The following is a 144,179-nucleotide window of genomic DNA, read 5'->3' as shown; positions in this document are numbered from 1 at the left end:
CTGGACTAATGGTTAAGGTCTTAACTCTTACTCTGGCATCACGGTTAAGGTCTTAACTCTTACTCTGGACTAATGGTTAAAGTCTTAACTCTTACTCTGGGCTAAAGGTTAAGGTCTTAACTCTTACTCTGGACTAATGGTTAAGGTCTTAACTCTTACTCTGGACTAATGGTTAAGGTCTTATCTCTTACTCTGGGCTAATGATTAAGGTCTTAACTCTTACTCTGGCATCATGGTTAAGGTCTTAACTCCTACTCTGGCATCATGGTTAAGGTCTTAACTCTTACTCTGGACTAATGGTTAAGGTCTTAACTCTTACTCTGGCATCACGGTTAAGGTCTTAACTCTTACTCTGGACTAATGGTTAATGTCTTAACTCTTACTCTGGGCTAATGATTAAGGTCTTAACTCTTACTCTGGCATCATGGTTAAGGTCTTAACTCTTACTCTGGACTAATGGTTAAGGTCTTAACTCTTACTCTGGCATCACGGTTAAGGTCTTAACTCTTACTCCGGACTAATGGTTAAGGTCTTAACTCTTACTCTGGAGTAATGGTTACGGTCTTAACTCTTACTCTAGCATCATGGTTAAGGTCTTAACTCTTACTCTGGACTAATGGTTAAGGTCTTAACTCTTACTCTGGCATCATGGTTAAGGTCTTAACTCTTACTCTGGACTAATGGTTAAGGTCTTAGACTCTTACTCTGGACTAATGGTTAAGGTCTTAACTCTTACTCTGGCATCATGGTTAAGGTCTTAGACTCTTACTCTGGACTAATGGTTAAGGTCTAAACTCTTACTCTGGACTAATGGTTAAGGTCTTATACTCTTACTCTCGACTAATGGTTAAGGTCTTACTCTTACTCTGGCATCATGGTTAAGGTCTTAGACTCTTACTCTGGACTAATGGTTAAGGTCTTAACTCATACTCTGGACTAATGGTTAAGGTCTTAACTCTTACTCTGGACTAATGGTTAAGGTATTAACTCTTACTCTGGCATCATGGTTAAGGTCTTAACTCTTACTCTGGACTAATGGTTAAGGTCTTAACTCTTACTCTGGCATCATGGTTAAGGTCTTAACTCTTACTCTGGGATCATGGTTAAGTTCGTAACTCTTACTGTGGCCTATTGGTTAAGGTCCTAACTCTTACTCTGGCATCATGGTTAATGTCTTAACTCTTACTCTGGCATCATGGTTAAGGTCTTAACTCTTACTCTGGACTAATGGTTAAGGGCTTAACTCTTACTCTGGCATCACGGTTAAGGTCTTAACTCTTACTCTGGACTAATGGTTAAAGTCTTAACTCTTACTCTGGGCTAATGGTTAAGGTCTTAACTCTTAATCTGGACTAATGGTTAAGGTCTTAACTTTTACTCTGGACTAATGGTTAAGGTCTTAACTCTTACTCTGGACTAATGGTTAAGGTCTTATCTCTTACTCTGGGCTAATGATTAAGGTCTTAACTCTTACTCTGGCATCATGGTTAAGGTCTTAACTCTTACTCTGGCATCATGGTTAAGGTCTTAACTCTTACTCTGGACTAATGGTTAAGGTCTTAACTCTTACTCTGGCATCACGGTTAAGGTCTTAACTCTTACTCTGGACTAATGGATAAGGTCTTAACTCTTACTCTGGACTAATGGTTAAGGTCTTAACTCTTACTCTGGACTAATGGTTAAGGTCTTAACTCTTACTCTGGCATCATGGTTAAGGTCTTAACTCTTACTCTGACATCATGGTTAAGGTCTTAACTCTTACTATGGACTAATGGTTAAGGTCTTAACTCTTACTCTGGACTAATGGTTAAGGTCTTAACTCTTACTCTGGCATCATGGTTAAGGTCTTAGACTCTTACTCTGGAATAATGGTTAAGGTCTTAACTCTTACTCTGGACTAATGGTTAAGGTCTTAACTCTTACTCTGGCATCACGGTTAAGGTCTTAACTCTTACTCTGGACAAATGGTTAAGGTCTTAACTCTTACTCTGGGCTAATGGTTAAGGTCTTAACTCTTACTCTGGACTAATTGTTAAGGTCTTAACTCTTACTCTGGACAAATGGTTAAGGTCTTAGACTCTTACACTGGCATCATGGTTAAGGTCTTAACTCTTACTCTGAACTAATGGTTAAGGTCTTAACTCTTACTCTGGCATCATAGTTAAGTTCGTAACTCATACTGTGGCCTATTGGTTAAGGTCCTAACTCTTACTCTGGCATCATGGTTAATATCTTAACTCTTACTCTGGGATCATGGTTAAGGTCTTAACTCTTACTCTGGACTAATGGTTAAGGTCTTAACTCTTACTCTAGCATCACGGTTAAGGTCTTAACTCTTACTCTGGGCTAATGGTTAAGGTCTTAACTCTTACTCTGGACTAATGGTTAAGGTCTTAACTCTTACTCTGGACTAATGGTTAAGGTCTTAACTCTTACTCTGGGCTAATGATTAAGGTCTTAACTCTTACTCTGGCATCATGGTTAAGGTCTTAACTCTTACTCTGGACTATTGGTTAAGGTCTTAACTCTTACTCTGGACTAATGGTTACGGTCTTAACTCTTACTCTAGCATCATGGTTAAGGTCTTAACTCTTACTCTGGACTAATGGTTAAGGTCTTAACTCTTACTCTGGCATCATGGTTAAGGTCTTAACTCTTACTCTGGCATCATGGTTAACTCTTACTCTGGACTAATGGTTAAGGCTCTTAGACTCTTACTCTGGACTAATGGTTAAGGTCTTAACTCTTACTCTGGCATCATGGTTAAGGTCTTAGACTCTTACTCTGGACTAATGGTTAAGGTCTTAACTCTTACTCTGGACTAATGGTTAAGGTCTTAACTCTTACTCTGGACTAATGGTTAAGGTCTTAGACTCTTACTCTCGACTAATGGTTAAGGTCTTACTCTTACTCTGGCATCATGGTTAAGGTCTTAGACTCTTACTCTGGACTACTGGTTAAGGTCTTAACTCTTACTCTGGACTAATGGTTAAGGTCTTAACTCTTACTCTGGACTAATGGTTAAGGTCTTAGACTCTTACTCTCGACTAATGGTTAAGGTCTTAACTCTTACTCTGGCATCATGGTTAAGGTCTTAACTCTGGCATCATGGTTAAGGTCTTAACTCTTACTCTGGACTAATGGTTAAGGTCTTAACTCTTAGTCTGGCATCATGGTTAAGGTCTTAACTCTTACTCTGGACTAATGGTTAAGGTCTTAGACTCTTACTCTGGACTAATGGTTAAGGTCTTAACTCTTTCTCTGGGCTAATGGTTAAGGTCTTAGACTCTTACTCTGGCATCAAGGTTAAGGTCTTAACTCTTACTCTGGCATCATGGTTAAGGTCTTAACTCTTACTCTGGACTAATGGTTAAGGTCTTAACTCTTACTCTGGACTAATGGTTAAGGTCCTAACTCTTACTCTGGACTAATGGTTAAGGTCTTAACTCTTACTCTTGCATCATCGTTAAGGTCTTAACTCTTACTCTGGCATCATGGTTAAGGTCTTAACTCTCACTCTGGACTAATGGTTAAGGTCTTAACTCTTACTCTGGGATCATGGTTAAGTTCGTAACTCTTACTTTGGCCTATTGGTTAAGGTCCTAACTCTTACTCTGGCATCATGGTTAAGGTCTTAGACTCATACTCTGGCATCATGGTTAAGATCTTTTCTCTTACTCTGGACTAATGGTTAAGTTCTTAACTCTTACTCTGGCATCATGGTTAAGGTCTTAGACTCTTACTCTGGACTAATGGTTAAGGTCTTAACTCTTACTCTGGGCTAATGGTTAAGGTCTTAACTCTTACTCTGGACTAATGGTTAAGGTCTTATCTCTTACTCTGGACTACTGGTTAATGTCTTAACTCTTACTCTGGCATCATGGTTAAGGTCTTAACTCTCACTCTGACATCATGGTTAAGGTCTTAACTCTTACTCTGTACTCATGGTTAAGGTCTTAACTCTTACTCTGGCATCATGGTTAAGGTCTTAACTCTTACTCTGGACTAATGGTTAACGTCTTAACTCTTACTCTGGAATCATGGTTAAGGTCTTAACTCTTACTCTGGACTAATGGTTACGGTCTTAACTCTTACTCTGGACTAATGGTTAAGGTCTTAACTCTTACACTGGCATCATGGTTAAGGGCTTAACTCTTACTCTGGACTAATGGTTAAGGTCTTAGACTCTTACTCTGGACTAATGGTTAAGGTCTTAACTCTTTCTCTGGGCTAATGGTTAAGGTCTTAGACTCTTACTCTGGAATCATGGTTAAGGTCTTAGACTCTTACTCTGGCATCAAGGTTAAGGTCTTAACTCTTACTCTGGCATCATGGTTAAGGTCTTTACTCTTACTCTGGACTAATGGTTAAGGTCTTAGACTCTTACTCTGGACTTATGGTTAAGGTCTTAACTCTTACTCTGGCATCATGGTTAAGGTCTTAGACTCTTACTCTGGACTAACGGTTAAGGTCTTAACTCTTACTCTGGACTAATGGTTAAGGTCTTAACTCTTACTCTGGACCAATGGTTAAGGTCTTAACTCTTACTCTGGACTAATGGTTAAGGTCTTAACTCTTACTCTGGACTAATGGTTAAGGTCTTAACTCTTACTCTGGACTAATGGTTAAGGTCTTATCTCTTACTCTGGGCTAATGATTAAGGTCTTAACTCTTACTCTGGCATCATGGTTAAGGTCTTAACTCTTACTCTGGCATCATGGTTAAGGTCTTAACTCTTACTCTGGACTAATGGTTAAGGTCTTAACTCTTACTCTGGCATCACGGTTAAGGTCTTAACTCTTACTCTGGACTAATGGTTAAGGTCTTAACTCTTACTCTGGGCTAATGGTTAAGGTCTTAACTCTTACTCTGGACTAATGGTTAGGGTCTTAGTCTCTTACTCTGGCATCATGGTTAAGGTCTTAACTCTTACTCTGAACTAATGGTTAAGGTCTTAACTCTTACTCTGGCATCATGGTTAAGTTCGTAACTCTTACTGTGGCCTATTGGTTAAGGTCCTAACTCTTACTCTGGCATCATGGTTAATGTCTTAACTCCTACTCTGGCATCATGGTTAAGGTCTTAACTCTTACTCTGGACTAATGGTTAAGGTCTTAACTCTTACTCTAGCATCACGGTTAAGGTCTTAACTCTTACTCTGGGCTAATGGTTAAGGTCTTAACTCTTACTCTGGACTAATGGTTAAGGTCTTAACTCTTACTCTGGACTAATGGTTAAGGTCTTAACTCTTACTCTGGGCTAATGATTAAGGTCTTAATTCTTACTCTGGCATCATGGTTAAGGTCTTAACTCTTACTCTGGACTAATGGTTAAGGTCTTAACTCTTACTCTGGCATCACGGTTAAGGTCTTAACTCTTACTCTGGACTAATGGTTAAGGTCTTAACTCTTACTCTGGACTTATGGTTAAGGTCTTAACTCTTACTCTGGCATCATGGTTAAGGTCTTAGACTCTTACTCTGGACTAATGGTTAAGGTCTTAACTCTTACTCTGGACTAATGGTTAAGGTCTTAACTCTTACTCTGGACCAATGGTTAAGGTCTTAACTCTTACTCTGGACTAATGGTTAAGGTCTTAACTCTTACTCTGGACTAATGGTTAAAGTCTTAACTCTTACTCTGGACTAATGGTTAAGGTCTTATCTCTTACTCTGGGCTAATGATTAAGGTCTTAACTCTTACTCTGGCATCATGGTTAAGGTCTTAACTCTTACTCTGGCATCATGGTTAAGGTCTTAACTCTTACTCTGGACTAATGGTTAAGGTCTTAACTCTTACCCTGGCATCACGGTTAAGGTCTTAACTCTTACTCTGGACTAATGGTTAAGGTCTTAACTCTTACTCTGGGCTAATGGTTAAGGTCTTAACTCTTACTCTGGACTAATGGTTAAGGTCTTAACTCTTACTCTGGACTAATGGTAAAGGTCTTAGTCTCTTACTCTGGCATCATGGTTAAGGTCTTAACTCTTACTCTGAACTAATGGTTAAGGTCTTAACTCTTACTCTGGCATCATGGTTAAGTTCGTAACTCTTACTGTGGCCTATTGGTTAAGGTCCTAACTCTTACTCTGGCATCATGGTTAATGTCTTAACTCCTACTCTGGCATCATGGTTAACGTCTTAACTCTTACTCTGGACTAATGGTTAAGGTCTTAACTCTTACTCTAGCATCACGGTTAAGGTCTTAACTCTTACTCTGGGCTAATGGTTAAGGTCTTAACTCTTACTCTGGACTAATGGTTAAGGTCTTAACTCTTACTCTGGACTAATGGTTAAGGTCTTAACTCTTACTCTGGGCTAATGATTAAGGTCTTAATTCTTACTCTGGCATCATGGTTAAGGTCTTAACTCTTACTCTGGACTAATGGTTAAGGTCTTAACTCTTACTCTGGCATCACGGTTAAGGTCTTAACTCTTACTCTGGACTAATGGTTAAGGTCTTAACTCTTACTCTGGACTAATGGTTACGGTCTTAACTCTTACTCTAGCATCATGGTTAAGGTCTTAACTCTTACTCTGGACTAATGGTTAAGGTCTTCACTCTTACTCTGGCATCATGGTTAAGGTCTTAACTCTTACTCTGGCATCATGGTTAAGGTCTTAACTCTTACTCTGGACTAATGGTTAAGGTCTTAGACTCTTACTCTGGACTAATGGTTAAGGTCTTAACTCTTACTCTGGCATCATGGTTAAGGTCTTAGACTCTTACTCTGGACTAATGGTTAAGGTCTTAACTCTTACTCTGGACTAATGGTTAAGGTCTTAACTCTTACTCTGGACTAATGGTTAAGGTCTTAGACTCTTACTCTCGACTAATGGTTAAGGTCTTAACTCTTACTCTGGCATCATGGTTAAGGTCTTAGACTCTTACTCTGGACTAATGGTTAAGGTCTTAACTCATACTCTGGACTAATGGTTAAGGTCTTAACTCTTACTCAGGACTAATGGTTAATGTATTAACTCTTACTCTGGCATAATGGTTAAGGTCTTAACTCTTACTCTGGACTAATGGTTAAGGTCTTAACTCTTACTCTGGCATCATTGTTAAGGTCTTAACTCTTATTCTGGACTAATGGTTAAGGTCTTAACTCTTACTCTGGGATCATGGTTAAGTTCGGAACTCTTACTGTGGCCTATTGGTTAAGGTCCTAACTCTTACTCTGGCATCATGGTTAATGTCTTAACTCTTACTCTGGCATCATGGTTAAGGTCTTAACTCTTACTCTGGACTAATGGTTAAGGTCTTAACTCTTACTCTGGCATCACGGTTAAGGTCTTAACTCTTACTCTGGACTAATGGTTAAAGTCTTAACTCTTACTCTGGGCTAATGGTTAAGGTCTTAACTCTTACTCTGGACTAATGGTTAAGGTCTTAACTCTTACTCTGGACTAATGGTTAAGGTCTTAACTCTTACTCTGGACTAATGGTTAAGGTCTTATCTCTTACTCTGGGCTAATGATTAAGGTCTTAACTCTTACTCTGGCATCATGGTTAAGGTCTTAACTCTTACTCTGACATCATGGTTAAGGTCTTAACTCTTACTCTGGACTAATGGTTAAGGTCTTAACTCTTACTCTGGCATCACGGTTAAGGTCTTAACTCTTACTCTGGACTAATGGTTAAGGTCTTAACTCTTACTCTAGCATCACGGTTAAGGTCTTAACTCTTACTATGGGCTAATGGTTAAGGTCTTAACTCTTACTCTGGACTAATGGTTAAGGTCTTAACTCTTACTCTGGACTAATGGTTAAGGTCTTAACTCTTACTCTGGGCTAATGATTAAGGTCTTAACTCTTACTCTGGCATCATGGTTAAGGTCTTAACTCTTACTCTGGACTATTGGTTAAGGTCTTAACTCTTACTCTGGACTAATGGTTACGGTCTTAACTCTTACTCTGGACTAATGGTTAAGGTCTTAACTCTTACTCTGGCATCATGGTTAAGGTCTTAACTCTTACTCTGGCATCATGGTTAAGGTCTTAACTCTTACTCTGGACTAATGGTTAAGGCTCTTAGACTCTTACTCTGGACTAATGGTTAAGGTCTTAACTCTTACTCTGGCATCATGGTTAAGGTCTTAGACTCTTACTCTGGACTAATGGTTAAGGTCTTAACTCTTACTCTGGACTAATGGTTAAGGACTTAACTCTTACTCTGGACTAATGGTTAAGGTCTTAGACTCTTACTCTCGACTAATGGTTAAGGTCTTACTCTTACTCTGGCATCATGGTTAAGGTCTTAGACTCTTACTCTGGACTAATGGTTAAGGTCTTAACTCTTACTCTGGACTAATGGTTAAGGTCTTAACTCTTACTCTGGACTAATGGTTAAGATCTTAGACTCTTACTCTCGACTAATGGTTAAGGTCTTAACTCTTACTCTGGCATCATGGTTAAGGTCTTAACTCTGGCATCATGGTTAAGGTCTTAACTCTTACTCTGGACTAATGGTTAAGGTCTTAACTCTTAGTCTGGCATCATGGTTAAGGTCTTAACTCTTACTCTGGACTAATGGTTAAGGTCTTAGACTCTTACTCTGGACTAATGGTTAAGGTCTTAAATCTTTCTCTGGGCTAATGGTTAAGGTCTTAGACTCTTACTCTGGCATCAAGGTTAAGATCTTAACTCTTACTCTGGCATCATGGTTAAGGTCTTAACTCTTACTCTGGACTAATGGTTAAGGTCTTAACTCTTACTCTGGACTAATGGTTAAGGTCCTAACTCTTACTCTGGACTAATGGTTAAGGTCTTAACTCTTACTCTTGCATCATCGTTAAGGTCTTAACTCTTACTCTGGCATCATGGTTAAGGTCTTAACTCTTACTCTGGCATCATGGTTAAGGTCTTAACTCTTACTCTGGACTAATGGTTAAGGTCTTAACTCTTACTCTGGGATCATGGTTAAGTTCGTAACTCTTACTGTGGCCTATTGGTTAAGGTCCTAACTCTTACTCTGGCATCATGGTTAAGGTCTTAGACTCATACTCTGGCATCATGGTTAAGATCTTTTCTCTTACTCTGGACTAATGGTTAAGTTCTTAACTCTTACTCTGGCATCATGGTTAAGGTCTTAGACTCTTACTCTGGACTAATGGTTAAGGTCTTAACTCTTACTCTGGGCTAATGGTTAAGGTCTTAACTCTTACTCTGGACTAATGGTTAAGGTCTTATCTCTTACTCTGGACTACTGGTTAATGTCTTAACTCTTACTCTGGCATCATGGTTAAGGTCTTAACTCTCACTCTGACATCATGGTTAAGGTCTTAACTCTTACTCTGTACTCATGGTTAAGGTCTTAACTCTTACTCTGGCATCATGGTTAAGGTCTTAACTCTTACTCTGGACTAATGGTTAAGGTCTTAACTCTTACTCTGGAATCATGGTTAAGGTCTTAACTCTTACTCTGGACTAATGGTTACGGTTTTAACTCTTACTCTGGACTAATGGTTAAGGTCTTAACTCTTACACTGGCATCATGGTTAAGGGCTTAACTCTTACTCTGGACTAATGGTTAAGGTCTTAGACTCTTACTCTGGACTAATGGTTAAGGTCTTAACTCTTTCTCTGGGCTAATGGTTAAGGTCTTAGACTCTTACTCTGGCATCATGGTTAAGGTCTTAAACTCTTACTCTGGCATCAAGGTTAAGGTCTTAACTCTTACTCTGGCATCATGGTTAAGGTCTTTACTCTTACTCTGGACTAATGGTTAAGGTCTTAGACTCTTACTCTGGACTTATGGTTAAGGTCTTAACTCTTACTCTGGCATCATGGTTAAGGTCTTAGACTCTTACTCTGGACTAATGGTTAAGGTCTTAACTCTTACTCTGGACTAATGGTTAAGGTCTTAACTCTTACTCTGGACCAATGGTTAAGGTCTTAACTCTTACTCTGGACTAATGGTTAAGGTCTTAACTCTTACTCTGGACTAATGGTTAAAGTCTTAACTCTTACTCTGGACTAATGGTTAAGGTCTTATCTCTTACTCTGGGCTAATGATTAAGGTCTTAACTCTTACTCTGGCATCATGGTTAAGGTCTTAACTCTTACTCTGGCATCATGGTTAAGGTCTTAACTCTTACTCTGGACTAATGGTTAAGGTCTTAACTCTTACCCTGGCATCACGGTTAAGGTCTTAACTCTTACTCTGGACTAATGGTTAAGGTCTTAACTCTTACTCTGGGCTAATGGTTAAGGTCTTAACTCTTACTCTGGACTAATGGTTAAGGTCTTAACTCTTACTCTGGACTAATGGTAAAGGTCTTAGTCTCTTACTCTGGCATCATGGTTAAGGTCTTAACTCTTACTCTGAACTAATGGTTAAGGTCTTAACTCTTACTCTGGCATCATGGTTAAGTTCGTAACTCTTACTGTGGCCTATTGGTTAAGGTCCTAACTCTTACTCTGGCATCATGGTTAATGTCTTAACTCCTACTCTGGCATCATGGTTAACGTCTTAACTCTTACTCTGGACTAATGGTTAAGGTCTTAACTCTTACTCTAGCATCACGGTTAAGGTCTTAACTCTTACTCTGGGCTAATGGTTAAGGTCTTAACTCTTACTCTGGACTAATGGTTAAGGTCTTAACTCTTACTCTGGACTAATGGTTAAGGTCTTAACTCTTACTCTGGGCTAATGATTAAGGTCTTAATTCTTACTCTGGCATCATGGTTAAGGTCTTAACTCTTACTCTGGACTAATGGTTAAGGTCTTAACTCTTACTCTGGCATCACGGTTAAGGTCTTAACTCTTACTCTGGACTAATGGTTAAGGTCTTAACTCTTACTCTGGACTAATGGTTACGGTCTTAACTCTTACTCTAGCATCATGGTTAAGGTCTTAACTCTTACTCTGGACTAATGGTTAAGGTCTTCACTCTTACTCTGGCATCATGGTTAAGGTCTTAACTCTTACTCTGGCATCATGGTTAAGGTCTTAACTCTTACTCTGGACTAATGGTTAAGGTCTTAGACTCTTACTCTGGACTAATGGTTAAGGTCTTAACTCTTACTCTGGCATCATGGTTAAGGTCTTAGACTCTTACTCTGGACTAATGGTTAAGGTCTTAACTCTTACTCTGGACTAATGGTTAAGGTCTTAACTCTTACTCTGGACTAATGGTTAAGGTCTTAGACTCTTACTCTCGACTAATGGTTAAGGTCTTAACTCTTACTCTGGCATCATGGTTAAGGTCTTAGACTCTTACTCTGGACTAATGGTTAAGGTCTTAACTCATACTCTGGACTAATGGTTAAGGTCTTAACTCTTACTCAGGACTAATGGTTAATGTATTAACTCTTACTCTGGCATAATGGTTAAGGTCTTAACTCTTACTCTGGACTAATGGTTAAGGTCTTAACTCTTACTCTGGCATCATGGTTAAGGTCTTAACTCTTATTCTGGACTAATGGTTAAGGTCTTAACTCTTACTCTGGGATCATGGTTAAGTTCGGAACTCTTACTGTGGCCTATTGGTTAAGGTCCTAACTCTTACTCTGGCATCATGGTTAATGTCTTAACTCTTACTCTGGCATCATGGTTAAGGTCTTAACTCTTACTCTGGACTAATGGTTAAGGTCTTAACTCTTACTCTGGCATCACGGTTAAGGTCTTAACTCTTACTCTGGACTAATGGTTAAAGTCTTAACTCTTACTCTGGGCTAATGGTTAAGGTCTTAACTCTTACTCTGGACTAATGGTTAAGGTCTTAACTCTTACTCTGGACTAATGGTTAAGGTCTTAACTCTTACTCTGGACTAATGGTTAAGGTCTTATCTCTTACTCTGGGCTAATGATTAAGGTCTTAACTCTTACTCTGGCATCATGGTTAAGGTCTTAACTCTTACTCTGGCATCATGGTTAAGGTCTTAACTCTTACTCTGGACTAATGGTTAAGGTCTTAACTCTTACTCTGGCATCACGGTTAAGGTCTTAACTCTTACTCTGGACTAATGGTTAAGGTCTTAACTCTTACTCTGGGCTAATGATTAAGGTCTTAACTCTTACTCTGGCATCATGGTTAAGGTCTTAACTCTTACTCTGGACTAATGGTTAAGGTCTTAACTCTTACTCTGGCATCACGGTTAAGGTCTTAACTCTTACTCCGGACTAATGGTTAAGGTCTTAACTCTTACTCTGGACTAATGGTTACGGTCTTAACTCTTACTCTAGCATCATGGTTAAGGTCTTAACTCTTACTCTGGACTAATGGTTAAGGTCTTAACTCTTACTCTGGCATCATGGTTAAGGTCTTAACTCTTACTCTGGACTAATGGTTAAGGTCTTAGACTCTTACTCTGGACTAATGGTTAAGGTCTTAACTCTTACTCTGGACTAATGGTTAAGGTCTTAACTCTTACTCTGGACTAATGGTTAAGGTCTTAGACTCTTACTCTCGACTAATGGTTAAGGTCTTACTCTTACTCTGGCATCATGGTTAAGGTCTTAGACTCTTACTCTGGACTAATGGTTAAGGTCTTAACTCATACTCTGGACTAATGGTTAAGGTCTTAACTCTTACTCTGGACTTATGGTTAAGGTATTAACTCTTACTCTGGCATCATGGTTAAGGTCTTAACTCTTACTCTGGACTAATGGTTAAGGTCTTAACTCTTACTCTGGCATCATGGTTAAGGTCTTAACTCTTACTCTGGACTAATGGTTAAGGTCTTAACTCTTACTCTGGGATCATGGTTAAGTTCGTAACTCTTACTGTGGCCTATTGGTTAAGGTCCTAACTCTTACTCTGGCATCATGGTTAATGTCTTAACTCTTACTCTGGCATCAAGGTTAAGGTCTTAACTCTTACTCTGGACTAATGGTTAAGGGCTTAACTCTTACTCTGGCATCACGGTTAAGGTCTTAACTCTTACTCTGGACTAATGGTTAAAGTCTTAAGTCTTACTCTGGGCTAATGGTTAAGGTCTTAACTCTTTCTCTGGACTAATGGTTAAGGTCTTAACTCTTACTCTGGACTAATGGTTAAGGTCTTAGACTCTTACTCTCGACTAATGGTTAAGGTCTTAACTCTTACTCTGGCATCATGGTTAAGGTCTTAGACTCTTACTCTCGACTAATGGTTAAGGTCTTAACTCTTACTCTGGACTAATGGTTAAGGTCTTAACTCTTACTCTGGACTAATGGTTAAGGTCTTAGACTCTTACTCTCGACTAATGGTTAAGGTCTTAACTCTTACTCTGGCATCATGATTAAGGTCTTAGACTCTTACTCTGGACTAATGGTTAAGGTCTTAACTCATACTCTGGACTAATGGTTAAGGTCTTAACTCTTACTCTGGACTAATGGTTAAGGTATTAACTCTTACTCTGGCATCATGGTTAAGGTCTTAACTCTTACTCTGGACTAATGGTTAAGGTCTTAACTCTTACTCTGGCATCATGGTTAAGGTCTTAACTCTTACTCTGGACTAATGGTTAAGGTCTTAACTCTTACTCTGGGATCATGGTTAAGTTCGTAACTCTTACTGTGGCCTATTGGTTAAGGTCCTAACTCTTACTCTGGCATCATGGTTAATGTCTTAACTCTTACTCTGGCATCATGGTTAAGGTCTTAACTCTTACTCTGGACTAATGGTTAAGGTCTTAACTCTTACTCTGGCATCACGGTTAAGGTCTTAACTCTTACTCTGGACTAATGGTTAAAGTCTTAACTCTTACTCTGGGCTAAAGGTTAAGGTCTTAACTCTTACTCTGGACTAATGGTTAAGGTCTTAACTCTTACTCTGGACTAATGGTTAAGGTCTTATCTCTTACTCTGGGCTAATGATTAAGGTCTTAACTCTTACTCTGGCATCATGGTTAAGGTCTTAACTCCTACTCTGGCATCATGGTTAAGGTCTTAACTCTTACTCTGGACTAATGGTTAAGGTCTTAACTCTTACTCTGGCATCACGGTTAAGGTCTTAACTCTTACTCTGGACTAATGGTTAATGTCTTAACTCTTACTCTGGGCTAATGATTAAGGTCTTAACTCTTACTCTGGCATCATGGTTAAGGTCTTAACTCTTACTCTGGACTAATGGTTAAGGTCTTAACTCTTACTCTGGCATCACGGTTAAGGTCTTAACTCTTAATCCGGACTAATGGTTAAGGTCTTAACTCTTACTCTGGAGTAATGGTTACGGTCTTAACTCTTACTCTAGCATCATGGTTAAGGTCTTAACTCTTACTCTGGACTAATGGTTAAGGTCTTAACTCTTACTCTGGCATCATGGTTAAGGTCTTAACTCTTACTCTGGACTAATGGTTAAGGTCTTAGACTCTTACTCTGGACTAATGGTTAAGGTCTTAACTCTTACTCTGGCATCATGGTTAAGGTCTTAGACTCTTACTCTGGACTAATGGTTAAGGTCTAAACTCTTACTCTGGACTAATGGTTAAGGTCTTATACTCTTACTCTCGACTAATGGTTAAGGTCTTACTCTTACTCTGGCATCATGGTTAAGGTCTTAGACTCTTACTCTGGACTAATGGTTAAGGTCTTAACTCATACTCTGGACTAATGGTTAAGGTCTTAACTCTTACTCTGGACTAATGGTTAAGGTATTAACTCTTACTCTGGCATCATGGTTAAGGTCTTAACTCTTACTCTGGACTAATGGTTAAGGTCTTAACTCTTACTCTGGCATCATGGTTAAGGTCTTAACTCTTACTCTGGGATCATGGTTAAGTTCGTAACTCTTACTGTGGCCTATTGGTTAAGGTCCTAACTCTTACTCTGGCATCATGGTTAATGTCTTAACTCTTACTCTGGCATCATGGTTAAGGTCTTAACTCTTACTCTGGACTAATGGTTAAGGGCTTAACTCTTACTCTGGCATCACGGTTAAGGTCTTAACTCTTACTCTGGACTAATGGTTAAAGTCTTAACTCTTACTCTGGGCTAATGGTTAAGGTCTTAACTCTTAATCTGGACTAATGGTTAAGGTCTTAACTCTTACTCTGGACTAATGGTTAAGGTCTTAACTCTTACTCTGGACTAATGGTTAAGGTCTTATCTCTTACTCTGGGCTAATGATTAAGGTCTTAACTCTTACTCTGGCATCATGGTTAAGGTCTTAACTCTTACTCTGGCATCATGGTTAAGGTCTTAACTCTTACTCTGGACTAATGGTTAAGGTCTTAACTCTTACTCTGGCATCACGGTTAAGGTCTTAACTCTTACTCTGGACTAATGGATAAGGTCTTAACTCTTACTCTGGACTAATGGTTAAGGTCTTAACTCTTACTCTGGACTAATGGTTAAGGTCTTAACTCTTACTCTGGCATCATGGTTAAGGTCTTAACTCTTACTCTGACATCATGGTTAAGGTCTTAACTCTTACTATGGACTAATGGTTAAGGTCTTAACTCTTACTCTGGACTAATGGTTAAGGTCTTAACTCTTACTCTGGCATCATGGTTAAGGTCTTAGACTCTTACTCTGGAATAATGGTTAAGGTCTTAACTCTTACTCTGGACTAATGGTTAAGGTCTTAACTCTTACTCTGGCATCACGGTTAAGGTCTTAACTCTTACTCTGGACAAATGGTTAAGGTCTTAACTCTTACTCTGGGCTAATGGTTAAGGTCTTAACTCTTACTCTGGACTAATTGTTAAGGTCTTAACTCTTACTCTGGACAAATGGTTAAGGTCTTAGACTCTTACACTGGCATCATGGTTAAGGTCTTAACTCTTACTCTGAACTAATGGTTAAGGTCTTAACTCTTACTCTGGCATCATAGTTAAGTTCGTAACTCATACTGTGGCCTATTGGTTAAGGTCCTAACTCTTACTCTGGCATCATGGTTAATATCTTAACTCTTACTCTGGGATCATGGTTAAGGTCTTAACTCTTACTCTGGACTAATGGTTAAGGTCTTAACTCTTACTCTAGCATCACGGTTAAGGTCTTAACTCTTACTCTGGGCTAATGGTTAAGGTCTTAACTCTTACTCTGGACTAATGGTTAAGGTCTTAACTCTTACTCTGGACTAATGGTTAAGGTCTTAACTCTTACTCTGGACTAATGGTTAAGGTCTTAACTCTTACTCTGGGCTAATGATTAAGGTCTTAACTCTTACTCTGGCATCATGGTTAAGGTCTTAACTCTTACTCTGGACTATTGGTTAAGGTCTTAACTCTTACTCTGGACTAATGGTTACGGTCTTAACTCTTACTCTAGCATCATGGTTAAGGTCTTAACTCTTACTCTGGACTAATGGTTAAGGTCTTAACTCTTACTCTGGCATCATGGTTAAGGTCTTAACTCTTACTCTGGCATCATGGTTAACTCTTACTCTGGACTAATGGTTAAGGCTCTTAGACTCTTACTCTGGACTAATGGTTAAGGTCTTAACTCTTACTCTGGCATCATGGTTAAGGTCTTAGACTCTTACTCTGGACTAATGGTTAAGGTCTTAACTCTTACTCTGGACTAATGGTTAAGGTCTTAACTCTTACTCTGGACTAATGGTTAAGGTCTTAGACTCTTACTCTCGACTAATGGTTAAGGTCTTACTCTTACTCTGGCATCATGGTTAAGGTCTTAGACTCTTACTCTGGACTACTGGTTAAGGTCTTAACTCTTACTCTGGACTAATGGTTAAGGTCTTAACTCTTACTCTGGACTAATGGTTAAGGTCTTAGACTCTTACTCTCGACTAATGGTTAAGGTCTTAACTCTTACTCTGGCATCATGGTTAAAGTCTTAACTCTGGCATCATGGTTAAGGTCTTAACTCTTACTCTGGACTAATGGTTAAGGTCTTAACTCTTAGTCTGGCATCATGGTTAAGGTCTTAACTCTTACTCTGGACTAATGGTTAAGGTCTTAGACTCTTACTCTGGACTAATGGTTAAGGTCTTAACTCTTTCTCTGGGCTAATGGTTAAGGTCTTAGACTCTTACTCTGGCATCAAGGTTAAGGTCTTAACTCTTACTCTGGCATCATGGTTAAGGTCTTAACTCTTACTCTGGACTAATGGTTAAGGTCTTAACTCTTACTCTGGACTAATGGTTAAGGTCCTAACTCTTACTCTGGACTAATGGTTAAGGTCTTAACTCTTACTCTTGCATCATCGTTAAGGTCTTAACTCTTACTCTGGCATCATGGTTAAGGTCTTAACTCTTACTCTGGACTAATGGTTAAGGTCTTAACTCTTACTCTGGGATCATGGTTAAGTTCGTAACTCTTACTTTGGCCTATTGGTTAAGGTCCTAACTCTTACTCTGGCATCATGGTTAAGGTCTTAGACTCATACTCTGGCATCATGGTTAAGATCTTTTCTCTTACTCTGGACTAATGGTTAAGTTCTTAACTCTTACTCTGGCATCATGGTTAAGGTCTTAGACTCTTACTCTGGACTAATGGTTAAGGTCTTAACTCTTACTCTGGGCTAATGGTTAAGGTCTTAACTCTTACTCTGGACTAATGGTTAAGGTCTTATCTCTTACTCTGGACTACTGGTTAATGTCTTAACTCTTACTCTGGCATCATGGTTAAGGTCTTAACTCTCACTCTGACATCATGGTTAAGGTCTTAACTCTTACTCTGTACTCATGGTTAAGGTCTTAACTCTTACTCTGGCATCATGGTTAAGGTCTTAACTCTTACTCTGGACTAATGGTTAACGTCTTAACTCTTACTCTGGAATCATGGTTAAGGTCTTAACTCTTACTCTGGACTAATGGTTACGGTCTTAACTCTTACTCTGGACTAATGGTTAAGGTCTTAACTCTTACACTGGCATCATGGTTAAGGGCTTAACTCTTACTCTGGACTAATGGTTAAGGTCTTAGACTCTTACTCTGGACTAATGGTTAAGGTCTTAACTCTTTCTCTGGGCTAATGGTTAAGGTCTTAGACTCTTACTCTGGAATCATGGTTAAGGTCTTAGACTCTTACTCTGGCATCAAGGTTAAGGTCTTAACTCTTACTCTGGCATCATGGTTAAGGTCTTTACTCTTACTCTGGACTAATGGTTAAGGTCTTAGACTCTTACTCTGGACTTATGGTTAAGGTCTTAACTCTTACTCTGGCATCATGGTTAAGGTCTTAGACTCTTACTCTGGACTAACGGTTAAGGTCTTAACTCTTACTCTGGACTAATGGTTAAGGTCTTAACTCTTACTCTGGACCAATGGTTAAGGTCTTAACTCTTACTCTGGACTAATGGTTAAGGTCTTAACTCTTACTCTGGACTAATGGTTAAGGTCTTAACTCTTACTCTGGACTAATGGTTAAGGTCTTATCTCTTACTCTGGGCTAATGATTAAGGTCTTAACTCTTACTCTGGCATCATGGTTAAGGTCTTAACTCTTACTCTGGCATCATGGTTAAGGTCTTAACTCTTACTCTGGACTAATGGTTAAGGTCTTAACTCTTACTCTGGCATCACGGTTAAGGTCTTAACTCTTACTCTGGACTAATGGTTAAGGTCTTAACTCTTACTCTGGGCTAATGGTTAAGGTCTTAACTCTTACTCTGGACTAATGGTTAGGGTCTTAGTCTCTTACTCTGGCATCATGGTTAAGGTCTTAACTCTTACTCTGAACTAATGGTTAAGGTCTTAACTCTTACTCTGGCATCATGGTTAAGTTCGTAACTCTTACTGTGGCCTATTGGTTAAGGTCCTAACTCTTACTCTGGCATCATGGTTAATGTCTTAACTCCTACTCTGGCATCATGGTTAAGGTCTTAACTCTTACTCTGGACTAATGGTTAAGGTCTTAACTCTTACTCTAGCATCACGGTTAAGGTCTTAACTCTTACTCTGGGCTAATGGTTAAGGTCTTAACTCTTACTCTGGACTAATGGTTAAGGTCTTAACTCTTACTCTGGACTAATGGTTAAGGTCTTAACTCTTACTCTGGGCTAATGATTAAGGTCTTAATTCTTACTCTGGCATCATGGTTAAGGTCTTAACTCTTACTCTGGACTAATGGTTAAGGTCTTAACTCTTACTCTGGCATCACGGTTAAGGTCTTAACTCTTACTCTGGACTAATGGTTAAGGTCTTAACTCTTACTCTGGACTAATGGTTACGGTCTTAACTCTTACTCTAGCATCATGGTTAAGGTCTTAACTCTTACTCTGGACTAATGGTTAAGGTCTTCACTCTTACTCTGGCATCATGGTTAAGGTCTTAACTCTTACTCTGGCATCATGGTTAAGGTCTTAACTCTTACTCTGGACTAATGGTTAAGGTCTTAGACTCTTACTCTGGACTAATGGTTAAGGTCTTAACTCTTACTCTGGCATCATGGTTAAGGTCTTAGACTCTTACTCTGGACTAATGGTTAAGGTCTTAACTCTTACTCTGGACTAATGGTTAAGGTCTTAACTCTTACTCTGGACTAATGGTTAACGTCTTAGACTCTTACTCTCGACTAATGGTTAAGGTCTTAACTCTTACTCTGGCATCATGGTTAAGGTCTTAGACTCTTACTCTGGACTAATGGTTAAGGTCTTAACTCATACTCTGGACTAATGGTTAAGGTCTTAACTCTTACTCTGGACTAATGGTTAATGTATTAACTCTTACTCTGGCATAATGGTTAAGGTCTTGACTCTTACTCTGGACTAATGGTTAAGGTCTTAACTCTTACTCTGGCATCATGGTTAAGGTCTTAACTCTTATTCTGGACTAATGGTTAAGGTCTTAACTCTTACTCTGGGATCATGGTTAAGTTCGTAACTCTTACTGTGGCCTATTGGTTAAGGTCCTAACTCTTACTCTGGCATCATGGTTAATGTCTTAACTCTTACTCTGGCATCATGGTTAAGGTCTTAACTCTTACTCTGGACTAATGGTTAAGGTCTTAACTCTTACTCTGGCATCACGGTTAAGGTCTTAACTCTTACTCTGGACTAATGGTTAAAGTCTTAACTCTTACTCTGGGCTAATGGTTAAGGTCTTAACTCTTACTCTGGACTAATGGTTAAGGTCTTAACTCTTACTCTGGACTAATGGTTAAGGTCTTAACTCTTACTCTGGACTAAAGGTTAAGGTCTTATCTCTTACTCTGGGCTAATGATTAAGGTCTTAACTCTTACTCTGGCATCATGGTTAAGGTCTTAACTCTTACTCTGGCATCATGGTTAAGGTCTTAACTCTTACTATGGACTAATGGTTAAGGTCTTAACTCTTACTCTGGCATCACGGTTAAGGTCTTAACTCTTACTCTGGACTAATGGATAAGGTCTTAACTCTTACTCTGGACTAATGGTTAAGGTCTTAACTGTTACTCTGGACTAATGGTTAAGGTCTTAACTCTTACTCTGGGCTAATGGTTAAGGTCTTAACTCTTACTCTAGACTAATGGTTAAGGTCTTAACTCTTACTCTGGACAAATGGTTAAGGTCTTAGACTCTTACTCTGGCATCATGGTTAAGGTCTTAACTCTTACTCTGAACTAATGGTTAAGGTCTTAACTCTTACTCTGGCATCATAGTTAAGTTCGTAACTCATACTGTGGCCTATTGGTTAAGGTCCTAACTCTTACTCTGGCATCATGGTTAATATCTTAACTCTTACTCTGGCATCATGGTTAAGGTCTTAACTCTTACTCTGGACTAATGGTTAAGGTCTTAACTCTTACTCTAGCATCACGGTTAAGGTCTTAACTCTTACTCTGGGCTAATGGTTAAGGTCTTAACTCTTACTCTGGACTAATGGTTAAGGTCTTAACTCTTACTCTGGACTAATGGTTAAGGTCTTAACTCTTACTCTGGACTAATGGTTAAGGTCTTAACTCTTACTCTGGGCTAATGATTAAGGTCTTAACTCTTACTCTGGCATCATGGTTAAGGTCTTAACTCTTACTCTGGACTATTGGTTAAGGTCTTAACTCTTACTCTGGACTAATGGTTACGGTCTTAAATCTTACTCTAGCATCATGGTTAAGGTCTTAACTCTTACTCTGGACTAATGGTTAAGGTCTTAACTCTTACTCTGGCATCATGGTTAAGGTCTTAACTCTTACTCTGGCATCATGGTTAAGGTCTTAACTCTTACTCTGGACTAATGGTTAAGGTCTTAGACTCTTACTCTGGACTAATGGTTAAGGTCTTAACTCTTACTCTGGCATCATGGTTAAGGTCTTAGACTCTTACTCTGGACTAATGGTTAAGGTCTTAACTCTTACTCTGGACTAATGGTTAAGGTCTTAACTCTTACTCTGGACTAATGGTTAAGGTCTTAGACTCTTACTCTCGACTAATGGTTAAGGTCTTACTCTTACTCTGGCATCATGGTTAAGGTCTTTGACTCTTACTCTGGACTAATGGTTAAGGTCTTAACTCTTACTCTGGACTAATGGTTAAGGTCTTAACTCTTACTCTGGACTAATGGTTAAGGTCTTAGACTCTTACTCTCGACTAATGGTTAAGGTCTTAACTCTTACTCTGGCATCATGGTTAAGGTCTTAACTCTGGCATCATGGTTAAGGTCTTAACTCTTACTCTGGACTAATGGTTAAGGTCTTAACTCTTAGTCTGGCATCATGGTTAAGGTCTTAACTCTTACTCTGGACTAATGGTTAAGGTCTTAGACTCTTACTCTGGACTAATGGTTAAGGTCTTAACTCTTTCTCTGGGCTAATGGTTAAGGTCTTAGACTCTTACTCTGGCATCATGGTTAAGGTCTTAGACTCTTACTCTGGCATCAAGGTTAAGGTCTTAACTCTTACTCTGGCATCATGGTTAAGGTCTTAACTCTTACTCTGGACTAATGGTTAAAGTCTTAACTCTTACTCTGGACTAATGGTTAAGGTCCTAACTCTTACTTTGGACTAATGGTTAAGGTCTTAACTCTTACTCTTGCATCATCGTTAAGGTCTTAACTCTTACTCTGGCATCACGGTTAAGGTCTTAACTCTTACTCTGGCTTCATGGTTAAGGTCTTAACTCTTACTCCGGACTAATGGTTAAGGTCTTAACTCTTACTCTGGGATCATGGTTAAGTTCGTAACTCTTACTGTGGCCTATTGGTTAAGGTCCTAACTCTTACTCTGGCATCATGGTTAAGGTCTTAGACTCATACTCTGGCATCATGGTTAAGATCTTATCTCTTACTCTGGACTAATGGTTAAGTTCTTAACTCTTACTCTGGCATCATGGTTAAGGTCTTAGACTCTTACTCTGGACTAATGGTTAAGGTCTTAACTCTTACTCTGGGCTAATGGTTAAGGTCTTAACTCTTACTCTGGACTAATGGTTAAGGTCTTATCTCTTACTCTGGACTACTGGTTAATGTCTTAACTCTTACTCTGGCATCATGGTTAAGGTCTTAACTCTCACTCTGTACTCATGGTTAAGGTCTTAAGTCTTACTCTGTACTCATGGTTAAGGTCTTAACTCTAACTCTGGCATCATGGTTAAGGTCTTAACTCTTACTCTGGACTAATGGTTAAGGTCTTAACTCTTACTCTGGAATCATGTTTAAGGTCTTAACGCTTACTCAGGACTAATGGTTAAGGTCTTAACTCTTACTCTGGACTAATGGTTAAGGTCTTAACTCTTACTCTGGCATCATGGTTAAGGTCTTAACACTTACTCTGGACTAATGGTTAAGGTCTTAGACTCTTACTCTGGACTAATGGTTAAGGTCTTAACTCTTACTCTGGACTAATGGTTAAGGTCTTAACTCTTACTCTGGCATCATGGTTAAGGTCTTAACTCTTACTCTGAACTAATGGTTAAGGTCTTAACTCTTACTCTGGCATCATGGTTAAGTTCGTAACTCTTACTGTGGCCTATTGGTTAAGGTCCTAACTCTTACTCTGGCATCATGGTTAATGTCTTAACTCCTACTCTGGCATCATGGTTAAGGTCTTAACTCTTACTCTAGCATCACGGTTAAGGTCTTAACTCTTACTCTGGGCTAATGGTTAAGGTCTTAACTCTTACTCTGGACTAATGGTTAAGGTCTTAACTCTTACTCTGGACTAATGGTTAAGGTCTTAACTCTTACTCTGGGCTAATGATTAAGGTCTTAATTCTTACTCTGGCATCATGGTTAAGGTCTTAACTCTTACTCTGGACTAATGGTTAAGGTCTTAACTCTTACTCTGGCATCACGGTTAAGGTCTTAACTCTTACTCTGGACTAATGGTTAAGGTCTTAACTCTTACTCTGGACTAATGGTTACGGTCTTAACTCTTACTCTAGCATCATGGTTAAGGTCTTAACTCTTACTCTGGACTAATGCTTAAGGTCTTCACTCTTACTCTGGCATCATGGTTAAGGTCTTAACTCTTACTCTGGCATCATGGTTAAGGTCTTAACTCTTACTCTGGACTAATGGTTAAGGTCTTAGACTCTTACTCTGGACTAATGGTTAAGGTCTTAACTCTTACTCTGGCATCATGGTTAAGGTCTTAGACTCTTACTCTGGACTAATGGTTAAGGTCTTAACTCTTACTCTGGACTAATGGTTAAGGTCTTAGACTCTTACTCTCGACTAATGGTTAAGGTCTTAACTCTTACTCTGGCATCATGGTTAAGGTCTTAGACTCTTACTCTGGACTAATGGTTAAGGTCTTAACTCATACTCTGGACTAATGGTTAAGGTCTTAACTCTTACTCTGGACTAATGGTTAATGTCTTAACTCTTACTCTGGCATCATGGTTAAGGTCTTAACTCTCACTCTGACATCATGGTTAAGGTCTTAACTCTTACTCTGTACTCATGGTTAAGGTCTTAACTCTTACTCTGGCATCATGGTTAAGGTCTTAACTCTTACTCTGGACTAATGGTTAACGTCTTAACTCTTACTCTGGAATCATGGTTAAGGTCTTAACTCTTACTCTGGACTAATGGTTACGGTCTTAACTCTTACTCTGGACTAATGGTTAAGGTCTTAACTCTTACACTGGCATCATGGTTAAGGGCTTAACTCTTACTCTGGACTAATGGTTAAGGTCTTAGACTCTTACTCTGGACTAATGGTTAAGGTCTTAACTCTTTCTCTGGGCTAATGGTTAAGGTCTTAGACTCTTACTCTGGAATCATGGTTAAGGTCTTAGACTCTTACTCTGGCATCAAGGTTAAGGTCTTAACTCTTACTCTGGCATCATGGTTAAGGTCTTTACTCTTACTCTGGACTAATGGTTAAGGTCTTAGACTCTTACTCTGGACTTATGGTTAAGGTCTTAACTCTTACTCTGGCATCATGGTTAAGGTCTTAGACTCTTACTCTGGACTAACGGTTAAGGTCTTAACTCTTACTCTGGACTAATGGTTAAGGTCTTAACTCTTACTCTGGACCAATGGTTAAGGTCTTAACTCTTACTCTGGACTAATGGTTAAGGTCTTAACTCTTACTCTGGACTAATGGTTAAGGTCTTAACTCTTACTCTGGACTAATGGTTAAGGTCTTATCTCTTACTCTGGGCTAATGATTAAGGTCTTAACTCTTACTCTGGCATCATGGTTAAGGTCTTAACTCTTACTCTGGCATCATGGTTAAGGTCTTAACTCTTACTCTGGACTAATGGTTAAGGTCTTAACTCTTACTCTGGCATCACGGTTAAGGTCTTAACTCTTACTCTGGACTAATGGTTAAGGTCTTAACTCTTACTCTGGGCTAATGGTTAAGGTCTTAACTCTTACTCTGGACTAATGGTTAGGGTCTTAGTCTCTTACTCTGGCATTATGGTTAAGGTCTTAACTCTTACTCTGAACTAATGGTTAAGGTCTTAACTCTTACTCTGGCATCATGGTTAAGTTCGTAACTCTTACTGTGGCCTATTGGTTAAGGTCCTAACTCTTACTCTGGCATCATGGTTAATGTCTTAACTCCTACTCTGGCATCATGGTTAAGGTCTTAACTCTTACTCTGGACTAATGGTTAAGGTCTTAACTCTTACTCTAGCATCACGGTTAAGGTCTTAACTCTTACTCTGGGCTAATGGTTAAGGTCTTAACTCTTACTCTGGACTAATGGTTAAGGTCTTAACTCTTACTCTGGACTAATGGTTACGGTCTTAACTCTTACTCTGGGCTAATGATTAAGGTCTTAATTCTTACTCTGGCATCATGGTTAAGGTCTTAACTCTTACTCTGGACTAATGGTTAAGGTCTTAACTCTTACTCTGGACTAATGGTTAAGGTCTTAGACTCTTACTCTCGACTAATGGTTAAGGTCTTAACTCTTACTCTGGCATCATGGTTAAGGTCTTAGACTCTTACTCTGGACTAATGGTTAAGGTCTTAACTCATACTCTGGACTAATGGTTAAGGTCTTAACTCTTACTCTGGACTAATGGTTAATGTATTAACTCTTACTCTGGCATAATGGTTAAGGTCTTGACTCTTACTCTGGACTAATGGTTAAGGTCTTAACTCTTACTCTGGCATCATGGTTAAGGTCTTAACTCTTATTCTGGACTAATGGTTAAGGTCTTAACTCTTACTCTGGGATCATGGTTAAGTTCGTAACTCTTACTGTGGCCTATTGGTTAAGGTCCTAACTCTTACTCTGGCATCATGGTTAATGTCTTAACTCTTACTCTGGCATCATGGTTAAGGTCTTAACTCTTACTCTGGACTAATGGTTAAGGTCTTAACTCTTACTCTGGCATCACGGTTAAGGTCTTAACTCTTACTCTGGACTAATGGTTAAAGTCTTAACTCTTACTCTGGGCTAATGGTTAAGGTCTTAACTCTTACTCTGGACTAATGGTTAAGGTCTTAACTCTTACTCTGGACTAATGGTTAAGGTCTTAACTCTTACTCTGGACTAAAGGTTAAGGTCTTATCTCTAACTCTGGGCTAATGATTAAGGTCTTAACTCTTACTCTGGCATCATGGTTAAGGTCTTAACTCTTACTCTGGCATCATGGTTAAGGTCTTAACTCTTACTCTGGACTAATGGTTTAGGTCTTAACTCTTACTCTGGCATCACGGTTAAGGTCTTAACTCTTACTCTGGACTAATGGTTAAGGTCTTAACTCTTACTCTGGACTAATGGTTAAGGTCTTAACTCTTACTCTGGACTAATGGTTAAGGTCTTATCTCTTACTCTGGGCTAATGATTAAGGTCTTAACTCTTACTCTGGCATCATGGTTAAGGTCTTAACTCTTACTCTGGCATCATGGTTAAGGTCTTAACTCTTACTCTGGACTAATGGTTAAGGTCTTAACTCTTACTCTGGCATCATGGTTAAGGTCTTAACTCTTACTCTGGACTAATGGTTAAGGTCTTAACTCTTACTCTGGCATCACGGTTAAGGTCTTAACTCTTACTCCGGACTAATGGTTAAGGTCTTAACTCTTACTCTGGACTAATGGTTACGGTCTTAACTCTTACTCTAGCATCATGGTTAAGGTCTTAACTCTTACTCTGGACTAATGGTTAAGGTCTTAACTCTTACTCTGGCATCATGGTTAAGGTCTTAACTCTTACTCTGGACTAATGGTTAAGGTCTTAGACTCTTACTCTGGACTAATGGTTAAGGTCTTAACTCTTACTCTGGACTAATGGTTAAGGTCTTAGACTCTTACTCTCGACTAATGGTTAAGGTCTTACTCTTACTCTGGCATCATGGTTAAGGTCTTAGACTCTTACTCTGGACTAATGGTTAAGGTCTTAACTCATACTCTGGACTAATGGTTAAGGTCTTAACTCTTACTCTGGACTTATGGTTAAGGTATTAACTCTTACTCTGGCATCATGGTTAAGGTCTTAACTCTTACTCTGGACTAATGGTTAAGGTCTTAACTCTTACTCTGGCATCATGGTTAAGGTCTTAACTCTTACTCTGGACTAATGGTTAAGGTCTTAACTCTTACTCTGGGATCATGGTTAAGTTCGTAACTCTTACTGTGGCCTATTGGTTAAGGTCCTAACTCTTACTCTGGCATCATGGTTAATGTCTTAACTCTTACTCTGGCATCATCGTTAAGGTCTTAACTCTTACTCTGGACTAATGGTTAAGGGCTTAACTCTTACTCTGGCATCACGGTTAAGGTCTTAACTCTTACTCTGGACTAATGGTTAAAGTCATAACTCTTACTCTGGGCTAATGGTTAAGGTCTTAACTCTTACTCTGGACTAATGGTTAAGGTCTTAACTCTTACTCTGGACTAATGGTTAAGGTCTTAACTCTTACTCTGGACTAATGGTTAAGGTCTTATCTCTTACTCTGGGCTAATGATTAAGGTCTTAACTATTACTCTGGCATCATGGTTAAGGTCTTAACTCTTACTCTGGCATCATGGTTAAGGTCTTAACTCTTACTATGGACTAATGGTTAAGGTCTTAACTCTTACTCTGGCATCACGGTTAAGGTCTTAACTCTTACTCTGGACTAATGGATAAGGTCTTAACTCTTACTCTGGACTAATGGTTAAGGTCTTAACTGTTACTCTGGACTAATGGTTAAGGTCTTAACTCTTACTCTGGGCTAATGGTTAAGGTCTTAACTCTTACTCTAGACTAATGGTTAAGGTATTAACTCTTACTCTGGACAAATGGTTAAGGTCTTAGACTCTTACTCTGGCATCATGGTTAAGGTCTTAACTCTTACTCTGAACTAATGGTTAAGGTCTTAACTCTTACTCTGGCATCATAGTTAAGTTCGTAACTCATACTGTGACCTATTGGTTAAGGTCCTAACTCTTACTCTGGCATCATGGTTAATGTCTTAACTCCTACTCTGGCATCATGGTTAAGGTCTTAACTCTTACTCTAGCATCACGGTTAAGGTCTTAACTCTTACTCTGGGCTAATGGTTAAGGTCTTAACTCTTACTCTGGACTAATGGTTAAGGTCTTAACTCTTACTCTGGACTAATGGTTAAGGTCTTAACTCTTACTCTGGGCTAATGATTAAGGTCTTAATTCTTACTCTGGCATCATGGTTAAGGTCTTAACTCTTACTCTGGACTAATGGTTAAGGTCTTAACTCTTACTCTGGCATCACGGTTAAGGTCTTAACTCTTACTCTGGACTAATGGTTAAGGTCTTAACTCTTACTCTGGACTAATGGTTACGGTCTTAACTCTTACTCTAGCATCATGGTTAAGGTCTTAACTCTTACTCTGGACTAATGCTTAAGGTCTTCACTCTTACTCTGGCATCATGGTTAAGGTCTTAACTCTTACTCTGGCATCATGGTTAAGGTCTTAACTCTTACTCTGGACTAATGGTTAAGGTCTTAGACTCTTACTCTGGACTAATGGTTAAGGTCTTAACTCTTACTCTGGCATCATGGTTAAGGTCTTAGACTCTTACTCTGGACTAATGGTTAAGGTCTTAACTCTTACTCTGGACTAATGGTTAAGGTCTTAGACTCTTACTCTCGACTAATGGTTAAGGTCTTAACTCTTACTCTGGCATCATGGTTAAGGTCTTAGACTCTTACTCTGGACTAATGGTTAAGGTCTTAACTCATACTCTGGACTAATGGTTAAGGTCTTAACTCTTACTCTGGACTAATGGTTAATGTCTTAACTCTTACTCTGGCATCATGGTTAAGGTCTTAACTCTCACTCTGACATCATGGTTAAGGTCTTAACTCTTACTCTGTACTCATGGTTAAGGTCTTAACTCTTACTCTGGCATCATGGTTAAGGTCTTAACTCTTACTCTGGACTAATGGTTAACGTCTTAACTCTTACTCTGGAATCATGGTTAAGGTCTTAACTCTTACTCTGGACTAATGGTTACGGTCTTAACTCTTACTCTGGACTAATGGTTAAGGTCTTAACTCTTACACTGGCATCATGGTTAAGGGCTTAACTCTTACTCTGGACTAATGGTTAAGGTCTTAGACTCTTACTCTGGACTAATGGTTAAGGTCTTAACTCTTTCTCTGGGCTAATGGTTAAGGTCTTAGACTCTTACTCTGGAATCATGGTTAAGGTCTTAGACTCTTACTCTGGCATCAAGGTTAAGGTCTTAACTCTTACTCTGGCATCATGGTTAAGGTCTTTACTCTTACTCTGGACTAATGGTTAAGGTCTTAGACTCTTACTCTGGACTTATGGTTAAGGTCTTAACTCTTACTCTGGCATCATGGTTAAGGTCTTAGACTCTTACTCTGGACTAACGGTTAAGGTCTTAACTCTTACTCTGGACTAATGGTTAAGGTCTTAACTCTTACTCTGGACCAATGGTTAAGGTCTTAACTCTTACTCTGGACTAATGGTTAAGGTCTTAACTCTTACTCTGGACTAATGGTTAAGGTCTTAACTCTTACTCTGGACTAATGGTTAAGGTCTTATCTCTTACTCTGGGCTAATGATTAAGGTCTTAACTCTTACTCTGGCATCATGGTTAAGGTCTTAACTCTTACTCTGGCATCATGGTTAAGGTCTTAACTCTTACTCTGGACTAATGGTTAAGGTCTTAACTCTTACTCTGGCATCACGGTTAAGGTCTTAACTCTTACTCTGGACTAATGGTTAAGGTCTTAACTCTTACTCTGGGCTAATGGTTAAGGTCTTAACTCTTACTCTGGACTAATGGTTAGGGTCTTAGTCTCTTACTCTGGCATTATGGTTAAGGTCTTAACTCTTACTCTGAACTAATGGTTAAGGTCTTAACTCTTACTCTGGCATCATGGTTAAGTTCGTAACTCTTACTGTGGCCTATTGGTTAAGGTCCTAACTCTTACTCTGGCATCATGGTTAATGTCTTAACTCCTACTCTGGCATCATGGTTAAGGTCTTAACTCTTACTCTGGACTAATGGTTAAGGTCTTAACTCTTACTCTAGCATCACGGTTAAGGTCTTAACTCTTACTCTGGGCTAATGGTTAAGGTCTTAACTCTTACTCTGGACTAATGGTTAAGGTCTTAACTCTTACTCTGGACTAATGGTTACGGTCTTAACTCTTACTCTGGGCTAATGATTAAGGTCTTAATTCTTACTCTGGCATCATGGTTAAGGTCTTAACTCTTACTCTGGACTAATGGTTAAGGTCTTAACTCTTACTCTGGACTAATGGTTAAGGTCTTAGACTCTTACTCTCGACTAATGGTTAAGGTCTTAACTCTTACTCTGGCATCATGGTTAAGGTCTTAGACTCTTACTCTGGACTAATGGTTAAGGTCTTAACTCATACTCTGGACTAATGGTTAAGGTCTTAACTCTTACTCTGGACTAATGGTTAATGTATTAACTCTTACTCTGGCATAATGGTTAAGGTCTTGACTCTTACTCTGGACTAATGGTTAAGGTCTTAACTCTTACTCTGGCATCATGGTTAAGGTCTTAACTCTTATTCTGGACTAATGGTTAAGGTCTTAACTCTTACTCTGGGATCATGGTTAAGTTCGTAACTCTTACTGTGGCCTATTGGTTAAGGTCCTAACTCTTACTCTGGCATCATGGTTAATGTCTTAACTCTTACTCTGGCATCATGGTTAAGGTCTTAACTCTTACTCTGGACTAATGGTTAAGGTCTTAACTCTTACTCTGGCATCACGGTTAAGGTCTTAACTCTTACTCTGGACTAATGGTTAAAGTCTTAACTCTTACTCTGGGCTAATGGTTAAGGTCTTAACTCTTACTCTGGACTAATGGTTAAGGTCTTAACTCTTACTCTGGACTAATGGTTAAGGTCTTAACTCTTACTCTGGACTAAAGGTTAAGGTCTTATCTCTTACTCTGGGCTAATGATTAAGGTCTTAACTCTTACTCTGGCATCATGGTTAAGGTCTTAACTCTTACTCTGGCATCATGGTTAAGGTCTTAACTCTTACTCTGGACTAATGGTTTAGGTCTTAACTCTTACTCTGGCATCACGGTTAAGGTCTTAACTCTTACTCTGGACTAATGGTTAAGGTCTTAACTCTTACTCTGGACTAATGGTTAAGGTCTTAACTCTTACTCTGGACTAATGGTTAAGGTCTTATCTCTTACTCTGGGCTAATGATTAAGGTCTTAACTCTTACTCTGGCATCATGGTTAAGGTCTTAACTCTTACTCTGGCATCATGGTTAAGGTCTTAACTCTTACTCTGGACTAATGGTTAAGGTCTTAACTCTTACTCTGGCATCATGGTTAAGGTCTTAACTCTTACTCTGGACTAATGGTTAAGGTCTTAACTCTTACTCTGGCATCACGGTTAAGGTCTTAACTCTTACTCCGGACTAATGGTTAAGGTCTTAACTCTTACTCTGGACTAATGGTTACGGTCTTAACTCTTACTCTAGCATCATGGTTAAGGTCTTAACTCTTACTCTGGACTAATGGTTAAGGTCTTAACTCTTACTCTGGCATCATGGTTAAGGTCTTAACTCTTACTCTGGACTAATGGTTAAGGTCTTAGACTCTTACTCTGGACTAATGGTTAAGGTCTTAACTCTTACTCTGGACTAATGGTTAAGGTCTTAGACTCTTACTCTCGACTAATGGTTAAGGTCTTACTCTTACTCTGGCATCATGGTTAAGGTCTTAGACTCTTACTCTGGACTAATGGTTAAGGTCTTAACTCATACTCTGGACTAATGGTTAAGGTCTTAACTCTTACTCTGGACTTATGGTTAAGGTATTAACTCTTACTCTGGCATCATGGTTAAGGTCTTAACTCTTACTCTGGACTAATGGTTAAGGTCTTAACTCTTACTCTGGCATCATGGTTAAGGTCTTAACTCTTACTCTGGACTAATGGTTAAGGTCTTAACTCTTACTCTGGGATCATGGTTAAGTTCGTAACTCTTACTGTGGCCTATTGGTTAAGGTCCTAACTCTTACTCTGGCATCATGGTTAATGTCTTAACTCTTACTCTGGCATCATCGTTAAGGTCTTAACTCTTACTCTGGACTAATGGTTAAGGGCTTAACTCTTACTCTGGCATCACGGTTAAGGTCTTAACTCTTACTCTGGACTAATGGTTAAAGTCATAACTCTTACTCTGGGCTAATGGTTAAGGTCTTAACTCTTACTCTGGACTAATGGTTAAGGTCTTAACTCTTACTCTGGACTAATGGTTAAGGTCTTAACTCTTACTCTGGACTAATGGTTAAGGTCTTATCTCTTACTCTGGGCTAATGATTAAGGTCTTAACTATTACTCTGGCATCATGGTTAAGGTCTTAACTCTTACTCTGGCATCATGGTTAAGGTCTTAACTCTTACTATGGACTAATGGTTAAGGTCTTAACTCTTACTCTGGCATCACGGTTAAGGTCTTAACTCTTACTCTGGACTAATGGATAAGGTCTTAACTCTTACTCTGGACTAATGGTTAAGGTCTTAACTGATACTCTGGACTAATGGTTAAGGTCTTAACTCTTACTCTGGGCTAATGGTTAAGGTCTTAACTCTTACTCTAGACTAATGGTTAAGGTCTTAACTCTTACTCTGGACAAATGGTTAAGGTCTTAGACTCTTACTCTGGCATCATGGTTAAGGTCTTAACTCTTACTCTGAACTAATGGTTAAGGTCTTAACTCTTACTCTGGCATCATAGTTAAGTTCGTAACTCATACTGTGGCCTATTGGTTAAGGTCCTAACTCTTACTCTGGCATCATGGTTAATATCTTAACTCTTACTCTGGCATCATGGTTAAGGTCTTAACTCTTACTCTGGACTAATGGTTAAGGTCTTAACTCTTACTCTAGCATCACGGTTAAGGTCTTAACTCTTACTCTGGGCTAATGGTTAAGGTCTTAACTCTTACTCTGGACTAATGGTTAAGGTCTTAACTCTTACTCTGGACTAATGGTTAAGGTCTTAACTCTTACTCTGGACTAATGGTTAAGGTCTTAACTCTTACTCTGGGCTAATGATTAAGGTCTTAACTCTTACTCTGGCATCATGGTTAAGGTCTTAACTCTTACTCTGGACTATTGGTTAAGGTCTTAACTCTTACTCTGGACTAATGGTTACGGTCTTAAATCTTACTCTAGCATCATGGTTAAGGTCTTAACTCTTACTCTGGACTAATGGTTAAGGTCTTAACTCTTACTCTGGCATCATGGTTAAGGTCTTAACTCTTACTCTGGCATCATGGTTAAGGTCTTAACTCTTACTCTGGACTAATGGTTAAGGTCTTAGACTCTTACTCTGGACTAATGGTTAAGGTCTTAACTCTTACTCTGACATCATGGTTAAGGTCTTAGACTCTTACTCTGGACTAATGGTTAAGGTCTTAACTCTTACTCTGGACTAATGGTTAAGGTCTTAACTCTTACTCTGGACTAATGGTTAAGGTCTTAGACTCTTACTCTCGACTAATGGTTAAGGTCTTACTCTTACTCTGGCATCATGGTTAAGGTCTTAGACTCTTACTCTGGACTAATGGTTAAGGTCTTAACTCTTACTCTGGACTAATGGTTAAGGTCTTAACTCTTACTCTGGACTAATGGTTAAGGTCTTAGACTCTTACTCTCGACTAATGGTTAAGGTCTTAACTCTTACTCTGGCATCATGGTTAAGGTCTTAACTCTGGCATCATGGTTAAGGTCTTAACTCTTACTCTGGACTAATGGTTAAGGTCTTAACTCTTAGTCTGGCATCATGGTTAAGGTCTTAACTCTTACTCTGGACTAATGGTTAAGGTCTTAGACTCTTACTCTGGACTAATGGTTAAGGTCTTAACTCTTTCTCTGGGCTAATGGTTAAGGTCTTAGACTCTTACTCTGGCATCATGGTTAAGGTCTTAGACTCTTACTCTGGCATCAAGGTTAAGGTCTTAACTCTTACTCTGGCATCATGGTTAAGGTCTTAACTCTTACTCTGGACTAATGGTTAAAGTCTTAACTCTTACTCTGGACTAATGGTTAAGGTCCTAACTCTTACTTTGGACTAATGGTTAAGGTCTTAACTCTTACTCTTGCATCATCGTTAAGGTCTTAACTCTTACTCTGGCATCATGGTTAAGGTCTTAACTCTTACTCTGGCTTCATGGTTAAGGTCTTAACTCTTACTCTGGACTAATGGTTAAGGTCTTAACTCTTACTCTGGGATCATGGTTAAGTTCGTAACTCTTACTGTGGCCTATTGGTTAAGGTCCTAACTCTTACTCTGGCATCATGGTTAAGGTCTTAGACTCATACTCTGGCATCATGGTTAAGATCTTATCTCTTACTCTGGACTAATGGTTAAGTTCTTAACTCTTACTCTGGCATCATGGTTAAGGTCTTAGACTCTTACTCTGGACTAATGGTTAAGGTCTTAACTCTTACTCTGGGCTAATGGTTAAGGTCTTAACTCTTACTCTGGACTAATGGTTAAAGTCTTAACTCTTACTCTGGGCTAATGGTTAAGGTCTTAACTCTTACTCTGGACTAATGGTTAAGGTCTTAACTCTTACTCTGGACTAATGGTTAAGGTCTTAACTCTTACTCTGGACTAATGGTTAAGGTCTTATCTCTTACTCTGGGTTAATGATTAAGGTCTTAACTCTTACTCTGGCATCATGGTTAAGGTGTTAGACTCTTACTCTGGACTAATGGTTAAGGTCTTAACTCTTACTCTGGGCTAATGGTTAAGGTCTTAACTCTTACTCTGGACTAATGGTTAAGGTCTTAACTCTTACTCTGGACTAATGGTTAAGGTCTTAGTCTCTTACTCTGGCATCATGGTTAAGGTCTTAACTCTTACTCTGGACTAATGGTTAAGGTCTTAACTCTTACTCTGGCATCATGGTTAAGGTCTTAACTCTTACTCTGGTCTAATGGTTAAGGTCTTAGACTCTTACTCTGGACTAATGGTTAAGGTCTTAACTCTTACTCTGGCATCATGGTTAAGGTCCTAGACTCTTACTCTGGACTAATGGTTAAGGTCTTAACTCTTACTCTGGACTAAGGTTAAGGTCTTAGACTCTTACTCTCGACTAATGGTTAAGGTCTTACTCTTACTCTGGCATCATGGTTAAGGTCTTAGACTCTTACTCTGGACTAATGGTTAAGGTCTTAACTCATACTCTGGACTAATGGTTAAGGTCTTAACTCTTACTCTGGACTAATGGTTAAGGTATTAACTCTTACTCTGGCATCATGGTTAAGGTCTTAACTCTTACTCTGGACTAATGGTTAAGGTCTTAACTCTTACTATGGCATCATGGTTAAGGTCTTAACTCTTACTCTGGACTAATGGTTAATGTCTTAACTCTTACTCTGGGATCATGGTTAAGTTCGTAACTCTTACTGTGGCCTATTGGTTAAGGTCCTAACTCTTACTCTGGCATCATGGTTAATGTCTTAACTCTTACTCTGGCATCATGGTTAAGGTCTTAACTCTTACTCTGGACTAATGGTTAAGGGCTTAACTCTTACTCTGGCATCACGGTTAAGGTCTTAACTCTTACTCTGGACTAATGGTTAAAGTCATAACTCTTACTCTGGGCTAATGGTTAAGGTCTTAACTCTTACTCTGGACTAATGGTTAAGGTATTAACTCTTACTCTGGACTAATGGTTAAGGTCTTAACTCTTACTCTGGACTAATGGTTAAGGTCTTATCTCTTACTCTGGGCTAATGATTAAGGTCTTAACTATTACTCTGGCATCATGGTTAAGGTCTTAACTCTTACTCTGGCATCATGGTTAAGGTCTTAACTCTTACTCTGGACTAATGGTTAAGGTCTTAACTCTTACTCTGGCATCACGGTTAAGGTCTTAACTCTTACTCTGGACTAATGGATAAGGTCTTAACTCTTACTCTGGACTAATGGTTAAGGTCTTAACTCTTACTCTGGACTAATGGTTAAGGTCTTAACTGTTACTCTGGACTAATGGTTAAGGTCTTAACTCTTACTCTGGGCTAATGGTTAAGGTCTTAACTCTTACTCTAGACTAATGGTTAAGGTCTTAACTCTTACTCTGGACAAATGGTTAAGGTCTTAGACTCTTACTCTGGCATCATGGTTAAGGTCTTAACTCTTACTCTGAACTAATGGTTAAGGTCTTAACTCTTACTCTGGCATCATAGTTAAGTTCGTAACTCATACTGTGGCCTATTGGTTAAGGTCCTAACTCTTACTCTGGCATCATGGTTAATATCTTAACTCTTACTCTGGCATCATGGTTAAGGTCTTAACTCTTACTCTGGACTAATGGTTAAGGTCTTAACTCTTACTCTAGCATCACGGTTAAGGTCTTAACTCTTACTCTGGGCTAATGGTTAAGGTCTTAACTCTTACTCTGGACTAATGGTTAAGGTCTTAACTCTTACTCTGGACTAATGGTTAAGGTCTTAACTCTTACTCTGGGCTAATGATTAAGGTCTTAACTCTTACTCTGGCATCATGGTTAAGGTCTTAACTCTTACTCTGGACTATTGGTTAAGGTCTTAACTCTTACTCTGGACTAATGGTTACGGTCTTAACTCTTACTCTAGCATCATGGTTAAGGTCTTAACTCTTACTCTGGACTAATGGTTAAGGTCTTAACTCTTACTCTGGCATCATGGTTAAGGTCTTAACTCTTACTCTGGCATCATGGTTAAGGTCTTAACTCTTACTCTGGACTAATGGTTAAGGTCTTAGACTCTTACTCTGGACTAATGGTTAAGGTCTTAACTCTTACTCTGGCATCATGGTTAAGGTCTTAGACTCTTACTCTGGACTAATGGTTAAGGTCTTAACTCTTACTCTGGACTAATGGTTAAGGTCTTAACTCTTACTCTGGACTAATGGTTAAGGTCTTAGACTCTTACTCTCGACTAATGGTTAAGGTCTTACTCTTACTCTGGCATCATGGTTAAGGTCTTAGACTCTTACTCTGGACTAATGGTTAAGGTCTTAACTCTTACTCTGGACTAATGGTTAAGGTCTTAACTCTTACTCTGGACTAATGGTTAAGGTCTTAGACTCTTACTCTCGACTAATGGTTAAGGTCTTAACTCTTACTCTGGCATCATGGTTAAGGTCTTAACTCTGGCATCATGGTTAAGGTCTTAACTCTTACTCTGGACTAATGGTTAAGGTCTTAACTCTTAGTCTGGCATCATGGTTAAGGTCTTAACTCTTACTCTGGACTAATGGTTAAGGTCTTAGACTCTTACTCTGGACTAATGGTTAAGGTCTTAACTCTTTCTCTGGGCTAATGGTTAAGGTCTTAGACTCTTACTCTGGCATCATGGTTAAGGTCTTAGACTCTTACTCTGGCATCAAGGTTAAGGTCTTAACTCTTACTCTGGCATCATGGTTAAGGTCTTAACTCTTACTCTGGACTAATGGTTAAAGTCTTAACTCTTACTCTGGACTAATGGTTAAGGTCCTAACTCTTACTTTGGACTAATGGTTAAGGTCTTAACTCTTACTCTTGCATCATCGTTAAGGTCTTAACTCTTACTCTGGCATCATGGTTAAGGTCTTAACTCTTACTCTGGCTTCATGGTTAAGGTCTTAACTCTTACTCTGGACTAATGGTTAAGGTCTTAACTCTTACTCTGGGATCATGGTTAAGTTCGTAACTCTTACTGTGGCCTATTGGTTAAGGTCCTAACTCTTACTCTGGCATCATGGTTAAGGTCTTAGACTCATACTCTGGCATCATGGTTAAGATCTTATCTCTTACTCTGGACTAATGGTTAAGTTCTTAACTCTTACTCTGGCATCATGGTTAAGGTCTTAGACTCTTACTCTGGACTAATGGTTAAGGTCTTAACTCTTACTCTGGGCTAATGGTTAAGGTCTTAACTCTTACTCTGGACTAATGGTTAAGGTCTTATCTCTTACTCTGGACTACTGGTTAATGTCTTAACTCTTACTCTGGCATCATGGTTAAGGTCTTAACTCTTACTCTGGCATCATGGTTAAGGTGTTAGACTCTTACTCTGGACTAATGGTTAAGGTCTTAACTCTTACTCTGGGCTAATGGTTAAGGTCTTAACTCTTACTCTGGACTAATGGTTAAGGTCTTAACTCTTACTCTGGACTAATGGTTAAGGTCTTAGTCTCTTACTCTGGCATCATGGTTAAGGTCTTAACTCTTACTCTGGACTAATGGTTAAGGTCTTAACTCTTACTCTGGCATCATGGTTAAGGTCTTAACTCTTACTCTGGTCTAATGGTTAAGGTCTTAGACTCTTACTCTGGACTAATGGTTAAGGTCTTAACTCTTACTCTGGCATCATGGTTAAGGTCCTAGACTCTTACTCTGGACTAATGGTTAAGGTCTTAACTCTTACTCTGGACTAAGGTTAAGGTCTTAGACTCTTACTCTCGACTAATGGTTAAGGTCTTACTCTTACTCTGGCATCATGGTTAAGGTCTTAGACTCTTACTCTGGACTAATGGTTAAGGTCTTAACTCATACTCTGGACTAATGGTTAAGGTCTTAACTCTTACTCTGGACTAATGGTTAAGGTATTAACTCTTACTCTGGCATCATGGTTAAGGTCTTAACTCTTACTCTGGACTAATGGTTAAGGTCTTAACTCTTACTATGGCATCATGGTTAAGGTCTTAACTCTTACTCTGGACTAATGGTTAATGTCTTAACTCTTACTCTGGGATCATGGTTAAGTTCGTAACTCTTACTGTGGCCTATTGGTTAAGGTCCTAACTCTTACTCTGGCATCATGGTTAATGTCTTAACTCTTACTCTGGCATCATGGTTAAGGTCTTAACTCTTACTCTGGACTAATGGTTAAGGGCTTAACTCTTACTCTGGCATCACGGTTAAGGTCTTAACTCTTACTCTGGACTAATGGTTAAAGTCATAACTCTTACTCTGGGCTAATGGTTAAGGTCTTAACTCTTACTCTGGACTAATGGTTAAGGTATTAACTCTTACTCTGGACTAATGGTTAAGGTCTTAACTCTTACTCTGGACTAATGGTTAAGGTCTTATCTCTTACTCTGGGCTAATGATTAAGGTCTTAACTATTACTCTGGCATCATGGTTAAGGTCTTAACTCTTACTCTGGCATCATGGTTAAGGTCTTAACTCTTACTCTGGACTAATGGTTAAGGTCTTAACTCTTACTCTGGCATCACGGTTAAGGTCTTAACTCTTACTCTGGACTAATGGATAAGGTCTTAACTCTTACTCTGGACTAATGGTTAAGGTCTTAACTCTTACTCTGGACTAATGGTTAAGGTCTTAACTGTTACTCTGGACTAATGGTTAAGGTCTTAACTCTTACTCTGGGCTAATGGTTAAGGTCTTAACTCTTACTCTAGACTAATGGTTAAGGTCTTAACTCTTACTCTGGACAAATGGTTAAGGTCTTAGACTCTTACTCTGGCATCATGGTTAAGGTCTTAACTCTTACTCTGAACTAATGGTTAAGGTCTTAACTCTTACTCTGGCATCATAGTTAAGTTCGTAACTCATACTGTGGCCTATTGGTTAAGGTCCTAACTCTTACTCTGGCATCATGGTTAATATCTTAACTCTTACTCTGGCATCATGGTTAAGGTCTTAACTCTTACTCTGGACTAATGGTTAAGGTCTTAACTCTTACTCTAGCATCACGGTTAAGGTCTTAACTCTTACTCTGGGCTAATGGTTAAGGTCTTAACTCTTACTCTGGACTAATGGTTAAGGTCTTAACTCTTACTCTGGACTAATGGTTAAGGTCTTAACTCTTACTCTGGGCTAATGATTAAGGTCTTAACTCTTACTCTGGCATCATGGTTAAGGTCTTAACTCTTACTCTGGACTATTGGTTAAGGTCTTAACTCTTACTCTGGACTAATGGTTACGGTCTTAACTCTTACTCTAGCATCATGGTTAAGGTCTTAACTCTTACTCTGGACTAATGGTTAAGGTCTTAACTCTTACTCTGGCATCATGGTTAAGGTCTTAACTCTTACTCTGGCATCATGGTTAAGGTCTTAACTCTTACTCTGGACTAATGGTTAAGGTCTTAGACTCTTACTCTGGACTAATGGTTAAGGTCTTAACTCTTACTCTGGCATCATGGTTAAGGTCTTAGACTCTTACTCTGGACTAATGGTTAAGGTCTTAACTCTTACTCTGGACTAATGGTTAAGGTCTTAACTCTTACTCTGGACTAATGGTTAAGGTCTTAGACTCTTACTCTCGACTAATGGTTAAGGTCTTACTCTTACTCTGGCATCATGGTTAAGGTCTTAGACTCTTACTCTGGACTAATGGTTAAGGTCTTAACTCTTACTCTGGACTAATGGTTAAGGTCTTAACTCTTACTCTGGACTAATGGTTAAGGTCTTAGACTCTTACTCTCGACTAATGGTTAAGGTCTTAACTCTTACTCTGGCATCATGGTTAAGGTCTTAACTCTGGCATCATGGTTAAGGTCTTAACTCTTACTCTGGACTAATGGTTAAGGTCTTAACTCTTAGTCTGGCATCATGGTTAAGGTCTTAACTCTTACTCTGGACTAATGGTTAAGGTCTTAGACTCTTACTCTGGACTAATGGTTAAGGTCTTAACTCTTTCTCTGGGCTAATGGTTAAGGTCTTAGACTCTTACTCTGGCATCATGGTTAAGGTCTTAGACTCTTACTCTGGCATCAAGGTTAAGGTCTTAACTCTTACTCTGGCATCATGGTTAAGGTCTTAACTCTTACTCTGGACTAATGGTTAAAGTCTTAACTCTTACTCTGGACTAATGGTTAAGGTCCTAACTCTTACTTTGGACTAATGGTTAAGGTCTTAACTCTTACTCTTGCATCATCGTTAAGGTCTTAACTCTTACTCTGGCATCATGGTTAAGGTCTTAACTCTTACTCTGGCTTCATGGTTAAGGTCTTAACTCTTACTCTGGACTAATGGTTAAGGTCTTAACTCTTACTCTGGGATCATGGTTAAGTTCGTAACTCTTACTGTGGCCTATTGGTTAAGGTCCTAACTCTTACTCTGGCATCATGGTTAAGGTCTTAGACTCATACTCTGGCATCATGGTTAAGATCTTATCTCTTACTCTGGACTAATGGTTAAGTTCTTAACTCTTACTCTGGCATCATGGTTAAGGTCTTAGACTCTTACTCTGGACTAATGGTTAAGGTCTTAACTCTTACTCTGGGCTAATGGTTAAGGTCTTAACTCTTACTCTGGACTAATGGTTAAGGTCTTATCTCTTACTCTGGACTACTGGTTAATGTCTTAACTCTTACTCTGGCATCATGGTTAAGGTCTTAACTCTCACTCTGTACTCATGGTTAAGGTCTTAACTCTTACTCTGTACTCATGGTTAAGGTCTTAACTCTAACTCTGGCATCATGGTTAAGGTCTTAACTCTTACTCTGGACTAATGGTTAAGGTCTTAACTCTTACTCTGGCATCATGGTTAAGGTCTTAACACTTACTCTGGACTAATGGTTAAGGTCTTAGACTCTTACTCTGGACTAATGGTTAAGGTCTTAACTCTTACTCTGGACTAATGGTTAAGGTCTTAACTCTTACTCTGGACAAATGGTTAAGGTCTTAGACTCTTACTCTGGCATCATGGTTAAGGTCTTAACTCTTACTCTGGACTAATGGTTAAGGTCACGGCTGCCTGATGGGATGGGTGGATTTCTGACCCTCCCTGGAGATACGTATCCTGGTACCTTTACCTTTCTACATATGCCCAACTTATTGGATGATATTCGAATCTGACTGGCCTTCACTGACCGTTCGTAATTGGACGTGATTTCTACTATACATTAATTGGCTTTAACATTTGCGACATTGACATTTCTGATATAAAATATATTAACCTTGAATTTCAATATTGTGAAGGTTGGCAATTGTGAGGACTTTTACAAGATGAAGAATATTTTATGAAAATACCTTGCACGTCGCACTGAACAATTCTTTTTGCCCTGAAGAAGTCCTTTGGTGGACGAAACGCGTCGGCTGTTCCGGCTGTTTTGGATAACTTTGTCTTTTAAAGTGTGAAATTTATCGAAGAATAAAAGTGAAACTTTTGTAAAAACATAAAAACTGTTTATGAATTTGAATTCGATTTAAATCTAAAGTTCAAAAGTGGTGCATTTTGGTTTGGTGTTCGTACATGTATTTTCCAGCATTTGGAACGACATTGTGCTAGCGGGTGTCCACCAAGTTTGCACACTTGCGGTGATCAGATTAATTCACCATAATTAATATTGGGTAATTTTCAAATCCGGTGCTGTCCTAGAGGGCCACCGCTAGCTTTGTGTTTGCTTATGCTTACTCTGGACTAATGGTTAAGGTCTTAACTCTTACTCTGGCATCACAGTTAAGGTCTTAACTCTTACTCTGGACTAATGGTTAAGGTCTTAACTCTTACTCTGGACTAATGGTTACGGTCTTAACTCTTACTCTAGCATCATGGTTAAGGTCTTAACTCTTACTCTGGACTAATGCTTAAGGTCTTCACTCTTACTCTGGCATCATGGTTAAGGTCTTAACTCTTACTCTGGCATCATGGTTAAGGTCTTAACTCTTACTCTGGACTAATGGTTAAGGTCTTAGACTCTTACTCTGGACTAATGGTTAAGGTCTTAACTCTTACTCTGGCATCATGGTTAAGGTCTTAACGCTTACTCAGGACTAATGGTTAAGGTCTTAACTCTTACTCTGGACTAATGGTTAAGGTCTTAACTCTTACTCTGGCATCATGGTTAAGGTCTTAACACTTACTCTGGACTAATGGTTAAGGTCTTAGACTCTTACTCTGGACTAATGGTTAAGGTCTTAACTCTTACTCTGGACTAATGGTTAAGGTCTTAACTCTTACTCTGGCATCATGGTTAAGGTCTTAACTCTTACTCTGAACTAATGGTTAAGGTCTTAACTCTTACTCTGGCATCATGGTTAAGTTCGTAACTCTTACTGTGGCCTATTGGTTAAGGTCCTAACTCTTACTCTGGCATCATGGTTAATGTCTTAACTCCTTCTCTGGCATCATGGTTAAGGTCTTAACTCTTACTCTAGCATCACGGTTAAGGTCTTAACTCTTACTCTGGGCTAATGGTTAAGGTCTTAACTCTTACTCTGGACTAATGGTTAAGGTCTTAACTCTTACTCTGGACTAATGGTTAAGGTCTTAACTCTTACTCTGGGCTAATGATTAAGGTCTTAATTCTTACTCTGGCATCATGGTTAAGGTCTTAACTCTTACTCTGGACTAATGGTTAAGGTCTTAACTCTTACTCTGGCATCATAGTTAAGTTCGTAACTCATACTGTGGCCTATTGGTTAAGGTCCTAACTCTTACTCTGGCATCATGGTTAATATCTTAACTCTTACTCTGGCATCATGGTTAAGGTCTTAACTCTTACTCTGGACTAATGGTTAAGGTCTTAACTCTTACTCTAGCATCACGGTTAAGGTCTTAACTCTTACTCTGGGCTAATGGTTAAGGTCTTAACTCTTACTCTGGACTAATGGTTAAGGTCTTAACTCTTACTCTGGACTAATGGTTAAGGTCTTAACTCTTACTCTGGACTAATGGTTAAGGTCTTAACTCTTACTCTGGGCTAATGATTAAGGTCTTAACTCTTACTCTGGCATCATGGTTAAGGTCTTAACTCTTACTCTGGACTATTGGTTAAGGTCTTAACTCTTACTCTGGACTAATGGTTACGGTCTTAAATCTTACTCTAGCATCATGGTTAAGGTCTTAACTCTTACTCTGGACTAATGGTTAAGGTCTTAACTCTTACTCTGGCATCATGGTTAAGGTCTTAACTCTTACTCTGGCATCATGGTTAAGGTCTTAACTCTTACTCTGGACTAATGGTTAAGGTCTTAGACTCTTACTCTGGACTAATGGTTAAGGTCTTAACTCTTACTCTGGCATCATGGTTAAGGTCTTAGACTCTTACTCTGGACTAATGGTTAAGGTCTTAACTCTTACTCTGGACTAATGGTTAAGGTCTTAGACTCTTACTCTCGACTAATGGTTAAGGTCTTACTCTTACTCTGGCATCATGGTTAAGGTCTTAGACTCTTACTCTGGACTAATGGTTAAGGTCTTAACTCTTACTCTGGACTAATGGTTAAGGTCTTAACTCTTACTCTGGACTAATGGTTAAGGTCTTAGACTCTTACTCTCGACTAATGGTTAAGGTCTTAACTCTTACTCTGGCATCATGGTTAAGGTCTTAACTCTGGCATCATGGTTAAGGTCTTAACTCTTACTCTGGACTAATGGTTAAGGTCTTAACTCTTAGTCTGGCATCATGGTTAAGGTCTTAACTCTTACTCTGGACTAATGGTTAAGGTCTTAGACTCTTACTCTGGACTAATGGTTAAGGTCTTAACTCTTTCTCTGGGCTAATGGTTAAGGTCTTAGACTCTTACTCTGGCATCATGGTTAAGGTCTTAGACTCTTACTCTGGCATCAAGGTTAAGGTCTTAACTCTTACTCTGGCATCATGGTTAAGGTCTTAACTCTTACTCTGGACTAATGGTTAAAGTCTTAACTCTTACTCTGGACTAATGGTTAAGGTCCTAACTCTTACTTTGGACTAATGGTTAAGGTCTTAACTCTTACTCTTGCATCATCGTTAAGGTCTTAACTCTTACTCTGGCATCATGGTTAAGGTCTTAACTCTTACTCTGGCTTCATGGTTAAGGTCTTAACTCTTACTCTGGACTAATGGTTAAGGTCTTAACTCTTACTCTGGGATCATGGTTAAGTTCGTAACTCTTACTGTGGCCTATTGGTTAAGGTCCTAACTCTTACTCTGGCATCATGGTTAAGGTCTTAGACTCATACTCTGGCATCATGGTTAAGATCTTATCTCTTACTCTGGACTAATGGTTAAGTTCTTAACTCTTACTCTGGCATCATGGTTAAGGTCTTAGACTCTTACTCTGGACTAATGGTTAAGGTCTTAACTCTTACTCTGGGCTAATGGTTAAGGTCTTAACTCTTACTCTGGACTAATGGTTAAAGTCTTAACTCTTACTCTGGGCTAATGGTTAAGGTCTTAACTCTTACTCTGGACTAATGGTTAAGGTCTTAACTCTTACTCTGGACTAATGGTTAAGGTCTTAACTCTTACTCTGGACTAATGGTTAAGGTCTTATCTCTTACTCTGGGTTAATGATTAAGGTCTTAACTCTTACTCTGGCATCATGGTTAAGGTGTTAGACTCTTACTCTGGACTAATGGTTAAGGTCTTAACTCTTACTCTGGGCTAATGGTTAAGGTCTTAACTCTTACTCTGGACTAATGGTTAAGGTCTTAACTCTTACTCTGGACTAATGGTTAAGGTCTTAGTCTCTTACTCTGGCATCATGGTTAAGGTCTTAACTCTTACTCTGGACTAATGGTTAAGGTCTTAACTCTTACTCTGGCATCATGGTTAAGGTCTTAACTCTTACTCTGGTCTAATGGTTAAGGTCTTAGACTCTTACTCTGGACTAATGGTTAAGGTCTTAACTCTTACTCTGGCATCATGGTTAAGGTCCTAGACTCTTACTCTGGACTAATGGTTAAGGTCTTAACTCTTACTCTGGACTAAGGTTAAGGTCTTAGACTCTTACTCTCGACTAATGGTTAAGGTCTTACTCTTACTCTGGCATCATGGTTAAGGTCTTAGACTCTTACTCTGGACTAATGGTTAAGGTCTTAACTCATACTCTGGACTAATGGTTAAGGTCTTAACTCTTACTCTGGACTAATGGTTAAGGTATTAACTCTTACTCTGGCATCATGGTTAAGGTCTTAACTCTTACTCTGGACTAATGGTTAAGGTCTTAACTCTTACTATGGCATCATGGTTAAGGTCTTAACTCTTACTCTGGACTAATGGTTAATGTCTTAACTCTTACTCTGGGATCATGGTTAAGTTCGTAACTCTTACTGTGGCCTATTGGTTAAGGTCCTAACTCTTACTCTGGCATCATGGTTAATGTCTTAACTCTTACTCTGGCATCATGGTTAAGGTCTTAACTCTTACTCTGGACTAATGGTTAAGGGCTTAACTCTTACTCTGGCATCACGGTTAAGGTCTTAACTCTTACTCTGGACTAATGGTTAAAGTCATAACTCTTACTCTGGGCTAATGGTTAAGGTCTTAACTCTTACTCTGGACTAATGGTTAAGGTATTAACTCTTACTCTGGACTAATGGTTAAGGTCTTAACTCTTACTCTGGACTAATGGTTAAGGTCTTATCTCTTACTCTGGGCTAATGATTAAGGTCTTAACTATTACTCTGGCATCATGGTTAAGGTCTTAACTCTTACTCTGGCATCATGGTTAAGGTCTTAACTCTTACTCTGGACTAATGGTTAAGGTCTTAACTCTTACTCTGGCATCACGGTTAAGGTCTTAACTCTTACTCTGGACTAATGGATAAGGTCTTAACTCTTACTCTGGACTAATGGTTAAGGTCTTAACTCTTACTCTGGACTAATGGTTAAGGTCTTAACTGTTACTCTGGACTAATGGTTAAGGTCTTAACTCTTACTCTGGGCTAATGGTTAAGGTCTTAACTCTTACTCTAGACTAATGGTTAAGGTCTTAACTCTTACTCTGGACAAATGGTTAAGGTCTTAGACTCTTACTCTGGCATCATGGTTAAGGTCTTAACTCTTACTCTGAACTAATGGTTAAGGTCTTAACTCTTACTCTGGCATCATAGTTAAGTTCGTAACTCATACTGTGGCCTATTGGTTAAGGTCCTAACTCTTACTCTGGCATCATGGTTAATATCTTAACTCTTACTCTGGCATCATGGTTAAGGTCTTAACTCTTACTCTGGACTAATGGTTAAGGTCTTAACTCTTACTCTAGCATCACGGTTAAGGTCTTAACTCTTACTCTGGGCTAATGGTTAAGGTCTTAACTCTTACTCTGGACTAATGGTTAAGGTCTTAACTCTTACTCTGGACTAATGGTTAAGGTCTTAACTCTTACTCTGGGCTAATGATTAAGGTCTTAACTCTTACTCTGGCATCATGGTTAAGGTCTTAACTCTTACTCTGGACTATTGGTTAAGGTCTTAACTCTTACTCTGGACTAATGGTTACGGTCTTAACTCTTACTCTAGCATCATGGTTAAGGTCTTAACTCTTACTCTGGACTAATGGTTAAGGTCTTAACTCTTACTCTGGCATCATGGTTAAGGTCTTAACTCTTACTCTGGCATCATGGTTAAGGTCTTAACTCTTACTCTGGACTAATGGTTAAGGTCTTAGACTCTTACTCTGGACTAATGGTTAAGGTCTTAACTCTTACTCTGGCATCATGGTTAAGGTCTTAGACTCTTACTCTGGACTAATGGTTAAGGTCTTAACTCTTACTCTGGACTAATGGTTAAGGTCTTAACTCTTACTCTGGACTAATGGTTAAGGTCTTAGACTCTTACTCTCGACTAATGGTTAAGGTCTTACTCTTACTCTGGCATCATGGTTAAGGTCTTAGACTCTTACTCTGGACTAATGGTTAAGGTCTTAACTCTTACTCTGGACTAATGGTTAAGGTCTTAACTCTTACTCTGGACTAATGGTTAAGGTCTTAGACTCTTACTCTCGACTAATGGTTAAGGTCTTAACTCTTACTCTGGCATCATGGTTAAGGTCTTAACTCTGGCATCATGGTTAAGGTCTTAACTCTTACTCTGGACTAATGGTTAAGGTCTTAACTCTTAGTCTGGCATCATGGTTAAGGTCTTAACTCTTACTCTGGACTAATGGTTAAGGTCTTAGACTCTTACTCTGGACTAATGGTTAAGGTCTTAACTCTTTCTCTGGGCTAATGGTTAAGGTCTTAGACTCTTACTCTGGCATCATGGTTAAGGTCTTAGACTCTTACTCTGGCATCAAGGTTAAGGTCTTAACTCTTACTCTGGCATCATGGTTAAGGTCTTAACTCTTACTCTGGACTAATGGTTAAAGTCTTAACTCTTACTCTGGACTAATGGTTAAGGTCCTAACTCTTACTTTGGACTAATGGTTAAGGTCTTAACTCTTACTCTTGCATCATCGTTAAGGTCTTAACTCTTACTCTGGCATCATGGTTAAGGTCTTAACTCTTACTCTGGCTTCATGGTTAAGGTCTTAACTCTTACTCTGGACTAATGGTTAAGGTCTTAACTCTTACTCTGGGATCATGGTTAAGTTCGTAACTCTTACTGTGGCCTATTGGTTAAGGTCCTAACTCTTACTCTGGCATCATGGTTAAGGTCTTAGACTCATACTCTGGCATCATGGTTAAGATCTTATCTCTTACTCTGGACTAATGGTTAAGTTCTTAACTCTTACTCTGGCATCATGGTTAAGGTCTTAGACTCTTACTCTGGACTAATGGTTAAGGTCTTAACTCTTACTCTGGGCTAATGGTTAAGGTCTTAACTCTTACTCTGGACTAATGGTTAAGGTCTTATCTCTTACTCTGGACTACTGGTTAATGTCTTAACTCTTACTCTGGCATCATGGTTAAGGTCTTAACTCTCACTCTGTACTCATGGTTAAGGTCTTAACTCTTACTCTGTACTCATGGTTAAGGTCTTAACTCTAACTCTGGCATCATGGTTAAGGTCTTAACTCTTACTCTGGACTAATGGTTAAGGTCTTAACTCTTACTCTGGCATCATGGTTAAGGTCTTAACACTTACTCTGGACTAATGGTTAAGGTCTTAGACTCTTACTCTGGACTAATGGTTAAGGTCTTAACTCTTACTCTGGCATCATGGTTAAGGTCTTAACTCTTACTCTGAACTAATGGTTAAGGTCTTAACTCTTACTCTGGCATCATGGTTAAGTTCGTAACTCTTACTGTGGCCTATTGGTTAAGGTCCTAACTCTTACTCTGGCATCATGGTTAATGTCTTAACTCCTTCTCTGGCATCATGGTTAAGGTCTTAACTCTTACTCTAGCATCACGGTTAAGGTCTTAACTCTTACTCTGGGCTAATGGTTAAGGTCTTAACTCTTACTCTGGACTAATGGTTAAGGTCTTAACTCTTACTCTGGGCTAATGATTAAGGTCTTAATTCTTACTCTGGCATCATGGTTAAGGTCTTAACTCTTACTCTGGACTAATGGTTAAGGTCTTAACTCTTACTCTGGCATCACAGTTAAGGTCTTAACTCTTACTCTGGACTAATGGTTAAGGTCTTAACTCTTACTCTGGACTAATGGTTACGGTCTTAACTCTTACTCTAGCATCATGGTTAAGGTCTTAACTCTTACTCTGGACTAATGCTTAAGGTCTTCACTCTTACTCTGGCATCATGGTTAAGGTCTTAACTCTTACTCTGGCATCATGGTTAAGGTCTTAACTCTTACTCTGGACTAATGGTTAAGGTCTTAGACTCTTACTCTGGACTAATGGTTAAGGTCTTAACTCTTACTCTGGCATCATGGTTAAGGTCTTAACGCTTACTCAGGACTAATGGTTAAGGTCTTAACTCTTACTCTGGACTAATGGTTAAGGTCTTAACTCTTACTCTGGCATCATGGTTAAGGTCTTAACACTTACTCTGGACTAATGGTTAAGGTCTTAGACTCTTACTCTGGACTAATGGTTAAGGTCTTAACTCTTACTCTGGACTAATGGTTAAGGTCTTAACTCTTACTCTGGCATCATGGTTAAGGTCTTAACTCTTACTCTGAACTAATGGTTAAGGTCTTAACTCTTACTCTGGCATCATGGTTAAGTTCGTAACTCTTACTGTGGCCTATTGGTTAAGGTCCTAACTCTTACTCTGGCATCATGGTTAATGTCTTAACTCCTTCTCTGGCATCATGGTTAAGGTCTTAACTCTTACTCTAGCATCACGGTTAAGGTCTTAACTCTTACTCTGGGCTAATGGTTAAGGTCTTAACTCTTACTCTGGACTAATGGTTAAGGTCTTAACTCTTACTCTGGACTAATGGTTAAGGTCTTAACTCTTACTCTGGGCTAATGATTAAGGTCTTAATTCTTACTCTGGCATCATGGTTAAGGTCTTAACTCTTACTCTGGACTAATGGTTAAGGTCTTAACTCTTACTCTGGCATCACAGTTAAGGTCTTAACTCATACTCTGGACTAATGGTTAAGGTCTTAACTCTTACTCTGGACTAATGGTTACGGTCTTAACTCTTACTCTAGCATCATGGTTAAGGTCTTAACTCTTACTCTGGACTAATGCTTAAGGTCTTCACTCTTACTCTGGCATCATGGTTAAGGTCTTAACTCTTACTCTGGCATCATGGTTAAGGTCTTAACTCTTACTCTGGACTAATGGTTAAGGTCTTAGACTCTTACTCTGGACTAATGGTTAAGGTCTTAACTCTTACTCTGGCATCATGGTTAAGGTCTTAGACTCTTACTCTGGACTAATGGTTAAGGTCTTAACTCTTACTCTGGACTAATGGTTAAGGTCTTAACTCTTACTCTGGACTAATGGTTAAGGTCTTAGACTCTTACTCTCGACTAATGGTTAAGGTCTTAACTCTTACTCTGGCATCATGGTTAAGGTCTTAGACTCTTACTCTGGACTAATGGTTAAGGTCTTAACTCATACTCTGGACTAATGGTTAAGGTCTTAACTCTTACTCTGGACTAATGGTTAATGTATTAACTCTTACTCTGGCATCATGGGTAAGGTCTTAACTCTTACTCTGGACTAATGGTTAAGGTCTTAACTCTTACTCTGGCATCATGGTTAAGGTCTTAACTCTTACTCTGGACTAATGGTTAAGGTCTTAACTCTTACTCTGGGATCATGGTTAAGTTCGTAACTCTTACTGTGGCCTATTGGTTAAGGTCCTAACTCTTACTCTGGCATCATGGTTAATGTCTTAACTCTTACTCTGGCATCATGGTTAAGGTCTTAACTCTTACTCTGGACTAATGGTTAAGGTCTTAACTCTTACTCTGGCATCACGGTTAAGGTCTTAACTCTTACTCTGGACTAATGGTTAAAGTCTTAACTCTTACTCTGGGCTAATGGTTAAGGTCTTAACTCTTACTCTGGACTAATGGTTAAGGTCTTAACTCTTACTCTGGACTAATGGTTAAGGTCTTAACTCTTACTCTGGACTAATGGTTAAGGTCTTATCTCTTACTCTGGGTTAATGATTAAGGTCTTAACTCTTACTCTGGCATCATGGTTAAGGTGTTAGACTCTTACTCTGGACTAATGGTTAAGGTCTTAACTCTTACTCTGGGCTAATGGTTAAGGTCTTAACTCTTACTCTGGACTAATGGTTAAGGTCTTAACTCTTACTCTGGACTAATGGTTAAGGTCTTAGTCTCTTACTCTGGCATCATGGTTAAGGTCTTAACTCTTACTCTGAACTAATGGTTAAGGTCTTAACTCTTACTCTGGCATCATGGTTAAGTTCGTCACTCTTACTGTGGCCTATTGGTTAAGGTCCTAACTCTTACTCTGGCATCATGGTTAATGTCTTAACTCCTACTCTGGCATCATGGTTAAGGTCTTAACTCTTACTCTGGACTAATGGTTAAGGTCTTAACTCTTACTCTAGCATCACGGTTAAGGTCTTAACTCTTACTCTGGGCTAATGGTTAAGGTCTTAACTCTTACTCTGGACTAATGGTTAAGGTCTTAACTCTTACTCTGGACTAATGGTTAAGGTCTTAACTCTTACTCTGGGCTAATGATTAAGGTCTTAATTCTTACTCTGGCATCATGGTTAAGGTCTTAACTCTTACTCTGGACTAATGGTTAAGGTCTTAACTCTTACTCTGGCATCACGGTTAAGGTCTTAACTCTTACTCTGGACTAATCGTTAAGGTCTTAACTCTTACTCTGGACTAATGGTTACGGTCTTAACTCTTACTCTAGCATCATGGTTAAGGTCTTAACTCTTACTCTGGACTAATGCTTAAGGTCTTCACTCTTACTCTGGCATCATGGTTAAGGTCTTAACTCTTACTCTGGCATCATGGTTAAGGTCTTAACTCTTACTCTGGACTAATGGTTAAGGTCTTAGACTCTTACTCTGGACTAATGGTTAAGGTCTTAACTCTTACTCTGGCATCATGGTTAAGGTCTTAGACTCTTACTCTGGACTAATGGTTAAGGTCTTAACTCTTACTCTGGACTAATGGTTAAGGTCTTAACTCTTACTCTGGACTAATGGTTAAGGTCTTAGACTCTTACTCTCGACTAATGGATAAGGTCTTAACTCTTACTCTGGCATCATGGTTAAGGTATTAGACTCTTACTCTGGACTAATGGTTAAGGTCTTAACTCATACTCTGGACTAATGGTTAATGTATTAACTCTTACTCTGGCATCATGGGTAAGGTCTTAACTCTTACTCTGGACTAATGGTTAAGGTCTTAACTCTTACTCTGGCATCATGGTTAAGGTCTTAACTCTTACTCTGGACTAATGGTTAAGGTCTTAACTCTTACTCTGGACTAATGGTTAAGGTCTTAACTCTTACTCTGGGATCATGGTTAAGTTCGTAACTCTTACTGTGGCCTATTGGTTAAGGTCCTAACTCTTACTCTGGCATCATGGTTAATGTCTTAACTCTTACTCTGGCATCATGGTTAAGGTCTTAACTCTTACTCTGGACTAATGGTTAAGGTCTTAACTCTTACTCTGGCATCACGGTTAAGGTCTTAACTCTTACTCTGGACTAATGGTTAAAGTCTTAACTCTTACTCTGGGCTAATGGTTAAGGTCTTAACTCTTACTCTGGACTAATGGTTAAGGTCTTAACTCTTACTCTGGACTAATGGTTAAGGTCTTAACTCTTACTCTGGACTAATGGTTAAGGTCTTATCTCTTACTCTGGGTTAATGATTAAGGTCTTAACTCTTACTCTGGCATCATGGTTAAGGTGTTAGACTCTTACTCTGGACTAATGGTTAAGGTCTTAACTCTTACTCTGGGCTAATGGTTAGGGTCTTAACTCTTACTCTGGACTAATGGTTAAGGTCTTAACTCTTACTCTGGACTAATGGTTAAGGTCTTAGTCTCTTACTCTGGCATCATGGTTAAGGTCTTAACTCTTACTCTGAACTAATGGTTAAGGTCTTAACTCTTACTCTGGCATCATGGTTAAGTTCGTCACTCTTACTGTGGCCTATTGGTTAAGGTCCTAACTCTTACTCTGGCATCATGGTTAATGTCTTAACTCCTACTCTGGCATCATGGTTAAGGTCTTAACTCTTACTCTGGACTAATGGTTAAGGTCTTAACTCTTACTCTAGCATCACGGTTAAGGTCTTAACTCTTACTCTGGGCTAATGGTTAAGGTCTTAACTCTTACTCTGGACTAATGGTTAAGGTCTTAACTCTTACTCTGGACTAATGGTTAAGGTCTTAACTCTTACTCTGGGCTAATGATTAAGGTCTTAATTCTTACTCTGGCATCATGGTTAAGGTCTTAACTCTTACTCTGGACTAATGGTTAAGGTCTTAACTCTTACTCTGGCATCACGGTTAAGGTCTTAACTCTTACTCTGGACTAATCGTTAAGGTCTTAACTCTTACTCTGGACTAATGGTTACGGTCTTAACTCTTACTCTAGCATCATGGTTAAGGTCTTAACTCTTACTCTGGACTAATGCTTAAGGTCTTCACTCTTACTCTGGCATCATGGTTAAGGTCTTAACTCTTACTCTGGTATCATGGTTAAGATCTTAACTCTTACTCTGGACTAATGGTTAAGGTCTTAGACTCTTACTCTGGACTAATGGTTAAGGTCTTAACTCTTACTCTGGCATCATGGTTAAGGTCTTAGACTCTTACTCTGGACTAATGGTTAAGGTCTTAACTCTTACTCTGGACTAATGGTTAAGGTCTTAACTCTTACTCTGGACTAATGGTTAAGGTCTTAGACTCTTACTCTCGACTAATGGATAAGGTCTTAACTCTTACTCTGGCATCATGGTTAAGGTCTTAGACTCTTACTCTGGACTAATGGTTAAGGTCTTAACTCATACTCTGGACTAATGGTTAATGTATTAACTCTTACTCTGGCATCATGGGTAAGGTCTTAACTCTTACTCTGGACTAATGGTTAAGGTCTTAACTCTTACTCTGGCATCATGGTTAAGGTCTTAACTCTTACTCTGGACTAATGGTTAAGGTCTTAACTCTTACTCTGGGATCATGGTTAAGTTCGTAACTCTTACTGTGGCCTATTGGTTAAGGTCCTAACTCTTACTCTGGCATCATGGTTAATGTCTTAACTCCTACTCTGGCATCATGGTTAAGGTCTTAACTCTTACTCTGGACTAATGGTTAAGGTCTTAACTCTTACTCTAGCATCACGGTTAAGGTCTTAACTCTTACTCTGGGCTAATGGTTAAGGTCTTAACTCTTACTCTGGACTAATGGTTAAGGTCTTAACTCTTACTCTGGACTAATGGTTAAGGTCCTAACTCTTACTCTGGGCTAATGATTAAGGTCTTAATTCTTACTCTGGCATCATGGTTAAGGTCTTAACTCTTACTCTGGACTAATGGTTAAGGTCTTAACTCTTACTCTGGCATCACGGTTAAGGTCTTAACTCTTACTCTGGACTAATGGTTAAGGTCTTAACTCTTACTCTGGACTAATGGTTACGGTCTTAACTCTTACTCTAGCATCATGGTTAAGGTCTTAACTCTTACTCTGGACTAATGGTTAAGGTCTTCACTCTTACTCTGGCATCATGGTTAAGGTCTTAACTCTTACTCTGGCATCATGGTTAAGGTCTTAACTCTTACTCTGGACTAATGGTTAAGGTCTTAGACTCTTACTCTGGACTAATGGTTAAGGTCTTAACTCTTACTCTGGCATCATGGTTAAGGTCTTAGACTCTTACTCTGGACTAATGGTTAAGGTCTTAACTCTTACTCTGGACTAATGGTTAAGGTCTTAACTCTTACTCTGGACTAATGGTTAAGGTCTTAGACTCTTACTCTCGACTAATGGTTAAGGTCTTAACTCTTACTCTGGCATCATGGTTAAGGTCTTAGACTCTTACTCTGGACTAATGGTTAAGGTCTTAACTCATACTCTGGACTAATGGTTAAGGTCTTAACTCTTACTCTGGACTAATGGTTAATGTATTAACTCTTACTCTGGCATAATGGTTAAGGTCTTAACTCTTACTCTGGACTAATGGTTAAGGTCTTAACTCTTACTCTGGCATCATGGTTAAGGTCTTAACTCTTATTCTGGACTAATGGTTAAGGTCTTAACTCTTACTCTGGGATCATGGTTAAGTTCGTAACTCTTACTGTGGCCTATTGGTTAAGGTCCTAACTCTTACTCTGGCATCATGGTTAATGTCTTAACTCTTACTCTGGCATCATGGTTAAGGTCTTAACTCTTACTCTGGACTAATGGTTAAGGTCTTAACTCTTACTCTGGCAACACGGTTAAGGTCTTAACTCTTACTCTGGACTAATGGTTAAAGTCTTAACTCTTACTCTGGGCTAATGGTTAAGGTCTTAACTCTTACTCTGGACTAATGGTTAAGGTCTTAACTCTTACTCTGGACTAATGGTTAAGGTCTTATCTCTTACTCTGGGCTAATGATTAAGGTCTTAACTCTTACTCTGGCATCATGGTTAAGGTCTTAACTCTTACTCTGGCATCATGGTTAAGGTCTTAACTCTTACTCTGGACTAATGGTTAAGGTCTTAACTCTTACTCTGGCATCACGGTTAAGGTCTTAACTCTTACTCTGGACTAATGGTTAAAGTCTTAACTCTTACTCTGGGCTAATGGTTAAGGTCTTAACTCTTACTCTGGACTAATGGTTAAGGTCTTAACTCTTACTCTGGACTAATGGTTAAGGTCTTAACTCTTACTCTGGACTAATGGTTAAGGTCTTAACTCTTACTCTAGCATCACGGTTAAGGTCTTAACTCTTACTCTGGGCTAATGGTTAAGGTCTTAACTCTTACTCTGGACTAATGGTTAAGGTCTTAACTCTTACTCTGGACTAATGGTTAAGGTCTTAACTCTTACTCTGGGCTAATGATTAAGGTCTTAATTCTTACTCTGGCATCATGGTTAAGGTCTTAACTCTTACTCTGGACTAATGGTTAAGGTCTTAACTCTTACTCTGGCATCACGGTTAAGGTCTTAACTCTTACTCTGGACTAATCGTTAAGGTCTTAACTCTTACTCTGGACTAATGGTTACGGTCTTAACTCTTACTCTAGCATCATGGTTAAGGTCTTAACTCTTACTCTGGACTAATGCTTAAGGTCTTCACTCTTACTCTGGCATCATGGTTAAGGTCTTAACTCTTACTCTGGTATCATGGTTAAGATCTTAACTCTTACTCTGGACTAATGGTTAAGGTCTTAGACTCTTACTCTGGACTAATGGTTAAGGTCTTAACTCTTACTCTGGCATCATGGTTAAGGTCTTAGACTCTTACTCTGGACTAATGGTTAAGGTCTTAACTCTTACTCTGGACTAATGGTTAAGGTCTTAACTCTTACTCTGGACTAATGGTTAAGGTCTTAGACTCTTACTCTCGACTAATGGATAAGGTCTTAACTCTTACTCTGGCATCATGGTTAAGGTCTTAGACTCTTACTCTGGACTAATGGTTAAGGTCTTAACTCATACTCTGGACTAATGGTTAATGTATTAACTCTTACTCTGGCATCATGGGTAAGGTCTTAACTCTTACTCTGGACTAATGGTTAAGGTCTTAACTCTTACTCTGGCATCATGGTTAAGGTCTTAACTCTTACTCTGGACTAATGGTTAAGGTCTTAACTCTTACTCTGGGATCATGGTTAAGTTCGTAACTCTTACTGTGGCCTATTGGTTAAGGTCCTAACTCTTACTCTGGCATCATGGTTAATGTCTTAACTCCTACTCTGGCATCATGGTTAAGGTCTTAACTCTTACTCTGGACTAATGGTTAAGGTCTTAACTCTTACTCTAGCATCACGGTTAAGGTCTTAACTCTTACTCTGGGCTAATGGTTAAGGTCTTAACTCTTACTCTGGACTAATGGTTAAGGTCTTAACTCTTACTCTGGACTAATGGTTAAGGTCCTAACTCTTACTCTGGGCTAATGATTAAGGTCTTAATTCTTACTCTGGCATCATGGTTAAGGTCTTAACTCTTACTCTGGACTAATGGTTAAGGTCTTAACTCTTACTCTGGCATCATTGTTAAGGTCTTAACTCTTACTCTGGACTAATGGTTAAGGTCTTAACTCTTACTCTGGACTAATGGTTACGGTCTTAACTCTTACTCTAGCATCATGGTTAAGGTCTTAACTCTTACTCTGGACTAATGGTTAAGGTCTTCACTCTTACTCTGGCATCATGGTTAAGGTCTCAACTCTTACTCTGGCATCATGGTTAAGGTCTTAACTCTTACTCTGGACTAATGGTTAAGGTCTTAGACTCTTACTCTGGACTAATGGTTAAGGTCTTAACTCTTACTCTGGCATCATGGTTAAGGTCTTAGACTCTTACTCTGGACTAATGGTTAAGGTCTTAACTCTTACTCTGGACTAATGGTTAAGGTCTTAACTCTTACTCTGGACTAATGGTTAAGGTCTTAGACTCTTACTCTCGACTAATGGTTAAGGTCTTAACTCTTACTCTGGCATCATGGTTAAGGTCTTAGACTCTTACTCTGGACTAATGGTTAAGGTCTTAACTCATACTCTGGACTAATGGTTAAGGTCTTAACTCTTACTCTGGACTAATGGTTAATGTATTAACTCTTACTCTGGCATAATGGTTAAGGTCTTAACTCTTACTCTGGACTAATGGTTAAGGTCTTAACTCTTACTCTGGCATCATGGTTAAGGTCTTAACTCTTATTCTGGACTAATGGTTAAGGTCTTAACTCTTACTCTGGGATCATGGTTAAGTTCGTAACTCTTACTGTGGCCTATTGGTTAAGGTCCTAACTCTTACTCTGGCATCATGGTTAATGTCTTAACTCTTACTCTGGCATCATGGTTAAGGTCTTAACTCTTACTCTGGACTAATGGTTAAGGTCTTAACTCTTACTCTGGCATCACGGTTAAGGTCTTAACTCTTACTCTGGACTAATGGTTAAAGTCTTAACTCTTACTCTGGGCTAATGGTTAAGGTCTTAACTCTTACTCTGGACTAATGGTTAAGGTCTTAACTCTTACTCTGGACTAATGGTTAAGGTCTTATCTCTTACTCTGGGCTAATGATTAAGGTCTTAACTCTTACTCTGGCATCATGGTTAAGGTCTTAACTCTTACTCTGGCATCATGGTTAAGGTCTTAACTCTTACTCTGGACTAATGGTTAAGGTCTTAACTCTTACTCTGGCATCACGGTTAAGGTCTTAACTCTTACTCTGGACTAATGGTTAAAGTCTTAACTCTTACTCTGGGCTAATGGTTAAGGTCTTAACTCTTACTCTGGACTAATGGTTAAGGTCTTAACTCTTACTCTGGACTAATGGTTAAGGTCTTATCTCTTACTCTGGGCTAATGATTAAGGTCTTAACTCTTACTCTGGCATCATGGTTAAGGTCTTAACTCTTACTCTGGCATCATGGTTAAGGTCTTAACTCTTACTCTGGACTAATGGTTAAGGTCTTAACTCTTACTCTGGCATCACGGTTAAGGTCTTAACTCTTACTCTGGACTAATGGTTAAGGTCTTAACTCTTACTCTGGGCTAATGATTAAGGTCTTAACTCTAACTCTGGCATCATGGTTAAGGTCTTAACTCTTACTCTGGACTAATGGTTAAGGTCTTAACTCTTACTCTGGCATCACGGTTAAGGTCTTAACTCTTACTCCGGACTAATGGTTAAGGTCTTAACTCTTACTCTGGACTAATGGTTACGGTCTTAACTCTTACTCTAGCATCATGGTTAAGGTCTTAACTCTTACTCTGGACTAATGGTTAAGGTCTTAACTCTTACTCTGGCATCATGGTTAAGGTCTTAACTCTTACTCTGGACTAATGGTTAAGGTCTTAGACTCTTACTCTGGACTAATGGTTAAGGTCTTAACTCTTACTCTGGACTAATGGTTAAGGTCTTAACTCTTACTCTGGACTAATAGTTAAGGTCTTAGACTCTTACTCTCGACTAATGGTTAAGGTCTTACTCTTACTCTGGCATCATGGTTAAGGTCTTAGACTCTTACTCTGGACTAATGGTTAAGGTCTTAACTCATACTCTGGACTAATGGTTAAGGTCTTAACTCTTACTCTGGACTTATGGTTAAGGTATTAACTCTTACTCTGGCATCATGGTTAAGGTCTTAAATCTTACTCTGGACTAATGGTTAAGGTCTTAACTCTTACTCTGGCATCATTGTTAGGGTCTTAACTCTTACTCTGGACTAATGGTTAAGGTCCTAACTCTTACTCTGGGATCATGGTTAAGTTCGTAACTCTTACTGTGGCCTATTGGTTAAGGTCCTAACTCTTACTCTGGCATCATGGTTAATGTCTTAACTCTTACTCTGGCATCATGGTTAAGGTCTTAACTCTTACTCTGGACTAATGGTTAAGGGCTTAACTCTTACTCTGGCATCACGGTTAAGGTCTTAACTCTTACTCTGGACTAATGGTTAAAGTCTTAACTCTTACTCTGGGCTAATGGTTAAGGTCTTAACTCTTACTCTGGACTAATGGTTAAGGTCTTAACTCTTACTCTGGACTAATGGTTAAGGTCTTAACTCTTACTCTGGACTAATGGTTAAGGTCTTATCTCTTACTCTGGGCTAATGATTAAGGTCTTAACTCTTACTCTGGCATCATGGTTAAGGTCTTAACTCTTACTCTGGCATCATGGTTAAGGTCTTAACTCTTACTCTGGACTAATGGTTAAGGTCTTAATTCTTACTCTGGCATCACGGTTAAGGTCTTAACTCTTACTCTGGACTAATGGATAAGGTCTTAACTCTTACTCTGGACTAATGGTTAAGGTCTTAACTCTTACTCTAGCATCATGGTTAAGGTCTTAACTCTTACTCTGGACTAATGGTTAAGGTCTTAACTCTTACTCTGGCATCATGGTTAAGGTCTTAACTCTTACTCTGGCATCATGGTTAAGGTCTTAACTCTTACTATGGACTAATGGTTAAGGTCTTAACTCTTACTCTGGACTAATGGTTAAGGTCTTAACTCTTACACTGGCATCATGGTTAAGGTCTTAGACTCTTACTCTGAAATAATGGTTAAGGTCTTAACTCTTACTCTGGCATCACGGTTAAGGTCTTAACTCTTACTCTGGACTAATGGTTAAGGTCTTAACTCTTACTCTGGGCTAATGGTTAAGGTCTTAACTCTTACTCTGGACTAATGGTTAAGGTCTTAACTCTTACTCTGGACAAATGGTTAAGGTCTTAGACTCTTACTCTGGCATCATGGTTAATATCTTAACTCTTACTCTGGCATCATGGTTAAGGTCTTAACTCTTACTCTGGACTAATGGTTAAGGTCTTAACTCTTACTCTAGAATCACGGTTAAGGTCTTAACTCTTACTCTGGGCTAATGGTTAAGGTCTTAACTCTTACTCTGGACTAATGGTTAAGGTCTTAACTCTTACTCTGGACTAATGGTTAAGGTCTTAACTCTTACTCTGGGCTAACGATTAAGGTCTTAACTCTTACTCTGGTCTAATGGTTAAGGTCTTAGACTCTTACTCTGGACTAATGGTTAAGGTCTTAACTCTTACTCTGGCATCATGGTTAAGGTCCTAGACTCTTACTCTGGACTAATGGTTAAGGTCTTAACTCTTACTCTGGACTAAGGTTAAGGTCTTAGACTCTTACTCTCGACTAATGGTTAAGGTCTTACTCTTACTCTGGCATCATGGTTAAGGTCTTAGACTCTTACTCTGGACTAATGGTTAAGGTCTTAACTCATACTCTGGACTAATGGTTAAGGTCTTAACTCTTACTCTGGACTAATGGTTAAGGTATTAACTCTTACTCTGGCATCATGGTTAAGGTCTTAACTCTTACTCTGGACTAATGGTTAAGGTCTTAACTCTTACTCTGGCATCATGGTTAAGGTCTTAACTCTTACTCTGGACTAATGGTTAATGTCTTAAATCTTACTCTGGGATCATGGTTAAGTTCGTAACTCTTACTGTGGCCTATTGGTTAAGGTCCTAACTCTTACTCTGGCATCATGGTTAATGTCTTAACTCTTACTCTGGCATCATGGTTAAGGTCTTAACTCTTACTCTGGACTAATGGTTAAGGGCTTAACTCTTACTCTGGCATCACGGTTAAGGTCTTAACTCTTACTCTGGACTAATGGTTAAAGTCATAACTCTTACTCTGGGCTAATGGTTAAGGTCTTAACTCTTACTCTGGACTAATGGTTAAGGTCTTAACTCTTACTCTGGACTAATGGTTAAGGTCTTAACTCTTACTCTGGACTAATGGTTAAGGTCTTATCTCTTACTCTGGGCTAATGATTAAGGTCTTAACTCTTACTCTGGCATCATGGTTAAGGTCTTAACTCTTACTCTGGCATCATGGTTAAGGTCTTAACTCTTACTATAGACTAATGGTTAAGGTCTTAACTCTTACTCTGGCATCACGGTTAAGGTCTTAACTCTTACTCTGGACTAATGGATAAGGTCTTAACTCTTACTCTGGACTAATGGTTAAGGTCTTAACTGTTACTCTGGACTAATGGTTAAGGTCTTAACTCTTACTCTGGGCTAATGGTTAAGGTCTTAACTCTTACTCTAGACTAATGGTTAAGGTCTTAACTCTTACTCTGGACAAATGGTTAAGGTCTTAGACTCTTACTCTGGCATCATGGTTAAGGTCTTACCTCTTACTCTGATCTAATGGTTAAGGTCTTAACTCTTACTCTGGCATCATAGTTAAGTTCGTAACTCATACTGTGGCCTATTGGTTAAGGTCCTAACTCTTACTCTGGCATCATGGTTAATATCTTAACTCTTACTCTGGCATCATGGTTAAGGTCTTAACTCTTACTCTGGACTAATGGTTAAGGTCTTAACTCTTACTCTAGCATCACGGTTAAGGTCTTAACTCTTACTCTGGGCTAATGGTTAAGGTCTTAACTCTTACTCTGGACTAATGGTTAAGGTCTTAACTCTTACTCTGGACTAATGGTTAAGGTCTTAACTCTTACTCTGGACTAATGGTTAAGGTCTTAACTCTTACTCTGGGCTAATGATTAAGGTCTTAACTCTTACTCTGGCATCATGGTTAAGGTCTTAACTCTTACTCTGGACTATTGGTTAAGGTCTTAACTCTTACTCTGGACTAATGGTTACGGTCTTAACTCTTACTCTAGCATCATGGTTAAGGTCTTAACTCTTACTCTGGACTAATGGTTAAGGTCTTAACTCTTACTCTGGCATCATGGTTAGGGTCTTAACTCTTACTCTGGACTAATGGTTAAGGTCTTAGACTCTTACTCTGGACTAATGGTTAAGGTCTTAACTCTTACTCTGGCATCATGGTTAAGGTCTTAGACTCTTACTCTGGACTAATGGTTAAGGTCTTAACTCTTACTCTGGACTAATGGTTAAGGTCTTAACTCTTACTCTGGACTAATGGTTAAGGTCTTAGACTCTTACTCTCGACTAATGGTTAAGGTCTTACTCTTACTCTGGCATCATGGTTAAGGTCTTAGACTCTTACTCTCGACTAATGGTTAAGGTCTTAACTCTTACTCTGGCATCATGGTTAAGGTCTTAACTCTGGCATCATGGTTAAGGTCTTAACTCTTACTCTGGACTAATGGTTAAGGTCTTAACTCGTAGTCTGGCATCATGGTTAAGGTCTTAACTCTTACTCTGGACTAATGGTTAAGGTCTTAGACTCTTACTCTGGACTAATGGTTAAGGTCTTAACTCTTTCTCTGGGCTAATGGTTAAGGTCTTAGACTCTTACTCTGGCATCATGGTTAAGGTCTTAGACTCTTACTCTGGCATCAAGGTTAAGGTCTTAACTCTTACTCTGGCATCATGGTTAAGGTCTTAACTCTTACTCTGGACTAATGGTTAAAGTCTTAACTCTTACTCTGGACTAATGGTTAAGGTCCTAACTCTTACTTTGGACTAATGGTTAAGGTCTTAACTCTTACTCTTGCATCATCGTTAAGGTCTTAACTCTTACTCTGGCATCATGGTTAAGGTCTTAACTCTTACTCTGGCTTCATGGTTAAGGTCTTAACTCTTACCCTGGACTAATGGTTAAGGTCTTAACTCTTACTCTGGGATCATGGTTAAGTTCGTAACTCTTACTGTGGCCTATTGGTTAAGGTCCTAACTCTTACTCTGGCATCATGGTTAAGGTCTTAGACTCATACTCTGGCATCATGGTTAAGATCTTATCTCTTACTCTGGACTAATGGTTAAGTTCTTAACTCTTACTCTGGCATCATGGTTAAGGTCTTAGACTCTTACTCTGGACTAATGGTTAAGGTCTTAACTCTTACTCTGGGCTAATTGTTAAGGTCTTAACTCTTACTCTGGACTAATGGTTAAGGTCTTATCTCTTACTCTGGACTACTGGTTAATGTCTTAACTCTTACTCTGGCATCATGGTTAAGGTCTTAACTCTCACTCTGTACTCATGGTTAAGGTCTTAACTCTTACTCTGTACTCATGGTTAAGGTCTTAACTCTAACTCTGGCATCATGGTTAAGGTCTTAACTCTTACTCTGGACTAATGGTTAAGGTCTTAACTCTTACTCTGGAATCATGGTTAAGGTCTTAACGATTACTCAGGACTAATGGTTAAGGTCTTAACTCTTACTCTGGACTAATGGTTAAGGTCTTAACTCTTACTCTGGCATCATGGTTAAGGTCTTAACACTTACTCTGGACTAATGGTTAAGGTCTTAGACTCTTACTCTGGACTAATGGTTAAGGTCTTAACTCTTACTCTGGACTAATGGTTAAGGTCTTAACTCTTACTCTGGCATCATGGTTAAGGTCTTAACTCTTACTCTGGACTAATGGTTAAGGTCTTAACTCTTACTCTGGACTAATGGTTAAGGTCTTAACTCTTACTCTGGCATCACGGTTAAGGTCTTAACTCTTACTCTGGACTAATGGTTAAGGTCTTAACTCTTACTCTGGACTAATGGTTACGGTCTTAACTCTTACTCTAGCATCATGGTTAAGGTCTTAACTCTTACTCTGGACTAATGCTTAAGGTCTTCACTCTTACTCTGGCATCATGGTTAAGGTGTTAACTCTTACTCTGGCATCATGGTTAAGGTCTTAACTCTTACTCTGGACTAATGGTTAAGGTCTTAGACTCTTACTCTGGACTAATGGTTAAGGTCTTAACTCTTACTCTGGCATCATGGTTAAGGTCTTAGACTCTTACTCTGGACTAATGGTTAAGGTCTTAACTCTTACTCTGGACTAATGGTTAAGGTCTTAACTCTTACTCTGGACTAATGGTTAAGGTCTTAGACTCTTACTCTCGACTAATGGTTAAGGTCTTAACTCTTACTCTGGCATCATGGTTAAGGTCTTAGACTCTTACTCTGGACTAATGGTTAAGGTCTTAACTCATACTCTGGACTAATGGTTAAGGTCTTAACTCTTACTCTGGACTAATGGTTAATGTATTAACTCTTACTCTGGCATCATGGGTAAGGTCTTAACTCTTACTCTGGACTAATGGTTAAGGTCTTAACTCTTACTCTGGCATCATGGTTAAGGTCCTAACTCTTACTCTGGACTAATGGTTAAGGTCTTAACTCTTACTCTGGGATCATGGTTAAGTTCGTAACTCTTACTGTGGCCTATTGGTTAAGGTCCTAACTCTTACTCTGGCATCATGGTTAATGTCTTAACTCTTACTCTGGCATCATGGTTAAGGTCTTAACTCTTACTCTGGACTAATGGTTAAGGTCTTAACTCTTAATCTGGCATCACGGTTAAGGTCTTAACTCTTACTCTGGACTAATGGTTAAAGTCTTAACTCTTACTCTGGGCTAATGGTTAAGGTCTTAACTCTTACTCTGGACTAATGGTTAAGGTCTTAACTCTTACTCTGGACTAATGGTTAAGGTCTTAACTCTTACTCTGGACTAATGGTTAAGGTCTTATCTCTTACTCTGGGTTAATAATTAAGGTCTTAACTCTTACTCTGGCATCATGGTTAAGGTGTTAGACTCTTACTCTGGACTAATGGTTAAGGTCTTAACTCTTACTCTGGGCTAATGGTTAAGGTCTTAACTCTTACTCTGGACTAATGGTTAAGGTCTTAGTCTCTTACTCTGGCATCATGGTTAAGGTCTTAACTCTTACTCTGAACTAATGGTTAAGGTCTTAACTCTTACTCTGGCATCATGGTTAAGTTCGTCACTCTTACTGTGGCCTATTGGTTAAGGTGCTAACTCTTACTCTGGCATCATGGTTAATGTCTTAACTCCTACTCTGGCATCATGGTTAAGGTCTTAACTCTTACTCTGGACTAATGGTTAAGGTCTTAACTCTTACTCTAGCATCACGGTTAAGGTCTTAACTCTTACTCTGGGCTAATGGTTAAGGTCTTAACTCTTACTCTGGACTAATGGTTAAGGTCTTAACTCTTACTCTGGACTAATGGTTAAGGTCTTAACTCTTACTCTGGGCTAATGATTAAGGTCTTAATTCTTACTCTGGCATCATGGTTAAGGTCTTAACTCTTACTCTGGACTAATGGTTAAGGTCTTAACTCTTACTCTGGCATCACGGTTAAGGTCTTAACTCTTACTCTGGACTAATCGTTAAGGTCTTAACTCTTACTCTGGACTAATGGTTACGGTCTTAACTCTTACTCTAGCATCATGGTTAAGGTCTTAACTCTTACTCTGGACTAATGCTTAAGGTCTTCACTCTTACTCTGGCATCATGGTTAAGGTCTTAACTCTTACTCTGGACTAATGGTTAAGGTCTTAGACTCTTACTCTGGACTAATGGTTAAGGTCTTAACTCTTACTCTGGCATCATGGTTAAGGTCTTAGACTCTTACTCTGGACTAATGGTTAAGGTCTTAACTCTTACTCTGGACTAATGGTTAAGGTCTTAACTCTTACTCTGGACTAATGGTTAAGGTCTTAGACTCTTACTCTCGACTAATGGATAAGGTCTTAACTCTTACTCTGGCATCATGGTTAAGGTCTTAGACTCTTACTCTGGACTAATGGTTAAGGTCTTAACTCATACTCTGGACTAATGGTTAATGTATTAACTCTTACTCTGGCATCATGGGTAAGGTCTTAACTCTTACTCTGGACTAATGGTTAAGGTCTTAACTCTTACTCTGGTATCATGGTTAAGGTCTTAACTCTTACTCTGGACTAATGGTTAAGGTCTTAACTCTTACTCTGGACTAATGGTTAAGGTCTTAACTCTTACTCTGGGATCATGGTTAAGTTCGTAACTCTTACTGTGGCCTATTGGTTAAGGTCCTAACTCTTACTCTGGCATCATGGTTAATGTCTTAACTCTTACTCTGGCATCATGGTTAAGGTCTTAACTCTTACTCTGGACTAATGGTTAAGGTCTTAACTCTTACTCTGGCATCACGGTTAAGGTCTTAACTCTTACTCTGGACTAATGGTTAAAGTCTTAACTCTTACTCTGGGCTAATGGTTAAGGTCTTAACTCTTACTCTGGACTAATGGTTAAGGTCTTAACTCTTACTCTGGACTAATGGTTAAGGTCTTAACTCTTACTCTGGACTAATGGTTAAGGTCTTATCTCTTACTCTGGGTTAATGATTAAGGTCTTAACTCTTACTCTGGCATCATGGTTAAGGTGTTAGACTCTTACTCTGGACTAATGGTTACGGTCTTAACTCTTACTCTGGGCTAATGGTTAAGGTCTTAACTCTTACTCTGGACTAATGGTTAAGGTCTTAACTCTTACTCTGGACTAATGGTTAAGGTCTTAGTCTCTTACTCTGGCATCATGGTTAAGGTCTTAACTCTTACTCTGAACTAATGGTTAAGGTCTTAACTCTTACTCTGGCATCATGGTTAAGTTCGTCACTCTTACTGTGGCCTATTGGTTAAGGTCCTAACTCTTACTCTGGCATCATGGTTAATGTCTTAACTCCTACTCTGGCATCATGGTTAAGGTCTTAACTCTTACTCTGGACTAATGGTTAAGGTCTTAACTCTTACTCTAGCATCACGGTTAAGGTCTTAACTCTTACTCTGGGCTAATGGTTAAGGTCTTAACTCTTACTCTGGACTAATGGTTAAGGTCTTAACTCTTACTCTGGACTAATGGTTAAGGTCTTAACTCTTACTCTGGGCTAATGATTAAGGTCTTAATTCTTACTCTGGCATCATGGTTAAGGTCTTAACTCTTACTCTGGACTAATGGTTAAGGTCTTAACTCTTACTCTGGCATCACGGTTAAGGTCTTAACTCTTACTCTGGACTAATCGTTAAGGTCTTAACTCTTACTCTGGACTAATGGTTACGGTCTTAACTCTTACTCTAGCATCATGGTTAAGGTCTTAACTCTTACTCTGGACTAATGCTTAAGGTCTTCACTCTTACTCTGGCATCATGGTTAAGGTCTTAACTCTTGCTCTGGCATCATGGTTAAGGTCTTAACTCTTACTCTGGACTAATGGTTAAGGTCTTAGACTCTTACTCTGGACTAATGGTTAAGGTCTTAACTCTTACTCTGGCATCATGGTTAAGGTCTTAGACTCTTACTCTGGACTAATGGTTAAGGTCTTAACTCTTACTCTGGACTAATGGTTAAGGTCTTAGACTCTTACTCTCGACTAATGGATAAGGTCTTAACTCTTACTCTGGCATCATGGTTAAGGTCTTAGACTCTTACTCTGGACTAATGGTTAAGGTCTTAACTCATACTCTGGACTAATGGTTAATGTATTAACTCTTACTCTGGCATCATGGGTAAGGTCTTAACTCTTACTCTGGACTAATGGTTAAGGTCTTAACTCTTACTCTGGCATCATGGTTAAGGTCTTAACTCTTACTCTGGACTAATGGTTAAGGTCTTAACTCTTACTCTGGGATCATGGTTAAGTTCGTAACTCTTACTGTGGCCTATTGGTTAAGGTCCTAACTCTTATTCTGGCATCATGGTTAATGTCTTAACTCTTACTCTGGCATCATGGTTAAGGTCTTAACTCTTACTCTGGACTAATGGTTAAGGTCTTAACTCTTACTCTGGCATCACGGTTAAGGTCTTAACTCTTACTCTGGACTAATGGTTAAAGTCTTAACTCTTACTCTGGACTAATGGTTAAGGTCTTATCTCTTACTCTGGGCTAATGATTAAGGTCTTAACTCTTACTCTGGCATCATGGTTAAGGTCTTAACTCTTACTCTGGCATCATGGTTAAGGTCTTAACTCTTACTCTGGACTAATGGTTAAGGTCTTAACTCTTACTCTGGCATCACGGTTGAGGTCTTAACTCTTACTCTGGACTAATGGTTAAGGTCTTAACTCTTACTCTGGGCTAATGATTAAGGTCTTAACTCTTACTCTGGCATCATGGTTAAGGTCTGAACTCTTACTCTGGACTAATGGTTAAGGTCTTAACTCTTACTCTGGCATCACGGTTAAGGTCTTAACTCTTACTCCGGACTAATGGTTAAGGTCTTAACTCTTACTCTGGACTAATGGTTACGGTCTTAACTCTTACTCTAGCATCATGGTTAAGGTCTTAACTCTTACTCTGGACTAATGGTTAAGGTCTTAACTCTTACTCTGGCATCATGGTTAAAGTCTTAACTCTTACTCTGGACTAATGGTTAAGGTCTTAGACTCTTACTCTGGACTAATGGTTAAGGTCTTAACTCTTACTCTGGACTAATGGTTAAGGTCTTAACTCTTACTCTGGACTAATGGTTAAGGTCTTAGACTCTTACTCTCGACTAATGGTTAAGGTCTTACTCTTACTCTGGCATCATGGTTAAGGTCTTAGACTCTTACTCTGGACTAATGGTTAAGGTCTTAACTCATACTCTGGACTAATGGTTAAGGTCTTAACTCTTACTCTGGACTAATGGTTAAGGTATTAACTCTTACTCTGGCATCATGGTTAAGGTCTTAACTCTTACTCTGGACTAATGGTTAAGGTCTTAACTCTTACTCTGGCATCATGGTTAAGGTCTTAACTCTTACTCTGGACTAATGGTTAAGGTCTTAACTCTTACTCTGGGATCATGGTTAAGTTCGTAACTCTTACTGTGGCCTATTGGTTAAGGTCCTAACTCTTACTCTGGCATCATGGTTAATGTCTTAACTCTTACTCTGGCATCATGGTTAAGGTCTTAACTCTTACTCTGGACTAATGGTTAAGGGCTTAACTCTTACTCTGGCATCACGGTTAAGGTCTTAACTCTTACTCTGGACTAATGGTTAAAGTCTTAACTCTTACTCTGGACTAATGGTTAAGGTCTTAACTCTTACTCTGGACTAATGGTTAAGGTCTTATCTCTTACTCTGGGCTAATGATTAAGGTCTTAACTCTTACTCTGGCATCATGGTTAAGGTCTTATCTCTTACTCTGGCATCATGGTTAAGGTCTTAACTCTTACTCTGGACTAATGGTTAAGGTCTTAACTCTTACTCTGGCATCACAGTTAAGGTCTTAACTCTTACCCTGGACTAATGGATAAGGTCTTAACTCTTACTCTGGACTAATGGTTAAGGTCTTAACTCTTACTCTAGCATCATGGTTAAGGTCTTAACTCTTACTCTGGACTAATGGTTAAGGTCTTAACTCTTACTCTGGCATCATGGTTAAGGTCTTAACTCTTACTCTGGCATCATAATTAAGGTCTTAACTCTTACTATGGACTAATGGTTAAGGTCTTAACTCTTACTCTGGACTAATGGTTAAGGTCTTAACTCTTACGCTGGCATCATGGTTAAGGTCTTAGACTCTTACTCTGGAATAATGGTTAAGGTCTTAACTCTTACTCTGGACTAATGGTTAAGGTCTTAACTCTTACTCTGGCATCACGGTTAAGGTCTTAACTCTTACTCTGGACTAATGGTTAAGGTCTTAACTCTTACTCTGGGCTAATGGTTAAGGTCTTAACTCTTACTCTGGACTAATGGTTAAGGTCTTAACTCTTACTCTGGACAAATGGTTAAGGTCTTAGACTCTTACTCTGGCATCATGGTTAAGGTCTTAACTCTTACTCTGAACTAATGGTTAAGGTCTTAACTCTTACTCTGGCATCATAGTTAAGTTCATAACTCATACTGTGGCCTATTGGTTAAGGTCCTAACTCTCACTCTGGCATCATGGTTAATATCTTAACTCTTACTCTGGCATCATGGTTAAGGTCTTAACTCTTACTCTGGACTAATGGTTAAGGTCTTAACTCTTACTCTAGCATCACGGTTAAGGTCTTAACTCTTACTCTGGGCTAATGGTTAATGTATTAACTCTTACTCTGGGATCATGGTTAAGTTCGTAACTCTTACTGTGGCCTATTGGTTAAGGTCCTAACTCTTACTCTGGCATCATGGTTAATGTCTTAACTCTTACTCTGGCATCATGGTTAAGGTCTTAACTCTTACTCTGGACTAATGGTTAAGGGCTTAACTCTTACTCTGGCATCACGGTTAAGGTCTTAACTCTTACTCTGGACTAATGGTTAAAGTCTTAACTCTTACTCTGGGCTAATGGTTAAGGTCTTAACTCTTACTCTGGACTAATGGTTAAGGTCTTAGACTCTTACTCTCGACTAATGGATAAGGTCTTAACTCTTACTCTGGCATCATGGTTAAGGTCTTAGACTCTTACTCTGGACTAATGGTTAAGGTCTTAACTCATACTCTGGACTAATGGTTAAGGTCTTAACTCTTACTCTGGACTAATGGTTAATGTATTAACTCTTACTCTGGCATCATGGGTAAGGTCTTAACTCTTACTCTGGACTAATGGTTAAGGTCTTAACTCTTACTCTGGCATCATGGTTAAGGTCTTAACTCTTACTCTGGACTAATGGTTAAGGTCTTAACTCTTACTCTGGGATCATGGTTAAGTTCGTAACTCTTACTGTGGCCTATTGGTTAAGGTCCTAACTCTTACTCTGGCATCATGGTTAATGTCTTAACTCTTACTCTGGCATCATGGTTAAGGTCTTAACTCTTACTCTGACTAATGGTTAAGGTCTTAACTCTTACTCTGGCATCACGGTTAAGGTCTTAACTCTTACTCTGGACAAATGGTTAAAGTCTTAACTCTTACTCTGGGCTAATGGTTAAGGTCTTAACTCTTACTCTGGACTAATGGTTAAGGTCTTAACTCTTACTCTGGACTAATGGTTAAGGTCTTAACTCTTACTCTGGACTAATGGTTAAGGTCTTATCTCTTACTCTGGGCTAATGATTAAGGTCTTAACTCTTACTCTGGCATCATGGTTAAGGTCTTAACTCTTACTCTGGCATCATGGTTAAGGTCTTAACTCTTACTCTGGACTAATGGTTAAGGTCTTAACTCTTACTCTGGCATCACGGTTAAGGTCTTAACTCTTACTCTGGACTAATGGTTAAGGTCTTAACTCTTACTCTGGGCTAATGATTAAGGTCTTAACTCTTACTCTGGCATCATGGTTAAGGTCTGAACTCTTACTCTGGACTAATGGTTAAGGTCTTAACTCTTACTCTGGCATCACGGTTAAGGTCTTAACTCTTACTCCGGACTAATGGTTAAGGTCTTAACTCTTACTCTGGACTAATGGTTACGGTCTTAACTCTTACTCTAGCATCATGGTTAAGGTCTTAACTCTTACTCTGGACTAATGGTTAAGGTCTTAACTCTTACTCTGGCATCATGGTTAAGGTCTTAACTCTTACTCTGGACTAATGGTTAAGGTCTTAGACTCTTACTCTGGACTAATGGTTAAGGTCTTAACTCTTACTCTGGACTAATGGTTAATGTCTTAACTCTTACTTTGGACTAATGGTTAAGGTCTTAGACTCTTACTCTCGACTAATGGTTAAGGTCTTACTCTTACTCTGGCATCATGGTTAAGGTCTTAGACTCTTACTCTGGACTAATGGTTAAGGTCTTAACTCATACTCTGGACTAATGGTTAAGGTCTTAACTCTTACTCTGGACTAATGGTTAAGGTATTAACTCTTACTCTGGCATCATGGTTAAGGTCTTAACTCTTACTCTGGACTAATGGTTAAGGTCTTAACTCTTACTCTGGCATCATGGTTAAGGTCTTAACTCTTACTCTGGACTAATGGTTAAGGTCTTAACTCTTACTCTGGGATCATGGTTAAGTTCGTAACTCTTACTGTGGCCTATTGGTTAAGGTCCTAACTCTTACTCTGGACTAATGGTTAATGTCTTAACTCTTACTCTGGCATCATGGTTAAGGTCTTAACTCTTACTCTGGACTAATGGTTAAGGTCTTAACTCTTACTCTGGGATCATGGTTAAGTTCGTAACTCTTACTGTGGCCTATTGGTTAAGGTCCTAACTCTTACTGTGGCATCATGGTTAAGGTCTTAACTCTTACTCTGGACTAATGGTTAAGGTCTTATCTCTTACTCTGGGCTAATGATTAAGGTCTTAACTCTTACTCTGGCATCATGGTTAAGGTCTTAACTCTTACTCTGGCATCATGGTTAAGGTCTTAACTCTTACTCTGGACTAATGGTTAAGGTCTTAACTCTTACTCTGGCATCACGGTTAAGGTCTTAACTCTTACTCTGGACTAATGGATAAGGTCTTAACTCATACTCTGGACTAATGGTTAATGTATTAACTCTTACTCTGGCATCATGGGTAAGGTCTTAACTCTTACTCTGGACTAATGGTTAAGGTCTTAACTCTTACTCTGGCATCATGGTTAAGTTCGTAACTCTTACTGTGGCCTATTGGTTAAGGTCCTAACTCTTATTCTGGCATCATGGTTAATGTCTTAACTCTTACTCTGGCATCATGGTTAAGGTCTTAACTCTTACTCTGGACTAATGGTTAAGGTCTTAACTCTTACTCTGGCATCACGGTTAAGGTCTTAACTCTTACTCTGGACTAATGGTTAAAGTCTTAACTCTTACTCTGGACTAATGGTTAAGGTCTTATCTCTTACTCTGGGCTAATGATTAAGGTCTTAACTCTTACTCTGGCATCATGGTTAAGGTCTTAACTCTTACTCTGGCATCATGGTTAAGGTCTTAACTCTTACTCTGGACTAATGGTTAAGGTCTTAACTCTTACTCTGGCATCACGGTTGAGGTCTTAACTCTTACTCTGGACTAATGGTTAAGGTCTTAACTCTTACTCTGGGCTAATGATTAAGGTCTTAACTCTTACTCTGGCATCATGGTTAAGGTCTGATCTCTTACTCTGGACTAATGGTTAAGGTCTTAACTCTTACTCTGGCATCACGATTAAGGTCTTAACTCTTACTCCGGACTAATGGTTAAGGTCTTAACTCTTACTCTGGACTAATGGTTACGGTCTTAACTCTTACTCTAGCATCATGGTTAAGGTCTTAACTCTTACTCTGGACTAATGGTTAAGGTCTTAACTCTTACTCTGGCATCATGGTTAAGGTCTTAACTCTTACTCTGGACTAATGGTTAAGGTCTTAGACTCTTACTCTGGACTAATGGTTAAGGTCTTAACTCTTACTCTGGACTAATGGTTAAGGTCTTAACTCTTACTCTGGACTAATGGTTAAGGTCTTAGACTCTTACTCTCGACTAATGGTTAAGGTCTTACTCTTACTCTGGCATCATGGTTAAGGTCTTAGACTCTTACTCTGGACTAATGGTTAAGGTCTTAACTCATACTCTGGACTAATGGTTAAGGTCTTAACTCTTACTCTGGACTAATGGTTAAGGTATTAACTCTTACTCTGGCATCATGGTTAAGGTCTTAACTCTTACTCTGGACTAATGGTTAAGGTCTTAACTCTTACTCTGGCATCATGGTTAAGGTCTTAACTCTTACTCTGGACTAATGGTTAAGGTCTTAACTCTTACTCTGGGATCATGGTTAAGTTCGTAACTCTTACTGTGGCCTATTGGTTAAGGTCCTAACTCTTACTCTGGCATCATGGTTAATGTCTTAACTCTTACTCTGGCATCATGGTTAAGGTCTTAACTCTTACTCTGGACTAATGGTTAAGGGCTTAACTCTTACTCTGGCATCACGGTTAAGGTCTTAACTCTTACTCTGGACTAATGGTTAAAGTCTTAACTCTTACTCTGGACTAATGGTTAAGGTCTTAACTCTTACTCTGGACTAATGGTTAAGGTCTTATCTCTTACTCTGGGCTGATGATTAAGGTCTTAACTCTTACTCTGGCATCATGGTTAAGGTCTTAACTCTTACTCTGGCATCATGGTTAAGGTCTTAACTCTTACTCTGGACTAATGGTTAAGGTCTTAACTCTTACTCTGGCATCACAGTTAAGGTCTTAACTCTTACTCTGGACTAATGGATAAGGTCTTAACTCTTACTCTGGACTAATGGTTAAGGTCTTAACTCTTACTCTAGCATCATGGTTAAGGTCTTAACTCTTACTCTGGACTAATGGTTAAGGTCTTAACTCTTACTCTGGCATCATGGTTAAGGTCTTAACTCTTACTCTGGCATCATGGTTAAGGTCTTAACTCTTACTATGGACTAATGGTTAAGGTCTTAACTCTTACTCTGGACTAATGGTTAAGGTCTTAACTCTTACTCTGGCATCATGGTTAAGGTCTTAACTCTTACTCTGGACTAATGGTTAAGGTATTAACTCTTACTCTGGCATCATGGTTAAGGTCTTAACTCTTACTCTGGACTAATGGTTAAGGTCTTAACTCTTACTCTGGCATCATGGTTAAGGTCTTAACTCTTACTCTGGACTAATGGTTAAGGTCTTAACTCTTACTCTGGGATCATGGTTAAGTTCGTAACTCTTACTGTGGCCTATTGGTTAAGGTCCTAACTCTTACTCTGGCATCATGGTTAATGTCTTAACTCTTACTCTGGCATCATGGTTAAGGTCTTAACTCTTACTCTGGACTAATGGTTAAGGGCTTAACTCTTACTCTGGCATCACGGTTAAGGTCTTAACTCTTACTCTGGACTAATGGTTAAAGTCTTAACTCTTACTCTGGACTAATGGTTAAGGTCTTAACTCTTACTCTGGACTAATGGTTAAGGTCTTATCTCTTACTCTGGGCTGATGATTAAGGTCTTAACTCTTACTCTGGCATCATGGTTAAGGTCTTAACTCTTACTCTGGCATCATGGTTAAGGTCTTAACTCTTACTCTGGACTAATGGTTAAGGTCTTAACTCTTACTCTGGCATCACAGTTAAGGTCTTAACTCTTACTCTGGACTAATGGATAAGGTCTTAACTCTTACTCTGGACTAATGGTTAAGGTCTTAACTCTTACTCTAGCATCATGGTTAAGGTCTTAACTCTTACTCTGGACTAATGGTTAAGGTCTTAACTCTTACTCTGGCATCATGGTTAAGGTCTTAACTCTTACTCTGGCATCATGGTTAAGGTCTTAACTCTTACTATGGACTAATGGTTAAGGTCTTAACTCTTACTCTGGACTAATGGTTAAGGTCTTAACTCTTACTCTGGCATCATGGTTAAGGTCTTAACTCTTACTCTGGCATCATGGTTAAGGTCTTAACTCTTACTATGGACTAATGGTTAAGGTCTTAACTCTTACTCTGGACTAATGGTTAAGGTCTTAACTCTTACACTGGCATCATGGTTAAGGTCTTAGACTCTTACTCTGAAATAATGGTTAAGGTCTTAACTCTTACTCTGGCATCACGGTTAAGGTCTTAACTCTTACTCTGGACTAATGGTTAAGGTCTTAACTCTTACTCTGGGCTAATGGTTAAGGTCTTAACTCTTACTCTGGACTAATGGTTAAGGTCTTAACTCTTACTCTGGACAAATGGTTAAGGTCTTAGACTCTTACTCTGGCATCATGGTTAATATCTTAACTCTTACTCTGGCATCATGGTTAAGGTCTTAACTCTTACTCTGGACTAATGGTTAAGGTCTTAACTCTTACTCTAGAATCACGGTTAAGGTCTTAACTCTTACTCTGGGCTAATGGTTAAGGTCTTAACTCTTACTCTGGACTAATGGTTAAGGTCTTAACTCTTACTCTGGACTAATGGTTAAGGTCTTAACTCTTACTCTGGGCTAACGATTAAGGTCTTAACTCTTACTCTGGTCTAATGGTTAAGGTCTTAGACTCTTACTCTGGACTAATGGTTAAGGTCTTAACTCTTACTCTGGCATCATGGTTAAGGTCCTAGACTCTTACTCTGGACTAATGGTTAAGGTCTTAACTCTTACTCTGGACTAAGGTTAAGGTCTTAGACTCTTACTCTCGACTAATGGTTAAGGTCTTACTCTTACTCTGGCATCATGGTTAAGGTCTTAGACTCTTACTCTGGACTAATGGTTAAGGTCTTAACTCATACTCTGGACTAATGGTTAAGGTCTTAACTCTTACTCTGGACTAATGGTTAAGGTATTAACTCTTACTCTGGCATCATGGTTAAGGTCTTAACTCTTACTCTGGACTAATGGTTAAGGTCTTAACTCTTACTCTGGCATCATGGTTAAGGTCTTAACTCTTACTCTGGACTAATGGTTAATGTCTTAAATCTTACTCTGGGATCCTGGTTAAGTTCGTAACTCTTACTGTGGCCTATTGGTTAAGGTCCTAACTCTTACTCTGGCATCATGGTTAATGTCTTAACTCTTACTCTGGCATCATGGTTAAGGTCTTAACTCTTACTCTGGACTAATGGTTAAGGGCTTAACTCTTACTCTGGCATCACGGTTAAGGTCTTAACTCTTACTCTGGACTAATGGTTAAAGTCATAACTCTTACTCTGGGCTAATGGTTAAGGTCTTAACTCTTACTCTGGACTAATGGTTAAGGTCTTAACTCTTACTCTGGACTAATGGTTAAGGTCTTAACTCTTACTCTGGACTAATGGTTAAGGTCTTATCTCTTACTCTGGGCTAATGATTAAGGTCTTAACTCTTACTCTGGCATCATGGTTAAGGTCTTAACTCTTACTCTGGCATCATGGTTAAGGTCTTAACTCTTACTATGGACTAATGGTTAAGGTCTTAACTCTTACTCTGGCATCACGGTTAAGGTCTTAACTCTTACTCTGGACTAATGGATAAGGTCTTAACTCTTACTCTGGACTAATGGTTAAGGTCTTAACTGTTACTCTGGACTAATGGTTAAGGTCTTAACTCTTACTCTGGGCTAATGGTTAAGGTCTTAACTCTTACTCTAGACTAATGGTTAAGGTCTTAACTCTTACTCTGGACAAATGGTTAAGGTCTTAGACTCTTACTCTGGCATCATGGTTAAGGTCTTACCTCTTACTCTGATCTAATGGTTAAGGTCTTAACTCTTACTCTGGCATCATAGTTAAGTTCGTAACTCATACTGTGGCCTATTGGTTAAGGTCCTAACTCTTACTCTGGCATCATGGTTAATATCTTAACTCTTACTCTGGCATCATGGTTAAGGTCTTAACTCTTACTCTGGACTAATGGTTAAGGTCTTAACTCTTACTCTAGCATCACGGTTAAGGTCTTAACTCTTACTCTGGGCTAATGGTTAAGGTCTTAACTCTTACTCTGGACTAATGGTTAAGGTCTTAACTCTTACTCTGGACTAATGGTTAAGGTCTTAACTCTTACTCTGGGCTAATGATTAAGGTCTTAACTCTTACTCTGGCATCATGGTTAAGGTCTTAACTCTTACTCTGGACTATTGGTTAAGGTCTTAACTCTTACTCTGGACTAATGGTTACGGTCTTAACTCTTACTCTAGCATCATGGTTAAGGTCTTAACTCTTACTCTGGACTAATGGTTAAGGTCTTAACTCTTACTCTGGCATCATGGTTAAGGTCTTAACTCTTACTCTGGACTAATGGTTAAGGTCTTAGACTCTTACTCTGGACTAATGGTTAAGGTCTTAACTCTTACTCTGGCATCATGGTTAAGGTCTTAGACTCTTACTCTGGACTAATGGTTAAGGTCTTAACTCTTACTCTGGACTAATGGTTAAGGTCTTAACTCTTACTCTGGACTAATGGTTAAGGTCTTAGACTCTTACTCTCGACTAATGGTTAAGGTCTTACTCTTACTCTGGCATCATGGTTAAGGTCTTAGACTCTTACTCTCGACTAATGGTTAAGGTCTTAACTCTTACTCTGGCATCATGGTTAAGGTCTTAACTCTGGCATCATGGTTAAGGTCTTAACTCTTACTCTGGACTAATGGTTAAGGTCTTAACTCGTAGTCTGGCATCATGGTTAAGGTCTTAACTCTTACTCTGGACTAATGGTTAAGGTCTTAGACTCTTACTCTGGACTAATGGTTAAGGTCTTAACTCTTTCTCTGGGCTAATGGTTAAGGTCTTAGACTCTTACTCTGGCATCATGGTTAAGGTCTTAGACTCTTACTCTGGCATCAAGGTTAAGGTCTTAACTCTTACTCTGGCATCATGGTTAAGGTCTTAACTCTTACTCTGGACTAATGGTTAAAGTCTTAACTCTTACTCTGGACTAATGGTTAAGGTCCTAACTCTTACTTTGGACTAATGGTTAAGGTCTTAACTCTTACTCTTGCATCATCGTTAAGGTCTTAACTCTTACTCTGGCATCATGGTTAAGGTCTTAACTCTTACTCTGGCTTCATGGTTAAGGTCTTAACTCTTACCCTGGACTAATGGTTAAGGTCTTAACTCTTACTCTGGGATCATGGTTAAGTTCGTAACTCTTACTGTGGCCTATTGGTTAAGGTCCTAACTCTTACTCTGGCATCATGGTTAAGGTCTTAGACTCATACTCTGGCATCATGGTTAAGATCTTATCTCTTACTCTGGACTAATGGTTAAGTTCTTAACTCTTACTCTGGCATCATGGTTAAGGTCTTAGACTCTTACTCTGGACTAATGGTTAAGGTCTTAACTCTTACTCTGGGCTAATTGTTAAGGTCTTAACTCTTACTCTGGACTAATGGTTAAGGTCTTATCTCTTACTCTGGACTACTGGTTAATGTCTTAACTCTTACTCTGGCATCATGGTTAAGGTCTTAACTCTCACTCTGTACTCATGGTTAAGGTCTTAACTCTTACTCTGTACTAATGGTTAAGGTATTAACTCTAACTCTGGCATCATGGTTAAGGTCTTAACTCTTACTCTGGACTAATGGTTAAGGTCTTAACTCTTACTCTGGAATCATGGTTAAGGTCTTAACGATTACTCAGGACTAATGGTTAAGGTCTTAACTCTTACTCTGGACTAATGGTTAAGGTCTTAACTCTTACTCTGGCATCATGGTTAAGGTCTTAACACTTACTCTGGACTAATGGTTAAGGTCTTAGACTCTTACTCTGGACTAATGGTTAAGGTCTTAACTCTTACTCTGGACTAATGGTTAAGGTCTTAACTCTTACTCTGGCATCATGGTTAAGGTCTTAACTCTTACTCTGGACTAATGGTTAAGGTCTTAACTCTTCCTCTGGACTAATGGTTAAGGTCTTAACTCTTACTCTGGCATCACGGTTAAGGTCTTAACTCTTACTCTGGACTAATGGTTAAGGTCTTAACTCTTACTCTGGACTAATGGTTACGGTCTTAACTCTTACTCTAGCATCATGGTTAAGGTCTTAACTCTTACTCTGGACTAATGCTTAAGGTCTTCACTCTTACTCTGGCATCATGGTTAAGGTGTTAACTCTTACTCTGGCATCATGGTTAAGGTCTTAACTCTTACTCTGGACTAATGGTTAAGGTCTTAGACTCTTACTCTGGACTAATGGTTAAGGTCTTAACTCTTACTCTGGCATCATGGTTAAGGTCTTAGACTCTTACTCTGGACTAATGGTTAAGGTCTTAACTCTTACTCTGGACTAATGGTTAAGGTCTTAACTCTTACTCTGGACTAATGGTTAAGGTCTTAGACTCTTACTCTCGACTAATGGTTAAGGTCTTAACTCTTACTCTGGCATCATGGTTAAGGTCTTAGACTCTTACTCTGGACTAATGGTTAAGGTCTTAACTCATACTCTGGACTAATGGTTAAGGTCTTAACTCTTACTCTGGACTAATGGTTAATGTATTAACTCTTACTCTGGCATCATGGGTAAGGTCTTAACTCTTACTCTGGACTAATGGTTAAGGTCTTAACTCTTACTCTGGCATCATGGTTAAGGTCCTAACTCTTACTCTGGACTAATGGTTAAGGTCTTAACTCTTACTCTGGCATCACGGTTAAGGTCTTAACTCTTACTCTGGACTAATGGTTAAAGTCTTAACTCTTACTCTGGGCTAATGGTTAAGGTCTTAACTCTTACTCTGGACTAATGGTTAAGGTCTTAACTCTTACTCTGGACTAATGGTTAAGGTCTTAACTCTTACTCTGGACTAATGGTTAAGGTCTTAGTCTCTTACTCTGGCATCATGGTTAAGGTCTTAACTCTTACTCTGAACTAATGGTTAAGGTCTTAACTCTTACTCTGGCATCATGGTTAAGTTTGTCACTCTTACTGTGGCCTATTGGTTAAGGTGCTAACTCTTACTCTGGCATCATGGTTAATGTCTTAACTCCTACTCTGGCATCATGGTTAAGGTCTTAACTCTTACTCTGGACTAATGGTTAAGGTCTTAACTCTTACTCTAGCATCACGGTTAAGGTCTTAACTCTTACTCTGGGCTAATGGTTAAGGTCTTAACTCTTACTCTGGACTAATGGTTAAGGTCTTAACTCTTACTCTGGACTAATGGTTAAGGTCTTAACTCTTACTCTGGGCTAATGATTAAGGTCTTAATTCTTACTCTGGCATCATGGTTAAGGTCTTAACTCTTACTCTGGACTAATGGTTAAGGTCTTAACTCTTACTCTGGCATCACGGTTAAGGTCTTAACTCTTACTCTGGACTAATCGTTAAGGTCTTAACTCTTACTCTGGACTAATGGTTACGGTCTTAACTCTTACTCTAGCATCATGGTTAAGGTCTTAACTCTTACTCTGGACTAATGCTTAAGGTCTTCACTCTTACTCTGGCATCATGGTTAAGGTCTTAACTCTTACTCTGGACTAATGGTTAAGGTCTTAGACTCTTACTCTGGACTAATGGTTAAGGTCTTAACTCTTACTCTGGCATCATGGTTAAGGTCTTAGACTCTTACTCTGGACTAATGGTTAAGGTCTTAACTCTTACTCTGGACTAATGGTTAAGGTCTTAACTCTTACTCTGGACTAATGGTTAAGGTCTTAGACTCTTACTCTCGACTAATGGATAAGGTCTTAACTCTTACTCTGGCATCATGGTTAAGGTCTTAGACTCTTACTCTGGACTAATGGTTAAGGTCTTAACTCATACTCTGGACTAATGGTTAATGTATTAACTCTTACTCTGGCATCATGGGTAAGGTCTTAACTCTTACTCTGGACTAATGGTTAAGGTCTTAACTCTTACTCTGGTATCATGGTTAAGGTCTTAACTCTTACTCTGGACTAATGGTTAAGGTCTTAACTCTTACTCTGGACTAATGGTTAAGGTCTTAACTCTTACTCTGGGATCATGGTTAAGTTCGTAACTCTTACTGTGGCCTATTGGTTAAGGTCCTAACTCTTACTCTGGCATCATGGTTAATGTCTTAACTCTTACTCTGGCATCATGGTTAAGGTCTTAACTCTTACTCTGGACTAATGGTTAAGGTCTTAACTCTTACTCTGGCATCACGGTTAAGGTCTTAACTCTTACTCTGGACTAATGGTTAAAGTCTTAACTCTTACTCTGGGCTAATGGTTAAGGTCTTAACTCTTACTCTGGACTAATGGTTAAGGTCTTAACTCTTACTCTGGACTAATGGTTAAGGTCTTAACTCTTACTCTGGACTAATGGTTAAGGTCTTATCTCTTACTCTGGGTTAATGATTAAGGTCTTAACTCTTACTCTGGCATCATGGTTAAGGTGTTAGACTCTTACTCTGGACTAATGGTTACGGTCTTAACTCTTACTCTGGGCTAATGGTTAAGGTCTTAACTCTTACTCTGGACTAATGGTTAAGGTCTTAACTCTTACTCTGGACTAATGGTTAAGGTCTTAGTCTCTTACTCTGGCATCATGGTTAAGGTCTTAACTCTTACTCTGAACTAATGGTTAAGGTCTTAACTCTTACTCTGGCATCATGGTTAAGTTCGTCACTCTTACTGTGGCCTATTGGTTAAGGTCCTAACTCTTACTCTGGCATCATGGTTAATGTCTTAACTCCTACTCTGGCATCATGGTTAAGGTCTTAACTCTTACTCTGGACTAATGGTTAAGGTCTTAACTCTTACTCTAGCATCACGGTTAAGGTCTTAACTCTTACTCTGGGCTAATGGTTAAGGTCTTAACTCTTACTCTGGACTAATGGTTAAGGTCTTAACTCTTACTCTGGACTAATGGTTAAGGTCTTAACTCTTACTCTGGGCTAATGATTAAGGTCTTAATTCTTACTCTGGCATCATGGTTAAGGTCTTAACTCTTACTCTGGACTAATGGTTAAGGTCTTAACTCTTACTCTGGCATCACGGTTAAGGTCTTAACTCTTACTCTGGACTAATCGTTAAGGTCTTAACTCTTACTCTGGACTAATGGTTACGGTCTTAACTCTTACTCTAGCATCATGGTTAAGGTCTTAACTCTTACTCTGGACTAATGCTTAAGGTCTTCACTCTTACTCTGGCATCATGGTTAAGGTCTTAACTCTTGCTCTGGCATCATGGTTAAGGTCTTAACTCTTACTCTGGACTAATGGTTAAGGTCTTAGACTCTTACTCTGGACTAATGGTTAAGGTCTTAACTCTTACTCTGGCATCATGGTTAAGGTCTTAGACTCTTACTCTGGACTAATGGTTAAGGTCTTAACTCTTACTCTGGACTAATGGTTAAGGTCTTAGACTCTTACTCTCGACTAATGGATAAGGTCTTAACTCTTACTCTGGCATCATGGTTAAGGTCTTAGACTCTTACTCTGGACTAATGGTTAAGGTCTTAACTCATACTCTGGACTAATGGTTAATGTATTAACTCTTACTCTGGCATCATGGGTAAGGTCTTAACTCTTACTCTGGACTAATGGTTAAGGTCTTAACTCTTACTCTGGCATCATGGTTAAGGTCTTAACTCTTACTCTGGACTAATGGTTAAGGTCTTAACTCTTACTCTGGGATCATGGTTAAGTTCGTAACTCTTACTGTGGCCTATTGGTTAAGGTCCTAACTCTTATTCTGGCATCATGGTTAATGTCTTAACTCTTACTCTGGCATCATGGTTAAGGTCTTAACTCTTACTCTGGACTAATGGTTAAGGTCTTAACTCTTACTCTGGCATCACGGTTAAGGTCTTAACTCTTACTCTGGACTAATGGTTAAAGTCTTAACTCTTACTCTGGACTAATGGTTAAGGTCTTATCTCTTACTCTGGGCTAATGATTAAGGTCTTAACTCTTACTCTGGCATCATGGTTAAGGTCTTAACTCTTACTCTGGCATCATGGTTAAGGTCTTAACTCTTACTCTGGACTAATGGTTAAGGTCTTAACTCTTACTCTGGCATCACGGTTGAGGTCTTAACTCTTACTCTGGACTAATGGTTAAGGTCTTAACTCTTACTCTGGGCTAATGATTAAGGTCTTAACTCTTACTCTGGCATCATGGTTAAGGTCTGAACTCTTACTCTGGACTAATGGTTAAGGTCTTAACTCTTACTCTGGCATCACGGTTAAGGTCTTAACTCTTACTCCGGACTAATGGTTAAGGTCTTAACTCTTACTCTGGACTAATGGTTACGGTCTTAACTCTTACTCTAGCATCATGGTTAAGGTCTTAACTCTTACTCTGGACTAATGGTTAAGGTCTTAACTCTTACTCTGGCATCATGGTTAAGGTCTTAACTCTTACTCTGGACTAATGGTTAAGGTCTTAGACTCTTACTCTGGACTAATGGTTAAGGTCTTAACTCTTACTCTGGACTAATGGTTAAGGTCTTAACTCTTACTCTGGACTAATGGTTAAGGTCTTAGACTCTTACTCTCGACTAATGGTTAAGGTCTTACTCTTACTCTGGCATCATGGTTAAGGTCTTAGACTCTTACTCTGGACTAATGGTTAAGGTCTTAACTCATACTCTGGACTAATGGTTAAGGTCTTAACTCTTACTCTGGACTAATGGTTAAGGTATTAACTCATACTCTGGCATCATGGTTAAGGTCTTAACTCTTACTCTGGACTAATGGTTAAGGTCTTAACTCTTACTCTGGCATCATGGTTAAGGTCTTAACTCTTACTCTGGACTAATGGTTAAGGTCTTAACTCTTACTCTGGGATCATGGTTAAGTTCGTAACTCTTACTGTGGCCTATTGGTTAAGGTCCTAACTCTTACTCTGGCATCATGGTTAATGTCTTAACTCTTACTCTGGCATCATGGTTAAGGTCTTAACTCTTACTCTGGACTAATGGTTAAGGGCTTAACTCTTACTCTGGCATCACGGTTAAGGTCTTAACTCTTACTCTGGACTAATGGTTAAAGTCTTAACTCTTACTCTGGACTAATGGTTAAGGTCTTAACTCTTACTCTGGACTAATGGTTAAGGTCTTATCTCTTACTCTGGGCTAATGATTAAGGTCTTAACTCTTACTCTGGCATCATGGTTAAGGTCTTATCTCTTACTCTGGCATCATGGTTAAGGTCTTAACTCTTACTCTGGACTAATGGTTAAGGTCTTAACTCTTACTCTGGCATCACAGTTAAGGTCTTAACTCTTACTCTGGACTAATGGATAAGGTCTTAACTCTTACTCTGGACTAATGGTTAAGGTCTTAACTCTTACTCTAGCATCATGGTTAAGGTCTTAACTCTTACTCTGGACTAATGGTTAAGGTCTTAACTCTTACTCTGGCATCATGGTTAAGGTCTTAACTCTTACTCTGGCATCATAATTAAGGTCTTAACTCTTACTATGGACTAATGGTTAAGGTCTTAACTCTTACTCTGGACTAATGGTTAAGGTCTTAACTCTTACTCTGGCATCATGGTTAAGGTCTTAGACTCTTACTCTGGAATAATGGTTAAGGTCTTAACTCTTACTCTGGACTAATGGTTAAGGTCTTAACTCTTACTCTGGCATCACGGTTAAGGTCTTAACTCTTACTCTGGACTAATGGTTAAGGTCTTAACTCTTACTCTGGGCTAATGGTTAAGGTCTTAACTCTTACTCTGGACTAATGGTTAAGGTCTTAACTCTTACTCTGGACAAATGGTTAAGGTCTTAGACTCTTACTCTGGCATCATGGTTAAGGTCTTAACTCTTACTCTGAACTAATGGTTAAGGTCTTAACTCTTACTCTGGCATCATAGTTAAGTTCATAACTCATACTGTGGCCTATTGGTTAAGGTCCTAACTCTCACTCTGGCATCATGGTTAATATCTTAACTCTTACTCTGGCATCATGGTTAAGGTCTTAACTCTTACTCTGGACTAATGGTTAAGGTCTTAACTCTTACTCTAGCATCACGGTTAAGGTCTTAACTCTTACTCTGGGCTAATGGTTAATGTATTAACTCTTACTCTGGGATCATGGTTAAGTTCGTAACTCTTACTGTGGCCTATTGGTTAAGGTCCTAACTCTTACTCTGGCATCATGGTTAATGTCTTAACTCTTACTCTGGCATCATGGTTAAGGTCTTAACTCTTACTCTGGACTAATGGTTAAGGGCTTAACTCTTACTCTGGCATCACGGTTAAGGTCTTAACTCTTACTCTGGACTAATGGTTAAAGTCTTAACTCTTACTCTGGGCTAATGGTTAAGGTCTTAACTCTTACTCTGGACTAATGGTTAAGGTCTTAGACTCTTACTCTCGACTAATGGATAAGGTCTTAACTCTTACTCTGGCATCATGGTTAAGGTCTTAGACTCTTACTCTGGACTAATGGTTAAGGTCTTAACTCATACTCTGGACTAATGGTTAAGGTCTTAACTCTTACTCTGGACTAATGGTTAATGTATTAACTCTTACTCTGGCATCATGGGTAAGGTCTTAACTCTTACTCTGGACTAATGGTTAAGGTCTTAACTCTTACTCTGGCATCATGGTTAAGGTCTTAACTCTTACTCTGGACTAATGGTTAAGGTCTTAACTCTTACTCTGGGATCATGGTTAAGTTCGTAACTCTTACTGTGGCCTATTGGTTAAGGTCCTAACTCTTACTCTGGCATCATGGTTAATGTCTTAACTCTTACTCTGGCATCATGGTTAAGGTCTTAACTCTTACTCTGACTAATGGTTAAGGTCTTAACTCTTACTCTGGCATCACGGTTAAGGTCTTAACTCTTACTCTGGACAAATGGTTAAAGTCTTAACTCTTACTCTGGGCTAATGGTTAAGGTCTTAACTCTTACTCTGGACTAATGGTTAAGGTCTTAACTCTTACTCTGGACTAATGGTTAAGGTCTTAACTCTTACTCTGGACTAATGGTTAAGGTCTTATCTCTTACTCTGGGCTAATGATTAAGGTCTTAACTCTTACTCTGGCATCATGGTTAAGGTCTTAACTCTTACTCTGGCATCATGGTTAAGGTCTTAACTCTTACTCTGGACTAATGGTTAAGGTCTTAACTCTTACTCTGGCATCACGGTTAAGGTCTTAACTCTTACTCTGGACTAATGGTTAAGGTCTTAACTCTTACTCTGGGCTAATGATTAAGGTCTTAACTCTTACTCTGGCATCATGGTTAAGGTCTGAACTCTTACTCTGGACTAATGGTTAAGGTCTTAACTCTTACTCTGGCATCACGGTTAAGGTCTTAACTCTTACTCCGGACTAATGGTTAAGGTCTTAACTCTTACTCTGGACTAATGGTTACGGTCTTAACTCTTACTCTAGCATCATGGTTAAGGTCTTAACTCTTACTCTGGACTAATGGTTAAGGTCTTAACTCTTACTCTGGCATCATGGTTAAGGTCTTAACTCTTACTCTGGACTAATGGTTAAGGTCTTAGACTCTTACTCTGGACTAATGGTTAAGGTCTTAACTCTTACTCTGGACTAATGGTTAATGTCTTAACTCTTACTCTGGACTAATGGTTAAGGTCTTAGACTCTTACTCTCGACTAATGGTTAAGGTCTTACTCTTACTCTGGCATCATGGTTAAGGTCTTAGACTCTTACTCTGGACTAATGGTTAAGGTCTTAACTCATACTCTGGACTAATGGTTAAGGTCTTAACTCTTACTCTGGACTAATGGTTAAGGTATTAACTCTTACTCTGGCATCATGGTTAAGGTCTTAACTCTTACTCTGGACTAATGGTTAAGGTCTTAACTCTTACTCTGGCATCATGGTTAAGGTCTTAACTCTTACTCTGGACTAATGGTTAAGGTCTTAACTCTTACTCTGGGATCATGGTTAAGTTCGTAACTCTTACTGTGGCCTATTGGTTAAGGTCCTAACTCTTACTCTGGACTAATGGTTAATGTCTTAACTCTTACTCTGGCATCATGGTTAAGGTCTTAACTCTTACTCTGGACTAATGGTTAAGGTCTTAACTCTTACTCTGGGATCATGGTTAAGTTCGTAACTCTTACTGTGGCCTATTGGTTAAGGTCCTAACTCTTACTCTGGCATCATGGTTAAGGTCTTAACTCTTACTCTGGACTAATGGTTAAGGTCTTATCTCTTACTCTGGGCTAATGATTAAGGTCTTAACTCTTACTCTGGCATCATGGTTAAGGTCTTAACTCTTACTCTGGCATCATGGTTAAGGTCTTAACTCTTACTCTGGACTAATGGTTAAGGTCTTAACTCTTACTCTGGCATCACGGTTAAGGTCTTAACTCTTACTCTGGACTAATGGATAAGGTCTTAACTCATACTCTGGACTAATGGTTAATGTATTAACTCTTACTCTGGCATCATGGGTAAGGTCTTAACTCTTACTCTGGACTAATGGTTAAGGTCTTAACTCTTACTCTGGCATCATGGTTAAGGTCTTAACTCTTACTCTGGACTAATGGTTAAGGTCTTAACTCTTACTCTGGGATCATGGTTAAGTTCGTAACTCTTACTGTGGCCTATTGGTTAAGGTCCTAACTCTTATTCTGGCATCATGGTTAATGTCTTAACTCTTACTCTGGCATCATGGTTAAGGTCTTAACTCTTACTCTGGACTAATGGTTAAGGTCTTAACTCTTACTCTGGCATCACGGTTAAGGTCTTAACTCTTACTCTGGACTAATGGTTAAAGTCTTAACTCTTACTCTGGACTAATGGTTAAGGTCTTAACTCTTACTCTGGACTAATGGTTAAGGTCTTAACTCTTACTCTGGACTAATGGTTAAGGTCTTATCTCTTACTCTGGGCTAATGATTAAGGTCTTAACTCTTACTCTGGCATCATTGTTAAGGTCTTAACTCTTACTCTGGCATCATGGTTAAGGTCTTAACTCTTACTATGGACTAATGGTTAAGGTCTTAACTCTTACTCTGGCATCACGGTTAAGGTCTTAACTCTTACTCTGGACTAATGGATAAGGTCTTAACTCTTACTCTGGACTAATGGTTAAGGTCTTAACTGTTACTCTGGACTAATGGTTAAGGTCTTAACTCTTACTCTGGGCTAATGGTTAAGGTCTTAACTCTTACTCTAGACTAATGGTTAAGGTCTTAACTCTTACTCTGGACTAATGGTTAAGGTCTTAACTCTTACTCTGGCATCATGGTTAAGGTCTTAACTCTTACTCTGGACTAATGGTTAAGGTCTTAACTCTTACTCTGGCATCATAGTTAAGTTCGTAACTCATACTGTGGCCTATTGGTTAAGGTCCTAACTCTTACTCTGGCATCATGGTTAATATCTTAACTCTTACTCTGGCATCATGGTTAAGGTCTTAACTCTTACTCTGGACTAATGGTTAAGGTCTTAACTCTTACTCTAGCATCACGGTTAAGGTCTTAACTCTTACTCTGGGCTAATGGTTAAGGTCTTAACTCTTACTCTGGACTAATGGTTAAGGTCTTAACTCTTACTCTGGACTAATGGTTAAGGTCTTAACTCTTACTCTGGACTAATGGTTAAGGTCTTAACTCTTACTCTGGGCTAATGATTAAGGTCTTAACTCTTACTCTGGCATCATGGTTAAGGTCTTAACTCTTACTCTGGACTATTGGTTAAGGTCTTAACTCTTACTCTGGACTAATGGTTACGGTCTTAACTCTTACTCTAGCATCATGGTTAAGGTCTTAACTCTTACTCTGGACTAATGGTTAAGGTCTTAACTCTTACTCTGGCATCATGGTTAAGGTCTTAACTCTTACTCTGGACTAATGGTTAAGGTCTTAGACTCTTACTCTGGACTAATGGTTAAGGTCTTAACTCTTACTCTGGCATCATGGTTAAGGTCTTAGACTCTTACTCTGGACTAATGGTTAAGGTCTTAACTCTTACTCTGGACTAATGGTTAAGGTCTTAACTCTTACTCTGGACTAATGGTTAAGGTCTTAGACTCTTACTCTCGACTAATGGTTAAGGTCTTACTCTTACTCTGGCATCATGGTTAAGGTCTTAGACTCTTACTCTCGACTAATGGTTAAGGTCTTAACTCTTACTCTGGCATCATGGTTAAGGTCTTAACTCTGGCATCATGGTTAAGGTCTTAACTCTTACTCTGGACTAATGGTTAAGGTCTTAACTCGTAGTCTGGCATCATGGTTAAGGTCTTAACTCTTACTCTGGACTAATGGTTAAGGTCTTAGACTCTTACTCTGGACTAATGGTTAAGGTCTTAACTCTTTCTCTGGGCTAATGGTTAAGGTCTTAGACTCTTACTCTGGCATCATGGTTAAGGTCTTAGACTCTTACTCTGGCATCAAGGTTAAGGTCTTAACTCTTACTCTGGCATCATGGTTAAGGTCTTAACTCTTACTCTGGACTAATGGTTAAAGTCTTAACTCTTACTCTGGACTAATGGTTAAGGTCCTAACTCTTACTTTGGACTAATGGTTAAGGTCTTAACTCTTACTCTTGCATCATCGTTAAGGTCTTAACTCTTACTCTGGCATCATGGTTAAGGTCTTAACTCTTACTCTGGCTTCATGGTTAAGGTCTTAACTCTTACCCTGGACTAATGGTTAAGGTCTTAACTCTTACTCTGGGATCATGGTTAAGTTCGTAACTCTTACTGTGGCCTATTGGTTAAGGTCCTAACTCTTACTCTGGCATCATGGTTAAGGTCTTAGACTCATACTCTGGCATCATGGTTAAGATCTAATCTCTTACTCTGGACTAATGGTTAAGTTCTTAACTCTTACTCTGGCATCATGGTTAAGGTCTTAGACTCTTACTCTGGACTAATGGTTAAGGTCTTAACTCTTACTCTGGGCTAATTGTTAAGGTCTTAACTCTTACTCTGGACTAATGGTTAAGGTCTTATCTCTTACTCTGGACTACTGGTTAATGTCTTAACTCTTACTCTGGCATCATGGTTAAGGTCTTAACTCTCACTCTGTACTCATGGTTAAGGTCTTAACTCTTACTCTGTACTCATGGTTAAGGTCTTAACTCTAACTCTGGCATCATGGTTAAGGTCTTAACTCTTACTCTGGACTAATGGTTAAGGTCTTAACTCTTACTCTGGAATCATGGTTAAGGTCTTAACGATTACTCAGGACTAATGGTTAAGGTCTTAACTCTTACTCTGGACTAATGGTTAAGGTCTTAACTCTTACTCTGGCATCATGGTTAAGGTCTTAACACTTACTCTGGACTAATGGTTAAGGTCTTAGACTCTTACTCTGGACTAATGGTTAAGGTCTTAACTCTTACTCTGGACTAATGGTTAAGGTCTTAACTCTTACTCTGGCATCATGGTTAAGGTCTTAACTCTTACTCTGGACTAATGGTTAAGGTCTTAACTCTTACTCTGGACTAATGGTTAAGGTCTTAACTCTTACTCTGGCATCACGGTTAAGGTCTTAACTCTTACTCTGGACTAATGGTTAAGGTCTTAACTCTTACTCTGGACTAATGGTTACGGTCTTAACTCTTACTCTAGCATCATGGTTAAGGTCTTAACTCTTACTCTGGACTAATGCTTAAGGTCTTCACTCTTACTCTGGCATCATGGTTAAGGTGTTAACTCTTACTCTGGCATCATGGTTAAGGTCTTAACTCTTACTCTGGACTAATGGTTAAGGTCTTAGACTCTTACTCTGGACTAATGGTTAAGGTCTTAACTCTTACTCTGGCATCATGGTTAAGGTCTTAGACTCTTACTCTGGACTAATGGTTAAGGTCTTAACTCTTACTCTGGACTAATGGTTAAGGTCTTAACTCTTACTCTGGACTAATGGTTAAGGTCTTAGACTCTTACTCTCGACTAATGGTTAAGGTCTTAACTCTTACTCTGGCATCATGGTTAAGGTCTTAGACTCTTACTCTGGACTAATGGTTAAGGTCTTAACTCATACTCTGGACTAATGGTTAAGGTCTTAACTCTTACTCTGGACTAATGGTTAATGTATTAACTCTTACTCTGGCATCATGGGTAAGGTCTTAACTCTTACTCTGGACTAATGGTTAAGGTCTTAACTCTTACTCTGGCATCATGGTTAAGGTCCTAACTCTTACTCTGGACTAATGGTTAAGGTCTTAACTCTTACTCTGGGATCATGGTTAAGTTCGTAACTCTTACTGTGGCCTATTGGTTAAGGTCCTAACTCTTACTCTGGCATCATGGTTAATGTCTTAACTCTTACTCTGGCATCATGGTTAAGGTCTTAACTCTTACTCTGGACTAATGGTTAAGGTCTTAACTCTTAATCTGGCATCACGGTTAAGGTCTTAACTCTTACTCTGGACTAATGGTTAAAGTCTTAACTCTTACTCTGGGCTAATGGTTAAGGTCTTAACTCTTACTCTGGACTAATGGTTAAGGTCTTAACTCTTACTCTGGACTAATGGTTAAGGTCTTAACTCTTACTCTGGACTAATGGTTAAGGTCTTATCTCTTACTCTGGGTTAATAATTAAGGTCTTAACTCTTACTCTGGCATCATGGTTAAGGTGTTAGACTCTTACTCTGGACTAATGGTTAAGGTCTTAACTCTTACTCTGGGCTAATGGTTAAGGTCTTAACTCTTACTCTGGACTAATGGTTAAGGTCTTAACTCTTACTCTGGACTAATGGTTAAGGTCTTAGTCTCTTACTCTGGCATCATGGTTAAGGTCTTAACTCTTACTCTGAACTAATGGTTAAGGTCTTAACTCTTACTCTGGCATCATGGTTAAGTTCGTCACTCTTACTGTGGCCTATTGGTTAAGGTGCTAACTCTTACTCTGGCATCATGGTTAATGTCTTAACTCCTACTCTGGCATCATGGTTAAGGTCTTAACTCTTACTCTGGACTAATGGTTAAGGTCTTAACTCTTACTCTAGCATCACGGTTAAGGTCTTAACTCTTACTCTGGGCTAATGGTTAAGGTCTTAACTCTTACTCTGGACTAATGGTTAAGGTCTTAACTCTTACTCTGGACTAATGGTTAAGGTCTTAACTCTTACTCTGGGCTAATGATTAAGGTCTTAATTCTTACTCTGGCATCATGGTTAAGGTCTTAACTCTTACTCTGGACTAATGGTTAAGGTCTTAACTCTTACTCTGGCATCACGGTTAAGGTCTTAACTCTTACTCTGGACTAATCGTTAAGGTCTTAACTCTTACTCTGGACTAATGGTTACGGTCTTAACTCTTACTCTAGCATCATGGTTAAGGTCTTAACTCTTACTCTGGACTAATGCTTAAGGTCTTCACTCTTACTCTGGCATCATGGTTAAGGTCTTAACTCTTACTCTGGACTAATGGTTAAGGTCTTAGACTCTTACTCTGGACTAATGGTTAAGGTCTTAACTCTTACTCTGGCATCATGGTTAAGGTCTTAGACTCTTACTCTGGACTAATGGTTAAGGTCTTAACTCTTACTCTGGACTAATGGTTAAGGTCTTAACTCTTACTCTGGACTAATGGTTAAGGTCTTAGACTCTTACTCTCGACTAATGGATAAGGTCTTAACTCTTACTCTGGCATCATGGTTAAGGTCTTAGACTCTTACTCTGGACTAATGGTTAAGGTCTTAACTCATACTCTGGACTAATGGTTAATGTATTAACTCTTACTCTGGCATCATGGGTAAGGTCTTAACTCTTACTCTGGACTAATGGTTAAGGTCTTAACTCTTACTCTGGTATCATGGTTAAGGTCTTAACTCTTACTCTGGACTAATGGTTAAGGTCTTAACTCTTACTCTGGACTAATGGTTAAGGTCTTAACTCTTACTCTGGGATCATGGTTAAGTTCGTAACTCTTACTGTGGCCTATTGGTTAAGGTCCTAACTCTTACTCTGGCATCATGGTTAATGTCTTAACTCTTACTCTGGCATCATGGTTAAGGTCTTAACTCTTACTCTGGACTAATGGTTAAGGTCTTAACTCTTACTCTGGCATCACAGTTAAGGTCTTAACTCTTACTCTGGACTAATGGTTAAAGTCTTAACTCTTACTCTGGGCTAATGGTTAAGGTCCTAACTCTTACTCTGGACTAATGGTTAAGGTCTTAACTCTTACTCTGGACTAATGGTTAAGGTCTTAACTCTTACTCTGGACTAATGGTTAAGGTCTTATCTCTTACTCTGGGTTAATGATTAAGGTCTTAACTCTTACTCTGGCATCATGGTTAAGGTGTTAGACTCTTACTCTGGACTAATGGTTACGGTCTTAACTCTTACTCTGGGCTAATGGTTAAGGTCTTAACTCTTACTCTGGACTAATGGTTAAGGTCTTAACTCTTACTCTGGACTAATGGTTAAGGTCTTAGTCTCTTACTCTGGCATCATGGTTAAGGTCTTAACTCTTACTCTGAACTAATGGTTAAGGTCTTAACTCTTACTCTGGCATCATGGTTAAGTTCGTCACTCTTACTGTGGCCTATTGGTTAAGGTCCTAACTCTTACTCTGGCATCATGGTTAATGTCTTAACTCCTACTCTGGCATCATGGTTAAGGTCTTAACTCTTACTCTGGACTAATGGTTAAGGTCTTAACTCTTACTCTAGCATCACGGTTAAGGTCTTAACTCTTACTCTGGGCTAATGGTTAAGGTCTTAACTCTTACTCTGGACTAATGGTTAAGGTCTTAACTCTTACTCTGGACTAATGGTTAAGGTCTTAACTCTTACTCTGGGCTAATGATTAAGGTCTTAATTCTTACTCTGGCATCATGGTTAAGGTCTTAACTCTTACTCTGGACTAATGGTTAAGGTCTTAACTCTTACTCTGGCATCACGGTTAAGGTCTTAACTCTTACTCTGGACTAATCGTTAAGGTCTTAACTCTTACTCTGGACTAATGGTTACGGTCTTAACTCTTACTCTAGCATCATGGTTAAGGTCTTAACTCTTACTCTGGACTAATGCTTAAGGTCTTCACTCTTACTCTGGCATCATGGTTAAGGTCTTAACTCTTGCTCTGGCATCATGGTTAAGGTCTTAACTCTTACTCTGGACTAATGGTTAAGGTCTTAGACTCTTACTCTGGACTAATGGTTAAGGTCTTAACTCTTACTCTGGCATCATGGTTAAGGTCTTAGACTCTTACTCTGGACTAATGGTTAAGGTCTTAACTCTTACTCTGGACTAATGGTTAAGGTCTTAGACTCTTACTCTCGACTAATGGATAAGGTCTTAACTCTTACTCTGGCATCATGGTTAAGGTCTTAGACTCTTACTCTGGACTAATGGTTAAGGTCTTAACTCATACTCTGGACTAATGGTTAATGTATTAACTCTTACTCTGGCATCATGGGTAAGGTCTTAACTCTTACTCTGGACTAATGGTTAAGGTCTTAACTCTTACTCTGGCATCATGGTTAAGGTCTTAACTCTTACTCTGGACTAATGGTTAAGGTCTTAACTCTTACTCTGGGATCATGGTTAAGTTCGTAACTCTTACTGTGGCCTATTGGTTAAGGTCCTAACTCTTATTCTGGCATCATGGTTAATGTCTTAACTCTTACTCTGGCATCATGGTTAAGGTCTTAACTCTTACTCTGGACTAATGGTTAAGGTCTTAACTCTTACTCTGGCATCACGGTTAAGGTCTTAACTCTTACTCTGGACTAATGGTTAAAGTCTTAACTCTTACTCTGGACTAATGGTTAAGGTCTTATCTCTTACTCTGGGCTAATGATTAAGGTCTTAACTCTTACTCTGGCATCATGGTTAAGGTCTTAACTCTTACTCTGGCATCATGGTTAAGGTCTTAACTCTTACTCTGGACTAATGGTTAAGGTCTTAACTCTTACTCTGGCATCACGGTTGAGGTCTTAACTCTTACTCTGGACTAATGGTTAAGGTCTTAACTCTTACTCTGGGCTAATGATTAAGGTCTTAACTCTTACTCTGGCATCATGGTTAAGGTCTGAACTCTTACTCTGGACTAATGGTTAAGGTCTTAACTCTTACTCTGGCATCACGGTTAAGGTCTTAACTCTTACTCCGGACTAATGGTTAAGGTCTTAACTCTTACTCTGGACTAATGGTTACGGTCTTAACTCTTACTCTAGCATCATGGTTAAGGTCTTAACTCTTACTCTGGACTAATGGTTAAGGTCTTAACTCTTACTCTGGCATCATGGTTAAGGTCTTAACTCTTACTCTGGACTAATGGTTAAGGTCTTAGACTCTTACTCTGGACTAATGGTTAAGGTCTTAACTCTTACTCTGGACTAATGGTTAAGGTCTTAACTCTTACTCTGGACTAATGGTTAAGGTCTTAGACTCTTACTCTCGACTAATGGTTAAGGTCTTACTCTTACTCTGGCATCATGGTTAAGGTCTTAGACTCTTACTCTGGACTAATGGTTAAGGTCTTAACTCATACTCTGGACTAATGGTTAAGGTCTTAACTCTTACTCTGGACTAATGGTTAAGGTATTAACTCTTACTCTGGCATCATGGTTAAGGTCTTAACTCTTACTCTGGACTAATGGTTAAGGTCTTAACTCTTACTCTGGCATCATGGTTAAGGTCTTAACTCTTACTCTGGACTAATGGTTAAGGTCTTAACTCTTACTCTGGGATCATGGTTAAGTTCGTAACTCTTACTGTGGCCTATTGGTTAAGGTCCTAACTCTTACTCTGGCATCATGGTTAATGTCTTAACTCTTACTCTGGCATCATGGTTAAGGTCTTAACTCTTACTCTGGACTAATGGTTAAGGGCTTAACTCTTACTCTGGCATCACGGTTAAGGTCTTAACTCTTACTCTGGACTAATGGTTAAAGTCTTAACTCTTACTCTGGACTAATGGTTAAGGTCTTAACTCTTACTCTGGACTAATGGTTAAGGTCTTATCTCTTACTCTGGGCTAATGATTAAGGTCTTAACTCTTACTCTGGCATCATGGTTAAGGTCTTATCTCTTACTCTGGCATCATGGTTAAGGTCTTAACTCTTACTCTGGACTAATGGTTAAGGTCTTAACTCTTACTCTGGCATCACAGTTAAGGTCTTAACTCTTACTCTGGACTAATGGATAAGGTCTTAACTCTTACTCTGGACTAATGGTTAAGGTCTTACCTCTTACTCTAGCATCATGGTTAAGGTCTTAACTCTTACTCTGGACTAATGGTTAAGGTCTTAACTCTTACTCTGGCATCATGGTTAAGGTCTTAACTCTTACTCTGGCATCATAATTAAGGTCTTAACTCTTACTATGGACTAATGGTTAAGGTCTTAACTCTTACTCTGGACTAATGGTTAAGGTCTTAACTCTTACTCTGGCATCATGGTTAAGGTCTTAGACTCTTACTCTGGAATAATGGTTAAGGTCTTAACTCTTACTCTGGACTAATGGTTAAGGTCTTAACTCTTACTCTGGCATCACGGTTAAGGTCTTAACTCTTACTCTGGACTAATGGTTAAGGTCTTAACTCTTACTCTGGGCTAATGGTTAAGGTCTTAACTCTTACTCTGGACTAATGGTTAAGGTCTTAACTCTTACTCTGGACAAATGGTTAAGGTCTTAGACTCTTACTCTGGCATCATGGTTAAGGTCTTAACTCTTACTCTGAACTAATGGTTAAGGTCTTAACTCTTACTCTGGCATCATAGTTAAGTTCATAACTCATACTGTGGCCTATTGGTTAAGGTCCTAACTCTCACTCTGGCATCATGGTTAATATCTTAACTCTTACTCTGGCATCATGGTTAAGGTCTTAACTCTTACTCTGGACTAATGGTTAAGGTCTTAACTCTTACTCTAGCATCACGGTTAAGGTCTTAACTCTTACTCTGGGCTAATGGTTAATGTATTAACTCTTACTCTGGGATCATGGTTAAGTTCGTAACTCTTACTGTGGCCTATTGGTTAAGGTCCTAACTCTTACTCTGGCATCATGGTTAATGTCTTAACTCTTACTCTGGCATCATGGTTAAGGTCTTAACTCTTACTCTGGACTAATGGTTAAGGGCTTAACTCTTACTCTGGCATCACGGTTAAGGTCTTAACTCTTACTCTGGACTAATGGTTAAAGTCTTAACTCTTACTCTGGGCTAATGGTTAAGGTCTTAACTCTTACTCTGGACTAATGGTTAAGGTCTTAGACTCTTACTCTCGACTAATGGATAAGGTCTTAACTCTTACTCTGGCATCATGGTTAAGGTCTTAGACTCTTACTCTGGACTAATGGTTAAGGTCTTAACTCATACTCTGGACTAATGGTTAAGGTCTTAACTCTTACTCTGGACTAATGGTTAATGTATTAACTCTTACTCTGGCATCATGGGTAAGGTCTTAACTCTTACTCTGGACTAATGGTTAAGGTCTTAACTCTTACTCTGGCATCATGGTTAAGGTCTTAACTCTTACTCTGGACTAATGGTTAAGGTCTTAACTCTTACTCTGGGATCATGGTTAAGTTCGTAACTCTTACTGTGGCCTATTGGTTAAGGTCCTAACTCTTACTCTGGCATCATGGTTAATGTCTTAACTCTTACTCTGGCATCATGGTTAAGGTCTTAACTCTTACTCTGACTAATGGTTAAGGTCTTAACTCTTACTCTGGCATCACGGTTAAGGTCTTAACTCTTACTCTGGACAAATGGTTAAAGTCTTAACTCTTACTCTGGGCTAATGGTTAAGGTCTTAACTCTTACTCTGGACTAATGGTTAAGGTCTTAACTCTTACTCTGGACTAATGGTTAAGGTCTTAACTCTTACTCTGGACTAATGGTTAAGGTCTTATCTCTTACTCTGGGCTAATGATTAAGGTCTTAACTCTTACTCTGGCATCATGGTTAAGGTCTTAACTCTTACTCTGGCATCATGGTTAAGGTCTTAACTCTTACTCTGGACTAATGGTTAAGGTCTTAACTCTTACTCTGGCATCACGGTTAAGGTCTTAACTCTTACTCTGGACTAATGGTTAAGGTCTTAACTCTTACTCTGGGCTAATGATTAAGGTCTTAACTCTTACTCTGGCATCATGGTTAAGGTCTGAACTCTTACTCTGGACTAATGGTTAAGGTCTTAACTCTTACTCTGGCATCACGGTTAAGGTCTTAACTCTTACTCCGGACTAATGGTTAAGGTCTTAACTCTTACTCTGGACTAATGGTTACGGTCTTAACTCTTACTCTAGCATCATGGTTAAGGTCTTAACTCTTACTCTGGACTAATGGTTAAGGTCTTAACTCTTACTCTGGCATCATGGTTAAGGTCTTAACTCTTACTCTGGACTAATGGTTAAGGTCTTAGACTCTTACTCTGGACTAATGGTTAAGGTCTTAACTCTTACTCTGGACTAATGGTTAATGTCTTAACTCTTACTCTGGACTAATGGTTAAGGTCTTAGACTCTTACTCTCGACTAATGGTTAAGGTCTTACTCTTACTCTGGCATCATGGTTAAGGTCTTAGACTCTTACTCTGGACTAATGGTTAAGGTCTTAACTCATACTCTGGACTAATGGTTAAGGTCTTAACTCTTACTCTGGACTAATGGTTAAGGTATTAACTCTTACTCTGGCATCATGGTTAAGGTCTTAACTCTTACTCTGGACTAATGGTTAAGGTCTTAACTCTTACTCTGGCATCATGGTTAAGGTCTTAACTCTTACTCTGGACTAATGGTTAAGGTCTTAACTCTTACTCTGGGATCATGGTTAAGTTCGTAACTCTTACTGTGGCCTATTGGTTAAGGTCCTAACTCTTACTCTGGACTAATGGTTAATGTCTTAACTCTTACTCTGGCATCATGGTTAAGGTCTTAACTCTTACTCTGGACTAATGGTTAAGGTCTTAACTCTTACTCTGGGATCATGGTTAAGTTCGTAACTCTTACTGTGGCCTATTGGTTAAGGTCCTAACTCTTACTCTGGCATCATGGTTAAGGTCTTAACTCTTACTCTGGACTAATGGTTAAGGTCTTATCTCTTACTCTGGGCTAATGATTAAGGTCTTAACTCTTACTCTGGCATCATGGTTAAGGTCTTAACTCTTACTCTGGCATCATGGTTAAGGTCTTAACTCTTACTCTGGACTAATGGTTAAGGTCTTAACTCTTACTCTGGCATCACGGTTAAGGTCTTAACTCTTACTCTGGACTAATGGATAAGGTCTTAACTCATACTCTGGACTAATGGTTAATGTATTAACTCTTACTCTGGCATCATGGGTAAGGTCTTAACTCTTACTCTGGACTAATGGTTAAGGTCTTAACTCTTACTCTGGCATCATGGTTAAGGTCTTAACTCTTACTCTGGACTAATGGTTAAGGTCTTAACTCTTACTCTGGGATCATGGTTAAGTTCGTAACTCTTACTGTGGCCTATTGGTTAAGGTCCTAACTCTTATTCTGGCATCATGGTTAATGTCTTAACTCTTACTCTGGCATCATGGTTAAGGTCTTAACTCTTACTCTGGACTAATGGTTAAGGTCTTAACTCTTACTCTGGCATCACGGTTAAGGTCTTAACTCTTACTCTGGACTAATGGTTAAAGTCTTAACTCTTACTCTGGACTAATGGTTAAGGTCTTATCTCTTACTCTGGGCTAATGATTAAGGTCTTAACTCTTACTCTGGCATCATGGTTAAGGTCTTAACTCTTACTCTGGCATCATGGTTAAGGTCTTAACTCTTACTCTGGACTAATGGTTAAGGTCTTAACTCTTACTCTGGCATCACGGTTGAGGTCTTAACTCTTACTCTGGACTAATGGTTAAGGTCTTAACTCTTACTCTGGGCTAATGATTAAGGTCTTAACTCTTACTCTGGCATCATGGTTAAGGTCTGATCTCTTACTCTGGACTAATGGTTAAGGTCTTAACTCTTACTCTGGCATCACGGTTAAGGTCTTAACTCTTACTCCGGACTAATGGTTAAGGTCTTAACTCTTACTCTGGACTAATGGTTACGGTCTTAACTCTTACTCTAGCATCATGGTTAAGGTCTTAACTCTTACTCTGGACTAATGGTTAAGGTCTTAACTCTTACTCTGGCATCATGGTTAAGGTCTTAACTCTTACTCTGGACTAATGGTTAAGGTCTTAGACTCTTACTCTGGACTAATGGTTAAGGTCTTAACTCTTACTCTGGACTAATGGTTAAGGTCTTAACTCTTACTCTGGACTAATGGTTAAGGTCTTAGACTCTTACTCTCGACTAATGGTTAAGGTCTTACTCTTACTCTGGCATCATGGTTAAGGTCTTAGACTCTTACTCTGGACTAATGGTTAAGGTCTTAACTCATACTCTGGACTAATGGTTAAGGTCTTAACTCTTACTCTGGACTAATGGTTAAGGTATTAACTCTTACTCTGGCATCATGGTTAAGGTCTTAACTCTTACTCTGGACTAATGGTTAAGGTCTTAACTCTTACTCTGGCATCATGGTTAAGGTCTTAACTCTTACTCTGGACTAATGGTTAAGGTCTTAACTCTTACTCTGGGATCATGGTTAAGTTCGTAACTCTTACTGTGGCCTATTGGTTAAGGTCCTAACTCTTACTCTGGCATCATGGTTAATGTCTTAACTCTTACTCTGGCATCATGGTTAAGGTCTTAACTCTTACTCTGGACTAATGGTTAAGGGCTTAACTCTTACTCTGGCATCACGGTTAAGGTCTTAACTCTTACTCTGGACTAATGGTTAAAGTCTTAACTCTTACTCTGGACTAATGGTTAAGGTCTTAACTCTTACTCTGGACTAATGGTTAAGGTCTTATCTCTTACTCTGGGCTGATGATTAAGGTCTTAACTCTTACTCTGGCATCATGGTTAATGTCTTAACTCTTACTCTGGCATCATGGTTAAGGTCTTAACTCTTACTCTGGACTAATGGTTAAGGGCTTAACTCTTACTCTGGCATCACGGTTAAGGTCTTAACTCTTACTCTGGACTAATGGTTAAAGTCTTAACTCTTACTCTGGACTAATGGTTAAGGTCTTAACTCTTACTCTGGACTAATGGTTAAGGTCTTATCTCTTACTCTGGGCTAATGATTAAGGTCTTAACTCTTACTCTGGCATCATGGTTAAGGTCTTATCTCTTACTCTGGCATCATGGTTAAGGTCTTAACTCTTACTCTGGACTAATGGTTAAGGTCTTAACTCTTACTCTGGCATCACAGTTAAGGTCTTAACTCTTACTCTGGACTAATGGATAAGGTCTTAACTCTTACTCTGGACTAATGGTTAAGGTCTTAACTCTTACTCTAGCATCATGGTTAAGGTCTTAACTCTTACTCTGGACTAATGGTTAAGGTCTTAACTCTTACTCTGGCATCATGGTTAAGGTCTTAACTCTTACTCTGGCATCATAATTAAGGTCTTAACTCTTACTATGGACTAATGGTTAAGGTCTTAACTCTTACTCTGGACTAATGGTTAAGGTCTTAACTCTTACTCTGGCATCATGGTTAAGGTCTTAGACTCTTACTCTGGAATAATGGTTAAGGTCTTAACTCTTACTCTGGACTAATGGTTAAGGTCTTAACTCTTACTCTGGCATCACGGTTAAGGTCTTAACTCTTACTCTGGACTAATGGTTAAGGTCTTAACTCTTACTCTGGGCTAATGGTTAAGGTCTTAACTCTTACTCTGGACTAATGGTTAAGGTCTTAACTCTTACTCTGGACAAATGGTTAAGGTCTTAGACTCTTACTCTGGCATCATGGTTAAGGTCTTAACTCTTACTCTGAACTAATGGTTAAGGTCTTAACTCTTACTCTGGCATCATAGTTAAGTTCATAACTCATACTGTGGCCTATTGGTTAAGGTCCTAACTCTCACTCTGGCATCATGGTTAATATCTTAACTCTTACTCTGGCATCATGGTTAAGGTCTTAACTCTTACTCTGGACTAATGGTTAAGGTCTTAACTCTTACTCTAGCATCACGGTTAAGGTCTTAACTCTTACTCTGGGCTAATGGTTAATGTATTAACTCTTACTCTGGGATCATGGTTAAGTTCGTAACTCTTACTGTGGCCTATTGGTTAAGGTCCTAACTCTTACTCTGGCATCATGGTTAATGTCTTAACTCTTACTCTGGCATCATGGTTAAGGTCTTAACTCTTACTCTGGACTAATGGTTAAGGGCTTAACTCTTACTCTGGCATCACGGTTAAGGTCTTAACTCTTACTCTGGACTAATGGTTAAAGTCTTAACTCTTACTCTGGGCTAATGGTTAAGGTCTTAACTCTTACTCTGGACTAATGGTTAAGGTCTTAGACTCTTACTCTCGACTAATGGATAAGGTCTTAACTCTTACTCTGGCATCATGGTTAAGGTCTTAGACTCTTACTCTGGACTAATGGTTAAGGTCTTAACTCATACTCTGGACTAATGGTTAAGGTCTTAACTCTTACTCTGGACTAATGGTTAATGTATTAACTCTTACTCTGGCATCATGGGTAAGGTCTTAACTCTTACTCTGGACTAATGGTTAAGGTCTTAACTCTTACTCTGGCATCATGGTTAAGGTCTTAACTCTTACTCTGGACTAATGGTTAAGGTCTTAACTCTTACTCTGGGATCATGGTTAAGTTCGTAACTCTTACTGTGGCCTATTGGTTAAGGTCCTAACTCTTACTCTGGCATCATGGTTAATGTCTTAACTCTTACTCTGGCATCATGGTTAAGGTCTTAACTCTTACTCTGACTAATGGTTAAGGTCTTAACTCTTACTCTGGCATCACGGTTAAGGTCTTAACTCTTACTCTGGACAAATGGTTAAAGTCTTAACTCTTACTCTGGGCTAATGGTTAAGGTCTTAACTCTTACTCTGGACTAATGGTTAAGGTCTTAACTCTTACTCTGGACTAATGGTTAAGGTCTTAACTCTTACTCTGGACTAATGGTTAAGGTCTTATCTCTTACTCTGGGCTAATGATTAAGGTCTTAACTCTTACTCTGGCATCATGGTTAAGGTCTTAACTCTTACTCTGGCATCATGGTTAAGGTCTTAACTCTTACTCTGGACTAATGGTTAAGGTCTTAACTCTTACTCTGGCATCACGGTTAAGGTCTTAACTCTTACTCTGGACTAATGGTTAAGGTCTTAACTCTTACTCTGGGCTAATGATTAAGGTCTTAACTCTTACTCTGGCATCATGGTTAAGGTCTGAACTCTTACTCTGGACTAATGGTTAAGGTCTTAACTCTTACTCTGGCATCACGGTTAAGGTCTTAACTCTTACTCCGGACTAATGGTTAAGGTCTTAACTCTTACTCTGGACTAATGGTTACGGTCTTAACTCTTACTCTAGCATCATGGTTAAGGTCTTAACTCTTACTCTGGACTAATGGTTAAGGTCTTAACTCTTACTCTGGCATCATGGTTAAGGTCTTAACTCTTACTCTGGACTAATGGTTAAGGTCTTAGACTCTTACTCTGGACTAATGGTTAAGGTCTTAACTCTTACTCTGGACTAATGGTTAATGTCTTAACTCTTACTCTGGACTAATGGTTAAGGTCTTAGACTCTTACTCTCGACTAATGGTTAAGGTCTTACTCTTACTCTGGCATCATGGTTAAGGTCTTAGACTCTTACTCTGGACTAATGGTTAAGGTCTTAACTCATACTCTGGACTAATGGTTAAGGTCTTAACTCTTACTCTGGACTAATGGTTAAGGTATTAACTCTTACTCTGGCATCATGGTTAAGGTCTTAACTCTTACTCTGGACTAATGGTTAAGGTCTTAACTCTTACTCTGGCATCATGGTTAAGGTCTTAACTCTTACTCTGGACTAATGGTTAAGGTCTTAACTCTTACTCTGGGATCATGGTTAAGTTCGTAACTCTTACTGTGGCCTATTGGTTAAGGTCCTAACTCTTACTCTGGACTAATGGTTAATGTCTTAACTCTTACTCTGGCATCATGGTTAAGGTCTTAACTCTTACTCTGGACTAATGGTTAAGGTCTTAACTCTTACTCTGGGATCATGGTTAAGTTCGTAACTCTTACTGTGGCCTATTGGTTAAGGTCCTAACTCTTACTCTGGCATCATGGTTAAGGTCTTAACTCTTACTCTGGACTAATGGTTAAGGTCTTATCTCTTACTCTGGGCTAATGATTAAGGTCTTAACTCTTACTCTGGCATCATGGTTAAGGTCTTAACTCTTACTCTGGCATCATGGTTAAGGTCTTAACTCTTACTCTGGACTAATGGTTAAGGTCTTAACTCTTACTCTGGCATCACGGTTAAGGTCTTAACTCTTACTCTGGACTAATGGATAAGGTCTTAACTCATACTCTGGACTAATGGTTAATGTATTAACTCTTACTCTGGCATCATGGGTAAGGTCTTAACTCTTACTCTGGACTAATGGTTAAGGTCTTAACTCTTACTCTGGCATCATGGTTAAGGTCTTAACTCTTACTCTGGACTAATGGTTAAGGTCTTAACTCTTACTCTGGGATCATGGTTAAGTTCGTAACTCTTACTGTGGCCTATTGGTTAAGGTCCTAACTCTTATTCTGGCATCATGGTTAATGTCTTAACTCTTACTCTGGCATCATGGTTAAGGTCTTAACTCTTACTCTGGACTAATGGTTAAGGTCTTAACTCTTACTCTGGCATCACGGTTAAGGTCTTAACTCTTACTCTGGACTAATGGTTAAAGTCTTAACTCTTACTCTGGACTAATGGTTAAGGTCTTAACTCTTACTCTGGACTAATGGTTAAGGTCTTAACTCTTACTCTGGACTAATGGTTAAGGTCTTATCTCTTACTCTGGGCTAATGATTAAGGTCTTAACTCTTACTCTGGCATCATTGTTAAGGTCTTAACTCTTACTCTGGCATCATGGTTAAGGTCTTAACTCTTACTATGGACTAATGGTTAAGGTCTTAACTCTTACTCTGGCATCACGGTTAAGGTCTTAACTCTTACTCTGGACTAATGGATAAGGTCTTAACTCTTACTCTGGACTAATGGTTAAGGTCTTAACTGTTACTCTGGACTAATGGTTAAGGTCTTAACTCTTACTCTGGGCTAATGGTTAAGGTCTTAACTCTTACTCTAGACTAATGGTTAAGGTCTTAACTCTTACTCTGGACTAATGGTTAAGGTCTTAACTCTTACTCTGGCATCATGGTTAAGGTCTTAACTCTTACTCTGGACTAATGGTTAAGGTCTTAACTCTTACTCTGGCATCATAGTTAAGTTCGTAACTCATACTGTGGCCTATTGGTTAAGGTCCTAACTCTTACTCTGGCATCATGGTTAATATCTTAACTCTTACTCTGGCATCATGGTTAAGGTCTTAACTCTTACTCTGGACTAATGGTTAAGGTCTTAACTCTTACTCTAGCATCACGGTTAAGGTCTTAACTCTTACTCTGGGCTAATGGTTAAGGTCTTAACTCTTACTCTGGACTAATGGTTAAGGTCTTAACTCTTACTCTGGACTAATGGTTAAGGTCTTAACTCTTACTCTGGACTAATGGTTAAGGTCTTAACTCTTACTCTGGGCTAATGATTAAGGTCTTAACTCTTACTCTGGCATCATGGTTAAGGTCTTAACTCTTACTCTGGACTATTGGTTAAGGTCTTAACTCTTACTCTGGACTAATGGTTACGGTCTTAACTCTTACTCTAGCATCATGGTTAAGGTCTTAACTCTTACTCTGGACTAATGGTTAAGGTCTTAACTCTTACTCTGGCATCATGGTTAAGGTCTTAACTCTTACTCTGGACTAATGGTTAAGGTCTTAGACTCTTACTCTGGACTAATGGTTAAGGTCTTAACTCTTACTCTGGCATCATGGTTAAGGTCTTAGACTCTTACTCTGGACTAATGGTTAAGGTCTTAACTCTTACTCTGGACTAATGGTTAAGGTCTTAACTCTTACTCTGGACTAATGGTTAAGGTCTTAGACTCTTACTCTCGACTAATGGTTAAGGTCTTACTCTTACTCTGGCATCATGGTTAAGGTCTTAGACTCTTACTCTCGACTAATGGTTAAGGTCTTAACTCTTACTCTGGCATCATGGTTAAGGTCTTAACTCTGGCATCATGGTTAAGGTCTTAACTCTTACTCTGGACTAATGGTTAAGGTCTTAACTCGTAGTCTGGCATCATGGTTAAGGTCTTAACTCTTACTCTGGACTAATGGTTAAGGTCTTAGACTCTTACTCTGGACTAATGGTTAAGGTCTTAACTCTTTCTCTGGGCTAATGGTTAAGGTCTTAGACTCTTACTCTGGCATCATGGTTAAGGTCTTAGACTCTTACTCTGGCATCAAGGTTAAGGTCTTAACTCTTACTCTGGCATCATGGTTAAGGTCTTAACTCTTACTCTGGACTAATGGTTAAAGTCTTAACTCTTACTCTGGACTAATGGTTAAGGTCCTAACTCTTACTTTGGACTAATGGTTAAGGTCTTAACTCTTACTCTTGCATCATCGTTAAGGTCTTAACTCTTACTCTGGCATCATGGTTAAGGTCTTAACTCTTACTCTGGCTTCATGGTTAAGGTCTTAACTCTTACCCTGGACTAATGGTTAAGGTCTTAACTCTTACTCTGGGATCATGGTTAAGTTCGTAACTCTTACTGTGGCCTATTGGTTAAGGTCCTAACTCTTACTCTGGCATCATGGTTAAGGTCTTAGACTCATACTCTGGCATCATGGTTAAGATCTTATCTCTTACTCTGGACTAATGGTTAAGTTCTTAACTCTTACTCTGGCATCATGGTTAAGGTCTTAGACTCTTACTCTGGACTAATGGTTAAGGTCTTAACTCTTACTCTGGGCTAATTGTTAAGGTCTTAACTCTTACTCTGGACTAATGGTTAAGGTCTTATCTCTTACTCTGGACTACTGGTTAATGTCTTAACTCTTACTCTGGCATCATGGTTAAGGTCTTAACTCTCACTCTGTACTCATGGTTAAGGTCTTAACTCTTACTCTGTACTCATGGTTAAGGTCTTAACTCTAACTCTGGCATCATGGTTAAGGTCTTAACTCTTACTCTGGACTAATGGTTAAGGTCTTAACTCTTACTCTGGAATCATGGTTAAGGTCTTAACGATTACTCAGGACTAATGGTTAAGGTCTTAACTCTTACTCTGGACTAATGGTTAAGGTCTTAACTCTTACTCTGGCATCATGGTTAAGGTCTTAACACTTACTCTGGACTAATGGTTAAGGTCTTAGACTCTTACTCTGGACTAATGGTTAAGGTCTTAACTCTTACTCTGGACTAATGGTTAAGGTCTTAACTCTTACTCTGGCATCATGGTTAAGGTCTTAACTCTTACTCTGGACTAATGGTTAAGGTCTTAACTCTTACTCTGGACTAATGGTTAAGGTCTTAACTCTTACTCTGGCATCACGGTTAAGGTCTTAACTCTTACTCTGGACTAATGGTTAAGGTCTTAACTCTTACTCTGGACTAATGGTTACGGTCTTAACTCTTACTCTAGCATCATGGTTAAGGTCTTAACTCTTACTCTGGACTAATGCTTAAGGTCTTCACTCTTACTCTGGCATCATGGTTAAGGTGTTAACTCTTACTCTGGCATCATGGTTAAGGTCTTAACTCTTACTCTGGACTAATGGTTAAGGTCTTAGACTCTTACTCTGGACTAATGGTTAAGGTCTTAACTCTTACTCTGGCATCATGGTTAAGGTCTTAGACTCTTACTCTGGACTAATGGTTAAGGTCTTAACTCTTACTCTGGACTAATGGTTAAGGTCTTAACTCTTACTCTGGACTAATGGTTAAGGTCTTAGACTCTTACTCTCGACTAATGGTTAAGGTCTTAACTCTTACTCTGGCATCATGGTTAAGGTCTTAGACTCTTACTCTGGACTAATGGTTAAGGTCTTAACTCATACTCTGGACTAATGGTTAAGGTCTTAACTCTTACTCTGGACTAATGGTTAATGTATTAACTCTTACTCTGGCATCATGGGTAAGGTCTTAACTCTTACTCTGGACTAATGGTTAAGGTCTTAACTCTTACTCTGGCATCATGGTTAAGGTCCTAACTCTTACTCTGGACTAATGGTTAAGGTCTTAACTCTTACTCTGGGATCATGGTTAAGTTCGTAACTCTTACTGTGGCCTATTGGTTAAGGTCCTAACTCTTACTCTGGCATCATGGTTAATGTCTTAACTCTTACTCTGGCATCATGGTTAAGGTCTTAACTCTTACTCTGGACTAATGGTTAAGGTCTTAACTCTTAATCTGGCATCACGGTTAAGGTCTTAACTCTTACTCTGGACTAATGGTTAAAGTCTTAACTCTTACTCTGGGCTAATGGTTAAGGTCTTAACTCTTACTCTGGACTAATGGTTAAGGTCTTAACTCTTACTCTGGACTAATGGTTAAGGTCTTAACTCTTACTCTGGACTAATGGTTAAGGTCTTATCTCTTACTCTGGGTTAATAATTAAGGTCTTAACTCTTACTCTGGCATCATGGTTAAGGTGTTAGACTCTTACTCTGGACTAATGGTTAAGGTCTTAACTCTTACTCTGGGCTAATGGTTAAGGTCTTAACTCTTACTCTGGACTAATGGTTAAGGTCTTAACTCTTACTCTGGACTAATGGTTAAGGTCTTAGTCTCTTACTCTGGCATCATGGTTAAGGTCTTAACTCTTACTCTGAACTAATGGTTAAGGTCTTAACTCTTACTCTGGCATCATGGTTAAGTTCGTCACTCTTACTGTGGCCTATTGGTTAAGGTGCTAACTCTTACTCTGGCATCATGGTTAATGTCTTAACTCCTACTCTGGCATCATGGTTAAGGTCTTAACTCTTACTCTGGACTAATGGTTAAGGTCTTAACTCTTACTCTAGCATCACGGTTAAGGTCTTAACTCTTACTCTGGGCTAATGGTTAAGGTCTTAACTCTTACTCTGGACTAATGGTTAAGGTCTTAACTCTTACTCTGGACTAATGGTTAAGGTCTTAACTCTTACTCTGGGCTAATGATTAAGGTCTTAATTCTTACTCTGGCATCATGGTTAAGGTCTTAACTCTTACTCTGGACTAATGGTTAAGGTCTTAACTCTTACTCTGGCATCACGGTTAAGGTCTTAACTCTTACTCTGGACTAATCGTTAAGGTCTTAACTCTTACTCTGGACTAATGGTTACGGTCTTAACTCTTACTCTAGCATCATGGTTAAGGTCTTAACTCTTACTCTGGACTAATGCTTAAGGTCTTCACTCTTACTCTGGCATCATGGTTAAGGTCTTAACTCTTACTCTGGACTAATGGTTAAGGTCTTAGACTCTTACTCTGGACTAATGGTTAAGGTCTTAACTCTTACTCTGGCATCATGGTTAAGGTCTTAGACTCTTACTCTGGACTAATGGTTAAGGTCTTAACTCTTACTCTGGACTAATGGTTAAGGTCTTAACTCTTACTCTGGACTAATGGTTAAGGTCTTAGACTCTTACTCTCGACTAATGGATAAGGTCTTAACTCTTACTCTGGCATCATGGTTAAGGTCTTAGACTCTTACTCTGGACTAATGGTTAAGGTCTTAACTCATACTCTGGACTAATGGTTAATGTATTAACTCTTACTCTGGCATCATGGGTAAGGTCTTAACTCTTACTCTGGACTAATGGTTAAGGTCTTAACTCTTACTCTGGTATCATGGTTAAGGTCTTAACTCTTACTCTGGACTAATGGTTAAGGTCTTAACTCTTACTCTGGACTAATGGTTAAGGTCTTAACTCTTACTCTGGGATCATGGTTAAGTTCGTAACTCTTACTGTGGCCTATTGGTTAAGGTCCTAACTCTTACTCTGGCATCATGGTTAATGTCTTAACTCTTACTCTGGCATCATGGTTAAGGTCTTAACTCTTACTCTGGACTAATGGTTAAGGTCTTAACTCTTACTCTGGCATCACAGTTAAGGTCTTAACTCTTACTCTGGACTAATGGTTAAAGTCTTAACTCTTACTCTGGGCTAATGGTTAAGGTCTTAACTCTTACTCTGGACTAATGGTTAAGGTCTTAACTCTTACTCTGGACTAATGGTTAAGGTCTTAACTCTTACTCTGGACTAATGGTTAAGGTCTTATCTCTTACTCTGGGTTAATGATTAAGGTCTTAACTCTTACTCTGGCATCATGGTTAAGGTGTTAGACTCTTACTCTGGACTAATGGTTACGGTCTTAACTCTTACTCTGGGCTAATGGTTAAGGTCTTAACTCTTACTCTGGACTAATGGTTAAGGTCTTAACTCTTACTCTGGACTAATGGTTAAGGTCTTAGTCTCTTACTCTGGCATCATGGTTAAGGTCTTAACTCTTACTCTGAACTAATGGTTAAGGTCTTAACTCTTACTCTGGCATCATGGTTAAGTTCGTCACTCTTACTGTGGCCTATTGGTTAAGGTCCTAACTCTTACTCTGGCATCATGGTTAATGTCTTAACTCCTACTCTGGCATCATGGTTAAGGTCTTAACTCTTACTCTGGACTAATGGTTAAGGTCTTAACTCTTACTCTAGCATCACGGTTAAGGTCTTAACTCTTACTCTGGGCTAATGGTTAAGGTCTTAACTCTTACTCTGGACTAATGGTTAAGGTCTTAACTCTTACTCTGGACTAATGGTTAAGGTCTTAACTCTTACTCTGGGCTAATGATTAAGGTCTTAATTCTTACTCTGGCATCATGGTTAAGGTCTTAACTCTTACTCTGGACTAATGGTTAAGGTCTTAACTCTTACTCTGGCATCACGGTTAAGGTCTTAACTCTTACTCTGGACTAATCGTTAAGGTCTTAACTCTTACTCTGGACTAATGGTTACGGTCTTAACTCTTACTCTAGCATCATGGTTAAGGTCTTAACTCTTACTCTGGACTAATGCTTAAGGTCTTCACTCTTACTCTGGCATCATGGTTAAGGTCTTAACTCTTGCTCTGGCATCATGGTTAAGGTCTTAACTCTTACTCTGGACTAATGGTTAAGGTCTTAGACTCTTACTCTGGACTAATGGTTAAGGTCTTAACTCTTACTCTGGCATCATGGTTAAGGTCTTAGACTCTTACTCTGGACTAATGGTTAAGGTCTTAACTCTTACTCTGGACTAATGGTTAAGGTCTTAGACTCTTACTCTCGACTAATGGATAAGGTCTTAACTCTTACTCTGGCATCATGGTTAAGGTCTTAGACTCTTACTCTGGACTAATGGTTAAGGTCTTAACTCATACTCTGGACTAATGGTTAATGTATTAACTCTTACTCTGGCATCATGGGTAAGGTCTTAACTCTTACTCTGGACTAATGGTTAAGGTCTTAACTCTTACTCTGGCATCATGGTTAAGGTCTTAACTCTTACTCTGGACTAATGGTTAAGGTCTTAACTCTTACTCTGGGATCATGGTTAAGTTCGTAACTCTTACTGTGGCCTATTGGTTAAGGTCCTAACTCTTATTCTGGCATCATGGTTAATGTCTTAACTCTTACTCTGGCATCATGGTTAAGGTCTTAACTCTTACTCTGGACTAATGGTTAAGGTCTTAACTCTTACTCTGGCATCACGGTTAAGGTCTTAACTCTTACTCTGGACTAATGGTTAAAGTCTTAACTCTTACTCTGGACTAATGGTTAAGGTCTTATCTCTTACTCTGGGCTAATGATTAAGGTCTTAACTCTTACTCTGGCATCATGGTTAAGGTCTTAACTCTTACTCTGGCATCATGGTTAAGGTCTTAACTCTTACTCTGGACTAATGGTTAAGGTCTTAACTCTTACTCTGGCATCACGGTTGAGGTCTTAACTCTTACTCTGGACTAATGGTTAAGGTCTTAACTCTTACTCTGGGCTAATGATTAAGGTCTTAACTCTTACTCTGGCATCATGGTTAAGGTCTGAACTCTTACTCTGGACTAATGGTTAAGGTCTTAACTCTTACTCTGGCATCACGGTTAAGGTCTTAACTCTTACTCCGGACTAATGGTTAAGGTCTTAACTCTTACTCTGGACTAATGGTTACGGTCTTAACTCTTACTCTAGCATCATGGTTAAGGTCTTAACTCTTACTCTGGACTAATGGTTAAGGTCTTAACTCTTACTCTGGCATCATGGTTAAGGTCTTAACTCTTACTCTGGACTAATGGTTAAGGTCTTAGACTCTTACTCTGGACTAATGGTTAAGGTCTTAACTCTTACTCTGGACTAATGGTTAAGGTCTTAACTCTTACTCTGGACTAATGGTTAAGGTCTTAGACTCTTACTCTCGACTAATGGTTAAGGTCTTACTCTTACTCTGGCATCATGGTTAAGGTCTTAGACTCTTACTCTGGACTAATGGTTAAGGTCTTAACTCATACTCTGGACTAATGGTTAAGGTCTTAACTCTTACTCTGGACTAATGGTTAAGGTATTAACTCTTACTCTGGCATCATGGTTAAGGTCTTAACTCTTACTCTGGACTAATGGTTAAGGTCTTAACTCTTACTCTGGCATCATGGTTAAGGTCTTAACTCTTACTCTGGACTAATGGTTAAGGTCTTAACTCTTACTCTGGGATCATGGTTAAGTTCGTAACTCTTACTGTGGCCTATTGGTTAAGGTCCTAACTCTTACTCTGGCATCATGGTTAATGTCTTAACTCTTACTCTGGCATCATGGTTAAGGTCTTAACTCTTACTCTGGACTAATGGTTAAGGGCTTAACTCTTACTCTGGCATCACGGTTAAGGTCTTAACTCTTACTCTGGACTAATGGTTAAAGTCTTAACTCTTACTCTGGACTAATGGTTAAGGTCTTAACTCTTACTCTGGACTAATGGTTAAGGTCTTATCTCTTACTCTGGGCTAATGATTAAGGTCTTAACTCTTACTCTGGCATCATGGTTAAGGTCTTATCTCTTACTCTGGCATCATGGTTAAGGTCTTAACTCTTACTCTGGACTAATGGTTAAGGTCTTAACTCTTACTCTGGCATCACAGTTAAGGTCTTAACTCTTACTCTGGACTAATGGATAAGGTCTTAACTCTTACTCTGGACTAATGGTTAAGGTCTTACCTCTTACTCTAGCATCATGGTTAAGGTCTTAACTCTTACTCTGGACTAATGGTTAAGGTCTTAACTCTTACTCTGGCATCATGGTTAAGGTCTTAACTCTTACTCTGGCATCATAATTAAGGTCTTAACTCTTACTATGGACTAATGGTTAAGGTCTTAACTCTTACTCTGGACTAATGGTTAAGGTCTTAACTCTTACTCTGGCATCATGGTTAAGGTCTTAGACTCTTACTCTGGAATAATGGTTAAGGTCTTAACTCTTACTCTGGACTAATGGTTAAGGTCTTAACTCTTACTCTGGCATCACGGTTAAGGTCTTAACTCTTACTCTGGACTAATGGTTAAGGTCTTAACTCTTACTCTGGGCTAATGGTTAAGGTCTTAACTCTTACTCTGGACTAATGGTTAAGGTCTTAACTCTTACTCTGGACAAATGGTTAAGGTCTTAGACTCTTACTCTGGCATCATGGTTAAGGTCTTAACTCTTACTCTGAACTAATGGTTAAGGTCTTAACTCTTACTCTGGCATCATAGTTAAGTTCATAACTCATACTGTGGCCTATTGGTTAAGGTCCTAACTCTCACTCTGGCATCATGGTTAATATCTTAACTCTTACTCTGGCATCATGGTTAAGGTCTTAACTCTTACTCTGGACTAATGGTTAAGGTCTTAACTCTTACTCTAGCATCACGGTTAAGGTCTTAACTCTTACTCTGGGCTAATGGTTAATGTATTAACTCTTACTCTGGGATCATGGTTAAGTTCGTAACTCTTACTGTGGCCTATTGGTTAAGGTCCTAACTCTTACTCTGGCATCATGGTTAATGTCTTAACTCTTACTCTGGCATCATGGTTAAGGTCTTAACTCTTACTCTGGACTAATGGTTAAGGGCTTAACTCTTACTCTGGCATCACGGTTAAGGTCTTAACTCTTACTCTGGACTAATGGTTAAAGTCTTAACTCTTACTCTGGGCTAATGGTTAAGGTCTTAACTCTTACTCTGGACTAATGGTTAAGGTCTTAGACTCTTACTCTCGACTAATGGATAAGGTCTTAACTCTTACTCTGGCATCATGGTTAAGGTCTTAGACTCTTACTCTGGACTAATGGTTAAGGTCTTAACTCATACTCTGGACTAATGGTTAAGGTCTTAACTCTTACTCTGGACTAATGGTTAATGTATTAACTCTTACTCTGGCATCATGGGTAAGGTCTTAACTCTTACTCTGGACTAATGGTTAAGGTCTTAACTCTTACTCTGGCATCATGGTTAAGGTCTTAACTCTTACTCTGGACTAATGGTTAAGGTCTTAACTCTTACTCTGGGATCATGGTTAAGTTCGTAACTCTTACTGTGGCCTATTGGTTAAGGTCCTAACTCTTACTCTGGCATCATGGTTAATGTCTTAACTCTTACTCTGGCATCATGGTTAAGGTCTTAACTCTTACTCTGACTAATGGTTAAGGTCTTAACTCTTACTCTGGCATCACGGTTAAGGTCTTAACTCTTACTCTGGACAAATGGTTAAAGTCTTAACTCTTACTCTGGGCTAATGGTTAAGGTCTTAACTCTTACTCTGGACTAATGGTTAAGGTCTTAACTCTTACTCTGGACTAATGGTTAAGGTCTTAACTCTTACTCTGGACTAATGGTTAAGGTCTTATCTCTTACTCTGGGCTAATGATTAAGGTCTTAACTCTTACTCTGGCATCATGGTTAAGGTCTTAACTCTTACTCTGGCATCATGGTTAAGGTCTTAACTCTTACTCTGGACTAATGGTTAAGGTCTTAACTCTTACTCTGGCATCACGGTTAAGGTCTTAACTCTTACTCTGGACTAATGGTTAAGGTCTTAACTCTTACTCTGGGCTAATGATTAAGGTCTTAACTCTTACTCTGGCATCATGGTTAAGGTCTGAACTCTTACTCTGGACTAATGGTTAAGGTCTTAACTCTTACTCTGGCATCACGGTTAAGGTCTTAACTCTTACTCCGGACTAATGGTTAAGGTCTTAACTCTTACTCTGGACTAATGGTTACGGTCTTAACTCTTACTCTAGCATCATGGTTAAGGTCTTAACTCTTACTCTGGACTAATGGTTAAGGTCTTAACTCTTACTCTGGCATCATGGTTAAGGTCTTAACTCTTACTCTGGACTAATGGTTAAGGTCTTAGACTCTTACTCTGGACTAATGGTTAAGGTCTTAACTCTTACTCTGGACTAATGGTTAATGTCTTAACTCTTACTCTGGACTAATGGTTAAGGTCTTAGACTCTTACTCTCGACTAATGGTTAAGGTCTTACTCTTACTCTGGCATCATGGTTAAGGTCTTAGACTCTTACTCTGGACTAATGGTTAAGGTCTTAACTCATACTCTGGACTAATGGTTAAGGTCTTAACTCTTACTCTGGACTAATGGTTAAGGTATTAACTCTTACTCTGGCATCATGGTTAAGGTCTTAACTCTTACTCTGGACTAATGGTTAAGGTCTTAACTCTTACTCTGGCATCATGGTTAAGGTCTTAACTCTTACTCTGGACTAATGGTTAAGGTCTTAACTCTTACTCTGGGATCATGGTTAAGTTCGTAACTCTTACTGTGGCCTATTGGTTAAGGTCCTAACTCTTACTCTGGACTAATGGTTAATGTCTTAACTCTTACTCTGGCATCATGGTTAAGGTCTTAACTCTTACTCTGGACTAATGGTTAAGGTCTTAACTCTTACTCTGGGATCATGGTTAAGTTCGTAACTCTTACTGTGGCCTATTGGTTAAGGTCCTAACTCTTACTCTGGCATCATGGTTAAGGTCTTAACTCTTACTCTGGACTAATGGTTAAGGTCTTATCTCTTACTCTGGGCTAATGATTAAGGTCTTAACTCTTACTCTGGCATCATGGTTAAGGTCTTAACTCTTACTCTGGCATCATGGTTAAGGTCTTAACTCTTACTCTGGACTAATGGTTAAGGTCTTAACTCTTACTCTGGCATCACGGTTAAGGTCTTAACTCTTACTCTGGACTAATGGATAAGGTCTTAACTCATACTCTGGACTAATGGTTAATGTATTAACTCTTACTCTGGCATCATGGGTAAGGTCTTAACTCTTACTCTGGACTAATGGTTAAGGTCTTAACTCTTACTCTGGCATCATGGTTAAGGTCTTAACTCTTACTCTGGACTAATGGTTAAGGTCTTAACTCTTACTCTGGGATCATGGTTAAGTTCGTAACTCTTACTGTGGCCTATTGGTTAAGGTCCTAACTCTTATTCTGGCATCATGGTTAATGTCTTAACTCTTACTCTGGCATCATGGTTAAGGTCTTAACTCTTACTCTGGACTAATGGTTAAGGTCTTAACTCTTACTCTGGCATCACGGTTAAGGTCTTAACTCTTACTCTGGACTAATGGTTAAAGTCTTAACTCTTACTCTGGACTAATGGTTAAGGTCTTATCTCTTACTCTGGGCTAATGATTAAGGTCTTAACTCTTACTCTGGCATCATGGTTAAGGTCTTAACTCTTACTCTGGCATCATGGTTAAGGTCTTAACTCTTACTCTGGACTAATGGTTAAGGTCTTAACTCTTACTCTGGCATCACGGTTGAGGTCTTAACTCTTACTCTGGACTAATGGTTAAGGTCTTAACTCTTACTCTGGGCTAATGATTAAGGTCTTAACTCTTACTCTGGCATCATGGTTAAGGTCTGATCTCTTACTCTGGACTAATGGTTAAGGTCTTAACTCTTACTCTGGCATCACGGTTAAGGTCTTAACTCTTACTCCGGACTAATGGTTAAGGTCTTAACTCTTACTCTGGACTAATGGTTACGGTCTTAACTCTTACTCTAGCATCATGGTTAAGGTCTTAACTCTTACTCTGGACTAATGGTTAAGGTCTTAACTCTTACTCTGGCATCATGGTTAAGGTCTTAACTCTTACTCTGGACTAATGGTTAAGGTCTTAGACTCTTACTCTGGACTAATGGTTAAGGTCTTAACTCTTACTCTGGACTAATGGTTAAGGTCTTAACTCTTACTCTGGACTAATGGTTAAGGTCTTAGACTCTTACTCTCGACTAATGGTTAAGGTCTTACTCTTACTCTGGCATCATGGTTAAGGTCTTAGACTCTTACTCTGGACTAATGGTTAAGGTCTTAACTCATACTCTGGACTAATGGTTAAGGTCTTAACTCTTACTCTGGACTAATGGTTAAGGTATTAACTCTTACTCTGGCATCATGGTTAAGGTCTTAACTCTTACTCTGGACTAATGGTTAAGGTCTTAACTCTTACTCTGGCATCATGGTTAAGGTCTTAACTCTTACTCTGGACTAATGGTTAAGGTCTTAACTCTTACTCTGGGATCATGGTTAAGTTCGTAACTCTTACTGTGGCCTATTGGTTAAGGTCCTAACTCTTACTCTGGCATCATGGTTAATGTCTTAACTCTTACTCTGGCATCATGGTTAAGGTCTTAACTCTTACTCTGGACTAATGGTTAAGGGCTTAACTCTTACTCTGGCATCACGGTTAAGGTCTTAACTCTTACTCTGGACTAATGGTTAAAGTCTTAACTCTTACTCTGGACTAATGGTTAAGGTCTTAACTCTTACTCTGGACTAATGGTTAAGGTCTTATCTCTTACTCTGGGCTGATGATTAAGGTCTTAACTCTTACTCTGGCATCATGGTTAAGGTCTTAACTCTTACTCTGGCATCATGGTTAAGGTCTTAACTCTTACTCTGGACTAATGGTTAAGGTCTTAACTCTTACTCTGGCATCACAGTTAAGGTCTTAACTCTTACTCTGGACTAATGGATAAGGTCTTAACTCTTACTCTGGACTAATGGTTAAGGTCTTAACTCTTACTCTAGCATCATGGTTAAGGTCTTAACTCTTACTCTGGACTAATGGTTAAGGTCTTAACTCTTACTCTGGCATCATGGTTAAGGTCTTAACTCTTACTCTGGCATCATGGTTAAGGTCTTAACTCTTACTATGGACTAATGGTTAAGGTCTTAACTCTTACTCTGGACTAATGGTTAAGGTCTTAACTCTTACTCTGGCATCATGGTTAAGGTCTTAACTCTTACTCTGGCATCATGGTTAAGGTCTTAACTCTTACTATGGACTAATGGTTAAGGTCTTAACTCTTACTCTGGACTAATGGTTAAGGTCTTAACTCTTACACTGGCATCATGGTTAAGGTCTTAGACTCTTACTCTGAAATAATGGTTAAGGTCTTAACTCTTACTCTGGCATCACGGTTAAGGTCTTAACTCTTACTCTGGACTAATGGTTAAGGTCTTAACTCTTACTCTGGGCTAATGGTTAAGGTCTTAACTCTTACTCTGGACTAATGGTTAAGGTCTTAACTCTTACTCTGGACAAATGGTTAAGGTCTTAGACTCTTACTCTGGCATCATGGTTAATATCTTAACTCTTACTCTGGCATCATGGTTAAGGTCTTAACTCTTACTCTGGACTAATGGTTAAGGTCTTAACTCATACTCTGGACTAATGGTTAAGGTCTTAACTCTTACTCTGGACTAATGGTTAATGTATTAACTCTTACTCTGGCATCATGGGTAAGGTCTTAACTCTTACTCTGGACTAATGGTTAAGGTCTTAACTCTTACTCTGGCATCATGGTTAAGGTCCTAACTCTTACTCTGGACTAATGGTTAAGGTCTTAACTCTTACTCTGGGATCATGGTTAAGTTCGTAACTCTTACTGTGGCCTATTGGTTAAGGTCCTAACTCTTACTCTGGCATCATGGTTAATGTCTTAACTCTTACTCTGGCATCATGGTTAAGGTCTTAACTCTTACTCTGGACTAATGGTTAAGGTCTTAACTCTTAATCTGGCATCACGGTTAAGGTCTTAACTCTTACTCTGGACTAATGGTTAAAGTCTTAACTCTTACTCTGGGCTAATGGTTAAGGTCTTAACTCTTACTCTGGACTAATGGTTAAGGTCTTAACTCTTACTCTGGACTAATGGTTAAGGTCTTAACTCTTACTCTGGACTAATGGTTAAGGTCTTATCTCTTACTCTGGGTTAATAATTAAGGTCTTAACTCTTACTCTGGCATCATGGTTAAGGTGTTAGACTCTTACTCTGGACTAATGGTTAAGGTCTTAACTCTTACTCTGGGCTAATGGTTAAGGTCTTAACTCTTACTCTGGACTAATGGTTAAGGTCTTAACTCTTACTCTGGACTAATGGTTAAGGTCTTAGTCTCTTACTCTGGCATCATGGTTAAGGTCTTAACTCTTACTCTGAACTAATGGTTAAGGTCTTAACTCTTACTCTGGCATCATGGTTAAGTTCGTCACTCTTACTGTGGCCTATTGGTTAAGGTGCTAACTCTTACTCTGGCATCATGGTTAATGTCTTAACTCCTACTCTGGCATCATGGTTAAGGTCTTAACTCTTACTCTGGACTAATGGTTAAGGTCTTAACTCTTACTCTAGCATCACGGTTAAGGTCTTAACTCTTACTCTGGGCTAATGGTTAAGGTCTTAACTCTTACTCTGGACTAATGGTTAAGGTCTTAACTCTTACTCTGGACTAATGGTTAAGGTCTTAACTCTTACTCTGGGCTAATGATTAAGGTCTTAATTCTTACTCTGGCATCATGGTTAAGGTCTTAACTCTTACTCTGGACTAATGGTTAAGGTCTTAACTCTTACTCTGGCATCACGGTTAAGGTCTTAACTCTTACTCTGGACTAATCGTTAAGGTCTTAACTCTTACTCTGGACTAATGGTTACGGTCTTAACTCTTACTCTAGCATCATGGTTAAGGTCTTAACTCTTACTCTGGACTAATGCTTAAGGTCTTCACTCTTACTCTGGCATCATGGTTAAGGTCTTAACTCTTACTCTGGACTAATGGTTAAGGTCTTAGACTCTTACTCTGGACTAATGGTTAAGGTCTTAACTCTTACTCTGGCATCATGGTTAAGGTCTTAGACTCTTACTCTGGACTAATGGTTAAGGTCTTAACTCTTACTCTGGACTAATGGTTAAGGTCTTAACTCTTACTCTGGACTAATGGTTAAGGTCTTAGACTCTTACTCTCGACTAATGGATAAGGTCTTAACTCTTACTCTGGCATCATGGTTAAGGTCTTAGACTCTTACTCTGGACTAATGGTTAAGGTCTTAACTCATACTCTGGACTAATGGTTAATGTATTAACTCTTACTCTGGCATCATGGGTAAGGTCTTAACTCTTACTCTGGACTAATGGTTAAGGTCTTAACTCTTACTCTGGTATCATGGTTAAGGTCTTAACTCTTACTCTGGACTAATGGTTAAGGTCTTAACTCTTACTCTGGACTAATGGTTAAGGTCTTAACTCTTACTCTGGGATCATGGTTAAGTTCGTAACTCTTACTGTGGCCTATTGGTTAAGGTCCTAACTCTTACTCTGGCATCATGGTTAATGTCTTAACTCTTACTCTGGCATCATGGTTAAGGTCTTAACTCTTACTCTGGACTAATGGTTAAGGTCTTAACTCTTACTCTGGCATCACAGTTAAGGTCTTAACTCTTACTCTGGACTAATGGTTAAAGTCTTAACTCTTACTCTGGGCTAATGGTTAAGGTCCTAACTCTTACTCTGGACTAATGGTTAAGGTCTTAACTCTTACTCTGGACTAATGGTTAAGGTCTTAACTCTTACTCTGGACTAATGGTTAAGGTCTTATCTCTTACTCTGGGTTAATGATTAAGGTCTTAACTCTTACTCTGGCATCATGGTTAAGGTGTTAGACTCTTACTCTGGACTAATGGTTACGGTCTTAACTCTTACTCTGGGCTAATGGTTAAGGTCTTAACTCTTACTCTGGACTAATGGTTAAGGTCTTAACTCTTACTCTGGACTAATGGTTAAGGTCTTAGTCTCTTACTCTGGCATCATGGTTAAGGTCTTAACTCTTACTCTGAACTAATGGTTAAGGTCTTAACTCTTACTCTGGCATCATGGTTAAGTTCGTCACTCTTACTGTGGCCTATTGGTTAAGGTCCTAACTCTTACTCTGGCATCATGGTTAATGTCTTAACTCCTACTCTGGCATCATGGTTAAGGTCTTAACTCTTACTCTGGACTAATGGTTAAGGTCTTAACTCTTACTCTAGCATCACGGTTAAGGTCTTAACTCTTACTCTGGGCTAATGGTTAAGGTCTTAACTCTTACTCTGGACTAATGGTTAAGGTCTTAACTCTTACTCTGGACTAATGGTTAAGGTCTTAACTCTTACTCTGGGCTAATGATTAAGGTCTTAATTCTTACTCTGGCATCATGGTTAAGGTCTTAACTCTTACTCTGGACTAATGGTTAAGGTCTTAACTCTTACTCTGGCATCACGGTTAAGGTCTTAACTCTTACTCTGGACTAATCGTTAAGGTCTTAACTCTTACTCTGGACTAATGGTTACGGTCTTAACTCTTACTCTAGCATCATGGTTAAGGTCTTAACTCTTACTCTGGACTAATGCTTAAGGTCTTCACTCTTACTCTGGCATCATGGTTAAGGTCTTAACTCTTGCTCTGGCATCATGGTTAAGGTCTTAACTCTTACTCTGGACTAATGGTTAAGGTCTTAGACTCTTACTCTGGACTAATGGTTAAGGTCTTAACTCTTACTCTGGCATCATGGTTAAGGTCTTAGACTCTTACTCTGGACTAATGGTTAAGGTCTTAACTCTTACTCTGGACTAATGGTTAAGGTCTTAGACTCTTACTCTCGACTAATGGATAAGGTCTTAACTCTTACTCTGGCATCATGGTTAAGGTCTTAGACTCTTACTCTGGACTAATGGTTAAGGTCTTAACTCATACTCTGGACTAATGGTTAATGTATTAACTCTTACTCTGGCATCATGGGTAAGGTCTTAACTCTTACTCTGGACTAATGGTTAAGGTCTTAACTCTTACTCTGGCATCATGGTTAAGGTCTTAACTCTTACTCTGGACTAATGGTTAAGGTCTTAACTCTTACTCTGGGATCATGGTTAAGTTCGTAACTCTTACTGTGGCCTATTGGTTAAGGTCCTAACTCTTATTCTGGCATCATGGTTAATGTCTTAACTCTTACTCTGGCATCATGGTTAAGGTCTTAACTCTTACTCTGGACTAATGGTTAAGGTCTTAACTCTTACTCTGGCATCACGGTTAAGGTCTTAACTCTTACTCTGGACTAATGGTTAAAGTCTTAACTCTTACTCTGGACTAATGGTTAAGGTCTTATCTCTTACTCTGGGCTAATGATTAAGGTCTTAACTCTTACTCTGGCATCATGGTTAAGGTCTTAACTCTTACTCTGGCATCATGGTTAAGGTCTTAACTCTTACTCTGGACTAATGGTTAAGGTCTTAACTCTTACTCTGGCATCACGGTTGAGGTCTTAACTCTTACTCTGGACTAATGGTTAAGGTCTTAACTCTTACTCTGGGCTAATGATTAAGGTCTTAACTCTTACTCTGGCATCATGGTTAAGGTCTGAACTCTTACTCTGGACTAATGGTTAAGGTCTTAACTCTTACTCTGGCATCACGGTTAAGGTCTTAACTCTTACTCCGGACTAATGGTTAAGGTCTTAACTCTTACTCTGGACTAATGGTTACGGTCTTAACTCTTACTCTAGCATCATGGTTAAGGTCTTAACTCTTACTCTGGACTAATGGTTAAGGTCTTAACTCTTACTCTGGCATCATGGTTAAGGTCTTAACTCTTACTCTGGACTAATGGTTAAGGTCTTAGACTCTTACTCTGGACTAATGGTTAAGGTCTTAACTCTTACTCTGGACTAATGGTTAAGGTCTTACCTCTTACTCTGGACTAATGGTTAAGGTCTTAGACTCTTACTCTCGACTAATGGTTAAGGTCTTACTCTTACTCTGGCATCATGGTTAAGGTCTTAGACTCTTACTCTGGACTAATGGTTAAGGTCTTAACTCATACTCTGGACTAATGGTTAAGGTCTTAACTCTTACTCTGGACTAATGGTTAAGGTATTAACTCTTACTCTGGCATCATGGTTAAGGTCTTAACTCTTACTCTGGACTAATGGTTAAGGTCTTAACTCTTACTCTGGCATCATGGTTAAGGTCTTAACTCTTACTCTGGACTAATGGTTAAGGTCTTAACTCTTACTCTGGGATCATGGTTAAGTTCGTAACTCTTACTGTGGCCTATTGGTTAAGGTCCTAACTCTTACTCTGGCATCATGGTTAATGTCTTAACTCTTACTCTGGCATCATGGTTAAGGTCTTAACTCTTACTCTGGACTAATGGTTAAGGGCTTAACTCTTACTCTGGCATCACGGTTAAGGTCTTAACTCTTACTCTGGACTAATGGTTAAAGTCTTAACTCTTACTCTGGACTAATGGTTAAGGTCTTAACTCTTACTCTGGACTAATGGTTAAGGTCTTATCTCTTACTCTGGGCTAATGATTAAGGTCTTAACTCTTACTCTGGCATCATGGTTAAGGTCTTATCTCTTACTCTGGCATCATGGTTAAGGTCTTAACTCTTACTCTGGACTAATGGTTAAGGTCTTAACTCTTACTCTGGCATCACAGTTAAGGTCTTAACTCTTACTCTGGACTAATGGATAAGGTCTTAACTCTTACTCTGGACTAATGGTTAAGGTCTTACCTCTTACTCTAGCATCATGGTTAAGGTCTTAACTCTTACTCTGGACTAATGGTTAAGGTCTTAACTCTTACTCTGGCATCATGGTTAAGGTCTTAACTCTTACTCTGGCATCATAATTAAGGTCTTAACTCTTACTATGGACTAATGGTTAAGGTCTTAACTCTTACTCTGGACTAATGGTTAAGGTCTTAACTCTTACTCTGGCATCATGGTTAAGGTCTTAGACTCTTACTCTGGAATAATGGTTAAGGTCTTAACTCTTACTCTGGACTAATGGTTAAGGTCTTAACTCTTACTCTGGCATCACGGTTAAGGTCTTAACTCTTACTCTGGACTAATGGTTAAGGTCTTAACTCTTACTCTGGGCTAATGGTTAAGGTCTTAACTCTTACTCTGGACTAATGGTTAAGGTCTTAACTCTTACTCTGGACAAATGGTTAAGGTCTTAGACTCTTACTCTGGCATCATGGTTAAGGTCTTAACTCTTACTCTGAACTAATGGTTAAGGTCTTAACTCTTACTCTGGCATCATAGTTAAGTTCATAACTCATACTGTGGCCTATTGGTTAAGGTCCTAACTCTCACTCTGGCATCATGGTTAATATCTTAACTCTTACTCTGGCATCATGGTTAAGGTCTTAACTCTTACTCTGGACTAATGGTTAAGGTCTTAACTCTTACTCTAGCATCACGGTTAAGGTCTTAACTCTTACTCTGGGCTAATGGTTAATGTATTAACTCTTACTCTGGGATCATGGTTAAGTTCGTAACTCTTACTGTGGCCTATTGGTTAAGGTCCTAACTCTTACTCTGGCATCATGGTTAATGTCTTAACTCTTACTCTGGCATCATGGTTAAGGTCTTAACTCTTACTCTGGACTAATGGTTAAGGGCTTAACTCTTACTCTGGCATCACGGTTAAGGTCTTAACTCTTACTCTGGACTAATGGTTAAAGTCTTAACTCTTACTCTGGGCTAATGGTTAAGGTCTTAACTCTTACTCTGGACTAATGGTTAAGGTCTTAGACTCTTACTCTCGACTAATGGATAAGGTCTTAACTCTTACTCTGGCATCATGGTTAAGGTCTTAGACTCTTACTCTGGACTAATGGTTAAGGTCTTAACTCATACTCTGGACTAATGGTTAAGGTCTTAACTCTTACTCTGGACTAATGGTTAATGTATTAACTCTTACTCTGGCATCATGGGTAAGGTCTTAACTCTTACTCTGGACTAATGGTTAAGGTCTTAACTCTTACTCTGGCATCATGGTTAAGGTCTTAACTCTTACTCTGGACTAATGGTTAAGGTCTTAACTCTTACTCTGGGATCATGGTTAAGTTCGTAACTCTTACTGTGGCCTATTGGTTAAGGTCCTAACTCTTACTCTGGCATCATGGTTAATGTCTTAACTCTTACTCTGGCATCATGGTTAAGGTCTTAACTCTTACTCTGACTAATGGTTAAGGTCTTAACTCTTACTCTGGCATCACGGTTAAGGTCTTAACTCTTACTCTGGACAAATGGTTAAAGTCTTAACTCTTACTCTGGGCTAATGGTTAAGGTCTTAACTCTTACTCTGGACTAATGGTTAAGGTCTTAACTCTTACTCTGGACTAATGGTTAAGGTCTTAACTCTTACTCTGGACTAATGGTTAAGGTCTTATCTCTTACTCTGGGCTAATGATTAAGGTCTTAACTCTTACTCTGGCATCATGGTTAAGGTCTTAACTCTTACTCTGGCATCATGGTTAAGGTCTTAACTCTTACTCTGGACTAATGGTTAAGGTCTTAACTCTTACTCTGGCATCACGGTTAAGGTCTTAACTCTTACTCTGGACTAATGGTTAAGGTCTTAACTCTTACTCTGGGCTAATGATTAAGGTCTTAACTCTTACTCTGGCATCATGGTTAAGGTCTGAACTCTTACTCTGGACTAATGGTTAAGGTCTTAACTCTTACTCTGGCATCACGGTTAAGGTCTTAACTCTTACTCCGGACTAATGGTTAAGGTCTTAACTCTTACTCTGGACTAATGGTTACGGTCTTAACTCTTACTCTAGCATCATGGTTAAGGTCTTAACTCTTACTCTGGACTAATGGTTAAGGTCTTAACTCTTACTCTGGCATCATGGTTAAGGTCTTAACTCTTACTCTGGACTAATGGTTAAGGTCTTAGACTCTTACTCTGGACTAATGGTTAAGGTCTTAACTCTTACTCTGGACTAATGGTTAATGTCTTAACTCTTACTCTGGACTAATGGTTAAGGTCTTAGACTCTTACTCTCGACTAATGGTTAAGGTCTTACTCTTACTCTGGCATCATGGTTAAGGTCTTAGACTCTTACTCTGGACTAATGGTTAAGGTCTTAACTCATACTCTGGACTAATGGTTAAGGTCTTAACTCTTACTCTGGACTAATGGTTAAGGTATTAACTCTTACTCTGGCATCATGGTTAAGGTCTTAACTCTTACTCTGGACTAATGGTTAAGGTCTTAACTCTTACTCTGGCATCATGGTTAAGGTCTTAACTCTTACTCTGGACTAATGGTTAAGGTCTTAACTCTTACTCTGGGATCATGGTTAAGTTCGTAACTCTTACTGTGGCCTATTGGTTAAGGTCCTAACTCTTACTCTGGACTAATGGTTAATGTCTTAACTCTTACTCTGGCATCATGGTTAAGGTCTTAACTCTTACTCTGGACTAATGGTTAAGGTCTTAACTCTTACTCTGGGATCATGGTTAAGTTCGTAACTCTTACTGTGGCCTATTGGTTAAGGTCCTAACTCTTACTCTGGCATCATGGTTAAGGTCTTAACTCTTACTCTGGACTAATGGTTAAGGTCTTATCTCTTACTCTGGGCTAATGATTAAGGTCTTAACTCTTACTCTGGCATCATGGTTAAGGTCTTAACTCTTACTCTGGCATCATGGTTAAGGTCTTAACTCTTACTCTGGACTAATGGTTAAGGTCTTAACTCTTACTCTGGCATCACGGTTAAGGTCTTAACTCTTACTCTGGACTAATGGATAAGGTCTTAACTCATACTCTGGACTAATGGTTAATGTATTAACTCTTACTCTGGCATCATGGGTAAGGTCTTAACTCTTACTCTGGACTAATGGTTAAGGTCTTAACTCTTACTCTGGCATCATGGTTAAGGTCTTAACTCTTACTCTGGACTAATGGTTAAGGTCTTAACTCTTACTCTGGGATCATGGTTAAGTTCGTAACTCTTACTGTGGCCTATTGGTTAAGGTCCTAACTCTTATTCTGGCATCATGGTTAATGTCTTAACTCTTACTCTGGCATCATGGTTAAGGTCTTAACTCTTACTCTGGACTAATGGTTAAGGTCTTAACTCTTACTCTGGCATCACGGTTAAGGTCTTAACTCTTACTCTGGACTAATGGTTAAAGTCTTAACTCTTACTCTGGACTAATGGTTAAGGTCTTATCTCTTACTCTGGGCTAATGATTAAGGTCTTAACTCTTACTCTGGCATCATGGTTAAGGTCTTAACTCTTACTCTGGCATCATGGTTAAGGTCTTAACTCTTACTCTGGACTAATGGTTAAGGTCTTAACTCTTACTCTGGCATCACGGTTGAGGTCTTAACTCTTACTCTGGACTAATGGTTAAGGTCTTAACTCTTACTCTGGGCTAATGATTAAGGTCTTAACTCTTACTCTGGCATCATGGTTAAGGTCTGATCTCTTACTCTGGACTAATGGTTAAGGTCTTAACTCTTACTCTGGCATCACGGTTAAGGTCTTAACTCTTACTCCGGACTAATGGTTAAGGTCTTAACTCTTACTCTGGACTAATGGTTACGGTCTTAACTCTTACTCTAGCATCATGGTTAAGGTCTTAACTCTTACTCTGGACTAATGGTTAAGGTCTTAACTCTTACTCTGGCATCATGGTTAAGGTCTTAACTCTTACTCTGGACTAATGGTTAAGGTCTTAGACTCTTACTCTGGACTAATGGTTAAGGTCTTAACTCTTACTCTGGACTAATGGTTAAGGTCTTAACTCTTACTCTGGACTAATGGTTAAGGTCTTAGACTCTTACTCTCGACTAATGGTTAAGGTCTTACTCTTACTCTGGCATCATGGTTAAGGTCTTAGACTCTTACTCTGGACTAATGGTTAAGGTCTTAACTCATACTCTGGACTAATGGTTAAGGTCTTAACTCTTACTCTGGACTAATGGTTAAGGTATTAACTCTTACTCTGGCATCATGGTTAAGGTCTTAACTCTTACTCTGGACTAATGGTTAAGGTCTTAACTCTTACTCTGGCATCATGGTTAAGGTCTTAACTCTTACTCTGGACTAATGGTTAAGGTCTTAACTCTTACTCTGGGATCATGGTTAAGTTCGTAACTCTTACTGTGGCCTATTGGTTAAGGTCCTAACTCTTACTCTGGCATCATGGTTAATGTCTTAACTCTTACTCTGGCATCATGGTTAAGGTCTTAACTCTTACTCTGGACTAATGGTTAAGGGCTTAACTCTTACTCTGGCATCACGGTTAAGGTCTTAACTCTTACTCTGGACTAATGGTTAAAGTCTTAACTCTTACTCTGGACTAATGGTTAAGGTCTTAACTCTTACTCTGGACTAATGGTTAAGGTCTTATCTCTTACTCTGGGCTGATGATTAAGGTCTTAACTCTTACTCTGGCATCATGGTTAATGTCTTAACTCTTACTCTGGCATCATGGTTAAGGTCTTAACTCTTACTCTGGACTAATGGTTAAGGGCTTAACTCTTACTCTGGCATCACGGTTAAGGTCTTAACTCTTACTCTGGACTAATGGTTAAAGTCTTAACTCTTACTCTGGACTAATGGTTAAGGTCTTAACTCTTACTCTGGACTAATGGTTAAGGTCTTATCTCTTACTCTGGGCTAATGATTAAGGTCTTAACTCTTACTCTGGCATCATGGTTAAGGTCTTATCTCTTACTCTGGCATCATGGTTAAGGTCTTAACTCTTACTCTGGACTAATGGTTAAGGTCTTAACTCTTACTCTGGCATCACAGTTAAGGTCTTAACTCTTACTCTGGACTAATGGATAAGGTCTTAACTCTTACTCTGGACTAATGGTTAAGGTCTTAACTCTTACTCTAGCATCATGGTTAAGGTCTTAACTCTTACTCTGGACTAATGGTTAAGGTCTTAACTCTTACTCTGGCATCATGGTTAAGGTCTTAACTCTTACTCTGGCATCATAATTAAGGTCTTAACTCTTACTATGGACTAATGGTTAAGGTCTTAACTCTTACTCTGGACTAATGGTTAAGGTCTTAACTCTTACTCTGGCATCATGGTTAAGGTCTTAGACTCTTACTCTGGAATAATGGTTAAGGTCTTAACTCTTACTCTGGACTAATGGTTAAGGTCTTAACTCTTACTCTGGCATCACGGTTAAGGTCTTAACTCTTACTCTGGACTAATGGTTAAGGTCTTAACTCTTACTCTGGGCTAATGGTTAAGGTCTTAACTCTTACTCTGGACTAATGGTTAAGGTCTTAACTCTTACTCTGGACAAATGGTTAAGGTCTTAGACTCTTACTCTGGCATCATGGTTAAGGTCTTAACTCTTACTCTGAACTAATGGTTAAGGTCTTAACTCTTACTCTGGCATCATAGTTAAGTTCATAACTCATACTGTGGCCTATTGGTTAAGGTCCTAACTCTCACTCTGGCATCATGGTTAATATCTTAACTCTTACTCTGGCATCATGGTTAAGGTCTTAACTCTTACTCTGGACTAATGGTTAAGGTCTTAACTCTTACTCTAGCATCACGGTTAAGGTCTTAACTCTTACTCTGGGCTAATGGTTAATGTATTAACTCTTACTCTGGGATCATGGTTAAGTTCGTAACTCTTACTGTGGCCTATTGGTTAAGGTCCTAACTCTTACTCTGGCATCATGGTTAATGTCTTAACTCTTACTCTGGCATCATGGTTAAGGTCTTAACTCTTACTCTGGACTAATGGTTAAGGGCTTAACTCTTACTCTGGCATCACGGTTAAGGTCTTAACTCTTACTCTGGACTAATGGTTAAAGTCTTAACTCTTACTCTGGGCTAATGGTTAAGGTCTTAACTCTTACTCTGGACTAATGGTTAAGGTCTTAGACTCTTACTCTCGACTAATGGATAAGGTCTTAACTCTTACTCTGGCATCATGGTTAAGGTCTTAGACTCTTACTCTGGACTAATGGTTAAGGTCTTAACTCATACTCTGGACTAATGGTTAAGGTCTTAACTCTTACTCTGGACTAATGGTTAATGTATTAACTCTTACTCTGGCATCATGGGTAAGGTCTTAACTCTTACTCTGGACTAATGGTTAAGGTCTTAACTCTTACTCTGGCATCATGGTTAAGGTCTTAACTCTTACTCTGGACTAATGGTTAAGGTCTTAACTCTTACTCTGGGATCATGGTTAAGTTCGTAACTCTTACTGTGGCCTATTGGTTAAGGTCCTAACTCTTACTCTGGCATCATGGTTAATGTCTTAACTCTTACTCTGGCATCATGGTTAAGGTCTTAACTCTTACTCTGACTAATGGTTAAGGTCTTAACTCTTACTCTGGCATCACGGTTAAGGTCTTAACTCTTACTCTGGACAAATGGTTAAAGTCTTAACTCTTACTCTGGGCTAATGGTTAAGGTCTTAACTCTTACTCTGGACTAATGGTTAAGGTCTTAACTCTTACTCTGGACTAATGGTTAAGGTCTTAACTCTTACTCTGGACTAATGGTTAAGGTCTTATCTCTTACTCTGGGCTAATGATTAAGGTCTTAACTCTTACTCTGGCATCATGGTTAAGGTCTTAACTCTTACTCTGGCATCATGGTTAAGGTCTTAACTCTTACTCTGGACTAATGGTTAAGGTCTTAACTCTTACTCTGGCATCACGGTTAAGGTCTTAACTCTTACTCTGGACTAATGGTTAAGGTCTTAACTCTTACTCTGGGCTAATGATTAAGGTCTTAACTCTTACTCTGGCATCATGGTTAAGGTCTGAACTCTTACTCTGGACTAATGGTTAAGGTCTTAACTCTTACTCTGGCATCACGGTTAAGGTCTTAACTCTTACTCCGGACTAATGGTTAAGGTCTTAACTCTTACTCTGGACTAATGGTTACGGTCTTAACTCTTACTCTAGCATCATGGTTAAGGTCTTAACTCTTACTCTGGACTAATGGTTAAGGTCTTAACTCTTACTCTGGCATCATGGTTAAGGTCTTAACTCTTACTCTGGACTAATGGTTAAGGTCTTAGACTCTTACTCTGGACTAATGGTTAAGGTCTTAACTCTTACTCTGGACTAATGGTTAATGTCTTAACTCTTACTCTGGACTAATGGTTAAGGTCTTAGACTCTTACTCTCGACTAATGGTTAAGGTCTTACTCTTACTCTGGCATCATGGTTAAGGTCTTAGACTCTTACTCTGGACTAATGGTTAAGGTCTTAACTCATACTCTGGACTAATGGTTAAGGTCTTAACTCTTACTCTGGACTAATGGTTAAGGTATTAACTCTTACTCTGGCATCATGGTTAAGGTCTTAACTCTTACTCTGGACTAATGGTTAAGGTCTTAACTCTTACTCTGGCATCATGGTTAAGGTCTTAACTCTTACTCTGGACTAATGGTTAAGGTCTTAACTCTTACTCTGGGATCATGGTTAAGTTCGTAACTCTTACTGTGGCCTATTGGTTAAGGTCCTAACTCTTACTCTGGACTAATGGTTAATGTCTTAACTCTTACTCTGGCATCATGGTTAAGGTCTTAACTCTTACTCTGGACTAATGGTTAAGGTCTTAACTCTTACTCTGGGATCATGGTTAAGTTCGTAACTCTTACTGTGGCCTATTGGTTAAGGTCCTAACTCTTACTCTGGCATCATGGTTAAGGTCTTAACTCTTACTCTGGACTAATGGTTAAGGTCTTATCTCTTACTCTGGGCTAATGATTAAGGTCTTAACTCTTACTCTGGCATCATGGTTAAGGTCTTAACTCTTACTCTGGCATCATGGTTAAGGTCTTAACTCTTACTCTGGACTAATGGTTAAGGTCTTAACTCTTACTCTGGCATCACGGTTAAGGTCTTAACTCTTACTCTGGACTAATGGATAAGGTCTTAACTCATACTCTGGACTAATGGTTAATGTATTAACTCTTACTCTGGCATCATGGGTAAGGTCTTAACTCTTACTCTGGACTAATGGTTAAGGTCTTAACTCTTACTCTGGCATCATGGTTAAGGTCTTAACTCTTACTCTGGACTAATGGTTAAGGTCTTAACTCTTACTCTGGGATCATGGTTAAGTTCGTAACTCTTACTGTGGCCTATTGGTTAAGGTCCTAACTCTTATTCTGGCATCATGGTTAATGTCTTAACTCTTACTCTGGCATCATGGTTAAGGTCTTAACTCTTACTCTGGACTAATGGTTAAGGTCTTAACTCTTACTCTGGCATCACGGTTAAGGTCTTAACTCTTACTCTGGACTAATGGTTAAAGTCTTAACTCTTACTCTGGACTAATGGTTAAGGTCTTAACTCTTACTCTGGACTAATGGTTAAGGTCTTAACTCTTACTCTGGACTAATGGTTAAGGTCTTATCTCTTACTCTGGGCTAATGATTAAGGTCTTAACTCTTACTCTGGCATCATTGTTAAGGTCTTAACTCTTACTCTGGCATCATGGTTAAGGTCTTAACTCTTACTATGGACTAATGGTTAAGGTCTTAACTCTTACTCTGGCATCACGGTTAAGGTCTTAACTCTTACTCTGGACTAATGGATAAGGTCTTAACTCTTACTCTGGACTAATGGTTAAGGTCTTAACTGTTACTCTGGACTAATGGTTAAGGTCTTAACTCTTACTCTGGGCTAATGGTTAAGGTCTTAACTCTTACTCTAGACTAATGGTTAAGGTCTTAACTCTTACTCTGGACTAATGGTTAAGGTCTTAACTCTTACTCTGGCATCATGGTTAAGGTCTTAACTCTTACTCTGGACTAATGGTTAAGGTCTTAACTCTTACTCTGGCATCATAGTTAAGTTCGTAACTCATACTGTGGCCTATTGGTTAAGGTCCTAACTCTTACTCTGGCATCATGGTTAATATCTTAACTCTTACTCTGGCATCATGGTTAAGGTCTTAACTCTTACTCTGGACTAATGGTTAAGGTCTTAACTCTTACTCTAGCATCACGGTTAAGGTCTTAACTCTTACTCTGGGCTAATGGTTAAGGTCTTAACTCTTACTCTGGACTAATGGTTAAGGTCTTAACTCTTACTCTGGACTAATGGTTAAGGTCTTAACTCTTACTCTGGACTAATGGTTAAGGTCTTAACTCTTACTCTGGGCTAATGATTAAGGTCTTAACTCTTACTCTGGCATCATGGTTAAGGTCTTAACTCTTACTCTGGACTATTGGTTAAGGTCTTAACTCTTACTCTGGACTAATGGTTACGGTCTTAACTCTTACTCTAGCATCATGGTTAAGGTCTTAACTCTTACTCTGGACTAATGGTTAAGGTCTTAACTCTTACTCTGGCATCATGGTTAAGGTCTTAACTCTTACTCTGGACTAATGGTTAAGGTCTTAGACTCTTACTCTGGACTAATGGTTAAGGTCTTAACTCTTACTCTGGCATCATGGTTAAGGTCTTAGACTCTTACTCTGGACTAATGGTTAAGGTCTTAACTCTTACTCTGGACTAATGGTTAAGGTCTTAACTCTTACTCTGGACTAATGGTTAAGGTCTTAGACTCTTACTCTCGACTAATGGTTAAGGTCTTACTCTTACTCTGGCATCATGGTTAAGGTCTTAGACTCTTACTCTCGACTAATGGTTAAGGTCTTAACTCTTACTCTGGCATCATGGTTAAGGTCTTAACTCTGGCATCATGGTTAAGGTCTTAACTCTTACTCTGGACTAATGGTTAAGGTCTTAACTCGTAGTCTGGCATCATGGTTAAGGTCTTAACTCTTACTCTGGACTAATGGTTAAGGTCTTAGACTCTTACTCTGGACTAATGGTTAAGGTCTTAACTCTTTCTCTGGGCTAATGGTTAAGGTCTTAGACTCTTACTCTGGCATCATGGTTAAGGTCTTAGACTCTTACTCTGGCATCAAGGTTAAGGTCTTAACTCTTACTCTGGCATCATGGTTAAGGTCTTAACTCTTACTCTGGACTAATGGTTAAAGTCTTAACTCTTACTCTGGACTAATGGTTAAGGTCCTAACTCTTACTTTGGACTAATGGTTAAGGTCTTAACTCTTACTCTTGCATCATCGTTAAGGTCTTAACTCTTACTCTGGCATCATGGTTAAGGTCTTAACTCTTACTCTGGCTTCATGGTTAAGGTCTTAACTCTTACCCTGGACTAATGGTTAAGGTCTTAACTCTTACTCTGGGATCATGGTTAAGTTCGTAACTCTTACTGTGGCCTATTGGTTAAGGTCCTAACTCTTACTCTGGCATCATGGTTAAGGTCTTAGACTCATACTCTGGCATCATGGTTAAGATCTTATCTCTTACTCTGGACTAATGGTTAAGTTCTTAACTCTTACTCTGGCATCATGGTTAAGGTCTTAGACTCTTACTCTGGACTAATGGTTAAGGTCTTAACTCTTACTCTGGGCTAATTGTTAAGGTCTTAACTCTTACTCTGGACTAATGGTTAAGGTCTTATCTCTTACTCTGGACTACTGGTTAATGTCTTAACTCTTACTCTGGCATCATGGTTAAGGTCTTAACTCTCACTCTGTACTCATGGTTAAGGTCTTAACTCTTACTCTGTACTCATGGTTAAGGTCTTAACTCTAACTCTGGCATCATGGTTAAGGTCTTAACTCTTACTCTGGACTAATGGTTAAGGTCTTAACTCTTACTCTGGAATCATGGTTAAGGTCTTAACGATTACTCAGGACTAATGGTTAAGGTCTTAACTCTTACTCTGGACTAATGGTTAAGGTCTTAACTCTTACTCTGGCATCATGGTTAAGGTCTTAACACTTACTCTGGACTAATGGTTAAGGTCTTAGACTCTTACTCTGGACTAATGGTTAAGGTCTTAACTCTTACTCTGGACTAATGGTTAAGGTCTTAACTCTTACTCTGGCATCATGGTTAAGGTCTTAACTCTTACTCTGGACTAATGGTTAAGGTCTTAACTCTTACTCTGGACTAATGGTTAAGGTCTTAACTCTTACTCTGGCATCACGGTTAAGGTCTTAACTCTTACTCTGGACTAATGGTTAAGGTCTTAACTCTTACTCTGGACTAATGGTTACGGTCTTAACTCTTACTCTAGCATCATGGTTAAGGTCTTAACTCTTACTCTGGACTAATGCTTAAGGTCTTCACTCTTACTCTGGCATCATGGTTAAGGTGTTAACTCTTACTCTGGCATCATGGTTAAGGTCTTAACTCTTACTCTGGACTAATGGTTAAGGTCTTAGACTCTTACTCTGGACTAATGGTTAAGGTCTTAACTCTTACTCTGGCATCATGGTTAAGGTCTTAGACTCTTACTCTGGACTAATGGTTAAGGTCTTAACTCTTACTCTGGACTAATGGTTAAGGTCTTAACTCTTACTCTGGACTAATGGTTAAGGTCTTAGACTCTTACTCTCGACTAATGGTTAAGGTCTTAACTCTTACTCTGGCATCATGGTTAAGGTCTTAGACTCTTACTCTGGACTAATGGTTAAGGTCTTAACTCATACTCTGGACTAATGGTTAAGGTCTTAACTCTTACTCTGGACTAATGGTTAATGTATTAACTCTTACTCTGGCATCATGGGTAAGGTCTTAACTCTTACTCTGGACTAATGGTTAAGGTCTTAACTCTTACTCTGGCATCATGGTTAAGGTCCTAACTCTTACTCTGGACTAATGGTTAAGGTCTTAACTCTTACTCTGGGATCATGGTTAAGTTCGTAACTCTTACTGTGGCCTATTGGTTAAGGTCCTAACTCTTACTCTGGCATCATGGTTAATGTCTTAACTCTTACTCTGGCATCATGGTTAAGGTCTTAACTCTTACTCTGGACTAATGGTTAAGGTCTTAACTCTTAATCTGGCATCACGGTTAAGGTCTTAACTCTTACTCTGGACTAATGGTTAAAGTCTTAACTCTTACTCTGGGCTAATGGTTAAGGTCTTAACTCTTACTCTGGACTAATGGTTAAGGTCTTAACTCTTACTCTGGACTAATGGTTAAGGTCTTAACTCTTACTCTGGACTAATGGTTAAGGTCTTATCTCTTACTCTGGGTTAATAATTAAGGTCTTAACTCTTACTCTGGCATCATGGTTAAGGTGTTAGACTCTTACTCTGGACTAATGGTTAAGGTCTTAACTCTTACTCTGGGCTAATGGTTAAGGTCTTAACTCTTACTCTGGACTAATGGTTAAGGTCTTAACTCTTACTCTGGACTAATGGTTAAGGTCTTAGTCTCTTACTCTGGCATCATGGTTAAGGTCTTAACTCTTACTCTGAACTAATGGTTAAGGTCTTAACTCTTACTCTGGCATCATGGTTAAGTTCGTCACTCTTACTGTGGCCTATTGGTTAAGGTGCTAACTCTTACTCTGGCATCATGGTTAATGTCTTAACTCCTACTCTGGCATCATGGTTAAGGTCTTAACTCTTACTCTGGACTAATGGTTAAGGTCTTAACTCTTACTCTAGCATCACGGTTAAGGTCTTAACTCTTACTCTGGGCTAATGGTTAAGGTCTTAACTCTTACTCTGGACTAATGGTTAAGGTCTTAACTCTTACTCTGGACTAATGGTTAAGGTCTTAACTCTTACTCTGGGCTAATGATTAAGGTCTTAATTCTTACTCTGGCATCATGGTTAAGGTCTTAACTCTTACTCTGGACTAATGGTTAAGGTCTTAACTCTTACTCTGGCATCACGGTTAAGGTCTTAACTCTTACTCTGGACTAATCGTTAAGGTCTTAACTCTTACTCTGGACTAATGGTTACGGTCTTAACTCTTACTCTAGCATCATGGTTAAGGTCTTAACTCTTACTCTGGACTAATGCTTAAGGTCTTCACTCTTACTCTGGCATCATGGTTAAGGTCTTAACTCTTACTCTGGACTAATGGTTAAGGTCTTAGACTCTTACTCTGGACTAATGGTTAAGGTCTTAACTCTTACTCTGGCATCATGGTTAAGGTCTTAGACTCTTACTCTGGACTAATGGTTAAGGTCTTAACTCTTACTCTGGACTAATGGTTAAGGTCTTAACTCTTACTCTGGACTAATGGTTAAGGTCTTAGACTCTTACTCTCGACTAATGGATAAGGTCTTAACTCTTACTCTGGCATCATGGTTAAGGTCTTAGACTCTTACTCTGGACTAATGGTTAAGGTCTTAACTCATACTCTGGACTAATGGTTAATGTATTAACTCTTACTCTGGCATCATGGGTAAGGTCTTAACTCTTACTCTGGACTAATGGTTAAGGTCTTAACTCTTACTCTGGTATCATGGTTAAGGTCTTAACTCTTACTCTGGACTAATGGTTAAGGTCTTAACTCTTACTCTGGACTAATGGTTAAGGTCTTAACTCTTACTCTGGGATCATGGTTAAGTTCGTAACTCTTACTGTGGCCTATTGGTTAAGGTCCTAACTCTTACTCTGGCATCATGGTTAATGTCTTAACTCTTACTCTGGCATCATGGTTAAGGTCTTAACTCTTACTCTGGACTAATGGTTAAGGTCTTAACTCTTACTCTGGCATCACAGTTAAGGTCTTAACTCTTACTCTGGACTAATGGTTAAAGTCTTAACTCTTACTCTGGGCTAATGGTTAAGGTCTTAACTCTTACTCTGGACTAATGGTTAAGGTCTTAACTCTTACTCTGGACTAATGGTTAAGGTCTTAACTCTTACTCTGGACTAATGGTTAAGGTCTTATCTCTTACTCTGGGTTAATGATTAAGGTCTTAACTCTTACTCTGGCATCATGGTTAAGGTGTTAGACTCTTACTCTGGACTAATGGTTACGGTCTTAACTCTTACTCTGGGCTAATGGTTAAGGTCTTAACTCTTACTCTGGACTAATGGTTAAGGTCTTAACTCTTACTCTGGACTAATGGTTAAGGTCTTAGTCTCTTACTCTGGCATCATGGTTAAGGTCTTAACTCTTACTCTGAACTAATGGTTAAGGTCTTAACTCTTACTCTGGCATCATGGTTAAGTTCGTCACTCTTACTGTGGCCTATTGGTTAAGGTCCTAACTCTTACTCTGGCATCATGGTTAATGTCTTAACTCCTACTCTGGCATCATGGTTAAGGTCTTAACTCTTACTCTGGACTAATGGTTAAGGTCTTAACTCTTACTCTAGCATCACGGTTAAGGTCTTAACTCTTACTCTGGGCTAATGGTTAAGGTCTTAACTCTTACTCTGGACTAATGGTTAAGGTCTTAACTCTTACTCTGGACTAATGGTTAAGGTCTTAACTCTTACTCTGGGCTAATGATTAAGGTCTTAATTCTTACTCTGGCATCATGGTTAAGGTCTTAACTCTTACTCTGGACTAATGGTTAAGGTCTTAACTCTTACTCTGGCATCACGGTTAAGGTCTTAACTCTTACTCTGGACTAATCGTTAAGGTCTTAACTCTTACTCTGGACTAATGGTTACGGTCTTAACTCTTACTCTAGCATCATGGTTAAGGTCTTAACTCTTACTCTGGACTAATGCTTAAGGTCTTCACTCTTACTCTGGCATCATGGTTAAGGTCTTAACTCTTGCTCTGGCATCATGGTTAAGGTCTTAACTCTTACTCTGGACTAATGGTTAAGGTCTTAGACTCTTACTCTGGACTAATGGTTAAGGTCTTAACTCTTACTCTGGCATCATGGTTAAGGTCTTAGACTCTTACTCTGGACTAATGGTTAAGGTCTTAACTCTTACTCTGGACTAATGGTTAAGGTCTTAGACTCTTACTCTCGACTAATGGATAAGGTCTTAACTCTTACTCTGGCATCATGGTTAAGGTCTTAGACTCTTACTCTGGACTAATGGTTAAGGTCTTAACTCATACTCTGGACTAATGGTTAATGTATTAACTCTTACTCTGGCATCATGGGTAAGGTCTTAACTCTTACTCTGGACTAATGGTTAAGGTCTTAACTCTTACTCTGGCATCATGGTTAAGGTCTTAACTCTTACTCTGGACTAATGGTTAAGGTCTTAACTCTTACTCTGGGATCATGGTTAAGTTCGTAACTCTTACTGTGGCCTATTGGTTAAGGTCCTAACTCTTATTCTGGCATCATGGTTAATGTCTTAACTCTTACTCTGGCATCATGGTTAAGGTCTTAACTCTTACTCTGGACTAATGGTTAAGGTCTTAACTCTTACTCTGGCATCACGGTTAAGGTCTTAACTCTTACTCTGGACTAATGGTTAAAGTCTTAACTCTTACTCTGGACTAATGGTTAAGGTCTTATCTCTTACTCTGGGCTAATGATTAAGGTCTTAACTCTTACTCTGGCATCATGGTTAAGGTCTTAACTCTTACTCTGGCATCATGGTTAAGGTCTTAACTCTTACTCTGGACTAATGGTTAAGGTCTTAACTCTTACTCTGGCATCACGGTTGAGGTCTTAACTCTTACTCTGGACTAATGGTTAAGGTCTTAACTCTTACTCTGGGCTAATGATTAAGGTCTTAACTCTTACTCTGGCATCATGGTTAAGGTCTGAACTCTTACTCTGGACTAATGGTTAAGGTCTTAACTCTTACTCTGGCATCACGGTTAAGGTCTTAACTCTTACTCCGGACTAATGGTTAAGGTCTTAACTCTTACTCTGGACTAATGGTTACGGTCTTAACTCTTACTCTAGCATCATGGTTAAGGTCTTAACTCTTACTCTGGACTAATGGTTAAGGTCTTAACTCTTACTCTGGCATCATGGTTAAGGTCTTAACTCTTACTCTGGACTAATGGTTAAGGTCTTAGACTCTTACTCTGGACTAATGGTTAAGGTCTTAACTCTTACTCTGGACTAATGGTTAAGGTCTTAACTCTTACTCTGGACTAATGGTTAAGGTCTTAGACTCTTACTCTCGACTAATGGTTAAGGTCTTACTCTTACTCTGGCATCATGGTTAAGGTCTTAGACTCTTACTCTGGACTAATGGTTAAGGTCTTAACTCATACTCTGGACTAATGGTTAAGGTCTTAACTCTTACTCTGGACTAATGGTTAAGGTATTAACTCTTACTCTGGCATCATGGTTAAGGTCTTAACTCTTACTCTGGACTAATGGTTAAGGTCTTAACTCTTACTCTGGCATCATGGTTAAGGTCTTAACTCTTACTCTGGACTAATGGTTAAGGTCTTAACTCTTACTCTGGGATCATGGTTAAGTTCGTAACTCTTACTGTGGCCTATTGGTTAAGGTCCTAACTCTTACTCTGGCATCATGGTTAATGTCTTAACTCTTACTCTGGCATCATGGTTAAGGTCTTAACTCTTACTCTGGACTAATGGTTAAGGGCTTAACTCTTACTCTGGCATCACGGTTAAGGTCTTAACTCTTACTCTGGACTAATGGTTAAAGTCTTAACTCTTACTCTGGACTAATGGTTAAGGTCTTAACTCTTACTCTGGACTAATGGTTAAGGTCTTATCTCTTACTCTGGGCTAATGATTAAGGTCTTAACTCTTACTCTGGCATCATGGTTAAGGTCTTATCTCTTACTCTGGCATCATGGTTAAGGTCTTAACTCTTACTCTGGACTAATGGTTAAGGTCTTAACTCTTACTCTGGCATCACAGTTAAGGTCTTAACTCTTACTCTGGACTAATGGATAAGGTCTTAACTCTTACTCTGGACTAATGGTTAAGGTCTTACCTCTTACTCTAGCATCATGGTTAAGGTCTTAACTCTTACTCTGGACTAATGGTTAAGGTCTTAACTCTTACTCTGGCATCATGGTTAAGGTCTTAACTCTTACTCTGGCATCATAATTAAGGTCTTAACTCTTACTATGGACTAATGGTTAAGGTCTTAACTCTTACTCTGGACTAATGGTTAAGGTCTTAACTCTTACTCTGGCATCATGGTTAAGGTCTTAGACTCTTACTCTGGAATAATGGTTAAGGTCTTAACTCTTACTCTGGACTAATGGTTAAGGTCTTAACTCTTACTCTGGCATCACGGTTAAGGTCTTAACTCTTACTCTGGACTAATGGTTAAGGTCTTAACTCTTACTCTGGGCTAATGGTTAAGGTCTTAACTCTTACTCTGGACTAATGGTTAAGGTCTTAACTCTTACTCTGGACAAATGGTTAAGGTCTTAGACTCTTACTCTGGCATCATGGTTAAGGTCTTAACTCTTACTCTGAACTAATGGTTAAGGTCTTAACTCTTACTCTGGCATCATAGTTAAGTTCATAACTCATACTGTGGCCTATTGGTTAAGGTCCTAACTCTCACTCTGGCATCATGGTTAATATCTTAACTCTTACTCTGGCATCATGGTTAAGGTCTTAACTCTTACTCTGGACTAATGGTTAAGGTCTTAACTCTTACTCTAGCATCACGGTTAAGGTCTTAACTCTTACTCTGGGCTAATGGTTAATGTATTAACTCTTACTCTGGGATCATGGTTAAGTTCGTAACTCTTACTGTGGCCTATTGGTTAAGGTCCTAACTCTTACTCTGGCATCATGGTTAATGTCTTAACTCTTACTCTGGCATCATGGTTAAGGTCTTAACTCTTACTCTGGACTAATGGTTAAGGGCTTAACTCTTACTCTGGCATCACGGTTAAGGTCTTAACTCTTACTCTGGACTAATGGTTAAAGTCTTAACTCTTACTCTGGGCTAATGGTTAAGGTCTTAACTCTTACTCTGGACTAATGGTTAAGGTCTTAGACTCTTACTCTCGACTAATGGATAAGGTCTTAACTCTTACTCTGGCATCATGGTTAAGGTCTTAGACTCTTACTCTGGACTAATGGTTAAGGTCTTAACTCATACTCTGGACTAATGGTTAAGGTCTTAACTCTTACTCTGGACTAATGGTTAATGTATTAACTCTTACTCTGGCATCATGGGTAAGGTCTTAACTCTTACTCTGGACTAATGGTTAAGGTCTTAACTCTTACTCTGGCATCATGGTTAAGGTCTTAACTCTTACTCTGGACTAATGGTTAAGGTCTTAACTCTTACTCTGGGATCATGGTTAAGTTCGTAACTCTTACTGTGGCCTATTGGTTAAGGTCCTAACTCTTACTCTGGCATCATGGTTAATGTCTTAACTCTTACTCTGGCATCATGGTTAAGGTCTTAACTCTTACTCTGACTAATGGTTAAGGTCTTAACTCTTACTCTGGCATCACGGTTAAGGTCTTAACTCTTACTCTGGACAAATGGTTAAAGTCTTAACTCTTACTCTGGGCTAATGGTTAAGGTCTTAACTCTTACTCTGGACTAATGGTTAAGGTCTTAACTCTTACTCTGGACTAATGGTTAAGGTCTTAACTCTTACTCTGGACTAATGGTTAAGGTCTTATCTCTTACTCTGGGCTAATGATTAAGGTCTTAACTCTTACTCTGGCATCATGGTTAAGGTCTTAACTCTTACTCTGGCATCATGGTTAAGGTCTTAACTCTTACTCTGGACTAATGGTTAAGGTCTTAACTCTTACTCTGGCATCACGGTTAAGGTCTTAACTCTTACTCTGGACTAATGGTTAAGGTCTTAACTCTTACTCTGGGCTAATGATTAAGGTCTTAACTCTTACTCTGGCATCATGGTTAAGGTCTGAACTCTTACTCTGGACTAATGGTTAAGGTCTTAACTCTTACTCTGGCATCACGGTTAAGGTCTTAACTCTTACTCCGGACTAATGGTTAAGGTCTTAACTCTTACTCTGGACTAATGGTTACGGTCTTAACTCTTACTCTAGCATCATGGTTAAGGTCTTAACTCTTACTCTGGACTAATGGTTAAGGTCTTAACTCTTACTCTGGCATCATGGTTAAGGTCTTAACTCTTACTCTGGACTAATGGTTAAGGTCTTAGACTCTTACTCTGGACTAATGGTTAAGGTCTTAACTCTTACTCTGGACTAATGGTTAATGTCTTAACTCTTACTCTGGACTAATGGTTAAGGTCTTAGACTCTTACTCTCGACTAATGGTTAAGGTCTTACTCTTACTCTGGCATCATGGTTAAGGTCTTAGACTCTTACTCTGGACTAATGGTTAAGGTCTTAACTCATACTCTGGACTAATGGTTAAGGTCTTAACTCTTACTCTGGACTAATGGTTAAGGTATTAACTCTTACTCTGGCATCATGGTTAAGGTCTTAACTCTTACTCTGGACTAATGGTTAAGGTCTTAACTCTTACTCTGGCATCATGGTTAAGGTCTTAACTCTTACTCTGGACTAATGGTTAAGGTCTTAACTCTTACTCTGGGATCATGGTTAAGTTCGTAACTCTTACTGTGGCCTATTGGTTAAGGTCCTAACTCTTACTCTGGACTAATGGTTAATGTCTTAACTCTTACTCTGGCATCATGGTTAAGGTCTTAACTCTTACTCTGGACTAATGGTTAAGGTCTTAACTCTTACTCTGGGATCATGGTTAAGTTCGTAACTCTTACTGTGGCCTATTGGTTAAGGTCCTAACTCTTACTCTGGCATCATGGTTAAGGTCTTAACTCTTACTCTGGACTAATGGTTAAGGTCTTATCTCTTACTCTGGGCTAATGATTAAGGTCTTAACTCTTACTCTGGCATCATGGTTAAGGTCTTAACTCTTACTCTGGCATCATGGTTAAGGTCTTAACTCTTACTCTGGACTAATGGTTAAGGTCTTAACTCTTACTCTGGCATCACGGTTAAGGTCTTAACTCTTACTCTGGACTAATGGATAAGGTCTTAACTCATACTCTGGACTAATGGTTAATGTATTAACTCTTACTCTGGCATCATGGGTAAGGTCTTAACTCTTACTCTGGACTAATGGTTAAGGTCTTAACTCTTACTCTGGCATCATGGTTAAGGTCTTAACTCTTACTCTGGACTAATGGTTAAGGTCTTAACTCTTACTC

This window comes from Triturus cristatus, chromosome 10, assembly GCF_964204655.1.
Source record: "Triturus cristatus chromosome 10, aTriCri1.1, whole genome shotgun sequence".
Classification (NCBI taxonomy): Eukaryota; Metazoa; Chordata; class Amphibia; order Caudata; family Salamandridae; genus Triturus; species Triturus cristatus.
This window is presented reverse-complemented; position numbering follows the sequence as displayed.